Below are 141,258 nucleotides of genomic sequence, written 5' to 3'. Positions count from 1 at the left end.
TTCGGCACTGGTGAGGCCACATCTGGAGTACTGCATCCAGTTTTGGTACCCCCACTACAGAAGGGATGTGGACAAATTGGAGAGAATCCTATGGAGGGCAATAAAAATGATTAGGGGGCTGGGGCACCTGACTTACGAGGAGAGGCTGAGGGAACTAGGCTTGTTTAGTCTGCAGAAGAGAAGAGTGAGGGGGGATTTGATAGCAGCCTTCAACTACCTGAAGGAGGGTTCCAAAGAGGATGGAGCTCAGCTGTTCTCAGTGGTGGCAGATGACAGAACAAGGAGTAATGGTCTCAAGTTGCAGTGGGGGTGGTTTAGGTTGGATATTAGGAAAAACTTTTTCACTAGGAGCGTGGTGAAGCACTGGAATGGGTTACCTAGGGAGGCGGTGGAATCTCCTTCCTTAGAGGTTTTTAGGGTCAGGCTTGACAAAGCCCTGGCTGGGGTGATTTAGTTGGGAATTGGTCCTGCTTTTAGCAGGGGTTGGACTAGATGACCTCCTGAAGTCCCTTCCAACCCTGATATTCTATGATTCTATGATTCCTCTCTCTTCCACTTCCATCTAGAGACATCACCACCAAGCGACTGAAGCACTGATCAAAGGGGAGAGCCTGGCTGAAGGGCAACCAGCCAGCCTCTGGTGAGAAGCATCTAAGTATGTAAGGGCATTGAAAGTGTTAAGATCAGCTTAGAATGTGTTTTGCTTTTATTTCATTTGACCAAATCCAACTTGTTTTGCTTTAACTTATAATCACTTAAAATCTATCTTTGTAGTTAATAAATCTGTTTGTTTATTCTATCTGAAGCAACGTGTTTGGTTTGAAGCGTGTCAGAGACTCCCCTGGGAATAACAAGCCTGGTACATATCAATTTCTTTGTTACATTGACGAACTTATATAAGCTTGCAGTGTCCAGTGGGCATAACTGGACACTGCAAGATGGAGGTTCCTAGGTTTGTGTCTGGGACCGGAGATAGTGGCTAGTGTCATTTGGTTGCACAATCCAAAGAGCAGCTTACATGCCAGAAGCTGTGCATGAACAGCCTGGAGTGGGGGTTCTCACAGCAGAGCAGGGTAAGGCTGGCTCCTAGAGTCAAGGATTGGAGTGACCTAGCAGATAACACCAGAGGGGAACATCGCAGGCAGTTCCCATTCATTAACCCTCCTAAGACTGAGTAGGGTTTCCTGAGTTGCCTACTGATTAGACAATATCTTTCAGACAGAACCAAGTGCCATAAAGGGGAGCCCACATGGTGCCAAAAGGAGGATGCTAGAGCCCTAGTGCTGTAGGGCATTATGAGACCCTCTGTCTGCGCCCCACATGATGAAGTTGTCCCAGATGTCCAGGAGCAAGGAACAAAATGTCAAGTTCATAGCAGTTCAGGACTGAGATGTGTCACTGAAGCAGGATACCCCTCATGGCTACTCCTGTTGCTATGCAGCCAACACATTATCTCTTGATGATGACTATGCCTAGATGTGCAATTTTGACAGAGGATTTCAGGTTCAATTTCTCAAGACAGAGGGGGCTGTGAGGTCCAGTAAGAAAGGAACAAGTTGGTGTCAAGATAAGCCAGAAGACGCAGGGTATTCTTAGAAGAAAACCTTTTCATGTTTTCAGTTTCAGCTGATAGGATCTTATGACACAACAGGGCCCATTGTCTGCTTGGTTTCCTTTTTAATTTTTCACTTACAAGGTTTTTGCAAGGCTCAGAATTCCAAAACTTGTCCTCTTCTCATAGGCCCTGAGCCTCCATGGGAAGCTGGAGCCTTGTATTCTCTTCAGGTACATGGGACAAACTCAGTGGAGTATGGAGCCATGACTCTACCCTAAAAACTAACCTAGGGACAGATTCTGTGGCAGGGGTTCTCAATCTTTTTCTTTCAGAACCCCTCCCTCAACATGCTACAAAAATTCCACAACCCACCCATGCCACAACAACTGTGTTTCTGCATATGAAAGCCAGGGCCAGCATTAGGGGATAGCAAGCAGGGCAATTGCACGGCGCACCAGACTACAGGAGGCTCTGTGAAGCTAAGTTGCTCAGGTTTTCACTTCAGCCCCGGGTGGCAGGACTTAGAGCCCCAGGCTTCCGACCCAAGTGGTGGGGCTTCGGCTTTCTACCCTGGCCCCCTCTAATACCAGCCCTGATTGGCAGACCCCCTGAAACCTGCTCGCTTCAAGCCAGTGGGCCCTGGACCCCTGGTTGAGAACCACTGCCCTATGGGCCTACTCATGCAGATAAGGTGCTACTTAACAAGACCAAGAGTCATAGAATCAGGCCCTAAGTTAATTTTGCCTGTTTGCAAATTTCCCCCAAATGGACTGCAATTCCCTTGAATGTATTCATTGTTCAACATTATCCATGGAATAATTTTGCTGAATGACTTATTCGATGTTCAGTTCTCAAGCTGTTTTAACTGATTGCTTAAGTCACCCAGTCTTATTTTGAACTCTTAAATTCTGGTGCCTAAGTCGCCTACAGTTATTATTTTGATACTCACTTCCCACTAAAGCTGTGCGGGGGTGGGAAATGCAACAACAAAATTGCTGGAAATTTTTCTGTATATGAAATTTTGAAATATCAAAAATTTCAGCCAGCTACATAGTTGCTCCAAAACTATGAAAACTTTGACATTTTTCCTCCCTACATTCTCCCCCCTTCCCCACATTTGTTGAAATTCAAAATGTTCTTGAATTTCCCCACTCCTTTTTTTGGTTAAAGTTTGTGGTTTCAATGCATTTTTTGTCAAAACTTTGAAAAAAGTCAACCAGCTGTATTGTCTGCTGGTATTCTCCAATCTTCACCTTAAACTTGCTCTTTCTGTACTGCACTGTAAATATTAGAGCTCCCCAATGCAGCGATGAGACTGCTATTGTTACTCAAGCTAGTTTTTATCTCCTGAATGCATGTAGACATTCCCTGAATATCACAGGACCCATATTCAGCAGCAGCAGGACCTGTAGGTGTGTTTCTAGCTATGTTAACTTCAAGATTTAGCTAGATCAAAGCTACAAGATCTAGCTCAGGAGTGGGCAAACTTTTTGGCCCGAGGGGGTCATCTGGGTATGGAAATTGTATGGTGAACCATGAATGCTCATGAAATTGGGGTGCAGGAGGAGGTGAGGGCTCTGGCTGGGGCCAGAAATGAGGAGTTCAGGGGGGGCTCTGGGCTGGGACAGGAGGTTGGGTGTTGGTGGCAGGGGAAGGGGGAGTGCTCTGGCTGGAGGTGTGGGTTCTGGGTTGGGGCTGAGGGATTTGGGGTGTAGGAGGGTGCTCCAGGCTGGGACCAAGGGGTTTGGAGGGCAGGAGGGGGATCCGGGCTGGGGAGCAGGTGAGCAGGCTCCAGGTGGTGCTTACCTCAACCAGCTCCTGGAAGCAGCAGCATGTTCTCCCTCCGGCTTTTATGTGGAGATGCAGCCAGGTGGCTCTGCGCACTGCCCTGTCCGCAGGCACCGCCCCTGCAGCTCCCATTAGCCGCAGTTCATAGAATATCAGGGCTGGAAGGGACCTCAGGAGATCATCTAGTCCAACCTCCTGCTCAAAGCAGGACCAATCCCCAGACAGATTTTTGCCCCAGATCCCTAAATGGCCCCCTGAAGGATTGAATTCACAACCCTGGGTTTAGCAGGCCAAAGCTCAAACCACTGAGCTATCCCTCCCCCAATGGAAGCAGCAAGGATGGCACTTGGGGCTGGGGCAGCGCATAGAGCCCCCTGGCTTCCCCCAAATGTAGGAGCTAGAGGGGGGATATGCTGCTGCTGCTGCTTCCGGGAGCCTTGGCACGTGGTGCAGCCTCTGACCCCACTCCCCAGCTGGAGCACCGAAGTGGGGCAATCTCCAGACCCCACTCCCCAGCGGGAGCTCGAGGGATGGATTAAACTGGCTGGAGGGCCAGATGTGGCCCACAGGCCGTAGTTTGCCCACCCCTGATCTAGCTAGATCAGCAGTTCTCAAACTGTGGGTCAGAACCCCAAAATGGATTGTGACCCCGTTTTAATGGAGTCATTAGGGCTGGCATTAGAGTTGCTGCCACCCGGGATCCACAGGCAAAGCCTGAGCCCCGCTGCCTGGGGACCACAGGCAAAGCCATGGGCAGCAGAGCTCAAGTTACAGGCCCCCCCGCCTGGGGATGAAGCCCTTGGGCTTTGGCCCCCACACACGGATGGTGGTGCTCGGATTGGCTCAGGCTTTGGTCCTTGTTCCTGGGATCATGTAGTATTTTGTGTTGTCAGAAGGGGGTTGCAGATGGTGCAATGAAGTATGAGAACTGCTGAGCTGAATCAAAACTAGCTTGGCTATTCCTGCCGCCTGACTGCAGTGTAGATATTCCCTGAGTGTCACAGGACCCATATGCAGCAGTAGCAGGACCTGGGTGTGTTCCTCACAAAGACACACAGATGTTCCTCACAAAGACACACAGTATGGGTAGCGCAGAAGACCAGAAGTTGCAAACTTGGGAGTGGGCAAGCAGTCATCTCTTGAAAATACAAGGAGAGAAGAGTTTTAATGTCTTCTATAGAGAAAGAAGATCACTAGAGGTAAGATGTCTTCCAGATCCCTAATAGAAATCTTTGTGCTCCACCACTGAGCAATGAGAAGTGGAGGGGAGAGTCCTGTACAACCAGAGCCCAAACCAACAAGGGCACACAGGGAAAGACCTGTCTCATCCTCAAAACATGCAGTGCTAGAATGAAAAACCACTCAGACCCAGGCCCTTAAGCAATATCAGAGGATGATCCTGAATGTAAAAAAAAAAAAAAAAAAAAATCGAGTGTCTGGGCTTTAGTCTCCTGTCATTTACATAGGCTCTCACTGGAAATACTCCTGATCTTATTTACACTGGTATAAATCTGAATTACCTCAGTGACACTGGAGCAACCCCATTGTCTTCAAAAATTTCGCCCAAATCTAACCAATTGGAACTAAGGCCTTGTCTACACTAGGAAGGGTTTGCTGGTATAACTATTTTAAAGAACCTGTGAGGCTCCTTAGAATGGTACACATAGTATGTAGTTAGGGTTGCCAACTTTCTAATAGCACAAAAGCAAACACCCTATCCCCGCCCCTTTCCCCAAGGCCCTGCCCCATCCCACCCCTTCTCCAAGGCCCCGCCTCTCGTTCACTCCATCCCCCCTCTGTCACTCACTCTCCCCCACCCTCACTTGCTCATTTTCACCAGGACAGGGAGTTGGGGTGCAGAAGGGGATGAGGGCTCCAGCTGGAGATGCAGGCTCTGGGGTGGGGCCAGGGATGAGGGGTTTGGGGTGCAGGAGGGGGTTCCGAGCTGGGGCAGGGGCTGGGGTGTGGAAGGAGGTGCAGCATGCGGGCTCCAGGAGGAAGTTTGGGTGCAGAGGGTTCTCATGGCGGGGGCAGGGAGCCTGCCTTAGTCCCACGTCATTAACCAGACTTTTAAGGACTGGGTCAGCGGTGCTGACCGGAGCCGCCGGGGTCCCTTTTCGACCGGGTGTTCCGGTTGAAAACCAGATGTCTGGCAACCCTATATGTAGTCCTTCTCTCAGATTATTTCCTCTTCAGCCATAATGGTCACAATGGGACAAGAGGCTTAATAAAAAACAAAAAACTGTTATTATTTGTATTCCAGCAATGTAGAAAGGCCCAGAGATCTGGACCCTGTTGTGCTGGGTGCTGTATACAGGTAGTAAGAAACAGTCCCTGCCCAAAAGAGCTTACAATGTAAAGAGATAAGACACACAAAGTATGGGTTGTTATCTCCATTTTACAGATGGGGAACTGAGACACAGAGAAGTGAAGTGACTTGTCCACACAGGGAGTCAACGGCAGAGCTGGGAATTGAGTCCTGGTCTAGTGTGTTAACCACAAGATCATGCCTCCCCTCACTACATACATTTTTAATACTCTCAAATTCTATACATGCACTGGTGTTTCCTCGTAAGTTTCCCTCCTTCTTTATCTTTAAATAACCCTGAAACAAGGCAAGGTTCAGAATAAGACAGTCTCTCATCCCAGACCTGAGAAACAGGACAGGTCGGATTTACCATCTGCCGTTGAAAATCAGAATTCAATCCCTGCTTTTCAGGAGTTAATGGAAGTTTTCTAGGCTGAGCAGCTTCATGATTTATTTAAAACACTGAACTAATTATGTCTGGATAATCACTAGGATGAGTCACAAGAGCCTGTGTTCTAACATCTCACAGTGATAACATCCAGGACTTGCTAAGTCATCTGAGTCAGAGAGGCTGAGATCAAAGCTTTGAATTCCATCAGTGAAACTACCTTCTCTTTTCTTTGTTTGCTCGTTCGTCAAGGGATTGAAATAAACTTCTTGACTTTGCAAGAACTTTTCAGCTACACACAAGCAATTTAAAATGGTCTTGGGTCTTAACCATAGTATGGGGGTTTGTAAATAGGAATTGTCACACCAGAAATTTATCTAGTATGAGTCACTCACACGTCTTGTGGCACGGCACCCTCTAGGACAACTTGGTGGAAGAGCAGCACACGGTGCCCTAACACTGGAGAGAATATGGCCCAGTACTCCAAGAACTGTTCCTGGTTTTATATTTTTTCTAATAATTAAAAAGCAATTTATAATTGTAACCACGCATGCTGGGACTAATATGATTGTGTAGCAACCATGCATGGAGGAGGTCTGAGGCACAAGGCCAAACAAAGCACATACAGTATGCTAGTTGGTTGCTCATTGCAGTAACACAATAACACACCCTGGAGTGTCCTAATGCTTCGGTAATAGTACGTCTTTCCATCCAACTTATACCACCCGTGGGACAGGGAAGAAGTTGTAAACAAACTTTTATCTATCATAGAATCATAGAAGATTTGGGTTGGAAGAGACCTCAGAAGGTCATCTAGTCCAATCCCCTGCTCAAAGCAGGACCAACCCCAACTAAATCATCCCAGCCAGGGCTTTGTCAAGCCAGGCCTTAAAATACTCTAAGGATGGAGATTCCATCACCTCCCTAGGTAACGCATTCGATGCTTCACCACCATCCTAGTGAAATAGTTTTTCCTAATATCCAACCTACACCTCCCCAACTGCAACATGAGACCATTGCTTTTTGTTCTGTCATCTGCCACCACTGAGAACAGACTAGCTTCATCGTCTTTGGAATCCCCCTTCAGGTAGCTGAAGGCTGCTATCAAATCCCCCCTCACCCTTCTCTTCTGCAGACTAAATAACCCCAGATGCCGCAGCCTCTCCTCATAAGTCATGTGCCCCAGCCCCCTAATCATTTTTGTTGCCCTCTGACAGACTCTCTCCAATTTGTCCACATACCTTCTATAGTGGGGGGCCCAACACTGGACACAATACTTCAGGTGTGGCCTCACCAGTGCCGAATAGAGGGGAATAATCACTTCCCTCGGTCTGCTGGCATTGCTCCTACTAATGCAGTGCAATATGCCGTTAACCTTCTTGACAGCAAGGGCACACTGCTGACTCATATCCAGCTTCTTGTCCACTGTAATCCCCAGGTCCTTTTCTGCAGAACCTCTGCTTAGCAGTCGGTCCCCAGCCTGTAGCAGTGCATGGGATTCTTCCTTCCTAAGTGCAGGACTCTGCACTTGTCCTTGTCCAATTTCTCTAGGTCACTCTGGACCCCATCCCTAGCCTCCAACATATCTACCTCTCCCCCCAGCTTACTGCTTTCCACGAAGTTGCTGAGGGTGTAATCCATCCCATCATCCAGATCATTAATGAAGATGTTGAACAAAACCGGCCCCAAGACCGACCCCTGGGGCACTCCGCTTGATACCAAATGCCAACTAGACATTGAGCCATTGATCTCTAGTTACGACATGTTGATCTCTAGTTAACACATGCTCACTCACTCCCACACACTAATGACTAGACACCACATCTGATTCTGATCTGCTCTACACCTATGTGACTCCATTTTTCAGTTGAGTTACTTCTGATTTGTGTTGGTGTGAGATAATCAGACTGCCACCAGAATACTTATTAGTAAGACCAAAGATTCTTCAGCAAATGGAGTTGCTCTAAATTTATCCTGGTATAAGTCACTGACAGATTTGGAACAGCCTGGAAGTTCCTTAAAGACAGTGGGCTAAATCTTCAGCTGGTATAAATTGTTATAACTCCATTTACTTCAATGCATCTATGCCTATTTACACCAGCTGAGGATCTGGCCAGCTGGGTCACATTCTGTTCTTAGTTACAAAGTGTAAAACTGGAGTACTTTCATTGGATCAGATTGTGTTCTCAGTTACACCTGTATAAATCTGCAGTTACTACATTAGACTGGATTCTTCTCTCATTTACCCTCTTGTAAATCTGAAATAACTTCACTTGGCCAGATTGAGTTACCATTTACACCACTGATTTCAGGGAAATTATTCTAGATTTAATTCGGCATAATTGAAGGTAGCACCTGACCCTATAGGTCAGTGGAGGGCAACCTGCGGTACATGGGTCGCATGCAGCCCATCAGGGTAATCCATCGGCAGGCCACAAGACAGTTTGTTTACATTGGGAGCTGCGGGCGGCCGTGCCTGCCGACAGTCAATGGCCACGGTTCACCATTCCCGGCTAATGGGTGCTGCGGGAAGTGGCAAGGGCCACAGGGATGTGCTGGCCGCCGCTTCCCACAGTCCCATTGGCTGGGAACTGCAGCCACTGGGAGCTGTAGGCGGCTGTACCTGCGGACGGTTAATGTAAACAAACTGTCTCGCGGCCTGCCAGTGGATTACCCTGATGGGCCGCAGGTTGCCCACCACTGCTATAGGTTCTGCAGGGCAATAGATTAAATTACATCTCTTAAAAACACTGATTCCGTTGGCCTAATTCTGGTCTCACATCAGTGAGAATAAAGAGTAATTACATGTCAGCTAATGGAGTTTTACTGGAGTAAGCAAAATCAGAATTGAGCCTTATGATTTTGCTAGTCTGCAGCTTTTTTTTTTATTTGTATACAAGGAGAGTTTCTCCCTTCCTGTTGTTGTAAACACGATTTGGGAAGTACTTGGAAAAGATGCCTTTAAATATTGATGAAACGATGCTAGTCATTTCCAGGAAATGGTTTCAAACTTGCAACATAAAGTCCAGAAAGGGCACTGCACCATCTACTGTTTAATGCCGGTTAGTTCCTTAAGAGGAAACTATTCCAGCAAGTCAGGGGACAATAGTTCATCTGTTTAAATGTTTCTATTCACATTGTTTTCCTGGGGCAATGGCCACTGCATTCTAACAAATCAAGATATATATGGAGACAGCCTTTATATAAATCATTTAGGACAAATTCATTTCTCATGTAATTCCATTGACTCCACTGGTTTGAATTTGGCCCTTTGGAGTTATAGAAAGATTGGTTTTCTGAGAAACTAAGTCATTAGAACAGACACTGATTTCAGTCATATTGGTGTAAATCTGGAGTAATTCCATCAACACCAGTTATCACAGGTGTAAATGAGATCAGGATCTCATCCAGAACTATAGGAGTACAGTGACTGTCCTTGATTATTTTATTTCTTTTCTTCTTTATTAATTAATAATCCTATGCGTGAATTTAATGCTGGTGAAAGTATAGGACTGGCAAACTGGGGCTTGATCATGTGTATTGCTGAGATGCTCCGAGGCCAATAGGAACTGAGGACTCAACACATCACAGGTCTTTGCTCCTCTATTTTTCCACAGAGAAGCACTGGCAACAGCTGTACACATTTTCCATACACCACATTCATCCACTGTGCCTCAAGCCTGACCTGGAGGATCCAATTTCGAGGTATATGACAGTAATTCAGTTTCTGTGGCCTATTCAGTTCTTGGTCTGTCTGCTAAGGTTGCCAGCAGTGGGGCCCATTAGTGTCAGGTGTGAGGATGGGTTCTGTAAGGTGGATACCTGTCCTAGAGGGAACTGGATATGAACAACTTCATTGCAACCAGCGGCAGCTCTAGCTATTTCGCCGCCCCAAGCACGGCAGGAAGGCTGCCTTCGGCAGCTTGGCTGCGGGAGGTCCCCGGTCCCGCGGATTCGGCAGCATGCCTGCAGGAGGGCCTCCGGTCCCACGGCTTCGGCGTACCTGCCGCCGAATTGCCACCGAATCTGCGGGACCGGCAGACCTCCCGCAGGCAAGCCGCCGAAGGCAGCCTGACTGCCGCCCTTGCAGGGACCAGCAGGGCGCCCCCCGCGGCTTGCCGCCGAAGGCATGCGCTTGGAGCGCTGGTGCCTGGAGCCGCCGCTGGTTACAACAACTTGGCTGAACTCAGACCACAAAACTAGACGTTACTAAGGCATTTGTATATCATTCCGATGAGTATGGTATAGAAGTCTATGTAAATCAGATAGAACTGAAAGTTTCAATATTCTATTAACAATCCCTGACAGCATCCAGAAGTTTATCTAATCTATCATTATATGTATGCATCTATATAGATTATAATGTACCATCTACCAAAGTATCTGAGTACTCTGATGTCATGCTGGTTTTAAGAAGGAGCTTCCCAATGCACATCATATATGCTTCTCTGCTAAAGAGAAGATTGAGCATTGCTTTTGTTTAAAGGTGGACTGTTCTAAGTGCTCTAACTTGGATTGTCTTGAAATTTGCTGTGCATCATAAGGGTGCTGGGTAGTATTAGTGGGGTCATTTGAGGATGGGGTTCTCAAGAGACAGACCCCCCAAAACTAGCATTTTACAAAATTAACTCATTTTTCTAACTTTTATTGCTCAACGTGATTCTAATTGTTCCCCAACTGATCTCAGTCACTTGGTATTTATCTGAGCTAGGACATGGCATCCACTGACTCTCGGGGGAAGCAATATTGAAAAAGTTATTTATTTAAGAGTTTAGAATTCGGGTTTAGGCCTGATGTAGCAAATAGGAGCGATCTCCACCTGGCCGATACTCAAACACCAAGGGTACGTCTACACTATCCACAGTACCACAGCGGCACAGGTGCAGCTACACCACTGCAGTGCTATAGTGTAGACACTTGCTACAGTGATGGAAGGATTTTTTCTGTTGCTGTAGTAAATCCACTGCCTCAAGAGGCAGCAGCTAGATTGACGGAAGAACAGTGGTATCTATACTGGGGCTTAGGTTGGCTTAACTACAGCTCTCAGGGGATGTGAAAAATTCATACCCCTGCATGATGCAGCTAGGTCACCCTAAATTTGAAGTGTAGGCCAGGCTTGAGGCTACTCCACACAAACCATTCCAAACTTACTAACTTTTACTTCCCTGTCACAGGGGCCTCTATTCACCACTGGACGGTACAACTGCCTGGCAGTTCTGGGGCTTACCTCTGTCAGGTCAACATCTCTTCTTCACTTCCTTGGCCTGTGGCCCCTCTCACTCCAGGAACTGCAGTGTTCTCATGACTCAGCCATCTGACCAGGTCACTGCATGGTTTCCCCTTCTGAGGGGATGTGTGTCAAAGTCCCTGCTCACCAGCAGTCTCAGGCAGTCCTCCATTCACTGCTCAGGTGTCATTCCCTCAGTGGCTGGTAGGGGAAGCCATGCCTGCCCTGTACGCCAGGTTCCAGCTCAGGGACTCTCTAAACAGCAGCCAAGGTGTGGTTCCCTCCTGCACCTTGCTGCCTTTCCCTGAGCCTCTTCCTTACCTCCTGCCTTTCCCACGCCTCTGGGTTTGCCAGTCTCTCAACTCTTTTCCCAGGGAGTGATTGCAGCCTCCTCTTCTTCCAATTTCCTGTCTTTATATAAATCTCACCTGTTCACACACAGGTGAGTTTCCCCTAATTATAGGGTTACCATATGTCCGGGATTTCCTGGCCTTTTTTTTGGTCCTTTGATCTCCATCGAGGTGGATTTTTGAAATGTGAAGAAATGTCCTGGATTTTTCCTTGCTCGTTGCAAATCAGAAAAAGTTGTCTCCGCAGAGTCATAACTAGGCTCTTCAGCATCCAGGGCGAGCAAGCACACTTGTACCCCCTGCTTTTGGGTCCCCGTCATTTCTCAGCCTCCATGGCTTTGTACCCACGGTGGCTGCCCTGCTCACCCTGCCCTGGTTACAGCCCTGAATCTTGGCACCCAGATTGGTCCCTCCCCTGCACCCGCAGCTGATGGATCCTGCCTCGCCGGCCTGAATCACCAGGTAAGCAGAGCCACCAAGTGCCTCTCAGCCAGGCCACCTGCCCTGCCACAGGGCCTCAGAGTCCGGCTGGGAGTGATGACAGGGCCAGGCCACAGCTCCCACCCGGGGGATGGGGAGAGGCCCACAGGGAGGTGCTGACTGATAGGCTGGCACTGCATCCTGGGCCTACTCCACCTGCCCTGCCACCATGACAGGGAACACAATCCTGCCCCCCACCGAGTGTGAGGCCGCACTCCCCCAAATACCCCCTCCCATCCCAGTACACACACACACCCCTCCAGCACCCCCCAGATACCCACTCCAACTCTCCATCCCCCCATCAGTTTGGGAACTTGAAATATATAAACCTTACATAATTAGGGCTTTCCTCCCAGGCGTAATTCTCCCACATTGCAGCTTAATTGGCTGATTGGGCCCACTTGACCCAATACAGCTCTTGCAAGGCCAGTGCAGGGCATACACCTCATCACCCTTACCCTGAGGATTCCTTCTGAAATATAGCCTTCACTGACCCCTCCGTGAGGCCTGGAGAGCACAGTCATGTATGTCACCAGACTGCTGACAAACGCCCTGGCAAGAAGACACCTTTGTGCACCTCTATGGACATGGCCTGACGAACTCAGTGTTGAAATGAGGTATACCTGATCCTTTGAAGTACATATGCACCTTTCATCATATCACAGTATCATAAGTAACAGTTCTGACGAGATACTTCAACTAATCCCTCCACTATTCACCACAGGTACACCTAACACAATGAAAGCAATTGGAATGCATGCAGATAAATGCAGTAATTCAAATCTGTGGACCGCAATACAAATGACACATTTTCATAGATCTTCATAGATTTATTATGGCACCCCCTGCCCCTTCCTGAATCATTCCCAGTGTGGCTACTGCCAGTTTCAGGGGGCAAAGTTAAGGTTGCATTGGGGGGATGGCATGTAACTTAACTTTGTACTTACTGGTTTTCAGAGGTTTAAGTTCCACATACTGGAAGGGCATCAGACACCATTGAGCAATCTTAACTCTGTATTAATTAAGTTTTGGGGCGTTTAATTTAGAAATAAGTGGGCAAGGTGCAATATAGAAAGTGGCCCAGTTGGATGAACAAGGATAGAATGAACGAAAGTCCAATCCAGTCCAGTCCAAATCCAAATCCAGTTTCATGATTTTATTGGGAGGGTCACAATATTTGGTGTTTTGTTAAAGCTTCAGCACCTGGAGTCCTATAATTATTGGAGAATTTCAGGTTTCATATTTTTAAAGTAAATTTCTAGGTTTTGTGATTCCTGGGAAAATCTGGAAAACATGAACCGTAAAGACTTAAAAACCAGAAGACAAATCAAAAGACCCTGTTTTTAATCTCATGATTTTTATACCTGATATGATTTTAAAATGCTTTGGGTTGCCAATATTGCTAGCCTGCCTTGGTACATTCTCCACTATCCAAAGGGAATAGGTAAACATCCTCATATTCCCATAAAAGATGCCAACTTTGATCACAGTCTGTAACTTTGTATAGCACTCTTCATCGGTAAGGATCTTAATTAATGCTCAACATAGTAATATGGCACTCAGGGTATGTCTACACTGCAATGTAAGCCCGGGCTAGAGCCTGGGCTCAAGGCAAACCCCCTTGCATCCACATTGTAATGACCTTGCAGGGCTGGAGGGTCCAAGCTCAGGTCAAGCTGGAACCTAAGGTCTGAGGCCTATTGCTTTGCAGTGTAGACGTTGCCTCGGTTTGATTCAGGAGTCATCCAGATGTATCCCCCAGTTCCTTATGGCAACTGCCTTAGACCTCTCTATGCCAACAATCTGCTACACACTCTATTGCAAACAGAAGCCACCCTCCCTTTGTGAATAGCAGCAGCTCAGGTCAGCGTTAACCCCTTGTCTTCTGATTACCAATGTACTAGCACACTATCAGAGAGTCTCTAGAATCTGCAATGGAGACTGATCCGATCAAGCCTTTTGCAAAGCGAGCTGCTTTCTGGTCACGCGAGCACAGCCAGATTTGGTGAATCTATGGTGTGAGGATAGTAAAACTGTGGACTTCAGCAAAAGCATCAGGAATGGGTATGCATACCAGCAAAGAGCTAAAAAGCTGGCAGCTCTGCAGATTTTCCGGACAGATGATCAGTGCAGGGAGCAAATTAAGAGGCTAAAGAGCAAATACAGGAAGACTCAGGATAAGAATTGCACTTTGGGAAAGTCACCAATAACATGCCCATTTTATGATGATTTTGGCTGGAGCACCCACAGAAAAAAAAATGAGTGGGTGCTTAGCACCCACGGGCAGCCAACTCCCCCCTCCTCCCCAGCGCTTCCCGTCCGCCAGTGGCCCCGCCGATCAACTTCACCCCCTCCCTCCCAGTGCCTCTCGCCTGCTGTGATCAGCTGTTCCGCGACGTGCAGGAGGTGCTGGAGGGAAGGGGAAGAGCGGGGACAGGACACACTCAGGAAAGGGGGCAGAACTGTGTGCAAAGAGGCAGAGACAGGGTGGAGAGGAGCGGGAAGAGTCAGGGCAGGGCTGAGGGCTTGGGAGAAGGGGGGGGTGGCCTGGGGCCGGGCGGGGGTCAGAAGAAACAGGGTAGGATGGGGGCTTGGAGGAAGGGGTCGGGTGGGAGCAGGGCCTGGGGCAGAGCTGGGGGTTGAGTACCCCTGGGGCTCAGAGGAAGCCAGCGCCTGTATGTGATGGTACCATGCTGGCACCTGAAGCCAGCATGGGGACTGACTGCAGCCAACAGCAGGCTCCCAGCCAGAATCATGAAGTTACGAAACCAGTCCCAGAGCAAGGTGTGGATCAGGTTCAACAGGTCCTTACTCAGAAGAGCTGTTTGAGCCTCCTGCCCCCGAGGAACAGCCTGCTGCTGAGCCTGCTGAAGCTGGTGGAAACAGAAGTGCATGATTCAAATTAAAAGTTCATTATTGCAGTAGAGGGAGGGATTTCTGCTTTAAGAAGCAATGCAAAAATGGTAAGCCCCGGCTACCAGTGTTTGGACACTAATGGTGGATTGTATCACAGTGTCTAGGCATGCCACCATAAGCTATGGGGATGGGTGCCTTAGAAATATGTATAACAAAGTATTCAGGAACCACTTCCCACATGCCTTGGGTAGCACACGAAAGCTATTAATCCTGCACAACTGTTTTGGAAAGAAAGAATCCTATATCCAATTTAAACTGTACAGAGAATATAGAAACTAGCCAGGACATACTGAGGTTAGCAACAATAACTCGTAAGGCAACAGCCATAGGATAATTAATGACCACAAGTGGAAAATATATTGTTTTCACTTTTTATCTCAAAGACATCTCCAAAGTACAATAGTTCCTAGCACCACATTTGGTCACAGAAGCTGTTTAGGCTACAGACACCCTCTAATATTTCATTTTCAGGTATCTTTCTTTTCATTCCAAAGTGTTGGTTGTGACACACAATTCCTGCTTCTCACAGATTCATAGATACCAAGGCCACAAGGGACCATTCTGATCATATTCTAGTCTGACCTCCTATGTAATAGAGGCCATACAACAAATAATTTCAGGAGCATATCTTTTAGAAAAAAGTCCAAACTTGATTTACAAATAGTCAGTGTTGGAGAATCCACCACAACACTTCGTAAATTGTCCCAATGGTTAATTGCCCTCATTGTTAAACATTTATACTTTATTTCTCATTTGAATTTGCCTAATTTCAACTTCCAGCCATTGAATTGTGTTATTCATTTCTCTGAGAGATTGAAGATCCCATTATTAAATATTTGATCCCCATATAGTTACTTAGACTATAATCAAGTCACCCCTTAATCTTCTCTTCTTCAAACCCCCTCTAATTTATTATCATCCTTCTTGAATTGTGGGCACCAGAACTGAACACAGGATTCCAGCAGTAGTCACACCAGAACCTAATATAGAGGTAAAATAACCTCTCTAATCCTACTTTAGATTCCCTTGTTTAAGCATCCCAGGATCTCATTAGCTGTTTTGGCTACCGTGTCAAATTGGGAGCTCAGGTTCAGCTGATTATCAACCATGACCCTCAAATCTTTTCCAGAGTTACTACTTCTCAGGATAGAATCCCCCATCCTGTAAGTATGGCCTACAGTCTTTGTTCCTAGATGTATACATTTACATTTAGCCATATTCAAATACATATTATTTGCTTGCACCCAGTTTACCAAGAGATCCAGATTATGCTGAATCCGTGACCTGTCCTCTTCATTATTTACCACTCCCACAATTTTTGGGTCATCAGCAAACTTTATCAGTGATGATCTTATGTTTTCTTTCAGGTCATCGATAAAAATGTTAAAAAGCACGGCGGGGTCAAAGAAACTGTTAAACAAGACATTAATCATCATATCCTGAGCACTTCTTTTCTTTATCAAGGTCATTATTAGGAGAGTAGCAGATTAGTTGTGGAATCTCCATCTCTGGAGATATTTAAGAGTAGGTTAGATAAATGTCTATCAGGGATGGTCTAGACAGTATTTGGTCCTGCCATGAGGGCATGGGACTGGACTCGATGACCTCTTGAGGTCCCTTCCAGTCTTAGAATCTATGAATCTATTCATCTAGTTGTATGTTCATTTGCAGAAGTATAACACTTCCTACTTATACATGCAAGGATTTAACAAGGTCTGGCTCTCCTCCCACTTAAATCAGAAGTAACTCCATTGAAGTCAATGGGCCAGTCAATCACACTCAGCTGATGTAAATCAGTATATCTCCATTAACTTCAACAGAGCTATGCCAATTTACAGCAGATGAGGATCTAGCCCAATGCAGTTGCTCTGATGTAAAACCTGAGTAACAGGAGAACAAGACCCTCTCAGCATGCTGCAGCAATACTAGCTATATAGTCTTACAATGCCCTGCAAGGTAGGCAAATACTTATTCTTAGTTACTTCATTTTAAATCCACTAACAGCAGTGGAGTTCCTCATAATTTACACCTCTGTAATTGTTATTACAATCTAATCCTTAAGTGACTTGCCTCTGGTTATAGAGAGAGGCTGCGGAACTCATTCTCCCTGCATACTGGCAAGAATCAGAAGTAACTAATGAAACCAGTGGAGTTATACTGGTGTGAAAGGAGAATACAAGTCTTTTAGGCCTGTATCTTAACTTCAAGACAATTCTTCCTTCCCTAGAAACAGCCATTGATAGCCTGATTCTGAACTCACACCAGGTATACACTTATGTAATTCTGTTAGACCAGATCCTCCTCTGATTTATACTAATATAAATCTGGAGTAACTTTACTGCATTCAGCAGAGTTACTCTGGATTTCCACTGGTATAACTGAGTAGTATTTTGCACATTGCACCTGATTCCCCTTTCACTTCAGTAACTCTATTGAAGTCAGTGGAGTTATACTGGTGTAAAACAAGTATAAGAGAATTGGGGTCTGTGAGTTTAATCCTAGATGAAACTCGGGCATCTAACCATAAATGTTTTGAATGTACAAGTCACGTTACCCCATTTCTATGCAACTTTGCATGCAGAAGAGACAAAATTATAATAATCCTCCTTGTGTGGAGCCCATAGTAGAATACAATACATCACGATTTTTACAGCTGACCTCTCTACAACTGCAGCCTTGTGAAGGGAAGAAAAGAGTCATTCTGAAGGGGATAAAATGCCAGTCCGTCTATGTTATATGCACAATGCCGCACACAGGGAACAGAAAGTTAATTTAAACTATTTCTAAATACTCCTTTGCTTCCCTCTGGTGCTGGCTGAATCTAGGGCAGGGATATAATATAGGCTGACTCTTTGTGTTTGTATCATCCAGCCTACTCTTGTGATGCATTTCTATTAGGTCACTGTCACAATATGGCAAGGTGTCAGTGAACTGATGATCCACAGATCATTCTGCTTTACTCACACCACACAAATTAAGTATGAACCACAGTACAGGTGAGCCAAAATCCAAGACCAGAACGTTCCTGAATTTGAAGGTTGTAACCTGGATAGTAATGTTTGAAGTATATTGCCATCATCATCAGGGCAGAATTAAGGTTTTGTGGTTGCCCTGTGCATTTCTTTGTTTTCTGAAATTTTGTTTGGTTCCAGAGGTCAGAATACTGACTCCACAGAAGGGGCACAACTGCTTCCAGAGCACCTCTTTTTGCTGAATGTGGCTCTGCTGTGGCCTGCATCAGGTCCTCCCCTTAATGAGGTAACACTGAGATCACTTAAACAGTCCCATCAAGGAGAAGCCAAAAGCTCTTCTTTACAGCATTATATCTCCCTTTAATAAAACCTTCTGAAAGGAGCACTTGTAGACAGGTTTATAGGCTCCATTTTAGCCCAGGTTTACCCCAGAGCCCACATAAAACTTAAAAGTCCATAACAAAAGTCTCCAAAAGCAGCTCCTCCTGCTATAAGCCTCAGGCTTCTCCACTGCCTGGAGAGCTCTGCAGTCTATCCCCTACTTGTTCAGGTTCTCTTCCTGCCCAAAATACATTTGCCTAGAGTGACAGAATACACCCTTGTATTCACACCCTACATACCACTGTAATAATCTTTCTACAAAATATGCTTTTTGAGGTATCATTTGAAAACTAACAACTCATTGGTCAATAATATCATGATGAAATGTGTGTAGTAACATTATATGTATACTTATAAACAGAAACTGAAATAGGTCTGAAATGTCTTTACCAGACAAGTCTGGGTAAACCAGTTTCTCAAAAATAAAGAACAAGGTGATGACTCTACCCAGGTGTCATCAAAGGTGATGGGCAATCCCCTATCAAGTGGCCATTATTTGACCAGGAAGTAGGGGCAGTAACAAACAGATCTGCATCTTAGCAAACAACAGCATGAAACCTTTTCCACCACCAGACTCCTTGCCTCCATCCTCACAGCAGGAGTTAACTTTATCTAGGGGTAATCCTCAGGACAATGCATTTCAAAGAGAAACTGAACTATAAAAGTGAGGGGCAAAAATACCCTGCGTTATTTCTCCCTATACATCTCTCGCTCTTTTACCTAAGAAGACAAAAGAAACTAGCCCATTTGCCTCTGGGAGAGGTCTTGACCTGAAATTTAGACAGCCCTGTTGCTGGGAGTGTGTGGTAAGAATTTTATCTTAAATCAAGTCTTGTTTGTTAAGATTTAGCACTAGGAAACTTTTTAGCTTTATTTCTCTTGTAACCATTTCTGACTTTAATGCTTTGTACATGTACTCTCTTAAAACCTATCTCTTTGTAGTTAAATAAACTTGTTTTATTCCAACGTTGTGAACTGTGTGAGTAACTCCATTTAGGATGGCAAACTATTGTATACTGATCACCTTAGAGTGGCAACGGACCTAATATATCTGGACTGTCCAAGAGAGGGCAGGACAGTGCAGAGCACAGGCTTTGGGGGAAAATCCAGGGCTGGGAATGTGTTGGGGTCACCCTGCAAGTGGTAACCAAGGCTGGTGGAAGTCAGAGTGTGACTGGAGTGTGGTTGACAGGCTGCAGGTATACACACACACTCAGGGGGTGACCTGCATGCTGGAAGGTTGTTTGTGAGCAGCCCAGATGGGAGCTACAGCAGCAAAGCATTGCGAGGCACCCATGTTTGCAGGGCTGGGGTGACACAGCCCCACAGTGGTCTGGTTTGCACCCCAGAATGTAATACCAAGTTCAAGCTCCTTAGGAGCTCCCCTCCTCTAGAGCTTCCTTTCTCCTCAGGAGCTTTTTTCAGCTGCCCTTTCCTAAGCCTTTTATTAGGCCCAGGAGCTCCTTACTTAATTAACTGCCTTCCAGATATTTGGGCAATTACTTGTCCCCAGATGGACTTGGGTTGGTTTATTCCCTTCAGTGGAGTCTGTCACAGGTAGGCTGGGCAGCTGTCTCCTTTAAAGGGCCAGCAGTATGACACAACCACCAGAGCATTATATATCACGGATAATCTCAGCTTGGTGGTTTCCCACTAAGATGCTAGAGCCCACAGCATACTCAAAATGGCTGCCCAGAAGAACTTTGGTTTTATCCCAATTAATTCTCAGGCCGACTTTTTCCACTGAGCTTTCCAGGTTTTAAGTGCTGCAATTTGCTCATCCATTGATTCAACAACTAGTGCTATGTCATTGGCAAAATCGACTTTGGTGAAGTTCTGATCATCAAGGTGTATGCCTAAATTGCATTTACTTAGCGTCTGGTCAAGTACATAATCTAAGACAACAGGGGATGATCACTCGATAAATTGCCCTGTTCACTTCCTCTGAAGCACTTGGCACGGCCACTGTCAGAAAACAGGATACTGGGCTAGATTGACCATTGGTCTGACTGAGTACAGCCATTCTTATGTTCTTATGAAGAGTTCTGGGGTGGGAACACAGCTTTGACATATACCCAGCCTAATCCAGAAGGTCAAGACTGAAAAGCAGCATCTTCAAATGATTGAAAATAACAAATTGTACATATTCATGTTGAATGCCCCCCTGCCAAGTTTTCTAACTAAATAGGTCCCTGTCAGGAACCCTGTCTTGAACCCTGGTCCATGGTGCTAGTAAGTGCCAAACTGCCTCCCAGGAAGGGCAGGATTAATTTTTTGTGGTCCCTGGTGCCTGGAACATGATCCACCTACCACTCCACCTGTGCTCTGTCTTGAGGCTCCGACCCACTCAGCCTCTTCCCCCAAGGCCCCGCCCCCACATGGCATCTTCTCCCCAAGACCCCCACCCACTACTCACATGGAGAAGGAGGGGGAATAGAAGAGCTGTGACCACTAGGTATGGCTGCTGTTGACCTGGCCATGACAGTATGCACGGCCCATTTAGGCCACAGGATTGGGCCCAGTCCAGCAGAATGGACCTGGCTAACCCTTTGGAAGCACAAAACACAGTTGAGTGGGCTGCCTGCCTTCAGGCAGACAACCAAGCCCTCAGGCCTGGGTCATCCAGCTGATATCAGAGAACCAGCTATTGCAGGACCAAGTCATGCAGTTGCATGCTGGAAACACCGCACTCCAGACATGGTTTGTGCTGCCCTGTTCTACAATATCACTGTTGTAACAGTTTGAACGAAATTGCCAGCAATTCTGGGGTTTTATAAACCAGTGCTGCCTCCTATTCATAATGCATCCTCAGACCTATACCACTGATTGTACAAAGGTGAGCGTGGTCATCAGCCTGCTGTCCAGAGAAACATTAGACTGGGTCTTTCCCTTGTTGGAGTATGACAGCCCAGTACTTTCAAGCTGGGAGGTCTTCCTCCAAGCCATGTTGGTACTATTCAATGACCTGCACCAAATTCAGACAATGGAGGGTAACCTAAGTTCCAACAGGGGCAGGACACCGTAGCTTCCTATTCCGCAGCCTCATGACTGATACATATGTGCTGCCTCATTCCAGTTTATCAGTTCTGGTGGGGCCTGGAAGAAGAGGTTAAAGATGAATTAGCCATATAAAGATGTCTGCAAGTCTAGATACCCTGCTGGATCTTGCCATCAATAAAGACAATTGGTTACAGGAATGAAAAAAAGGAAAAAACAGGGAACTTGCAGCATAGAAAAGGACATAGAAAGGAATGACAATGCCAACACTATCTCTGCTTCTACCTTGATGAGTCAGGTCACTCCATCTCTGCCTGCCCCATATGAATTCCAAAGAGTCAGGGAAGAGAGCTCCCCCACACTTCAGTCCAGACCTAATCTTGGCCTACCAGCCTTCATCAACTCAAATGAGGATGACTGCTTATAGACGGAACAGAAGCCCAAACCCTGCAAATTCCCCTGCAACGGAAGGCCACTTCTGACCTTGTAGAGACTATTGGCAGTTCCTTTATCTTCTGGTCCAGTAATGGGGGTTGTGATTCAGGGTCACCAAGAAGTGTTACCATTTAGTGTGATCCATTCTCCACACTTTGCCCTGATCCTCGGTATCTCCTGGGTGGTCCTCCACAACCCGCTCATTTGGTGGCAAGCACAGGAAATCTGTTTTCCATCAGAGTTTTGTTGGCAGCACTGCTGGAGATCAGTAGATCCTGTCCCAGCTTCCAAACTGCAAGAGATTCAGGTGGAGGTGACCAACCAGGCAGAATCTTCCATTGCAGCTATGTCTGAGCTCCTCTTGAAATACCAAAACTATGCCAATCTTTTTAAAAAGTAGAATGCAGAAACCCTACCTCTGCACTGGGACTATGACCACCCAATAGAGTTGCAGCCAGAAGCCAAAATGCAATTGGATGAATTTATGCCATGTCGGAACCTGAGCTGACAGAGTTCTAAGAATACCTCCAGGAGAATCTGGCCTGAAAGTTTATCTGCTAGTTGACGTTCACGACTGGTGCACTCATCCTGTGTCAAAAAGAAAGACAGCAGTCTCTGACTCTGCATGGACTACTGCTCATTAATCAGATAACTATCAGGAATTGTTACCTGCTACCTCTGATTCTGAAGCTGTTAGACCGTGTGGGGACTGCCCATCTATTGGACCTATGGCTGGTGTACAAACTCATACAAATCAGAGAAGGGGATGACTACAAGTCTGCATTCCAGACCTGGTATGGCCACTGTGAATATCTGGTAATGCCTTTCAGGTTGACCAATGCTCCAGCCACCTTCCAACATTTTATAAATGATGTGTTCTGAGACATATTGGACCAGTATGTAGTAGTCTACCTAGATGACATACTGATCTTGTCTGACTACCCTGAACAGCATATTGATCACATCTGAACTCTCCTGGAACACTTGTGGCAGCATGGCCTTTATGCCAAGCTCGAGAATTGTGTCTTCAATCAGGCCTATATGGAGTTCTTGGGCTTCATCTTATCCCCAAAAGGAATTCAGATGGACCCACGTATAGTCCAAGCTGTCCAAAACTGGCCGACTCTCCATATAATATTTAACCTTCAATGCTTCCTGGGGTTTGCCAATTTCTATCAACAGTTTATCCTGATTTTTTTTTTAAAACAAATAGAGCCCCTCATGGCTCTTCTCCAGAAAAATGCCTTTTTCCATTGGTCTCCTGGAGCTCACTATGCATTCAATCAACTTAAACTTGCCTTTAGTAGAGCACCTATCCGGGCTCCAACTAACCTTCATCATAGAACCTGATGCCTCCAACACAACAATCGGGGCTGTTCTTTCCCAGCAACTTGGTTCCAAACCAGTGTTTACACCCATGTGCTTATTATTCTAAGAAGCTCAACCCTGCAGAGCTAAACTATGAAATACTTGACAAGGAACTCCTAGTGATAAAAACTGCTTTTGCAGAATAACGGCACTACATGAAAGTAGCTCGTCGCTCAGTCCAGGTGTTCACTGACCACCAAAACCTGAACTATCAACGTAGAGCAAAAGCACTAAACCAACGGCAGCTTCAGTGGGCCTTATTTTTTTCCCCATGATTTGATTTCATTATCACCTATCACCCCGGATCCAAAAATGGCAAGGCAGATGCCCTGTCCCAAAGATATGATACCATTCCACAAGACCCCAACCAGGAACAAATCCCATAACTTTCTCAGTGCAGTTTATCACCAGGATATACTCAGATTGATATGCTCTGCCTCAGGAATTCCACCTGATGAAGAAGCTATTATTGACAAGCAGCCACATGACTCCTGGGAAGGGATAATATACATAAGGGACTGTGTCTGTGTGCCCTCAGGACTTGCAAAGGTCTCAGTCCTGCAACTATGCCACAATTTTCCCCTAGCAGGACACTTGGGGTACTTCAAGACCCAATATCCTGCTCCTTTTGGTAGCTCTGAATGCACCAAACCATACAGTCATTCATTGCCTCCTGTGATGTTGTGCCCATGTTGTAAACCCGTGCGACAAGCCTTGTGGTCTCCTCCAGGCATTGCTATAGATTTTATCATAGAACTACCAATGTCCAACAAAGTTATGACAATTTTAACAGTAGTGGACCACTTTACCAAAATGGCCCAGGCCGCCCAGTTCATCTCTTGCACAGGTCTCCCCCTGCTGAAGAGACAGTCTACCTCCATGACCTTCCAAAGCCCATAATCTCCTATCCGGTTCACAGTTCATGGTCTGGTTCTGGCACAAGGCCATGCACCTGCTGGGAATCTGCATGTCTTTCCTCTGCTTACCATTCACAGTCCAACAGCCAGATTGAAAGGGACAACCAGGTTTTCAAGCAGTATCTACAATGCTACATCAGTCATCACTAGGACGATTGGTCCTCACTTCTGCCTTACACTGAGTTTGCCTACAATAATTCAGATGCTGCATCTATGGTCAGAGCTCCCTTTTTACCTACTGTGGATATTTCCACAATTTCACCCACAATTACCTGCACCCTTGTCCAATCCAGCCGCCTCAGACCTGGTGCAGCAGATTTGTCAGGCCTGGGAAGAAGTGAAGAAGCACCCGGAAAAGACAAAAGTGAACTATAAGTGGCTTGCGGACCAGCATTGGTAGCATGGCCTCACCTATGCAGTAGGACAAGTATGGCTCTCCACAGAGCACCTCCGCACCGACAGGCCTGCCCGCAAGCTGGACTTTTGGTTCCTTGGCCCTTTTAAAAACCTGCAACAGGTTAATACAGTCACTGTTGAATTCCTACTACCCCTCCTCCAAAGATTCACCCCATGTTTCCCTTTTGAAACCCTATACAGAAAACCCTTTTACCTCACAGGACCCAGCCACCTTCTTCACTGGTGCAAGTACAGGGCCACGAAGAATATGTGATTCATGAGATCTTGGACTCCAAAGACAAATGTGGCAGGCTCTGGTATCCTGATGACTGGAAAGGATATGGTCCTGAGGAATGCACTTATGAGCCTGCGGAAAATGTACATGCTCCTTGTCCAGGTGTTCCATAAGAATTGCCCTGAAAAACCTGATCCCTTATCACTCTGAGGGTGCCCCTTGTAGAGAGGGTGATGTCAGGAACCATGGGTCTTGAACTGAGGTCCACTGGACTCTTAGGTGCTTGTAAGTGCCACCCAGGGACCTGCTAACAGTTGTGAGGGCAGAAGCTGAACTGTGACAGAGGACTCCAGTCCTAGAACCTGACTGGCAGACTGCTGGGGGGTCCTGATTGGTCCACAACTGCTATATAAACCCAGCACAGGACCAGGAAGCTGTCCATGCAATTGAGATTCATCCTGCACTGTGTGCCTCCTGCTCCTGTGCCCTGGGCTTGACTTTCTGGCATCCAGCTTGCAGTTCCAACCTCTGGTTTGTCTCCTGTCTCTGACCCCCTGATATTCCAACCCAGGCTGCTTATTGATTCAAGTTTTTTTTGCTGTTTCTGATCTCCTGGTATCCTGACCAGGCTGAGTCTTGACTCCCATCCTGTGACTGTGGACCCTGGCTCTGACCATTTGGTCTGGCTGCCCGTGACCTGGCTGTGATAGTCCCTCTCTTTCAAACTATCATTCAACACTCTAAGGTGGCATGGTCATCTGCTCTGAATGCCTACCAGTTGCCCTGTGAGAATCATCTTCACCTTTGACCCTGTAGCACAGTCCCAGTTGGTCTGCTGAGCTACTGGGGAACTATTGCCTCGTCAAAAGGCCCTGGTCACACCTCTCTGTCGATGTGGAATTAGTGGAGGGAGGTGTGACATCACAGTTAGTGCAACACGGGAGTACCGGCAAGAGTCTGTGGCATGTCCCTCTGGCAGGGGAGCATCGGCAAGAGTCATGTGCGAGTTTCAGGCCAGTCCATCAATGAGCGCGTTTGGTCCAGACTTCTTGGGTCTTGGTAAATGCAATAGAGCCAATAGTGATTCAGTTCGAACCTAGACAACTGGGTCGCGTGCTGGGCCTCAATGACCTCACTGTCCACCCGGGCCAGCTGCTCATAGGCAAACGGCAGTGTAGGGTCTTCCTTTTGGTCTCGACTAAAGTCTGCAAAGGCCAGGAGGGGGGCCAGCAGTGTGTGGGCGGTCCCGATCAGGTGTGGGAGATGGGACGACTCCGGGGTCAGACATCGTGTCCAGGGCTACCTCTGTCTCGGGTGGAGTTCCCTCAAATGCCTCTTCTGTTGGTAGGGATCGGACTACCTCAATGAAGTTCAGCCAGTCGCAACCCAGAATAACAGGGTAAGCCAAAGGGGACGCCAGTGCCACGGTCATTAACAGTCGTTTACCATGAGAGGGACCTGAGTCGAGATCTACGAGAAGATCTCCAAAGCCATGACGGAGAGAGGATACAGCCGGGATGCAACGCAGTGCCGCGTGAAAATCAAGGACCAGAGACAAGGCTACCAGAAGACCTTAGTGGCAAACGGACGCTCAGGATCCCAGCCCCAGACATGCCGTTTCTACGAGGCACTGCATTCCATTCTAGGTGCAGCCGCCACCACTACCTCGCCAGTGACCGTGGACTCTGACGATGGGGTATTGTCGACGGCCGCTTCTTCGGAGATGTTCGCGGACAGGGAAGATGAGGAAGGAGATGAGGAGGACGAGGCAGTCGACAGCGCATACAACACTGATTTCCCCGACAGCCAGGATCTCTTCATCACCCTCACGGAGATCCCTTACCAACCCTCCCAAGGCATTAACCCTGACCCTGAATCAGGGGAAACATCAGTCGGTAAGTGTTTTAAACATGTAAACATTTATTTTGATCAGAACAGGAATGGAATATTAACAATGGGTTTTGCATGATTACTTTGCCCTAGGCGCTCTACTTTTTAGTCCTTGCCAGTGCAGCTACTGGAAAATTCTGTCAATATGTCTGGGGACAGAGCAGAAATCCTCCTGGGACATCTCCACGAAGCTCTCCTGTAGGTCATTTGAAAGCCTTTGCATTAGGTTCCTGGGGAGAGCAGCCTTATTGCGTCCTCCATGGTAGGAAACTTTTCCGTGCCCAGCTAGCAGCAAGTACTCCGGGATCAGTGCCTCGCACAGCATGGCCGCATACGGCCCTGGTTTTTGCTGGCATTCACGCAGCATGCAGTCTTTCTCTGTGTCCGAAATCCTCATCAGAGTGATATCACTCATGGTGACCTGCTTTAAATTAGGGGAATGTTAGTATTGGGACTGATTGCCTGTTCCTTTACATAACTGTAACTGGCGGTTTACAGCCACGCGGTGGAGGCGGGACAGGGGCAGCATACATGGATCTTTCCTGGGGACAGCCGCGAGGGGGGTGGGACAGGAGCAAAGTTCATGCTGGCCGGATTGCCGGCAGCAGGAACTGGCCAACGCTAGGGGCATTGTTTTGAACGTGAAAGGAGGGCACTGCTATAAATTAAGCTATCAGCAGCCAAAAGTCTACGGCTTACTATGTCCACCTGCTACCCGAATTCCGCTGTCCTGCTCCGCTTGTGTGATCTGTATTCCAAGACCTCAGGCACTGAATGGTGTTGGGGTCACTAGGCCTGCCTGAGCCAAAGTTCTTCCATGTTTAAACTCTGTCCTTCCATGTTTAACTCTAATCAACCTCAAAAGCCAAGGGCAGAAATTGGAATGTGTAAACAGCCAGTTATCAGTTACAAACCCCCCTCCCCTCATACCAGGTACCAAGCGATAATGATGAGGTTTGCATGTTTCTAGCTGGAGAAGGGATAATAAACTAAGGGTAAACAGGACCAAATAACTGTTTAGAGGAGTGTTACTAACAAGCTAGATTTATAGCCCTAGAATGATTTAATTGCTTAAATGTATAAACAAGCCTTCGGTGGGGAGGGGGAGTAGAGGGAGAGATAGAGGAGGGGTGGTAGAGAGGGGTGGGTGGTAGAGAGGGGGAGGGGGGGGGCTTAGTTGTAAAATGTATAAGAAGAGAGAAACTGTTTTTGCTGGTGTGCTTGATTTGAGACTTGCCTATCTCCTTGCACCACTTTGAGATCTCAAATAAACTTTGATTGTTTCTCCACCCCGGTATGTTTATTGACGCGAAGCACACCGGGCAACGAACCCCGCTGTTGCTGTCCTCGGGCCTCTGTGCTGGCAACAATGGGAAAGCTGAAAATTCAACCTTGTCCTGAGTGCGCATGTGATAGGTGCTGTGCATGGTCTTGTTCACAGAGAAAGACTATGTTCATTGTTCACAAAAATGTATCTTTGTGAGGAATTCACTCCCTTTTTCTCATCCCACAGCTGCGAGTGTCTCCCGACCTACCCCGGCATCCCCCTCCCAGAGGCTGGCGCAGATTAGGTGCCGAAAGAGAAGGACACAGGACGAGATGTTCTCCGAACTTATGGGCTGCTCCTGAGCCGAGGCCCAGTGGAGTGAGAACATGTCGCAATACCAGCGATCACACAGCGAACGGGAGGACAGGTGGCAGCAGGAAGACCAGCAGGCAACTCAAACGCTGCTTGGACTAATGAGGGAGCAAACGGACACGCTCCGGCGCCTTGTAGATGTTCTGCAGGGCAGGAGGACAGAGCCCCGCTGCAGTCTATCTCTAACCGCCCTCCCCCGCCACAAAGTCCCATCCCCCCCTCACCCAAAGTCCCAAGAAGGCGGGGCGGCAGGGGCCGTGAAAACAGTCACGCCACCCCTGCAGACTGCTCAAGTAGCAGATGGCTCTCATTCCCAAAGTTTTGATAAGTCCTTTCCTTCACTCCAAAAGCACCTCACCCAAGCCCCCGTCCCAGTGTCATCCCCTAACTGTGTAGTTGTTAATAAAAAATATGTTTCTGTTAATTACTGTTTACATCAGGTTCTTTTAGAGGAGAGTGTGTTTGAGGGGGGGAAAGAGGGTTGGTAATTGGAGAGGACAGTCACCTTTACCAGGGTACAGACACGGGGGCAGGTTCAGCAGCAGGTCACACACACATTGCAGTCACTAGGCACGCTGGTCAGTCTGGGAGGTGGTTTTCATGTTCTGGGGTGGGGGGGCTATGTGAGTTTGTGGCAGGGGAGGGCGGTTACAGATCTTATTTAGTGGTCCTTAGCCTGGATGACAGAGCCACGCAGCAGGGGATCTGTAACCGTCCTCCCCCGCCACAAAGTCACATAGCCCCCACACACAGAGTCCCGAAAAGGAGGGATGACAGGCTCCGTTGAAACAACCAGTCCACCACTGTGGACCGCTGTAGGAGCAGGAGCCTGTCATTCCTCAAGTTTAGAAGCGTCCTTTCCATCACTACACCCGCTCCCCACCACAGTCTGCGTCCCAGTTTCAACCCTTTACCACGAAACCCTTAATAAAGAAAACGGTGTTAATGAACAAAGTTCCATTTATTTTATTTTTAAAGGTATGTTGGAAGGGGGGCAATGGGGTGAGGGGGGTATGTAACTGGAGAGGATAGTCAACATTAAGTGGGTAAAGAAACGGGGGCAGGTTCAGCTTCTCTTTAAACAAACTTAATAGTCACGGTTTACCCTGCTCACTGTGGAACCTAGCTTTCAAAGCCTCCCGGATGCACAGCGCGTCCTAATCGCCCGGCTGTCTGGCTGGGCGTAATCAGCAGCCAGGCGATGTGCCTCAACCTCCCATCCCGCCATAAACGTCTCCCCCTTGCTCTCACAGAGATTGTGGAGCACACAGCAAGCTGCAATAACAATGGGGATATTGGTTTCGCTGAGATCAGAGCAAGTCAGTAAGCTTCTCCATCTCCCCTTGAGACGTCCAAAAGCACACTCCACCACCATTCTGCACTTTCTCAGCCGGTAGTTGAAGAGTTCTTTTTCACTGTCCAGGGCGCCTGTATAGGGCTTCATGAGCCAGGGCATTGGTGGGTAGGCTGGGTCCCCAAGGATCACTATAGGCATCTCCACATCCCCAACAGTTATTTTGTGGTCCGGGAAGTAAATCCCTTCCTGCAGCCGTCTAAACAGACCAGAGTTCCTGACAACACGAGCGTCATGAACCTTGCCCAGCCATCCGACGTTGATGTTGATAAAACGTCCTATGGTCCACCAGTGCTTGCAGCACCATTGAAAAGTAGCCCTTTCTGTTAATGTACTGGCTGGCCTGGTGCTCCGGTCCCAGGATAGGGATGTGAGTTCCATCTATAGCCCCACCGCAGTTTGGGAACCCCATCGCGGCAAAGCCATCTATGATGACCTGCACGTTTCCCAAGGTCACTACCTTTGTGAGCAGTAGCTTGAGAGATTGCGTTGGCTACTTGCATCACAGCAACCCCCACGGTAGATTTGCACACGCCAAAGTGATTCGCGACTGACCGGTAGCTGTCTGGCGTTGCAAGCTTCCAGAGGGCTATGGCCACTCGCTTCTGGACAGTCAGGGCTGCTCGCATCCGGGTGTCCTTGCGCTTCAGGGCAGGGGACAGCAACTCACAAAGTTCCAGGAAAGTTCCCTTGTGCATGCGAAAGTTTCGCAGCCACTGTGATTCATCCCAGACCTGCAGTGCTATGCGGTCCCACCAGTCTGTGCTTGTTTCCCGGGCCCAGAATCGCCATTCCACAGCATCAACATGACCCATTGCCACCATGTCTACGGCGCAGGGTCCCATGCTTTGCGAGAGGTCTGTGCCCCTCTCAGACTTAATGTCCTCACCGCGCTGCCGTAGCCTCCTCACCTGATTTCTCAGCATCTGCCTCTGAAAAAGGTGGATGATAAGGTGCGAAGTGTTGACAACGGCCATAACTGCAGCGATGGTCGCAGCGGGCTCCATGCTCGTAGTGCTGTGGCATCCGCGCTGTCACTCACCAGAAAAGTGCACGAACTGATTGCCCGCCGGCGCTTTCAGGGAGGGAGAGCGCCGGGCGGGAGTGACAGTTGAATGACGACAGTTACCCAAAACCACCCTCGACACATTTTTTTCCCCAGCAGGCACTGGGGGCTCGACCCAGAATTCCAATGGGCAGCAGGGACTGCGGGAACTGTGGGATAGATGCCCACAGTGCACCACTTCCAATGTCGACGCTTGCCCCGTTAGTGTGGACTCACAAAGTCGAATTACTGTTCTTAGTGTGGATACACACGTTCGACTTCGTAATATCGGTTCCACTAATTCGATTTAAGTAAAATCGAACTACTCTCGTAGTGTAGACATACCCTTAGTGTGCTCTACATTGCACCATTCCTTGGGGGACATGTTCTGTTGATGGGCTGAGACATAATGAGCCAAAAGGGGGCCAGGGATTGGGCTAAGGGACTGTGAAGTTTCAGGGCAATGGAAAGGGGTGCAATTTAAGCTCATACACAGCATGCTTCACAACTGACCAACTGTTGCTAGTTAAAGGGCAGAATCAAGGTTGTGTCAGGAGAGAAAGGGCTGAGGAAATGCGTGGGGCCCTGACACTCCTGATCCAATCCCCTATGGGCTTCTCTGGGACCCCTCAGGGCTCCCTCCCACAGTGCTCCCTGGGAACCCCCTGCCAACCCCTTGAGGACCCCTCCCCCAATGCTCCCTAACACCCTGCCAACCCCTGAGGGCCCCCCTCTCTCAGTGCTCCCTGGAAACACCCTGGCAACTCCTCAAGGCACCTTCTCCCAGTGCTCCCTGGAAACCCCCTGCCAGTGCCAACTCCCCAGGGGCCCCCTCCCAATGCTCCCTAACCCCCTGCCACCCCTCAGGGCTCCCTCTCCCAAGCTCCCTGGGAACTCCCTACCAGCCCCCCACGGATCCCTCTCTCAACGTTTCTCCTCTAGCCTCTCCCCCCCCCCCTTCCCACCCTTGGCTCTGTCTGGAGAAAGGTAACTAGGGTGACCAGACAGCAAATGTGAAACATTAGGACAGGGGGTTATAGGTAATAAGAAAAAGATCAAAAAATCGGGACTGTCCCTATAAAATCGGGACATCTAGTCACCCTAAAGGTAACTGAGGCAAGGCAAAATTCCCTTCAGCAACGGGACTTAAGCTACTCGACGCCCCATAGGTTGATACCCTTGTCCATCTCGCGCTCCCTACCAATTAGAGCTCTTTCCCAGATCATAGGGCGATGACAGACCTGGACAGCTCGCTCTTCAAAATCCATTGGTTTGCCGAGCTGCCACTCCGAAACCTCCCTGTAACTGATCAGTTTAGTTACCTGTCAATCAAAGCTAGACTGCTAACCTATTGGCCCTGGGAGCAAGAGGTGGGGATTATTGTCTTCCATCACAGAGCATGGCACGCCAAAGCTTTTCTGCACTTGATAGGTGAAGAAACCTGTCTATCAATTCCTCTTGCGATTCCTATTGGTCTTTAGAATAAAGGGAGTCCCGCCCCCTGTATCCTGCCACTCAACATCTTTTTCAACGTAGTAGGTGGGAAGTCTTGTCCATTAACTATCCTCGGTGTCTATTGGTTAATAGTTTAATAGGCGGGGCTTATATCCCCGCCCCCACTCCCTCCGTCCCCTCTCGGATCCGCAGTTCATTCCGTCTCCGGCTGCTGGTGGGTGCGGATACGGTCCGGTTGCCAGCCCTGAGCTCCGATTGGAGGATGTGGCTCGGTAGGCGGGCTCTGAATGTACCGTCTTGGGGCGGGATTGGTCAGCGCTGCGAGGGGGCGGGGAGGAGGGCGGAGCCGCCTGTCAGTCGGTCTGTCCGTCTGGTCCGGGCAGCCGGCGGGGGAGGTGGTGGTTTCATGGCAGCTGCGGTGCCCGGCGCCCCCGCCCCTCTTCATGTGGTGACTGGGGGAGAGAAGGCCGGGCCCGCGGGGTTCGGTCCCCCGCCCCCCTGAGGAGGAGGCTGGGGAGCCGCTATGGCAGCGCCGCACAGGTAGGAGGAGTAGCCGGGGGCTTCCCCCTAGCCCGGGGGCGGCTGGTTCCCAGTGCCCTTCCCCCACCCAAACACGCTGATCCCTGTGTGTGCGGGGCCCCACCCACACCGGCGGGGTGCCTCCTCCCCCTCCCCCCCCGCTCTAGCCTGGTTGGGTCCGGCCACCCTCCGCCCTGAATCCCCGTCTGAAAGATGGAGCGGGGTGTCTGATCCCAGACTCCACCTGCCACCCCCACCAAGGCAGTCCCCCCTCCCAACCAGCGGGCCTGGTCCTTCGCTCAGCCCCCCACTGGGATAGGAGTGATTCACCCTGACCCCCAAACCAAGCCCCTCCTGCCTTGGGTTCTCCCTTCTCTCCCAGCTAGGTGAGAGGCATCTGTAACCCCCTCCCATAACATGCCCTCCTCTCTAGGGAGTGCCTGGTCACTTGCCCAGAGACATGGGTACTCCCTGTTCCCTAGTGCCCTCCTTTTCCCCCACCCACCAGGAGGATTTCACACATGCCCTATTCCCCCAGGCACAGTGTTACCCCCATCCCGAGAGGTGGTGGTGGTGGTGAATCTGCCCACAGCCCCTCATATCCCTGTGAGATGGGCATAAGGAAGGGAGAGTGCCGAATCCCCTCTGTTTCCAGGGAAAAGATGGTAGGAGCTGGCACATCTGCCTTCAGCACACACTGGCACATCACCAGCTCCTGGCCACTGAAGCTGTGTCTCTGTGATATGAGCTTTTCATTTGTGTCTATGTCCCAATCCCTGAAGCTACCATCTTCTTCTGGGTTAAAAAAATGTAAAATCTAGGCCAGGGTGACTTGGTCTGTTCTAGAAGGAGCCCTCCCCTTGCCTCCTTTTCTGTAATGGTATCTGCTGCTGAAACAGATATTCACTCCGCAGTTCTAGCTCTTGGGTGGGCCTTGCTCCTTTTTTGGGCTGTTAGGCCAGTATCCAAAATCCTTTAGTTGATGGCTTTGCCGAACCCAGCACAGGCATGAGGAGTTGTCTCAAGGTCTAACTCAGTAGTTCTCAACCAAAGGCCTAGGGTCCCCTAGGGTGCCTCAAGCAGATTTCAGGGGGGCCTCCAAGCAGGGCCAGCATTAGACTCGCTGGGACCGAGGACAGAACACCGAAGCCCCGTCGCATGGGGCTGAAGCCTGAGCAACGTGGCTTCGTGGGAACCCCTGAGGCATGGGGCCCCAGGCACTGCCCTGCTTGCTGCCCCCTAATGCCAGCCCTGGCTTTTATATGCAGGAAAACAGTTATTGTGGCACAAGTGGGCCATGGAGTTTTTATATTCTGTTGGGAGGTGGGGGCTCAGAAAGAAAAAGGTTGAGAACCCCTGGTCTAACTGGATACCACTTGGCAGGTGTAATGGCAGCATCCACTGAATTGTGCTAGAGCTGAAGGCTTGTTATTATGCCCATTGTGTTCATTTTTAGTGGTGTTTAGTAACTGGGATAGAAACCTTGGACACAGCTTGTCCCTTTTGATATAACTTTGAAAAAATACACTGCCAACTGACTGCCTTTGAATGAAAGATTGCCAAAATGCTGTTAAATGCTCCAATCTTTGGGTTTAAAATTTGTCTATTCAGTATGCCCAAAATGGCTAAATTATGAAGAGGAAGATCTCTGCTGTGACTGATTTGCTTGTAGAGTATTTCTGAAAGAAAAAATGTTTGTTAGCTGCTTAGTAGGTTGCTTGCAGGGAATGAAAATTAGGTTGATTTTGGTGTCCATGGGACTTGCTGTAGTCAGTCCTGGATCAGTGCAAAGAAAGCACTGCTAGTTTGAGATCTTGCATATCACCAGAGTAAGCATCAATGGAAAATTTCTCAAGGATATAAAACATCTGTTGTTAGCCCTAGTTGCAACTTATTGGCACCTTTTAAAAAAAAATCAAATTATTTTGTTCACCGTCCTGTATTGTCATTCTCCACTTGACTTTAGATAGGATTTTAGCAGCCACTGTCTCAGGAGCAACTAGGAAAGCTGGTACCCATTTTTTAGCAATGACACAAGCATTCGGTAGATGGGGCTTTAAGCAGTTTTACTACTCTTTCATAAATGCTCACTCTGAACTTTGACTCTGGCATTGGACTTTCATCTCCCTCAGTGCTAACAATGTTGAGAGCCCTAGTGTAGACAACCCTCCACTGCCAGCATGACTTTGAAGACTATTGCTCAGACTTGCTGTGGGCAGGTCCCATGAACAGAATGCATAAAATGGTGTTGGCAGCTGGCAGGCTATTTACACTAAGAGCTCGTCTACAGAAACAACTTGTGGTAAAACGGGGTATGAATCTGTCCCATGCTAGCCTGCCACAGTCTGTCAGAGTGGTTAGAGTGCTTTAGGCCACTAGCTTGCCATTTCAACTTGCTGCAAACTAATTGTTCTTGTAGACAAGGCCTAAGGCGTCTTTTCCATAGTGTAGACACCTCCAGCAAGGTTAGCTGATGTAGTAAAACTGCCAGAGGCTAGTCTACACTAATTCATACACAGTTGCAAAAAAATAAGTACTAACTTCTGTAAAATAGATGTGGCCTTAACAGTTAGAAACTGGTGCCATTTACCATTTGAAAGTAGCTTGGTGTCTCCGCCTTCAAGTAGTATAACAGTGAACCGCTGACACTGGAGATTATGAGAAGTCAGCTGCTGAAATCATGTCAAAATTGAAGTGGAAAGAAAAGATAATTTGAACGATGTGACTTTTTTTGGTCAACTGGTATCAAGGTTTCCAGGATCAGTTAATGCTTCCAGATATCCTTCCTGGACTAGTGAGCAGAAGAGGGAAATTTTTGATCTATGGTTGTGGAGTTTCTCTTAACCATGCTTTATTTCTTTCACATTAATATACTTCTTGATACTTAGAGTATAACAGCCAAGATATGAAGTCACATCAATCTAATACATGACATACATACTGTTGACAAAGTCCTTGCCAATTGTAAATTATGAATGGACCTGGTTTTGCAGTTGGGATCTCCAATGGAAAAACAACTTTATATTTGAAACAAAATTATTTTTCTGCTTAGTAGTTGAATCTTGTATGTCCATTTGTGAATTCCTCCGATGACAACATTTTTGTTTTAGAAAACTTTAGAAAAGTGTGCTGAAAATTTCACGTATCAAAAAAAGTCCCCAACCCTCCAGAAAAACCCAATAACATTTAAGTTTCGGATTTGCAAAGGAGGCTAAAGAAGTTTGGTGTCCAATTCCCACTGATCAGGATTTGGTTGCCTAAAATCCTGAAGTGCCTCTGAACGTTTGTCTACAAAAACTTAATTTGGGAGTGGGTGGGGAAATAGCCAGGGCTTTCCAATACTTTTATTACCATCCAAAAGAAGAGCCACAAGTTGGGATGAAACCCAGTTTCTCTGTTGGGTAGCCAACTTCAAACACTCCTAGAGCATTGAACTTGCTCTGGCTTGTAGGCATGGATTTTACCATCTGCACTTCTCTGCTGTCCACATTAGAGTGCAAGATTCTTTGAAATTATAGGGCCCTAGTGGCTTGCTATGGCTCTTAGAAGAGAAGATGTGACATGTACATGTATGTGTTCATCATGCAAGATCCAGAACAATTAGGCAATCTAATTTCAGACCTAACAATCTTGTCACTGGCCCTTTAAAGCAATATTTACTTTCACATTTAGTAATAAAGTAATAAAGTCCTGGGTTGCCTGTGACATTGATCTCAATGGGACTTTTATAGGTGTGCTTGGGAGTAATAGATTCTTTGGTAAATACTGGCAGCCAAAGGCTGAGAACTAAGGGTTCCTTATAACCTTGAGGTTTTTCTGAAGCATACTAGCAACATTACATCATTCTAATGTTATAAAATGTATATTTAAACGTGTTCTTTCTAAACTGACCTATATGTGGAGTCCTGATATATTGACTCTGGCAACACTTATGATTTGTCATGCCAGGAAAGTTATTGAAAGTGGATTGCCTATACTTGTGAGATGCTTAGCACAATGAAATCTTTGCATACATACAAAGACTGACGATCTGTGTTGAAATTGAATCGTGCAGAATGAAATTGGGAGGAAAAGATTTCGGAATCAGAGAGTGTTAGGTGGTAGACTGTTCATTGGCTACTTAGGTGGTTGTCTTAAAGGACAGTTTTTACAGCACCAATTCAATTTAGCTTCACCACCTGCTGTTTGCACCAATGCATCTTGCTGCTGCCCTGAAGAGAGAACCTTTGGGCTTTAGAGTTCAAGACCTGTTGTTCACTCAGTCCTCTAAGACCTCCTACAAGTTTGGGGGTATTGATGGCAACTTGATTAATAGGGATTATGCCATCAGAGTAGCTGTCCTAGCTATATAATTCTACTGTGCCTGTACTGTGGTATTTTAGCACCTTGCAAGGCTAGTGTGGTAAGGCTTTGAATGATAACACTGATGGTGCGTTCTGATTTTTTTTTTTTTCCCCATACTTTTTGGCATGTTGTTACTCAGAACTCCCACTGAAGTGAAGATGATTCTTGCACCGTAGAGTTCACTGAGTTTTTGCCTGGAAAGTCTAACATAGTCATAATGCTAACATTTAGTCATATTACTAGAGCTGCTTCTGTGTCTGACATCAGCATTGTTGCATGAGCAGTTCAACACTGGATACAGTCGCTTTTATTAATTTAACTGAAAGAAAACTCAGACCTAGGGCTGCCATCGTATTCCCTCTGCAGAAATATAGATTTTAATATAGCATTTAAGATTGCCCATTGTTTAGATATTGTTTTGAGGCTCATTACAAAGTGAAATGACTCTAGTGAATGACAAACATGAGTTGTCTTTCCCCTGGGTCAGAAACCAGATTCACTCCCCCAAATAAGAATGTCACGAGTCCTCAAACCACCTGTCTGAATCCCATGGCACTTCTAGGACTCCCACCACCCTCAATCATCCCACATTGTAACCCCTGGCTGGAGTAGCATGTAGCTTCCTTATTGAGCCTGCCAACAAATGAACATTAGAATCATAGAATATTAAGGTTGGAAGAGACCTCAGGAGGTCATCTAGTCAAATCCCCTATTCAAAGCAGGACCAACACCAACTAAATCATCCCAGCCAGGGCTTTGTCAAGCTGGGCCTTAAAAACCTCTATGGGTGGAATTCCACCACCTCCCTAGGTAACCCATTCCAGTGCTTCACCACCCTCCTAGTGAAATAGTGTTTCCTAATATCCAACCTACACCTCTCCCACTGCAACTTGAGACCATTGCTGCTTGTTCTGTCATCTGCCACCACTGAGAACAGCCTAGCTTCATCGTCTTTGGAATCCCCCTTCAGGTAGTTGAAGGCTACTATCAAATCCCCCCTCACTCTTCTGCGGACTAAATAACCCCAGTTCCCTCAGCCTCTCCTTGTAGGTCACGTGCTCCTGCTCCCTAATCATTTTCGTTGCCCTCTGCTGGACTCTCTCCAATTTGTCCACATCCCTTCTGTAGTGGGGGGACCAAAACTGGACACAGTACTCCAGGTATGGCCTTACCAGTGCTGAATAGAGGGGAATAATCACTTCCCTTGGTCTGCTGGCAATGCTCCTATTAATACAGCCCAATATGCCATTGGCCTTCTTGGCAACAAGGGCACACTGCTGACTCGTATCCACCTTCTCATCCACTGTAATCCCCCAGGTCCTTTTCTGCAGAACTGCTGCTTAGCCAGTCGGTCCCCATCCTGTAGCAGTGCATGGGATTCTTCCTTCCTAAGTGCAGGACTCTGCACTTGTCCTTGTTGAACCTTGTCAGATTTCTTTTGGCCCAATCCTCCAGTTTGTCTATTTCTCTCTGGACCTATCCCTACCCTCCAGCATATCTACCTCTCCCCCCAGTTTAGTGTCATCTGTGAACTTGCTGAGGGTGCAATTCATCCCATCATCCAGATGGTTAATAAAGATGTTGAACAAAACCGGCCCCAGGACCGACCACTGGGGCACTGTGCTTGATACCAGCTGCCAACTAGACATCGAGCTGTTGATCACTACCTGTTGAGCCCGACAATCTAAGTAGCTTTCTGTCCACCTTATAGTCCATTCATCCAATCCATACTACTTTAACTTGCTGGCATGAATACTGTGGGAGACTGTATCAAAAGCTTTGCTAAAGTCAAGATATATCACATCCACCACTTTCCCCATATCCACAGAGCCAGTTATCTCCTCATAGAAGGCAATCAGAAACATTAGTTTCTCTGTAACTGATTTGTTTTTTGCAAAACTGCTGGTAGGATAGTGCGGGCAAGCTTATTCACTCCTGCCTCTGTAAACATAACAGGCCCTGCTCTCCCCCGGGGCTGTGGGGGGGAACCAATAATGGGGGCTCATTAGTGTCCCACTGGTGGCTGGAGTGACCTGTCTCTACAGGTTAGCCCCCTGAATTTTTTTTAAGTGAATTTACTACCATGGAAGAAGCCGGATTGAAAATGTCTTTGAGACTAAAGTCCTCTGTCTATCCCCAGGACAATAAAAGGGCAATCTTTCCCACATGCTGCCTGTACCAATGTACCTCACCTCTGCCTCTGAGGTAGCGCTGGGTGTTTAATTTGTATGTCCGTTCAGCCCTAGCCTCTCTGAGACTGTCTACAAACCTGTTACGTAGCATCAAATGTGATAGTGACTTGATACAACACCGGGATGCTGAGAACTATACAGACCCCCAGCTCATTTCATATATTCCCCTAAACAGCCTTCAGATGGCTGTTACTTTTGGTTACTATGGTCAGAAATGGATTTGAACCAGCGACCTAGAGGAGCCTACATCTTGGATGGTGTAGAGTGGCTAAATTAAGACACTGTAAACTTCAGAGCTAGGAAGAACAAAGTGTTTTTGAGCACTTGTGGCAATGTTAGATATGTGGATTGGACAGTCATACTAAAATGAAGGGTTTATTATATTAAATATATTCTTCTCCTTGCCTGAACATGTGATAACTGAACCAGGTAATAAATTAACTTCTGGAATTGTGGGTGATAGCTGCTAATGGTTAACTGTACTGGTATGAATAAACCAATAGCCGTTTAATCTTTACATACCCCAAGCTATAGAGTTCTGATGTCCTTGCCTGTCCCATGGTGGAAAATTTGAGGGACATTTTTTTTGTGTACAAAAGGTCATGTCATTACTCTAGAACTCTAGGCATTGCAATGAATTTTAAGCATGTTATCAGAAGGCTATCGGTCTGTCTGTGTGTCTGTGTTTCTGCTGGTGGTGTTAATAAGAGAAAGGAGAATGTGTGTTTAAAATTACGGTCCCAGTATAGGCAATACTTGCTTCTGAAAACGTGTGTTTTGTTCCCCAGAGTTATAAAAATAAAATCTGTTCAAGACAATTTAAGGAAGATCTTATAGGCTGGCTGAATCTATGAAAATTTACTTCAAGACAATTATTTCTTAGGCATCACAGAATAGTTCAACAGAACCACAGATGGTAGTGAAGTGATCTTTTCACTGTAAATGATATTGAAGACTTCACAGAGAGCTCCGTGAAGTCTTCAGTATGGCTGTTCTGCTTTAATTATTTTTAAGCCCAGAATTTAATAATTCACAGAAAATCTTAACTGTGCAATGGAGCAAGAGTAGTAGTGTCAGTTGTACGGGACCAGTCTGAAGCAGATCATGGAGTTGGAAGCAGAATTGCTCAACCTTAATCTAGGTCTTGAGGTTTTTCCTTTTAAAAAAAAAAAAAAAAAAAGGCCACTCTTACTAAGCGTTCCCTTATAATGCAGTCACTTCTGTTAACAATTTAATTCCCATCTTTCCTCTAAGGCCAAGTAGCTATGCCCTTTAGACTTTAAATGTTTTGGTTAAACTTTGCTGAACTTCAGAACTATTAACCTAACGGCATGGTAACACTATATTCCAAACTGAAATAACTTAAGTTATTATCAGGTGTTGTCTGTCTCATCCACTCTTTCTGTCTGGCTGTTCCAGGTTTTTACTGTGTTTAGTATGCCTTTCCTTCTGATGAAGGGTTGGAAGCTGTATGAAATGCTGCTCCCTGACTAGGATAGTCAGTTTTCTGACAATTTAAAATTATAGCACACCTTAATCCTTCGTGAAGTAGACCAAAGTAAGCATCTTTCACAATAGGCAGTTACTTATTCCTATTCTGATGGCATCTGGTTTGCATTAAGATTAAATTAAACCTGATGCAGATAAATAAGGAATATTAATTATTAAAAATATCTTGTCTTCCAAAACCTTGTTTCTCAGGTTAGTTTGGTTGTTTCTCCTCTCATCTCAGAGCTGTTTATAAGATTTCTGTTACTGTTTTGTCCACTGGTAGTTACTGCAGGTTGCCCTTCCTAGCAATAGGCACCATCTTGTGCCATGAATCAAATTAGGGCCCTGTGAGCTCAGTGCCATTTCCAATGTAGCACTGTAGCATTTGAAATGTCATGATTGATTTGGTTTTCAGGTTGCCTTTGTCATGTGTTCCTGTTTGTTTATGACCTTATACTATTCTGTAAGGCTGAAGGTGAAGCCTTTTCAACCACACCTCTTGAGCAGTGCAAGTATCTGCTTATACCTGTCCTTCTCAAAGGGTTGTTACCTGTAACAAAACATACTTTATTAATGTTATAAACCATTAGCTAATGAGTCCTGACCTCTGATTTATAACCAGCTACATACTGTGCTAGAATCTGTCAGCTAATCATACTCCTTGCATAATGCCCATTTTTGTAACAGTGAATTGTCTAGTGATCATGATTATTCAGAGTTCATATGAAAACATGAAAGAGGTGTTTGTGTTCAATTGATTACAAACATGAGTGGGTATAATTATGAAGAGTTTTTGGTGTCATGTATAATTTCCATTATTATTAGGAGCTGTTAAACCAGATTTGCTCCTTGAGCTCCTCCCCGGAAGAAGACTGAGAAATGTACCATGGCACAGGCATTTTTGCATAGTGACAGGGAAGAGATGATTAAATGCTTCACACCCAGCAAGCATGTTTGCAGTGAAACCTTTTTAGATCTAAGAATGAGAAGCAGGATTGTGGCACTGATTGCTACAGTGTAACTTGTCAGTGCCTCTTCCTTGCATCCAAACCTGCACATAGCTGCCGGTTGCCTGTTGTAACAGGGATGCTCAGAAGAGCTGGGAGTGAAACAATGCTCAATTAATCCAAGAAGCATAAGGGATCACTTATTAATAGGCCCTAGAAAATGTTCCCTTTTAAAAGTGTCTGGGTCTGTTAAAACAGGCAGCACTGCTGCATTGTTCACGGTGGTAAAATTAACTTTGCTGCATTTTTCAGACACTGTGCTTCCAGTCTGTGGATAATAGTTGTCATTTTACAGTAATGCCCTGCTGGTGTCAGCAAATCAATGAGGCTGAGATTTATAAGAACATGTCATACTCTTCCTGTATTAAGGGAAAGGAGGAGAAATTGAAGCACATGTTACGTGTTTGCAGCTGACAAATAGCTATAAAATTAGTAGGAGCCAACATAATGGTTTATCACACTGATTAATCAGCCCTATTATCATAACTAGGACAAGGCATGATGAATTTCTAGAGGACTACACATCTAGAGGACAGAGGTTGATACAAAAGATGGAGACACCAGTTAGGTCCAGAACCAGTGCCTTATGAGAAGCTCCACTCCACCACTTCCAGCTACTGGAGGGGATGAGGGAAGGTCCTTCCAAGGTGCTCTCCCCCCCCCCCAGACTCTTTTTTTTTTAAACATACATTATTTTTCATTGCCCTTGGCTGATAGATGTACCACATTTTGAAGCCTCTTGCTTTCTCCTCTCTCCACAGATCCCAAGTTACTGGAAGAGATGAACTCTTTCCCCTTCCACCCACATTCCAAAGCCTCCTAAATACTGGGAGGGGTCTCCTGTTCTATCCTTCCTCTAGCCTCTGTGGTGGTGATGGTGGGTTTTTTTTCTTGGGTGGGGGGTGACAACAAGGGGGATGGTTGTCCCTCACAAATAGTATCACTGCTTGCAGCTGCAGCAGCCTATGTTTTAACTTGATATTATTGTCAGTTTCCTGGCTGTCTAGAACAACCATGGTGAAACTAGGATGAGTCTTGTTAATTTCACTTTGCTGCTTGTTTGGAAAGCAATGGGCAGGGAGAGAGGTACCAAATCTCTGCCTATAGTCTTGGGGAAACAGCCCTGTATGGGTTCACTTTTGGAAGGTTCTCGGCAATAAATGTAAGCTAAAAGCCTTGTGACCTGATTTTCAAAAGCACTGAACACCTGCAGCTTTCACTGAACTCAGTGGGAGCTGTGGCTGCACAGCACCTGTGCAAATCAGACTGATGTGTGTGGGGTGTGGTGGTGGTGTGTATTTTTTTTTTTTTAAATGAGTGTTTGTGCTCAACAGAAATTGATGCTTAGGTTCCTTTGCCCACCAGGGTCTGCCACTGATTTAGATGCATCTCAGTGCTACAGACCTGATGCTTCAGTGTAGTATACCAGCCTCCTTAGCCTTATTTCAGTGCTTTATCCCCAGTATGAGAACAATATACTGAGCACCTTGGTCGCCTTCTGTACTCTAAGCTGTATTATGAACTCGCTGTACTTACTGAAGCTTTTCAATTTCGTGATGTCTTTCTTTCCTGAGGTATCAGTATACTCTATTGGTCTTCTCAAGTTGAGCTCAGTATGCCAGACTCTCTTCATCCTAATTGGTAGGGTGACCATATTTTCCCAAAGGGAAAACAGGACACCCCGCAGGCCAGCCTGAGGCCCCTTCTCCCCCTGTGCCTGAAGCTGGCCCGAGACTCCCTGACGGCTGCCCGTGCGGGACCGGCCCAGCCTAAGCTGCTCTCTTGAGCCCTCCCTCCTGCAAGGGGCTGATGTTGTCACTCCCTTCCAACCTTCCCAACCCCACTCTCTAGCTGGTTTTAAAAACATTTCACTTATGCCATGAGGAAAGGCCAATTAGTTAGTTGACTACATGTGGAGTGTACTCTTCTAGATTTCATATGAGGGAGACTTGTTGGAGCAACATTGGAAACCTCTATCAATCACTCGGCGGTCAAAGTACATTATTTGGTTCCTTTGTGGAATGCCTTCAATGGTTAACTCAGGAGACATTGATAGAAGCTTGTTAGAATAAGAGCAGCAGCACAGAGGGTTTAAAAATATACCTGAGCAGTGGGTCCTAGACAAATTAGAGGATTGGGCCAAAAGAAACCTGATGAGGTTCAACAAGGACAAGTGCAGAGTCCTGCACTTAGGATGGAAGAATCCCATTCACTGTTACAGACTAGGGACCGAATGGCTAGGAAGCAGTTCTGCAGAAAAGGACCTAGGGGTTACAGTGGACGAGAAGCTGGATATGAGTCAACAGTGTGCCCTTGTTGCCAAGAAGGCTAACAGCATTTTGGGCTGTATAAGTAGGGGCATTGCCAGCAGATTGAGGGATGTGATCATTCCCCTCTATTCAACATTGGTGAGGCCTCATCTGGAGTACTGTGTCCAGTTTTGCGCCCCACGCTACAAGAAGGATGTGGAAAAATTGGAAAGTGTCCAGCGGAGGGCAACAAAAATGATTAGGGGGCTGGAGCACATGACTTATGAGGAGAGGCTGAGGGAACTGGGATTGTTTAGTCTGCAGAAAAGAAGAATGAGAGGAGATTTGATAGCTGCTTTCAACTACCTGAAAGGGGGTTCCAAAGAGGATGGAGCTAGACTGTTCAGTGGTACCAGATGACAGAACAAGAAGTAATGGTCTCAAGTTGCAGTGGGGGAGGTTTAGGTTGGATATTAGGAAAAACTTTTTCACTGGGAGGGTGGTGAAGCATTGGAATGGGTTACCTAGGGAGGTGGTGGAATCTCCTTCCTTAGAGGTTTTTAAGATCAGGCTTGACAGAGTCTTGGCTGGGATGATTTAGTTAGGGATTGGTCCTGCTTTGAGCAGGGGGTTGGACTAGATGACCTCCTGAGGCCCCTTCCAACCCTGATATTTTATGATTCTATGAAGGGATAGCTGTTTGTGTCCCTGGAAAGTGCAGTACTCTACCAGCTTGAGATCAATCTTAAGAAAGGGTATGCGTGCATGAGGAAGTTACCTTCTGCATGCTACTAATGTTGGTGACGCACAAAGTAGACTCTGTGGACTGCTCTCAATCACTCTAGTCTTGCCCTCCCCTGGGAGGAATTCTTCTGTAAAATATTGTATTAATACATAAAATGTGGTTTAGTTTAGTAACCTGAAGGCTGACACCAACCAATTAAATTAATTCATAGCTAAGGCTGCTATTATGTCTGTCACCATCCAACAAATCATCTCTGGGAAAGTTGACCAAGGTTTTTAAAATTTATAAAATCCATAGATGGAAGGAATGCTGTGGGTGGGTATAAACTAGCTGCACGTGACTTCCCTCTGTCTTGAAAAACTTAATTCAAATTGGCTTGCAAACACTATCCTATGTCACAGAAGTGTTGTGAGGATAAATATGCTAACTATTGGGGGGTACTCAGATATCATGGTAATGGGAGCCATCTAAGTACCTAAAATAGATAGTATGGTCTGCAGCCATACATGAATTTGGGCTGTGATCTTGTCAGATCTTGTAAGTAATGGGAGTCAGGCCTGGTTAGTATTTGGGTGTAAGCCATCTATGGAAAACCCATGGTGCTTTAGGTCCCCTCTGAGTCCATGTCCTACCAGGATGCTAAAACATTGTCCATATTCAAAGTTGCACCAGTTTAACTATAGGTATGATTTTTTTTTTTTTTTAAAACTGATTAAGTTAAACCAGTGCCATTGAGAGTTAAAACTCTTAAATCTCAGGATTTATCTATTTGTGAAAGATAATGTAGAATAAAATAGGGTGAGAATTTAAAGCAGATTAACTATTCTGTGGGTAGATACTGTTATTCTGGATTAAGACTGCCTGATTCCAAATTAGGCACTCCTATTCCAGAATAAGGGTGTCCACACATGGAGTTAATCAGGAATAGATATTCAGAATAACTCCTTGTGTGGACAATTTCTAAATCTGGTTTATTGACTTGGCTTAATTTGATTAATTATTAAATTAATCTTAATAGACTTTAAACTGACTTAAATTTAATCGTGGCTTTTACATCAATTTACTTAAATTGGTTTTTAAACATAAAATTAAACCTGTACAAAGGGCAGTTTGTTGCTGGAGATGTGGTCCTTTCAGCTCACCTGAAAAGCTCCCTTATAGTGAAAGACTGCAAACAGTGGGTGCAAAGTCTGGAGTCTTGGGCCTGGGAGAGACCATGACAGAAGGCATTGGATGAGGCCAACGTGGACATGAATCTCTGCAATGGGTAGTTGAGTGGTTCCTAATGGAAACGAAGGGACACGAGACTAGACTTGGAGTGCTGAGTTGAAGATAATCTACTTTTCAGTCAGTACAATGTTGGTTTAGCATTAGGGCTGTCAAGCGAGTAAAAAAACATAATCACGATTAATCGCACTGTTAAACAATAATAGAATACTGTTTAAATATTTTTGGATGTTTTCTACATTTGCAAATATATTGATTTCAATTACAACACAGAATACAATGTGTACAGTGCTCACTTTATATTTATTTTTGATTACAAGTACTTGCACCGTAAAAAACAAAGAAATAGTATCTTTTAGTTCACCTAATACAAGTACTGTAGTGTATCTCTTTATCGTGAAAGTTGAATTAATAATGTACACAAAAACCCTGCATTCAAAAATAAAATGTAAAATTTTAAAGCCTGAAAGTCCACTCAGTCCTACTTCTTGCCCAGCCAATCGCTCAGACAAACAAGTTTGTTTACATTTGCATGAGATAATGCTGCTGGCTTCTTGTTTACAGTGTCATCTGAAAGTGAGAACAGATGTTCTCATTGCAGTGTTGTAGCCGGTGTCACTAGATATGTGCCAGATACACTAAAGATTCATATGTCCCTTCGTGCTTCAGCCACCATTGGGGGACATGCATCCATGCTGATGATGGGTTCTGCTCGATAACAATCCAAAGCAGTACATACTGACGCATGTTCATTTTCATCATCTGAGTCAGATGCCACCAGCAGAAGATTGATTTCATTTTTTGGTGATTTGGGTTATGTAGTTTCTGCATTGGAGTGTTGCTCTTTTAAGACTTCTGAAAGCATGCTCCACACCTCGTCCCTCTCAGATTATGGAAGGCACTTCAGATTCTTAAATCTTGGGTCCAGTGCTATAGCTATCTTTAGAAATCTCACATTGATACCTTTGCATTTTGTGAAATTTGTAATGAAAGTGTTCTTAAAATGAACAACATGTGCTGGGTCATCATCCGAGACTGCTATAACATGAAATATATGGCAGAATGCGAGTAAAACAGAGCAGGGGACATATAATTCTCTCCCAAGGAGTTTAGTCACAAATTTAATTAACACTTTTTTTTTTTTTTTTTTTTAAACAAGTGTCTTCAGCATGGAAGCATGTCCTCTGGAATGGTGGCTGAAGCATGAAGGAGCATGCGAATGTTTAGCATATCTGGCATGTAAATACCTTGCAATGCCGGCTACAACAGTGCCATGCAAATGCCTATACTTACTTTCTGGTGACATTGTAAATAAGAAGAGGGAAGCATTCTATCCTGTAAATGTAAGCAACTTGTTTGTCTTAGCAATTGACTGAACAAGAAGTAGGACTGAGTGGACTTGTAGGCGCTGAAGTTTCACATTGTTATGTAACAAAAAAAATCTGTATTTGTAATTTGCACTTTCACAAGGGGATTGCACTGCAGTACTTGTATGAGGTGAATTGAAAATTATTATTTCTTTTATCATTTTTACAGAGCAAATATTTGTAATCAAAAATAATATACACTTTGATTTTACTTATAATACAGAATACAATATATATGAAAATGTAGAAAACACATCCAAAATATTTAATAAATTTTAATTGGTATTCTATTGTTTTCACAGTGCAATTAAAACTGTGATTAATTTTTTTGAGTTAATCGCGTGAGTTAATTTCGATTAATTAACAGCCCTATTTAGCATAATTCAGTATTCCATAGGGGAACCAGTGGCTGCTGAAACTGACAGTCTGGGTAAGAAAATGTCTGAAACAAAGGAACTACAGGAACTCACTTAAAGTTGTCCAGGTTAATGTTGTTTCAATGTTAAGTTGCTGATCAATTAGGGAACATGCTAGTTTAAAGTTGTGAAATGCTCCCATCTAACGTTGTTTGGCAGCCGCCTGTTTTGTCCACTGCTTACAGGAAGAGCAACCCATTGCAGCTAGCTGGTGGGTGGTTAGAACCAGGGTGGACCATCAGCTCCCCTATCAGCTCCCCTCTCCCCTAAGTTCCCTGTGCAGCAGCTGTCCCACTGCCATGTGCTGCTCCTGCCCTCTGCCTTGGAGTTGCTCCCAGAACTCCTGCTTGCTGTACGTGGGGAGGGCGGAAGAGGGGGGCTAATGTCAGGGTGTCCCCCCTGCTCCTGCACCCCACTTTCCCCATCTTCCATAGAGCGGGGAGGGGATGCAGGAGGGAGGGAGCTTCTAGGCAGTAGCTGCTGTTTCAGGTCTCAGCAAGCTGATTTAATTAACAAGGCAGTGTACTTAAGCCTGGGGTCAGCTACTTAAAGGGGAAATGCACATTTTTTTCTCTCATACACAGGATGTGTGTCTGTCTGCCCTCCCTCCTTTCCTGCTGCCTTGCAGAGTGTTGTGAGAGTTAACCCTTGAGGGCTCAGTCAATTGCTAGTTCATTTAGCAGTAAGGCGTTCCCTGGGAAATATCCCACCCTCTGACTCCTCCACCTCAACCAAGCTTCACAATCATCATCACTGTGTACCAGTATTAAATTGTTTGTTTAAAACTTATACTGCATGTGTGTGTATGTATAGTATATAAAATATAGTCTTTTGTCTGGTGAAAAAAATTTCCCTGGAACCTAACCCCCTCATTTACATTAATTCTTATGGGGAAATGGGATTCGCTTAACGTCGTTTCACTTAAAGTCGCATTTTTTCAGGAACATAACTACAATATTAAGTGAGCAGTTCCTGTATAGACTGTGGTGCTGTCCATGTGTATTGATGCTGCTTGTTCACTTCCAGATGAAACTTTGACTTTCCTGAAGGGTGTTCCTGTGGATTTTGCGAATGAACATCCCTGATACCCTCAGCCTTCCTGAGATGGCAAGTCCGGCAGTCAGCCCAGACTCTTCCTCCCACGAGGCTCTTTCTTCTGTCAACTCTGCGCCCGCATGCTCCCCCACCTCAGATTCAGAGAACCTAAGCCCAGATGAGCTGGAGCTGTTGGCAAAGTTGGAGGAACAGAACAGGTGAGGGAAGCTTAAAGTTCTAGTGTATCCTTGTTGCTGAGGAGGCCAAGGCCAATAGGTGGTAATTTATAATTCAAGGAGTCTGTATGTGCTGTAGTGTGCAATGTGTCATCACCTGTATCTGAACCGTAGTGTGAAACAACCAAAGAATAATACTGCTAAACTGCTCCAGCAATGTGTCTCAGCCCTGACCTGGAGGGATTGCCTCTTCAGGTGAAAGGGCAGCTTGGCCTGTAAGGCCCATACCATCCTTAGCCTCACTCCTGACTATCAGCAAGACATCAATTGTGACTGACAGTCTTGTGCTAGTGGCAAGCGTATGCAAGCTTCCTTCCCCCCACCAACAGATCACTTCAGAGATCCCCCTGCAGTCAGAAGATAAATTGTAGTGACCAAGAGTTTTTACTAAACTGGGTCACTTTTGCTTCAGTGATCTAGAAATGAAAGGCGCCATATATTTCGGCCAATCACTTGAGTTACTCTGTCCAACTGATCTCATTCTTTCTGATGTTTCATCTATCTTGAGGTGCCTACCACTTGCTCCATGGTAGGTGTAGTTCCATTTGGGTAGCTGTTTACAGAAAACCTCCACCTCACACAGTGCATAGTGTCCACAGTAACAGACCAATTATCTGGTCTGCAAAACTGGGGGCTGAACATCTTTTCCCACTGTGCCTCTTAATCTGTAGCGTGAGGCAAGTCATTTCACCATTCTGTGCCTTGTTTTACCCATCTTGAAAATGGGGGATGATAATACTTACCTTCCCCAAAGAGGGATTGTGAGGCTTAATTAGTTTGAGCCAAATTCTGCTCTTGGAGACATGCACCTGAGTCCCCTTAAAGTTGACAGATGTTACCTCTGCACATCCAAGGAATAAAATTGGTCTGTAGCATTTTTCCTGGGACAAAAGCTCTCTGGAAGGATAAAGGCAATGGCATCCCATTTCCTGATTAATATCTGCCTCATCTTCAGTTTCTGATGGGAATGATTCCGTTGTTGGTTCTATGTTTTTATAATACAAGTGAATGTGTTGTCTTTAACATCTGACCCAAACACGAGAGGTCTGGACGCTGGAAGTGTAAAGAGCCTTGCGCAGCTCAAGTTTGCAAAACCAAGGGGTAAGGGAAGGCATCAACTTCCCTGTGAGATGTGGGTGTTTCCACAGCTTGTTCTTTTTTAGAATGGGGAGACTTTAGTGTTTACACTCATGGTAATTTAACTCATGGCAGCTGGAACTTCTTTTGTCAACTGTCCGTACAAACAGTTGTTGATGATGATTCTCTGGGAAACAAAGCAAATAGCTGCATTTTAACAAAGCACAAGAATGTTGCTGAAACGTTGTAATCTGCAGCCTGTTGGAGATAGGGATGTAAATATTGTTTTTAAAAGTTAACCGTGTACATGTAAACGATTAAAATTGTATCTAGGACTGTCAAGCGATTAAAAAAATTAATCGTGATTAATCATGCGATTAACCAGTAGACTACCATTTATTTTAAATATTTTTGGATGTTTACTACATTTTCAAATATATTAATTTTAATTACAACACAGAATACAAAGTATACAGTGCTCACTTTATATTTATTTTTGATTACAAATATTTGCACTGTAAAAAAATTAAATTGTATATTTCAATTCACCTCATGTAGGTACTGTAGTGCAATCTTTTATCATGAAAGTTGAACTTACAAATGTAGAATTCAGTACACAAAAACCCTGCATTCAAAAATAAAACGTAAAATTTTAGAGCCTGAAAGTCAACTCAAACAAAAACAATGAGGAGTCTGGTGGCACCTTAAAGACTAACAGATTTATTTGGACATAAGTTTTCGTGGGTAAAAACCTCACTTCTTCAGATACATAGAGTGAAAGTTACAAATGCAGGCGTGTGTGTGTGTGTGTGTGTGTGTGTGTGTGTGTACGTACACACACATATAATGCCTGCATCTGTAACTTTCACTCTATGTATCTGAAGAAGTGAGGTTTTTACCCACAAAAGCTTATGTCCAAATAAATCTGTTAGTCTTTAAGGTGCCACCAGACTCCTTGTTGTTTTTGTAGATACAGACTAACATGGCTACCCCCTGATTCTTGACACAAAGTCAACTCAGTCCTTCTTCTTGTTCAGCCAGTCGCTCAGACAAACAAATTTGTTTACATTTGCAGGAGATAATGCTGCCGGCTTCTTGTTTACAATTCACCTGAAAGTGAGAACAGGTGTTCTCATTGCACTGTTGTAGCCGGTGTCGCTAGATATATATGCCAGATACACTAAAGATACACTATGTCCCTTCATGCTTCAACCACTATTCCAGGGGACATGCGTCCATGCTAATGATGGGTTCTGCTCCATAACAAGCAGTACAGACTGACACATGTTCATTTTCATCATCTGAGTATAATGCCACCAGCAGAAGATTGATTTTCTTTTTTGGTGGTTTTGGGTTCTGTAGTTTCTGCATCAGAGTGGTGTTCTTGTAAGTCTTCTGAAAGCATGCTCCACACCTTGTCCCTCTCAGATTTTGGACAGCACTTCAGATTCTTAAACCTTGGTTCGAGTGCTGTAGCTATTTTTAGAAATCTCACATCGGTACCTTCTTTGTGTTTGTCAAATCTGCTATGAAAGTGTTCTTAAAACGAACATGTGCTGGGTCATCATCCGAGACTGCTATAACATGAAATATATGCAGAATGTGGATAAAACAGAGCAGGAGACATACAATTCTTGCCCAAGGAGTACAGTCACAAATTTTAAATGATACATAATTTTTTTTTAATGAGCATCATCAGCATTGAAGCATGTCCTCTGGAATGGTGGCCAAAGATAGAAGGGGCATACGAATGTTTAGCATGTCTAGATTGTAAATGCCTTGCAACGCCGGCTATAGAAGTGCCATGCGAACGTCTATTCTCGCTTTCAGGTGACATTGTAAATAAGAAGCAGGCAGTATCTCCTGTCAATGTAAACAAACTTGTTTGTCTAGGAGATTGGCAGAATAAGAAGCACTACTGAGTGGACTTGTAGGTTCTAAAGTTTTACACTGGTTTGGTTTTGAGTGCAGTTATGTAACCAACAAAAATCTGCATTTGTAAGTTACGCTTTCAGGATAAAGAGATTGCACTTCAGTACTTGTATGAGGTGAATTGAAAAATACGGTTTGTTTTTGTTTATCATTTTTACAGTGCATATATTTGTAATAAAAAGTAATATAAAGTGAGCACTCTGTACTTTTGTATTCTGTGTTGTAATTGAAATCAATATTGAAAATGTAGAAAAACATCCAAACATATTTAATACATTTCAATTAGTATTCTATTGTTATAAGTGTGATTAATCATGATTATTTTTTGAGTTAATCGTGTGAGTTAACTGCGATTGACACCCCTAATTATATCGTTTAACTGGTTAACCACTGGGGCTGGTGCAGTTGGGGTTGGGCCAGCTGGAGCAGCCCCAGGGCTGAGGTTGCTCCGGCCGGCACAGTTGGGGTTAATGGTTAGAGCAGTTAACCTGTAAGACTAATTCTTACCGGTTAACCGTTTACTATTTTACTTCCTAGTAGAAGATGGATGGAGTTAGGATCAGGAGTTCCCAAACTTTTTACTAAGATGACCCGCTAAGTGCATCTTGCCTTTTTTTCTGTGACCCACACAGGATCCAAATTCATGTGGGGCCCAAAATCATATGCCAGCATTCTTCTACTCTTCTGCCAGCTTCTCCTCCTCCTTGCCCCACTGAGGAGGCACTTCAGCAACACACTCCATCCTGGCACTGCAACCCTAATCCCAGTCAGGTGCAGAGGGGAGGCCCCAAAGGCAGGGTTGGTTTGGAGTGGAAGGCCACCCACACTCACCCCGCAGCCAGGCCAAACCTGAGTGCCACTGCAACCCCATGCAACAGCTCACAACTCCCGGAGCAGGGAGCCAGGTTCACCCCCATGGGACAGGAGCTGCTCTGGTGTGAGCACAGGGTGGGCTCATTCTCTTATTCTCCTTCCCACCCACCTGGGGCCTTCTCGTGACCCATTAATGGGTTGTGACCCACCATATGGGTTAGAGGATCTGTTGAAGAGGACTTTATTAAAGTTATTTCCTTAAAGTATCTGCCAAGGACCATTTGAAATAACATCATGTGCTGCATCTTACCCTAGTAAAAGATGGTCCAGATAATCCTTGCTTCAAAAAAAAAAAAAAAAAAAAAAAAAAAAATCCCATCTCCTGTGCTTAAATGCAATTTTCAAAGTTTAAAAATAATTAGTTTAAAACTTTGATCTCCACTGTTAAACTTGTAGTGGAGATGAGTTAAGCAAGTAATTGATTATCTTCTACTCTGCATTGGCAAGAAGCATATCCTGCTAACAGGAGATTTTGACCAAGTGCCCAGCACTACACCCCACGAGAGCAAATGTGAATCCCTGTATGTGCACTCAGTATCAACACAGCACAATGGCCATGTTGCCAACCTGAGTTCCATCCCCAGGCCTCTTCTCATTCTCCAGGTGAGATTTTTTTTCTGAGTGTAAAATGAATGGTTTTGTTAGTGAGGTCTGTTCTGGTAAAACCATTCTGAGGGCACCAAAGTTGCTTTGAGGAAGTTCTATGACCAGTGTTATACAGGAGGTCAGACTAGATGATCACAAAGGTGCCTTTTGGCCTTGGAATCTGTGTCTGTTGGCTTTGCATAGTTCCAGCCCTGACCCTATAAATGCCATTTTCCTTCCTTTCATCATTAGTCGGAGGCTAATCTTCCCCCTGTAGCAGGAGGGGACTTCAGCAAACAATTCAGTCTATGATTCTCTGTCTCAAAGAATCCAGGCCACAAAAGCAAATGCTTCTCCTAGATCTCTGATTGCGCTATGGCAAGGATGCTGCTGGAGGAGGTTCCTATCAACAGGGTGACATCTGGGGGATGCAGTTTGTGGTGGGGAGAGGGAGGAATTACACAGTGTGAGGAAGAGGATGGGGGACACTGACCCTGCCAGGTACTGATCATCCTGTTTCCTCAGACTTTCCTCTCCCTGTTCCTCAGCAGCCAATCTATCAGTCCCTAATTTGATGACACTGAATCAAAAAATGGCAGACAACCTTGCCAACTGAACTTGAAAGCAGAAAGGTGCAGCTGTTGGTAGGATGACCTGATATTTAGAAAGACACCAGATTCAATACCCTTTCCCATCTTTTAGAATGTCCCCTGAAACTATACTGTGTCCCCTGTGCACTGAAACTGCCTCCATTCTGCTTCTCTCTGTGTCCCACTCAGCCCCATAATATGCCACGTTCTTTTCATCAAGAAGGTGACTTCTCTTAAAGTGACAAGAATTTTTAGAAAGGGAGACTCCTTTTCTGTTCAGGTTCATTGCTGAATTTAATAATATATTAAGAGTAACTATTAGTCTCAAATCAGGAAGTCACTCTACACGTGTTGTACTGCACAGGATCTTTTCAGGGGGAATAAGACAAAACGCCACATTTATTAGTAATACATGTATTCATTAACTCTGTATTATATGCATATAATATATTACACTTACACTCACACACACACACACACACAAACACACTCCGTCTTGTTGTTACCAATTAGTTGCTCCCCTTAACTTCACTGGCCAGGTGAGTTAGATGGGGGAGGGGAGGAGCCGGGCTTCTGCCGATCCGGATCGATGCTCCCATGTTGACAAGATGAGACCCGGGGTCCTCTGCAAGACACCTCACTTTTATAGCAGCTTTCCTCTTATGCAAATCTATACCAGATTCAAACTCTGTGTCTGTGTCCATTGGTCCTTTGTGCTGCTTTCTTTTGAGTGTTGTCCCAATGCTGCAAAGAGAGTGTTTCCAAAAGAAGGTGCTTGCTTCTAACCCCGGAGGCCGATATGTCTGCTTGTCTTTAATGAGCCCACTTGACACGTTTTATTGTCCTTGGGTCTGGCTCCCAGCCCCTCTCCAACAGTTGAGGCTGTCTGGAGGTGCTGCCTTCCATGCCTTGCTCATCCACACCTCATTCATTCAACAGGGCAATTGATTAAGAGTGGGGGGGTGGGGAGAGCTCTTGTTCTACTGCTAGCAAAAAGAAATTTTTCTTCTATCTTATTCTATCCTTAGGGGCTATAATATTCTACCAAGGGCAATGCAAAGTTTCTAAATGAGGCTTTGATACAAAGTCCCATGAAAACAGAGGTCACACGTGGGTAGACCCACCACAAGGTTATATGAAGAGGCACAATGTAAAGTCATATGAAAGTTATTAGAGATTGATCTACATTGTTAATGAATACATGTATTACTAATAAATGTGGCGTTTTGTCTTTTTCCCCCTGAAAAGATCCTGTGCAGTACTTTAAGTACAACACACGGCCCTAGCTTGTGCTGCAGATAACAAAAGCCACTTTCATTACCCATTTCTGCCCCAATAGGCATCGGACTCTGTAGCTCAGTTGTAGATTTCCTTCCCTCTCTGATTGCTCTGAGGGGGCGTACCTGGGTGTCCCTGAGCACATCCGATTTCTTAGTTGCTGAATGTTTAAAAGGAAACATGACCAGCTCTAAGCTCTATTGTCTGAGTGACTGGAGGGAAAACGCAGAATCCTGTTAAAAAATGATTCTGTCTTCAGATGCAATGGAAAGCAGAGGTCCTGTCTGCTTGTGGTGGCTGCAGATCAATGGTACTTCTAGCAAGAGTCAGGGGGTGATACCTCTGTTGTCCTGGCCAGATTACAAATTGGGTTACTGTATCTTGCATGCTTAAAACTCCCTGTGCAGTTTAATTTGTAGCTCATCTTCATTTCCTGTCCTAAACGGTAGCACGGTGTTGCTGTGTGCTGTTAAATACCTGCTGTGTCCCATCCCAGGGGTGGTAGCATTTCACTGAAAGGAGAAGAGCTCTCTTCTTGCTTTGCCTTTCAGTTTCCTTGTAAGAAAGACAAGGTGGGTGAGGTAATAAGACCAACTTGTGTTGGGGTGAGAGAAAAGCTTTCGAGCTTACATGGAGTTCTTAAGATCTGGGAAATGTACTCCGTGTCACAGCTAAATACAAGGTGGAACAGATTGTTTCGCATAAGCAGTTAACACGTTTCAAGGGACCATTCAAGGTGAAGTGGCCTGTTAACACCTCTCCAGTCATGGGGGGGGGGGGGATATATAGGAGTTGTAATAAACCATAAATCCAGTGTCCGTTCAATCCATGATTTTTTTGTGTCTTGCAAAGTTACAAATTTGCTTAAATTTCCCAGACCCGAAGAAGAGCTCTCTGTAAGCACAAAAGCTTCTCTCTCATCAATGCAAGTTGGTCTTATTACCTCACCCACCTTGTCTCTCTAATATCCTCGGACCAACGCAACTACAACAACACTGCATATAGTTTCTCTGTAAAACACTTCAGTATCCTGAAATGTAGGGCCAGTATTTCAGCTGATTTAAATTGCCCTGTTTCTATTGACTTCAGTAGAGCTATGCCGATTTACACCACATAGCCTGCAATTATATTAAATGGCCACGTGGTGGCATCATAAGGGAATAACAATTTAATGCTACAGTAGGCCCAGCCAGGGTTGGGGCCCAATTGTGCTAAGTGCCATGAGGGTGACCAGATACTAAGTGGAAAATATCGGGACCGCCGCAGGGGGGGACGCCTTTTTAATTGTTACACTCACCCGTCCAGGTCTTCGGCGGCAATTCAGCAGAGAGTCCTTCAGTCACTGACGGTCTGCAGCGGCATTTCGGCAGCGGGTAATAAACCTTGCCACCAAAGACAGAAGCACCCGCCGCTGAAATGCCGCCGAAGACCCGGCCGGGCGAGTGTGTAAAAAATAAATAAATAAATAATAGCCCGAACCAAAATATTGGGACAAATGGCATCCCGACCGTACTTCAGTCAGGACGCAGGACAAACTCCTCAAAATTGGGACAGTCCTGGTTTTATCGGAACGTCTGGTCACCCTAAGTGCCATGGACACGGAGTGAAAGGACTCTGATTCTTGCTAATATCTCCTATATAAGGTCTCCAGACATCTTGAGTTATCATAACACCCTGTAATCCAGGGTCATCACTTTCTGAATCATTCACCTTTTAGTCTGATACCTTCTAGTTTGATCTCTGCCCAAAGGCAGTTTTTTAAAGTTTGTTGTTTGTTTGTTTGTTTTTTTTGTTTTTTTAAGTTTGATCAGAATTCCTTCAGGCCAGGGCATGAGAGTTCAGCAGTGGAGCAAGAATACATAAAGCCACAGGGGAGTGTGGAAAGTATGTGCACTGATTAACTCCAGACTTCTGTTTTCCTAGGCAATTAAATGCAAAGGCCCCTAGCCTTAGGGTTGTCAGATCAAGGGCCCAGGAATAAGTGAACTTGGCTATGTTGTACATAGGCTGGTGTCAGTTATTCTTTCCCTTATGAAATGTAAACTTTAATGTGTTGTGTTCTAACAACATAACATTAAGGTTTACATTTAATCTATTTTTGAAAGTAGCAATGTGCTGAATAGCCCCTCCCCCCCCCAGCTAGATTAAAAGGGGTATCAAAACAGATTATTAAAGTGACTTGCAAAAGGTGACATGCTGGAGTTCATGTTGCCAGTTAATTCTGACTGTATTTAAAGGTTGGTATCTTCCTTTGAAACAGAAGACAAGAAGGGTTAAAGAGCTTAAATTGGAAATTGACAGATTCTAAGATCCTCCCACAGCAGTACAGAGGGTTTGCCCTGGCCTCTGGTTGCACTCCTTACTCCTGGGGGAATTCTGCGCCGCTGCACAATGCAGAATTTTGCAGAAATGAATGTTGTGCATGCAGAATTTCCTCCCCCTTCCCTCCCCCCCCCCAATGGGCTGCAGTGCTGCTAGCCGCCACTAGGGGCTGCTGGACCCAGCAGAGCTCAGCTCACAAATAGAAGACAAGGTGGGGGTGGGGGGAAGGGAACTGGAGGGTTCCCAGCAAGCCCTGAAGGAAGGAGGCAACGGTGCACAGGAAACTGGGACCCAGCATCAGGCTGTTTACCCCTAGAGCGCAGGGATCCAAAGGGATAGAGGGTGTGAATGACTGGGCTAGGGCAGGGCGCCCACAGTTGGCCTCTAGGGGGGCAGGCAGTGTGTGTGTCTGGGCTGGGGGGCGCAGGTTGCAACTGGGCTCTGAAGGGGAGAGGGTGTAAGTGTCTGGGGTGTGGGGGTTGCCCTACAGCTGGCCTCCTGGGGGTATAGGGTGAGAGAGTCTGGGCGGAGGAGGGGGTTGCGGCTGGTCTCTGAGGGGGTGTGAGTGTCTAGGCTGGGATGGGACATGGCTGGGCTCTGGGGGGAGGAGAGGTGTCTGGCCTCCTGGCTGGGCTCTGTAGGGGAGGGGGCAGAGAAATAGGAACTGCGTTGTTGTAGGAGTTTCTTTAACTCTCTACTCCTGGGGGAAGATTTGGTGTTTGTATTGTTACAGACATACTTGCTGAAATAATTGAATCTGGCTTGATTATGTAGTAGTATTTTGCAAATACATTTTGCAGAATTTTTTTTTTTGGGGCGTAGAATTCCCCCAGGAGTAACTCCTGGTGTAAATTCCCTCTCAAAAAAGCTCTATTGCAAGTCTAGTTAAACTTTGTTCTTAAAAGATCCCCTGACAAAAAAAGTCTGTGTTCTATGATGGAATCTTTGAGTCCGAATCACTTCCTGAAACACACAAACTTGAACTCTTATTTTTTAAAAATAAAATGTAGTAACACATTAAATGCTCCCTCCTGTTTCTGCTTTTGCTGCAGGGGGCTGGTGATTTTAATAGCTCTTCTTCCTGCAGAGGAGCTTTCTTTTTGGATGAGGAGTGTTAGCTCCCTGCATGTGATGTAGAGCACCAAGGGAACAGGCTTGCTCTGGTGGTCTTGCTGTGTGGCTTGGATGGTTGTTTGGTTGTTGCCCTTGTGGCTTTGCTTCGTGGAATCTGGGAAGGGGTGGCAGTAGCTCTGGTCTCACCATGGTAATGGCATCTCTTGCAAGGGGTGGCAGTAGCTCTGGTCTCACCATGGTAATGGCATCTCTTGCAGGCTGCTGGAAGCAGATTCCAAGTCCATGCGCTCCATGAATGGCTCCCGCAGGAACAGTGGCTCCTCCTTGGTCTCCAGCTCCTCAGCCTCCTCAAACCTAAGCCACCTCGAGGAGGACACCTGGATCCTATGGGGGAGGATTGTCAACGAATGGGACGAATGGCGGAAGAAGAAAGAGAAACTGCTGAAGGTGAGAAAAGAGGGCAGGTTAGCGAGAAATTGAGAGGCTGATAGCACAGACATCCCCACCCACACCCTATGTTCCTTCCCAGCAAAACCGGAGATCCTTTTCAGGGTCAAGGGTGGTTTGATTTCCTCTGTGGCAAGTCCTAGGACAGGGTTAGAGCCACAAACATTCTTTCCCTACTCATCCCCATATCTATCGATCGCAATCACTAGTGAGAAGGGATGTATCCTCTTCAGGGCTCTCTGCAGCATCCCAAACCCTTGCCAGCAAGTGCATCAGCACAAGCTCATGCAGAGGATTGAACCCCACTCACCTCTTGTGGCACAAAGAGGGGCCATATAAAATACCAGGATTTTGAAATGTTCTCCCATGCTGCCTCATGATCTGCCATACCTTGCTTTTCGCCAGGAGCTCATACGGAAAGGAATCCCACACCACTTCCGAGCCATCGTATGGCAGCTGCTGTGCAGTGCCACAGATATGCCTGTCAAGAACCAGTATTCAGAGCTGCTGAAGATGTCTTCCCCCTGCGAGAAGCTGATTCGGAGGGATATAGCCCGCACATATCCTGAGCATGAGTTCTTCAAGGGACAGGACAGCCTAGGCCAAGAGGTCCTTTTCAACGTCATGAAGGTAAGAAGGAGCCACCTGAAATGGTCACATTGGAGGGCAGTATCTAGCATATGAGCAGATTGTGTATGTGAGCCATGGCAGCATACGATGCAAGCACTGCACTCTCTCGAAGTGGGCTTGCAGTCAGAAAAGTGACTCAGTGGAAGATACATAAATTCCATTTCACTTTCTTGAATGCCAGGTCTGTGATAGAGTAAACTCTCATATGGGGTGGGGTTGACAACCCCAAGCCCTGTAAGAAGCAAGTCTTATTAGGAAGTAGTTTGAAGAGAGTTTGTGCCTACCTCAGGTTAGGTTATGATCCATCTCATTTCACTCACTGTTAGAACAGGGGAGGGATCCCAGGCTATTAGTAGTCTTTAGCAAAGCATGCTGGGAGTCAGAGGGGTCTGGGCCCTAAAAAATACAGGTACTTCCTAGTCAGGAGGAGGGAGAGACAGTGCCAGAGAAAGGACTGCTTGCTAAGGGAATGCTTAGAGGAATAACACCAGGCAGGGGACGCTATCTGAAGGATCTGGGAAGGTTAAACCTGTGGGTATGTACAGAATAAGGGGTTGGAGAGGTTCTCTTGTGTGAAGCCTGTATTGACTGTGTACCAAAGATGTTGGAGGGCCGATATCAATAAATACTTCAAGGGGACTGGGCTACGGAGCGCTCTCCAGAGAGTATCCTCCTCCATCCGTCTTCCCCATCATTTTCATAGTCCTGACCCATCGGTGAGAAGCTAGTGACAACTTCAGCCAGAGAACTCTCTTCCTCCAACCCCTCATATCCTCCCAATGATGATATCTGACAGGATGAGGAAGACTAGTATCCAGTTGGCTCTGCTGTAACTTTATGGGTCTTGCAGGGCTAACAGGAACCTGGGTAACTTGTCAGTTTCATCTGACCTAGGGAGATGGTGTAAGAAGGGACCATGTATACCAAGTTGTTCTTCTAGCTGTGAAGGCATATGAAATGAAAACACCCTATCGACTGCAAATCACTGCAGCTTGTTTTCCCCTTAAAACACTGAGTCTGGTTTTGCCTGTTAAAGACACTGTATGAAAGAGACATTCAAATAAGGAAAATGGGCTTAGAAAGAGGGGGCTAATAAAGCACCTGAGAAATGAGAGGCAATTTCCCTTTAATGTTTCTCATTGCAATCTCAGGACCTTTGCCACAGCCTCGGTGTCAGTTCTTATCTCTTGTTGCATAAATACATGGAGGACTGTATACAGTGGTTTAAAGCTCTTCAGTTTTCTCTGGTGAAATTATGGTTTTGGTGGCACATCAGCAAAGTGTCTCAATTATTAAATAATGGATGAAAGCACATCCATTCCTCTGGAATGTAAAGGTGTTGGAGTTTGAAGTCTTCTAAAGCACTTTGAGATCTATGATGAAAAGTGCTGTGTAAGAGCTAGATATTATCTCACCAAAAATGAGTATTCCCCATGGGCAGCCACAATACAAACTTCCCCTGCAAATATGCTGCCTTGTTCTAGAAGGACTCTTGAGGGACTTCAGGGTCTTCCAGTCTCCATAGCCCATTCAGTGGTTGTCTCTGAGGCTCCCAATCAGAAGGTCAATTGCAATGATGGTTTCTGGGTGGACGGTAGTCTACGACAAACCAATTGAGCCCACAAACTCACTTCCAGTGGCCTCGACACCAATCTGAGACTTTTGTGGAAACATCAGAGTCCTGAAGGAGCCAATCCAGCTATGGGAGAACAAGCTGGATTCTGCCTCATGCCTCAACAGTATTGTTTGGTAAATTCCAACTGTAAAATCTCTGTTACTGGGGCCAAGGGTGGAGGCAGGGAGAACCCACTTGAACATCACCTCCCAGTGAGAGTTTGCAAGCACTGGTGGTTACAGAAATCTTAGTAAACTTAGTGCTAGGAATTGAGCAGTTGTGATCTGGAAGCCCTTGAGGGACAATAAATACAGCATCTCACATGTATAATGCACCAGTCTTTTCTGTCCTTTAGTAGGCATTTTTTTCAGCCCTACCTCTGAGGCTGCCTTGCATTCGTGGTATCACAAATGACACCTTGATCACAAACATACTGACCATTACCTGGGGGGGGCTTAGATAGGCTAGTAATATAAAGCTTTGTCTCCACATGCATTTCACAGCGATTCTCTTCAGCTTTCAGGTTGAGAGTCTGACTTTGAGCTGCTTTGCTATGCAGGCAGGTTTCTTCCTGTATTGGGACATAACTCCTCATTCTCATCAGTGGCTGTGAGTGGCCTGGCTTAAGGAGAGAACGGAATCCTTTAAATGTTAATGGGACCTAATCGTTGATTATGGCCTTCAGCTTGTTTGTTCTTTTCTATTTAGTTTTTCTCATGTCTTTGAATAACTGTTGTGGGAAAGGCATAGATTGTCCCCACCCTCCATTGAAGTTTTCTGTGGATTTAATTTAAATCTGTAGTGATAACTTCATTACATTCCAAGAAATCAATCCTTCTGCACCTGCAGAGAGAGAGCGAGTGCTATTTGTGCTATGATTCTGTGGCTGGACTCTCATTGGAATACATGTGGCTGCAGTGGGGGCATATTAGACTCTGTTAAATGTCCCATGTGTGTTTTGGCAAGTGCACTCTTTCTACCTAGTTGCTTTTCTGACAGTAACTGGCTGTTGATATAAGTTCTGTTTCTTATCAGACCCTGCTATAGACTGTTAATGCAGCTTTATGGTATTTAAAGCACTATGTTTGCTGGCTGCAGTCCCTGGACACAGGAGAGCACATTGTAGGCAGGCAATTTAATCTGAGATACATTTCTCTGCATGTGTGTGGGCAGGGGGGGGCTGCATAGAAATACTTAAGCTACTTCTAGGTCCTAAAAAGCAGTATCCTTTCCCAAGTTACTTCCTCTGGCCTCCAACCCCCATGACCCTTGGTTTTGTTGCCTTACTCCTTGCCCTTATGCTCTCTTCTAAGTAATTATCACTTGTGTCTCAGTATGTTCCGTCAGAGCTCTCTAGCTCCCCTGCAGAACTCTAGAGACCGTATCCCTGCCTGCTTCACACTTAAGCACTCTCTCTTCCAGGCCTATTCCCTAGTGGACCGTGAGGTTGGATATTGTCAGGGCAGCGCATTCATCGTGGGATTGCTGCTAATGCAGGTTGGTGTGAGTGGAGATCATATACCATGAGATTATGCAGCACCTGTCCCACCAAAGTTGCTAGCCCAAAGCTCTTCCCAATTCAATTAATTGCTGTGGAAATGCCACAGGATCTTTAACTTCCCCCGGAGACTTGGCAGAAGGGACTTGGTTTAATGGCTCACTCAAAGGACCCCTGCCGCTTACTGCACTGTCAATACAAATGCAAACCCTGGGACCAGAGTTAGTGACCTTCTGGACTGTGAATGCAGCCAGTTTGAGCGCTGCTGACTCGTTTCTAGTTCTCTGCCATTTCTGGAAAGTGTCCTCTCTCAGGTGCCAGAGTGTCTTTATTAGGGAACAGGAATTTTCCATTGACATTGAGCATAAAATATGACATCCTTCCTGCATTTGTGTAACAAAGCAAAGCCTGTTTAAAAGCCCAAATCCACCACCTCACTCTGTGAAGCACATGCCGTGGAGGGTTTTAAGGAAGGACTTTTAAAGAAGAAAAGCTAAGTACAGTACTTGTTTTGTCATGAAGCTCTGCTGGAAATGCCTCTGAAACACTTCACAGGTGAATCAACACACTTAATGCATCTGGCCAGGAATTTAGATGCTTCCTCTAATAATCAGCAAACCACTTGGCAAATGTTTTGAATATTCCTTTGTTTCCTCGGTGCCTGTTTTGACCCTTATCTCACACTAGTGATCCCTAAAATTGGAATGGAAGGGGGTGGGTGGAGAAAAGTCATTGGGCCTCCCCTTCACTTTTTTAGAACCTCTCTAGATCAGACTAATCTGTTTATAAAGTCCAGCATAAATGTACAGTATGCTCTGTACAAATGACATGTAAAATCAATGTAGACCTACTGGGGAGAAGAGGGCCCAGCATGGCAAGGTACTAGTCAGTATGCGAGTGGGATTATGTAAGCAGTCGCTGGCTAAGCTATTTTCCTGCTGTTTCCACGTGATCGCTGCCCAGAAGTGTCAGGAATCAAACCCAAATGTAACGCATTGTTCTACGTAAAGCTGCTCCACCTCTCGTAACAAGTGTTTGTCTGATCTATGTTAGAGCATCCTTCTGGGTCGGTTCTGTGCCAGGTTCTTTTGCGAGACTAATGTGGGATTTGTCTCGTTTTGTACCTGTAGATGCCTGAAGAAGAGGCTTTCTGTGTGTTTGTGCGACTGATGCAGGAATATCGATTACGAGAGCTATTCAAACCCAGCATGGCTGAGCTGGGCCTCTGCATCTACCAGTTTGAGTACATGCTGCAGGTAAATACAGCGAGGAGACCAGGGTGGTAGTAGCTTAGACAATGAGACCATGTGATCCAGAGCAGTAGCAGGCTAAGTATGGGGAACTGGCCAGTGGTTTCTTTGTGCACATAATGGTGTGTGAATCCAGGCTGGAGAAGTCTGGCTCCTTTCCAGATTCCCCTGGGAGTGTTGGAGAAGACCGGAGCAGCTAATGGAATTGGTTCCTGCAATGGAGTCCTTAGCTCTGATAGTTGAGAGCCTCCTCTGGCCAAGAGACTCCCATATCCCAGAGGGGATGGTGGGACCCAGTTGGCTGTAATTATCAGCGGTAGTAAAACGTCTGCTGTGTCTTTCTCATATTCAGGAGCAGCTGCCTGATCTGAACATTCACTTCCGCTCCCAGAGTTTCCTCACCTCCATGTACTCGTCGTCCTGGTTTCTCACCCTCTTCCTCACGACCTTCCCTCTGCCTGTGGCCACTCGAGTGTTTGACATCTTCATGTATGAGGTAAAGTGCTTTATACCAGGGTGTGAACATGGGCTCACAGGGATTTCTGATATTGCTTTTCTCAGTGCAGTGTTCAAAGGCAACGATGCCAGCATCTGGGAGGGATTAATTTGAGAACAAGATAAATCATTTAAAAAAGACACAGCTGCATTTTCTGCTTGAATATAAGAACCTCGTTAGATCTTGCTTAGGCTGCCTTGTAAAATAAAAAAGGGGTTTCCCTGCTACACAGTGCTTGACGTGTTTAAAAACCTGGGTCCTGATTTTCTTTTTTCCAATGACACTGAGCATCCCAAACTCCCATTGAATCTTTCATTCCTGAGCGACTAGATGAGATTACACTGAAAATCAGCAATGATTAGCCCTGATGGACCAGCAAGGGGAACAGCTTAGTGGCAGGAGCCCTCTACCGCACTTCACCCCCCCCCCCCCCCACTGAGTCTGGCCCTATTAGCAGAAGTATCCTGGGGGTGGGGGCGTGTAAATTGGAGTAATTTCTATGCTAGCGGTGGCCAAACTGCAACACATGGAGTTGTGGGGAGATGGGTCCTAGTCAGCCGTCTTAATCCAAGGGGTCTGGCTAGGGTGACCAGACAGCAAATGTGAAAAATCAGGATGGGGTAGGGGTAATAGGAGTTTATATAAGAAAAAGACCCCAAAATCAGGACTGTCCCTATAAAATCAGGACATCTGGTCACCCTAGATCTGGCTGACCAGACCTGCACTCAGGATGAGATATTTGCATATGCCCATTTTCTGCAAGTTAGTTGTTTGTCCTCCCTGAGCCTGGCAAGTTGCCTTTAGGGACCATTGAGGTGATCAGAGTTTGGGTTCACCACACAGTATGTGCAAATTTGAGATGTAAGCTTTAACTTGTAGCTGATCCTAAGGAAACTGACACAATTTTCCCCCAGTGTGGCTTTTGTGTGACCCACAAGAAATTCAGGGCCTAATTCTCAGTTATGCTAAAGGCCCCTTTATGTGGCACTGGCAGTGAAGTTCCTGTGTCATTATTGCTCTGGCAGGGTAAAGGGAGCTTAGTGTGGGCATAAATTACACTTACTTTAAGGCTCTTTTTATTGTCAGAGTGATGTCCGGGCCTGTTTGTAAATGAGAATCAGGCCTTGGGTGCCTTTCCCTGTCCTCCTCCTCTCTGCAGCCCAGAGCTTGGGCACCTAATTTTTATTGCACTCTCAAATGCCACATGAGCCTTGTGTCTGGGGCTGAAACTTCTCTGTGCTTTGCCAAAGGGTCTGGAGATCGTCTTCCGTGTGGGGATGGCCCTCCTGCAGTTCAACCAGGCAGAGCTGATGCAGCTGGATATGGAGGGGATGTCGCAGGTCAGAGCAGCTCCACATTGCACTCAAACTGCCCTCTAGGGAGGGGTTTATACTTCAGCCATGCAGTTGTGGTAGAAAGAGCCTCACCAAATTCACGGGCCATTTTGGTCAATTTCATGGTCATAGGATTTTAGAAATCATAAATTTCGTGATTTCAGCTATTTAAATCTGAAATTTCATGGTGTTGTAATTGTAAGGGTCCTGACACAAAAAGGAATTGTGGAGGGGGGTTGCAAGGTTATAGTACAGGGGGGTTTGTGATACTGCTACCCTGATTTCTGCGCTACTGCTGGTGGCAGCACTGCCTTCCGAGCTGGAGAGCGGTGGCTGCTGGCCAGGAAGTAAGGGTGACATGATATGGTATTGCCACCCTTACTTCCATGCTGCTGCTGGCGGGGGGGGGGGGGGGGGGGCTGCCTTCAGAGCTGGGCGCTTGGCCAACAGCCGCTGCTATCCAGCCGCCCAGCTCTGAAAGCAGTGCAGTAATAAGGGTGGCAATACCGGGACACGCCCCCTCCTAAAATAACCTTGCAATGCCCCTGCAACTCCCTTTTGGGTCAGGACCTCCGATTCGAGAAACTGTGGTCTCCTCAGTGAAATCTGTATAGTATTGGTTAAAAGCACACAAGACCAGATTGCATGGGGGGGAGCCAGATTTCAGTCTGTTGTGTTTTTCATGGCTGTGAATTTGGTAGGGCCCTACCCATAATCCTGTTGAGCTCTATAAATAGAAGATGCCCAGTATAACTCCCAAGGTCAGCCCATTTCCTAGTGACTGGCCCATGCATCGGCACAGAGTGGTCTGGAGCTCTTACGGTGTGACATTGTTCTGTGTAACACTGGTGTGCTTCCACCCTTGAAGAGGCTCATCCTGCCATGCATCTGAAACTCAGTGGGCCAGGAGTCTGAGCAGCCTCTCTTACATCCTGCCACCCTCTAGTCCCAGTCTAGCCCAGAACCTGAGTCCAGAACTTTGTGAAAAGTGAGTTTAAGCAACTTCTACAGGCAGTCTCTTTTTTCCTCAGGCACAATTTCAAAGGGGAGATGTGAAAGAATCCCCAATAGATATTCTCACTTTCCAAACAATGAAATAGTTGCCTGCAATGTGTAAGATTTATCCCAGCAGTGCTATGCACAGGGTTAATCTTACAGCCCTGTAACTGTGACTTTTGTTCTGCTTAGACTGCAGATGATGCAGTACCAACCTCTTGGCTGCGTGGGACCCACTGCTGAGTCCAAGCAGTTGGTGGGAAGGGCGAATAAAACAATTGCATCACAAGAGAATGCATTACTGTGTTAAATATAATTGGGCTTTGTGAGCCTGGCCCAACAGCAGTTACAGCTCTAACTCGCTGTGCTGTCCATGTCATGCACCAGACAGAAGGTGAAGAAGTGCTTTCAGGCCCGCTTAGGTTGCAGTGATTTTCCTTTCAGTCCCCCTGCAGCCTGGGCACTATGAGGCATAACTTTGTTATTCTGTTGGATTTGAGATGTCCCGAGACCAAACACATGAACATCCTGTGTGTGTTTGGAACTGACAGTATTAGATAAGCTCCTGTGCCTGCCTTGTGCAGGAGCTCAGAGCCTACAAGTCATGTCATCTGCCTGAGCCTCAGTTTCCCCTAACTCACTCCTCTGGTGTTAAGATAAGAACTATAAAAATGCCAAGAGTGGTGCATTGTCCAGGCTGCCCTGTCAGCAGGAGCCTGTCCATGATCCTGGGCCATAAATGGGGGAAGGGGTGTAATCCCCTCCAGAATTCCTAGAAATACCCTCCTGTTTTTCTCTTCCCTCCCCTCCTCCCCCCTTACTGACTCCAGCCATCCAGCTTCTTCTCATGCAGCTGTGCTTCCCACCCTTTTCCCTGGCTGCTGAAGCTGGAACTTTGGAGACTTTTCAGATACTGAACATACCCAAGTGCTGCTCAGAAAGAGTCCCACATTCCACAGGTGCACTTGAAACACTCAGGTCTGAAACACCAAGGTGTAGTCACTAGTAAGAGACTTCTAGTGATTGCTCAAGAGGGTCAGAAACAACTAGAGTTGAGGTAGCGCAGGGAAGGCAAGTTGCTGGGCTGTCTGCTCTGGCTTGAGAGGGGAAGCAAGTACTGAATGAAGAGGATGGGAGGAGCTTTGGGGAGAGTGGGTAGAATTTATTAGAGTGCTCAAAAGGGGCTCAGAGAAATGCATCCTGCCCTCTGCTCCCTTCCCACAGTATTTCCAGAAGGTGATTCCTCATCAGTTCGACAGTTGCCCGGACAAGTTGATCCTGAAGGCATACCAGGTCAAATACAACCCCAAGAAAATGAAGAGGTAAGTTTGCTCCCTCACCTGTGAAAGATCCTAGACAGGCGACTGGCAGTAAAACCCCTCCCTGGTCTGTGCTGTTTCGAGGATCCTGCACTAGACTTAAGCGGGAGGACAGGGAACAGAAAGGGAGCATGCATTGCGGGCTCTTCTAGGTATTCTTTAGAGCCACACAGCAAGTAGCAGTGAAAATAGAGAAGAGATGAGTGAGTGCTGTGCGGGAGGACTCACTAATAATAAGGGAATTACTGCCTTCTCTGACAGCAGGTCTGATGGGCTTGTGGGAGGCCATGAAAGCTTTCCCGCACTATAGAGACAAGGCAGGCTGATGGCAGCAGAGCTGCTTGGCCTTGGCAGGGACTCTGGGGGGGGCACTTTGTGTATCCAAGGAAGTGGGTATAGCTCCTACCCCGAACTTCCATCTCCTGTTGTGCAAGCAGGGGATGCTATGACCTCCTGCCTTCCTCTCCTGGAAGATAGAAGCCTGCAATTTGAATCTCTTAAGTGGGGACAGTCATCCTGACACTTGGTACAAAGGAGGGTGCAGAAGTTGGAAAGATAAAGATCAGGCAAAATTGGCCTATTCCAATTTTTCTTGTAGTTCAGTTAAGGGACTAGTTACTTCCTACCCCCGTGGTAGCCTACAGTAGCTGGTCTGCCTTATTGTAAATTGACCAAATGACTAGTGCCCTTCAATCAGGCTGGGTCTTCCCAGCTCTGACAGTACTGTGTAGTGAGTAAAACTGTCCCCTTCCCCAAAAGATGGGACAGAAAGGAGAATCCCTTTGGGAGCACACAGTACTGAGAGACAGATTGTTATCCAACAGCAGAACCATGAAACCTAGCCAAAGGGTTCAATCGGGGGCAGGGGAGGATTGCTTGGAGAGGTGAGTTTAAGGAATGGTATTGGGGACACTCATAGGCACACAAGCTCTCTGTTCCTCTTGTGCTGCTGCTCACTCCTCACCACAAATCCTGATCCTCGGCCTGTGGCCGCCCACTGTGCTGCTCATCAGCTGATCTGGATGCCAAGTTCTCTGGGATTGTGGCTCCAACTGAGGAGCAAGCAGTAGGAGCTGAGGATTGGAGTGTGTCAGTGGTAGGTCTTTAAGTTGATTACAAGTGTGTAAGACCTCAGCCAGGCAGCTAGGGGACTTAAGAATAGAATACTTGGGTGAGGCAGTGTGTTTGTAAACATCAGCATATATGTAAAACCCCCAATCCAGGGTCACTAATTTGCCCCATCATGCCCAGAAGCTTCAATATGTATGGCCTGTTGCTGCATGGGCCTCAGCACAAGGCACTGCAGGGGAGTTGTGGTGTCAGCCTAGATTGTTAGCTCCTGTCCTTTGCAGGTATACCCACTGACCCTGAGCGCCCTGCTGGGGGGGGGGAGGGAGCGTGTGGGTCTGAAGCAGGTTTGATCCAACCTGGCTTGCATGTCTGTCTCAGGCTGGAGAAGGAGTATGCTGCAATCAAAAACAAAGAGATGGAGGAGCAGATTGAGATCAAAGTAAGTCCTTTCTTTGCTCCATGCCCTCCTTGCTCTAGTGTTGTCTGTATCCCAGCAGCACACAGAGGGAAAGGTTATGGGAGCCACCTTAGTTTAACTCTGAGAGCTCATCAGATCACTGCCTCTAATGCTTCTTATTGGTATTCCAGCACCATTATCCAAAGCTAGACCTGTAGGGACAGAGATTACAGCTTTACGGACCTTTTCCCCTGAAAAAGATCCCATATGCTTATAAGAAGCACAACACAGATGCTCCCCTCTCCCATCTGGCCTTTCACATTTGTGTAGCTAACTGCACTTGGGCACTGAAATTTCCCCAGTAACTTCAGTCAGATGCCCCCTTCATTTTTTGTGTGGTGATGCTGCATGCTGTTAAACAGCTGCCATGTTCCATCCCAGAGATAGCTGCACTTCAGAGATGAGTGAAGTGATCTCTATATATACTGTCTGGGTTCCTAGGGAATGAAAGGCACTATGTAAATATAAGAGATTACTCCTCCTTCATTCTTATGGCTGAATTTGGAGCCTACCCCAAAGCACTGGCAAAGGGTTTTCTGTACCCCAGAAGTTCTCTTTAGGTCTCTGGTCCATTACTTGCTGTGATTTCAGTCTCTTCCCAGTAGAGGGCAGACCCAACCTATTTAATAAGCCCAGGCTTGCATACAGGAAGCTCCTGTTGATGTCTCGCTTCTTCCTCTGCAGAGGCTCCGGACTGAAAATCGCCTCCTGAAGCAGCGGATCGAGACCCTGGAGAAGGTGAGAGGCGTGCCGGGCCGAGTGCGAATCCACCTCCTCCACTTCCAGACTAGCTTGGCTTCCAAAAACGAGGCCTTGCACAGCCGCTTGTCCCAGCTCACTATCAACGTGCCCAGGAAAGGCAACCATTAGGCCAGGCCATGTAGGCCACATCATAAGCTCACACCACTGCCTGGCATGTCAGTCTAATGCACTGTCGACAATAGTGATGGCTCCTAAAGGAAAGCTTTGGAGCCGGGTCAAAGGGCAGGGACTAGACATACTGTCAGGGTGACTATTAAAGAGATGCTTGTGTGTTCAAATGTCTTGCAAGCTGGATGAGATGCTAAAGCACTTTAAATCTTACTTGCCAGGTCACTGAACAGATGCTTAGATTGTTTGTTTTTTTGTTTTTTTTTAAATCTTCAGCTGCAGAATAAAATGTATCGAGCCCAAGTCGTGAAGATATGCTGAGGTCACTTGTAAAAGGGTATCTCTGGAACTGAGCAGAGTGCCTGATTTCTTTTCCCATGTGGCATTGACCATACTTTGGTGTGGCTTTTAAAACTTATTTACCTGGCCTGCAATTGATTTGATTGCCCTGCCCTTGAGTTTTGTACCTCAGCCTCTAATTCTGTCACTCAACCTCACACTGTAAAATACTTCAAACTACTTAGTTCTTGTGTAAAAAACTTACAAAATGGATTTAAATAAAGCTTAAAAGGAAAATCTACAGAACCAGAGAGAATCCCTGATTACCGTAAGGCTTCCTGGCCCCATGCATGACCGAGGGTCATCTACCAGCCTATCCACACTGCAGTCCTGCACTCTGGCACTATAGTCCTGATCTTCAGAGGTGCTGAGCACCTGCAGCTCCCATCCACCTCAGCAGGTAAACGTGAGCATTCAGCACCTCTGTAAAATCAGGCCCTAGATGCAAGGTCCTCTCTCTGACAGCACTTGCCAAAATCAAGTATTTAGTATCATCTTTCCAGGTGGTAAGGACTCTAGCTCTCATGGATTTTCCATTGCTAATTACTACGATCTTGTAGGACATCACTGAGAACATCTTCAAGGTCTGCAGGCAGCATATGGCCCTAAAGTCTGTCATAGCAGCTCTCTATCCCCCTGGAACTGAAGGGTTCAGACCCAGCTAATCAATGGCAGGTTTATTGCTGGTGAACATAACGAGCAATTAGCCTTCTATCAAGGGAGACACTTGTTGGACAAATTCCTGTACAGATTTGGGGTGGTTTCTGGCAGGCTGCCACTGTTTGCAACAAAAGGTAGTCAGGTGAAAAAGTTTGGACTCCCCTGCCCTAGCTGATCTGGAAGACTTCTCTTCTTGGGTGCACTTATCTCACTGGGCTCTGCTGGGTTCTCTTCCTGCTGCTAAGTCTTGCTGTCCTGTGTGCTTCTAGCTGTGGTTGGAGCGCTTCTGCAATGACCTTGTTATTGTCGTGTCTTTTTTTTTTTTTTTTTTTTTCTTCTTTCTTTCTCCATCTTTCCTTCCCTGTCTGGATCTCCACTAGGAGAGCGCTGCCTTGGCAGATAGACTGATCCAGGTACTGTAAAACCTTTATTTTCATCTCTCCTTTCTTGGTTTTACATTTCAATCCAGAAACAAAACAGCTGCACCTACTCTGTGTGTGATTTGCATTTGCTCTACTTCTTTTTTTACAGAGTCAGAGCAGCACTCCCACACTAGATTCAAAGGGTTACAAGTGCATCCTTCCTTTATCACAAAGTTTAAGTCCCCTCTCCCACCAAAGACCTCTGAAACACATAGTCAAAAGAATTTTTGATGCCAGAGCCTCAGTTGCTATAAATCAGCAAAGCTCTATTAAAATAAAAGGGCCAGATCCCCACTGGGTGTAAATTGGCACAGTGTTACTGACTTCACTAGAGCACTTTCAGTTTATACTAGCTGAGGATCTGGCCCTTGATCTTTAGGCAGACATTCATGGAGTGGGCCCCTACGGAAATTATTACAGCCTGACTAGATAAGGCAGGCAGAGTGTGGGTGAAAAGGACTATCCTTGTTTTGCAGCTGGGAAACTTGGTGAAGTGACTTGCCCAGGGTTCCACAGCAAGCATGGGGCTAGGGTGGGAATTGGCACTCAGACCTCCTGAGTCTTCAGCCGCTAGACCATTCTTGCTGCTTAACTGCCACCACACTGTAAGTTATGCATGTTGCTAGTCTTCAGCCAAGCATTGAATAGGGCAGAGAAGGTAATTCTGACAGCCCCAGAGCTGGCCCCTCCACTTCAGCCAGGGTCAGGTGTGGGAGGGCAGTATATGGGCAGCACTGTCTGCTATACCTGGCTAGAGGATTCTAGAAATGTCCAGCTGCTGTAAAGCACATTAGGGTCCCTTTAACCACTGGAGCACAAGGGTGGGAGTGGGGAGTGCATCCTGTGATCTATTGTAGCAAACCTGAACAAAGTGGGTCCCTGCTATAACTGTGGTTCCTGCAGGACTTACCACTGTAACTATGCCACTAGCGCAGTAAGATCTAAAGTGCCCTGCAGGGGTAGGTGGTTCTGCCTCAAATTGTTTCTATATAAATCCATGGTATGCCCCCATCTTGAATACTGTGTGCAGATGTGGTCATCCCATCTCAAAACAAGATATACTGGAATTGGAAAAGGTACAGAAAAGGGCAACAAAAACAATTAGGGGTATGGAACAGCTTCAGTTAATCACACTGGGACTTTAAGAGATGATTAAGGGAGGATATGCTAGAGGTCTATAAATTCATAACTGGTGTGGAGAAAGTAAATAAGGAAGTGTTATTTATGCTTCATAACACAAGAACTAGGAGTTACCAAATTAAATTAATAACTGGTTTAAAACAAACAAAAGGAAGTATTTCTTCACACAATACACAGCCTTTGGAACTCCATGCCAGAAGATGTTGTGAAGGCCAAGAGGATCACAAGGTTCAAAAAAGAATTAGATAAGTTTATGGAGGATAAGTCCATCAATAAAAATCAACAACGAGTCTTGTGGCACCTTATAGACTAGCAGACGTATTGGAGCATAAGCTTTCGTGGGTGAATGCTATTAGCCAGGATGGGCAGGGATGGTGTCCCTATCTTCTGTTTGCCTGAAGCTGGGAATGGGCGATGGTATGGCTTGATGATTCCCTGTTCTGTTCATTTCCTCTGGGGCACCTGGCATTGGCCACTGTCAGAAGACAGGATACTGGGCTAGATGGACCATTGGTCTGACCCAGTATGGTTGTTCTTTTGCAAGGTGGGTCAACTCTTGCGTATGCAGTATACAGCTCCCAACTCTTTAAGCAGCCCTTGCATAGCATTATTACCCTTCTCCCCTGCCTCCTACATGAAGGAGCAATGAGCCTTGTTTTACTATATGTCCTAGTCAACTCTAGTTAATAGCGGTCATTGGAGCAGTGTGATGAAGAGGAGACCCACAATGCTGTGCGACGAGGGTGGGGGAAGACTCTAACTTTGATACCCATCGCCCCTGCCGCCTAGAACTAGAAGATGGGAAGGACCCTAGCTGTGCCTCACTTCAATCAAAACAAATTCAGGGTTGGAAATGCTCACTTCACCCCATGATCCCCACCTGCAGTCACTAGGGGGGTCTGCATTGCCATCTAAACAGTGGGCCGGGGTCTTCAGTGCAAAACAGATAAAGGTGGGGCAATGGAAGCCACTGGCTAACAGCATGAGACTTCTGAGGCCAACTTCCAGATTGTATTTGCAGCTCCCAGCTTTGCTGCTTCTATGGAGGCCATGAGTGAGAGCCTCTAGAACACTCTAGTATTAAAAGTAGCCATGGGATTAGCACAACTACATGTGTGCATTAAGTATGTTGCCTAAGCCAAAGGCATGAAGCCAAACTACTACAGCTTAGTCTCCACACTAGTTTTACTCAAGGGGTGATGCTAAACCAGTGCAAACCCCTGTGCAGGCACTTAAATATATGTAAACCTGGTTTGTATCAACTTAGCTTAAGTCAGTTTCTTCCTGTTTTAAGCTATATTGACAAATTGGGTTTGAGTTATGTTTTATGAGTGGCTACATAACGGGTTTGCATGGATTTAACTGAAGTGGTTTTAGTTAAACTGGTTGAGGACACTGAAGAAGGTGTTCACAGGGCCAGGAGTGGGGCTGCAGCTCTGGGGGGAGGGGGAAGTAGACAGGGTAAGGGGGCTGGGGCTACAGCTAGGAGTGGGTCTGGGGCCAGAGTTGTGGCCAGGAGTGGGGTTAGGAGCAGAGCCGCAGCTGGGTCCCCAGGTGGGGGTGGAGCCATGTCAGGGGCAGGCATGGGGCTGGGAGCCGGGGCTGCAGCTGGGAGCAGGGCTGGGCGGCGCTCCCTCCTTGCCCCCTGTGTGAGGTTGGCCTGGCCTGCCTTGCTCCCATGAACATTCCTCCTTGCTCCCCTAAGGGGGAACAGCCCGGAGTTGGGGGACTTCAGATCTAAGACAAGGGACAGCAGATGAATACCAGCCAATAAAGCAGTACAAGAAAACAGTGAGACAGTACTGGACAGCCTGATAGGCAGTGGGCTCAGCACACCAGCAGTCTCCCCAGTGTCAAGGGTTTTGTAGAATTGTAGCAAAGGAGTGTTTGAAGGAGGACAGTGGCTTTGTGGGTATTTACAGAGAACTCCTCCCAAGCCTGGGGGCAGTGGGGGAGAAAGGGGTTTGTTGTAGTGATCCCACTCAATTTTGGTTGTGTACAGACAGCCTCAGCTAGGGCCACATTCTCATTTACTCCAGCACCCTTTTACACCACTGATTGTGCTCACTTCATGCTGCCAGCACAGTGTTCAGCAGAGTCAGCCCCATTAGCTCTTCTTAGCTAAGAACTCTCCCTCTTCGGGGGTAGCACAGCAGTGGGGAGTCTGTCGTGAGATCACTGGGCCACCCTTGCGGAGAGGGAAGGGAGGGTCATGGACTCTAAGTCAGATCATGAAAAGTGTGGCTCTTGGCCAGAGGAAGATAAAAATCCCAGGGCAGTTTTCCTGGGCAGTGTGTCTCAGTGAAACTAAACAAACCCAACCAGAATGACTCTTGAATTACAGCCCTCAGCCCCAGTGCATTCCTCAATGCCAAGTGCTCTGCCTCAGCCAGGGCTTGCTTAGGAGTCTCCTCGGTTGGAGGTGACCACTATGGCTTCCCTCACCTGGAAGGCTGTAACGATGCTGGTTCTGGCGGGACCCAACTGAGAATACCAATTCAGGACAAATTGCTTAAAACAGGGCAGTTACAGCCCAAGGCTGGGGTTTTTCCACCTCTAAGGCAAGGCAAACCAAACCAGCCAGCCAAAAAGGACTTGGTCTCACCCCATTGGCTAACCACAAGTCACACAAGCAATTCCCTTAGACACTCCAGTTTCCCAGTATCACCACCAGTGCCACTCATTGTGGGGACAAATGGTTATGAAAACCAATACCCCAGTAAAAGAAAAAAGGTTCAATCCCAAAGGACCAAGCCCCAGACCCAGGTCAATATACAAATCAGATCTTACCCACAAATCACGCTGTTGCCAATCCTTTAGAACCTAAAATCTAAAGGTTTATTCATAAAAGGAAAAAGATCTAGATGAGAGCTAGAATTGGTTAAATGGAATCAATTACATACAGTAATGGCAAAGTTCTTGGTTCAGGCTTGTAGGAGTGATAGAATAAACTGCAGGTTCAAATCAAGTCTCTGGAGTACATCCACAGCTGGGATGGGTCATCAGTCCTTTGTGTAGAGCTTCCATATGTAGCAAAGTCCCTCCAGAGGTAAGAAGCAGGACTGAAGACCAGATGGAGATGAGGCATCAGCCTTTTATAGTCTTTTCCAGGTGTAAGAATACCTCTTTGTTCTTACTGTGAAAAATTTACAGCAAAATGGAGTTTGGAGTCACATGGTCAAGTCCCTGCATACTTTGCTGAGTCACAAGGCATATCTGCCTTCTCTCAGTGGGTCAGTTGTATGGCTGATGGTCCTTAATGGGCCATCAAGCAGGCTAGGCAGAGCTGACACCAACTTGTCTGGGTGTTACCCAGAGGCATAGCAGAAGTTTGAAATACAGACAGTATAGAGCCAATATTCATAACTTCAACTACAAAAATGATACACATATACAGATAGCATAACCAAAACCAGCAAACTGTAACCTTGTCTTAGACACCCTATTTGACCCCCTTTATACAAGATTTGGTGCCATTACAGGACTTTGGTTGCAACTATGATCTATATGGTCCTAGTTCATCTCAATAACTTCACAGAGGCCCAGCTATCAGTGCCATCTCCTATCAGCTTAGCAAGCCACAGCTCCCAGCTCCTTACCCTGGCAGGCTTTCAAGGCCAGCTTCCTCCATTGTGCCCAGAGAAGAGGTTTAACCCCTTCCTGCATGTCCCACACATCCATGTCACATGTGAGGAGAGGTTTGAACCAGGAGAAGGGGCAGTGGGTAGGTGAACCAGGCTGGAGGGTCTGCTGCATACAGAGATGGGAGTGGAAGGAGACGTGAGGCATGAAGGCTGGCATTGTTTGTTGAGCTGGTGTGATAAGGTGTAAGGTAGCTGTCATCTCGTTAGTACTAATACTTTATACTCCAAAGCATTTCTCATGCCAGCTGCATATAGCTCCTCTGCAAACGCAGCCACCTCTGGGGTGGAGAGAGGTAGCTAGGGCAATGAGGGCAAATTTTGGCTAGAGACTGTCACTGAGCCCACTCTTGGTGAAAAGTGCCGTGGTTCTCTTCACCAAGTAGATGGGACCCTGTGTCAGTACCCTGGAGAACACTAGAGAACCCGATTGCCCTCAGAGAGACAGGGCTAAAGCAACCCTGTGGAGCTGAGAACAGAGGCTTCGAGGGAGAAAACTGAGCTCATCCACCGGAGGCGTGGGCACTGCCAGCTCTCAGCACCGTCATGATGATAATTTAACATTTAGATGGTCATAGCACCTGGAGCCCAATCACATCGGTGCCTTGTTACGCTAGGCACTGCACCCACCCACATGCAGAGTAAATGACCCCAATTGGCAGGGTGCTAGGTGCTGTACACACCCAAAAATGACCACGCAGAGTAAATGGCCCCATGCACATGCATATGCAGGCTTTATGATCTGCATTGGGTGAAGCAATGTGCACATGTGCACCCACACATAAAGTAAACGACCTTTTGTGCAAGTTTTGCACCAGTCCCTCTGCCCAATACAGTATTCTAGGGCCTTTCAATTTCTCACCCATCAGGAAGTCACTAATGCCTGATGTGCATTCTTAGGATCTCTGGGATAGAGGATCCTCCAATCTGGTGACAGAGGGTCAGTGGGAGAGCCAGGAGCCCCTGATTTCCAATCCCTCCCCTCTGCTCTAAGCACTACACCATGCTGCCCCCCCCCAAGTACAATAAATACAAGTCAAGTGATCAAGTTCCCTGCTCTAACCAGTAGAGACATTGTCTCCCAGTGCTGGGAATAGAACCCAGGAGTCCTGGCGGCACTCATCCTCTTGCTAGCAGGATGTTCGCAGGCCAGTCTGATCAGTAACTGATTTTTTGGAGGGGGTGTTTTGTCCAAACACATCAGTGAATAAATGAGACATTGTGATCCAATGGACAGGACAGGGTGCTAGGCCTCAGGTCCCCTCTACATTCTAATCCCGGGCTTTCCACTGACTAATGTGAGCTTAGGCAAGTCACCTCCCCCCTGCCTTTCTGTGCCTCAGTTTCCCCAGCTGTAAAATAAGGATAATGCCATTTGCCCACTATTCTAAAGCACTGTGTGGCCTGTGCATGAAAACTGGTCTAAAAGGGATGAGCGTTAATATGTTGTATGCCTCCTTGTAAAGCAGGCAAGCGTTTGTCCCAAGGTCACAGTTGCGGAACCCCAGAGGTCCCCCACTCTCACCACTAGACCGGACTCCCTTCCAAGATCTGACAAAAAGAAGAACAGGAGTACTTGTGGCACCTTAGAGACTAACAAATTTATTAGAGCATAAGCTTTCAAGATCTGAGACTAATCCAGGTGTCCTGAGTCCCATCCCTCTGATCTAACTCGATCACACTCTTTTTCCAGAGCTAGAAATGGAACCCAGGAGTCCTGACTCCCAGCTCTGTATACTTTAGCTGCAAGACACTGGCAAGTGGTAACCTTATACACAGAAGGGGTAACTGGCACTGAAGCATTAGCAGCGGAAGGTTGGGCAACTGCTGACAGAGCTGTCTAAGGCATAGGCGGCCCCTTGGGGAATTCACTTCTTCCCAGTAAATCTGATCCCACTGGGCTGTGATCCCAGCCACTGCATGTGGCCCAGAGAGAAAATTCCCATGCAGATGCACATGGAGCATGTTGAAGGTGTTTCCTTTGACATCCTCTTTCCCTCTCCTCTTTCCCCCCTCCCCCCTCCCCAGGGCCAAGTCACCCGCGCACAGGAGGCCGAAGAGAATTACATCATCAAGCGAGAGTTGGCGGTGGTGAAGCAGCAGTGCAGCTCAGCCACGGAGAACCTGCAGAAGGCCCAGAGCACCATCCGGCAGCTGCAGGACCAACAGGTGAGGAAGCAGGCTAGGGTGGCACTGCTGAGGGGGCCTATGACACAGGGCACCAGGTGGCACTAAAAATGCAGGCTTGGGGATTTGCCCTGCTTACTGGAACCTCTGGACTAGATGGGCAAAGCAGCTATAAGCCCTGATGTGCACCAGTGCAGCTTACCCTTGGGCAAATAGCAGCTGGGCCTGCCCATGCTAGTGCAGCTGCACATCTGGCTGGGTACGATTTAGCCACATGATGCCATCTTGGGATCCTGCATCCCAGATGTTCAGGGAGCTGCCATTTAGCTGCAGCAAGAGAATGTAATATTTTATTTATATTAGGGTAGCACCCAGAGACCCCAACTAAAATTGGGGCCCTGTAGTGCCAGGCACTGCACAGACAGTCCCTGCCCTGGAACTTACATTCTAATGATGCAAAGGAAGGATTAATAGCCCCATTTTATACCTGGGGAAACTGAGGCACAGAGCTGTACCCCAGAAGCCTTTGGTAGAGCTAGGAATTGAACGTACATCTCCGGAGTGCTAATCCAGCACTTTAACCACAAGACCATCTTTGGTCTCTGGACAGGGCTTATGGTGGATTGATTTAAATCAAAGTGATTTAAATAATTAATTTTAATCTTGTTTTGGGTTTGCACTTTTTAGTTATTGTTCTAAAGAGGCATTGATTCTCATGGGTTGGTAACCATTAAAACATGTTGATTTGCACCAAACTATAAGCTTTACACTAAACTTGGAACTTCTTTTTGCTAACCAGCAGGATACACTATATTTATACACATTTATTTACACAGTTATAGAGCTTAACATTCATTTATTTAGAGTCTAGTGTTTACTTTTTTATAATGTTATAAAATGGTAAATGATGCATTTATTTACTACATGATCAATTTTTTTATTTGTGAATTTTGTCAAACTCTATTTGGATGGAAATTGGAGTTTAATTAAAAATGTGCAAAAAAAAATTTTTTTTTAAATTAGTTAAATAAAACTACCTTAAATATGGTGGATACGTAAGAAAAATAAGTTAAAACACATTTTGCATTTAAAACTAACTGATTTATGGAACAAAGAAAGTATTATCTGATAATGAGTTGAACTAACTGCTTCTGGTAAACATGTCCTTCAAGATTTTAATATGCAGTGTATGTAAAGCTTGTCTCTCACCAACAGTAGTTGGTCCAATAAAAGATATTACCTCACTTACCTTGTCTCGTCGAGATTTTAGAACTAGTAGATTTCATCCTCTAACATCTAGTTTTTATTCATAGTTTGAAAAAGGTAAACAAGTTTTCCTCCTTTTTCAACTCCCAATTGGTTTCTTAACTTTCAGTGAGCTAGTCATTGAACTAAACTAGTTGAATAAACTGAAATCAAGAAAATATTCTCTTTGCACCTGTAGAAGAAGCTACTGCAGTCAAAAACTCATTTAGCACTTCAACAAACTCTGGTTGCACGTGCTGAGCCCAGTGTCTTCCACCAGTTCAGTGGTTTGACTTTCTTTAAAACTTTAGCAGCAAACTTGTATTGCTTAATATTAAATGTTATATTTAATTTAAACTATTTTAATAGATTACAGTCAGTTTAGGCCTTAACATATATTGCCATAACTTCACATTTTAATTTTAAATAGGTTCATTTTTTAAAAGGAAAAATATGTACTTTAAATTTTAAAAAATCCAATGTATGTTTTGAAAAATCAGTTGTTTTTTATTTTTATTTTTTTTTAAATCATTGTTGGTGCCTCTGCTGGTTCCACTTTGGTCACTGTTGTCTATAGTCAAACTCCCCTTCTTGCGAGAAGCAGTGGAGGTGAGCTTGTGGATTTCAGCAGTGGCCCTGGAGATGAGTGATGTAGCAAAGGTTGCTTTGGTGTTACGCTGAATCCAGACCAGAGCCGAAATTCAAATCTTGCCCTAACAAACAGCTGGAGTGTGCCCTTCAGCAGGGAGCCCCCTCTCTGGGAATGAGCTTGCTATAACACAGTTAATATCCGTACTGTGAAAATAACTAGAGAGGAATGACACAGGACGGCCTTGTGGTTAAGGTCCTGGGCAGGACTCAAATCTAGGTTCCATTCTCAGCTTTGCCACTGACTCGCTGTGTGAGCTTGGACAAGTCCTGCATGTCTCTGGGTCCCAGTTCCCCACCTGTAAAAGATGGATAACAATACTCCCTTCCTTTGTCTGTTCAGACTATGATCTCTTTGGGGCATGGACTGTCTCTGTGCAGCAATGGGGCCCTGATCTCAATTGAGCTTTCTAATTGCGGCTACAATAATTTGGGACGTGTACTGTTGACAGCTGCGGGCATTAGAGCTGCTGCGAAGTCAGGGCTGAACCACTAAGTGGAGGTTACGGAGATGAAAGCAAAAGCAAAGCAAAAGCTAAGTGTGTGTGGGAGGGGCGCTTGGTGGCTGTGATGGTCTCACTCACACACACACTCCCATGTAAAGGTTACCATGTGCACATTGTTGAGAGCCCAATCTCTTTGCCACCTGTTGCCTGTCTTTGACAGAAGCTTTTTGATCAGGGGGGGCTTCTTCTGAATCTCACAGGTGTCCTTGCAAGTGGGAAAAACGGCCAAGCAGTAGGTTGTTTTTTCGTGGGTGGGGGGAGGTCTTTGAATCCCCCCCCTTCTTTGTGCAACTGAAGTCTCTGATATTTTACCCCATCAAAAAATGCAGAGCTCTCACCAAATGGAGAGAGCAAACAAACAGTGCTTAAAACAATGCTCAGCGGCTCTTCTTCGGAAAGAGCCTCAGGTGAAAGCTCTCCCGGAGAGAACGCAGGGCTGTGTGGTTACAGGGAGAACGATAGTGCCTAGAAAGCAGACCTGGCCTACGGCAGAAAAAAAGAACCTAGAAGTTTGTCTGCTTCATGAGCTCTTCTGGTTCATCCAAAATGGGTTCTTTGTGGGAAGGAAGGGCTGGTCTTCTGGTTAAAGCACGGAACTGGGAATCAGGACTTCTGGGTCTGCGTGGGGAGTGGGAACTAGGGTCTGGGAGGTAGGACTCTTGGGTTCTATTCCTGGTTTTGCCACTGACTATGTGACCTCAGGCAAATCTCAACATCTCTCTCTGTCTCAGTTTCCACAGTTGCAAATGAGGATAACAGTTCTCTACACAACAGGGGCATTGTAATACTAAGTTATTTAACGTCTGTAAAACATATTGGGATGTTCGAATGGGAGACAGGTAGAGTGTTGCTGTTAAATGCGGAGTGTGTTGAAGCACAGTGTTACACTAGAAATGTCTCTTCCATTCCATGTGCAACTGACTCATTCCAGAGGTACAACCCTACAGAGGAGAAGTCTGATGGAAGCCATAGACCCCAGGGTAGGGAACTGATAGCTGGAGAGGGATAACTGTTAGCCTCTGGGCACAAACCAAAGGTGCCAGTTCACGTGGACTGTCCCATATGAGAAGTCTGTTGCAAATGGGCTGAGTGAAATGAGGGAGTCCCCTCCCACCTGACCCTTGTGCGTCAGAGAGCTCTTCTCTCTTGGGCAGCTCCAAGGACATCTCAGGCTGCTAAGTAAAGCACCAGACCATCCAGGGGAAGAACCCTACACTAGCTGAGGGGAGGATGAGAAGCTGTGACCCATCTTTAATTCGACAGTCCTAGGGGAATTCACAGCTAGATTGGTTCTGAGTTCAACTTCTGAGAAGACAGGGCTTTGCTCAGAACATTGGCCCATCTACTGTGGCAGAGGCCACTACACGAGGCATCAGAACAGCCTCTCCTTTGGACCATCAGTAGTGACAGCCCTTCCTGGCAGTTCTTTTGAGATCCAGGTGGTGGCTGATGAGAGGAATTGGAAGTGGGGAGCTGGGTCTCCGGAGACTGAAAAAACTGGAGAACCACAGCTTCATAGAAAGCGGAACCTTCTCACCCCCCATGCCTCCTGCCTCCTTCCTCCTTAATGCACCTGGTCAATTCCACAGTGCTGCAGATGCGTGGTGGTGGGAGATTCCTTCCTGAGCCCATACCGGCAATCAGTGTGTGTCCCCAGCACAAGATCTGATAAACCCCATCATCTCCGTTCACATGGCAACGGCCGCAAAACTCTCCAGCCTGTGTTTAAACCAGCTATGGTATCAGACTCTGTAACCTCCCCTCCCACTGGCTGGCAATATGCAGGGTGATCACAGAGAAGCCCTCCTAGGGCCCATCTAGTCCATCCACCCATAGAGGCCAGGGCAAGGACCGAGGTCCCCATATCATGCTCCCCTTGGCAGGGATGGTTCCCTCCCCCACCCCAGCAGCATATTCCTCTCCTGTAGGGTGCTCTCATTGCAGCTGCATTCACTCAGCATGGGGGGGAACTGGTTGGGGAGGGCTCTTGCTTCATTGATGGGAGATGACGGTTCTGCCACTCAAGCTTGGTGCTGGATAGGGTTGGCTTGGATCTGGGTTAAGGTTTGAGGCCAAACGAGGGCCAGGGCTAGACCTCAGCTGATATAAATTGCCACTGACTCTGATGCAGCATCCCATCAGCCAGGGATCTGACCCCATTGGCTCCAATGGAGCGATGCTGGTTTATACACCAGCCGGGGCTTTGACCCCATTGACTCCAATGCAGCGATGATGATTTGCACCAGCCAGGGATCTGGCCCCTAAAACTCTGATTCAAGGGTGCTGAGATCTCACACCCTGCTGGCGCAAGTCTCCTGTCCCAACCAAAGCAGAACCGGAAATTAGGCCCCTTTTGGTTTTGGATCCAACCTATAACCACAGCTACAGAGGGGTGGTTTTGAATGTGAGGCCTCCAATCCAAAGCGCTCCAAAATTCAAAGGGTGTTGAGTTCGAGGTTGCATCTGGTTGCAAAGAGGGGTCTCCACCCCTCCCCCCATGGGCTGGATTGGATCGTGTTTAATTCTCCCCCAGAAAACAAGCTGGTGTTTATCTGATGAACTGCCAACAGCTGCAATAGCACCGACGGTTACAGTGGGTAGGAGCTGTGCCAGCGCTCCCCCGGCCTTTCCCCCAGCGGAGGTTGCTGTGGTTGAGGCGTGCTCTGGAGAGTAGCACTCTGCTCAGATTGGGTGGGGTGGGGGGTGAGATTGAAGAGCCAGCTGGATCCCGCTACAGGAGAGCCTCCAGCAACGGTATCCCCGCCCAGCTACCCTTTTAGGGGCCCCAGGGTGTCGCATAAGTGACCTCATGGCCTGCCTCCTCCTTGGAGCATGCCTAGTCCCCGCCAGAACTGTGGCCACTGGAGAAAAGGTTTAGAACAAGATCCAGAGCAGCCACCACATTAGGTGCTAGGTGTCCAACCCCATCAGGCAGTGCACAGTACAGTGATGGGAGTTGGGTCCATTTGCCCCACAGGTCAGCAAGGACTGACAAGGCAGCAGCCAGCTGGCTCTTAGGAATCACCTCCGTCCCAGCTGCCCAGGTGTCATGTTAATGGGCCCCCAGAACCTGAGTCCAGGACAGTTCGGTCCAATGTGAAGCCTTAAGGAGAAATCTCGGAGCATGCTGCTAGGGGGCATCGTGCTGGCCTTCACTGTGATTCTTGGATGAGACACAAGACCAAGGCCTTGAAGGCTTACGGACATTAAAGATCCTCTGGCCCTTTCTGCAAAAGTGGGAGCGTTAACTCTGGTGCCCAGCCAAACTAATGCTTCATTCACCTCTTACAACCTTCAGCTGTAGCACTGCTGTACATCTGTTACTCAGTGCCGCATACCACCCCAGAGCTGCTGCATTGCAGTGATGGGCACCGTAGTTGCTTCAGAGGGCACGTCTATAGGAAGAGAGACTTCAGACCTGGGCAGCGAGTCAGGGGTGTCTCCAAGAGTGGCAGGGAAGGTGAGGAGAGATGTCTGATCATGGGTGCAGCTTAACATTGTGCTGGGCCCCCAAAGTGCAGATCTGTGTCTGTAATCCTGCAATCTGCCCTCCTTCCCCCACACCCATCAATGCTCCTCAGCCCTGCTCTGCAGGGCTGCAAGGGGAGTTCCTTCCAGCAGCCTCTCTCATTGTCCTGCACTGAATATGGGGGTGCACTTGTGGGTAAAAATTGACTATGTGCGCTTGAGCATGTCTCCCCTAGAGGCTGGCCCCTTCAACGAAAACAGCCTTGCTCTCGCTAGAGGAGTTCCTCACTTGGTAGAGGCCTGTGGTTTCAGTGCTAAAGATCCCCTCCCTGGTTAACAATGCCTGGTTTGGGTTTTTTTGCTTCCTAACAGGGAAACCCCCGGTTCACGGAGGAGTTTGTGAATCACCTGGAAACAGAGTTGGAGCAGTCGCGTCTGAGGGAGACGGAGACATTGGGCGCACTCAAGGAGATGCAGGACAAAGTGCTGGACATGGAAAAGGTGTGTGTGGGGAGGGAGAAATCCCTGCTCCAGCATCGTTTAAATATGCAATGGGAGTCATGGGGGGAGCAGCCTGTGCCCCTACAACTTGCTGTGGGTCTGTTACTTTTATAGCATGGGTTGTAAAACCAAGGCCTTTGATGGCTTCAGGGTCATTAAAGATCCCGTGATGCTTTCCATAAAAGTGGAGCTGTTAGCCCAGCCCACCTGGTCCAGTACCATAGAAGGGTTCTGCCTACGTAGACCCTCTCCTCCCTGTAGTTTCAGCTGGATGTGGGATTTCCATCCTCATCTGATCTGTAGTTAAACAGCTGCTGTGTCCCTCGAGAAGTGGGTGTATTTCAGTGGGGAGTTAAGTGAACCCTGTGTAGTTTGCAGCGTGCATCGGGGTCTTTCAGGATGAAAGACATAAGGGATCAGATGCTCAGCTGGTGTAAATCAGCGTAGTGCCATTGACTTCAGTGGAGATATGCCAGCGGATGCCATTTGGGAATCTGGCCTAAGATATTCACTGTGGTGCTGCTGATCTGTGCCATGTGGATTTAGGCTGGTGAAGTGCATGCCTGATGTTTAATTGTACTTCACAATCCTAAGCAAAGGAAGTCCTGAGCTAGACTCAGCCTTCCTTTTAGTGGGGCCTGAATCAAATTGACAGCAGCTGCTGTGCATATCATAGTGATTAAAGTGGGGGGGCTTCAAGCACTTGCATGGGGAGTTGAAGATAAGCTGTGTTCCCAGAGTGCAGGGGTTCTCAAGCTTTATTGCACTGCGACCCCCTTCTGACAACAAAAATTACTACACGACTCTAGGAGTGGGGACCGAAGTCTGAGCCCGGCCAAGCCCCACCACCCCGGGGGCGAAGCCAAACGGCTTCAACTCCTGGCGGGAGGCCTGTAACCTGAGCCTCGCCGCCCAGGGCTGAAGCAATACTAACGCCAGCCCTGGTGACCCCATGAAGACCCACTTTGGAATCCTGACCCACAGTTTGAGAACCACTGCCCAAGTGCCTTTCAGCCTGAAGGACCCCACAGCACTTAACTTCGTGTGCAGAGATCACACCTACCCATTGAAATGCAGTCACCTTTTGAGGGTGGAGCATTTGTTCAATGGCACCAAGCAACACTAAGGGAGAATTTAGGACAGGAAGTGAAGAAGAATCCCAGTCATGACCTGTGCAGCCTCTGGCACAATGGGGCTCTGATTAGGGGAGGGATAGCTCAGTGGTTTGAGCATTGGCCTGCTAAACGTAGGGTTGTGAGTTCAATCCTTGAGGGGGCCACTTAGGGATCTGGGGCAAAATCAGTACTTGGTCTTGCTAGTGAAGGCAGGGGGCTGGACTTGATGACCTTTCAAGGTCCCTTCTAGTTCTATGAGATAGGATATCTCCATTAATTTATTTATTTATTTTATTTATCTCACCTGGGCTCTGTGTAGCTCCCAGCCTTCTGAAAGGCAGTGCTTCCATTGGCGCAGTGCCCCTGGATGTTCCTTGGTTGTTTCCCATCCAAGTGCAAAGTTGGGCTGATGCTGCCTGACTTTTGAAGTGTGACCTGATCACAGCACAAGGCTGATTATGCCTGCTTTTTGAGACTTTTACTTTATTTGCCTCACTCAGGCTGCAGTATCTTTAGTACATCTTCTGTTGAATCCATGTCACTAGCAGTGAGAGGCAGTGTGGGCCATGCATAGGAGGAGTCAGGAGACCTTTGAGCTTTTTCTCAGCTCTGCCACTGACTTGCTGTCTGGCCTTGGGCAAGTCATTTCCCCTCTCTGTTTCAGTGGGATCCCTGTACTCAATCAAGGCTTCTGGATGCTGCTATAAATTAGTAACTGGTGGCTGTTTTTGCTCAGCCTGAATCCTCTGCTGAGAACAGGGTTGTATCACACACACACCCTCCTTGACTGTTTGGGGGTCATATTAAGAAGGCTCCCTACCCTACACAGCATCCATCTGGACCCGTTCAGTGTCCCCATGGACACTGAACCCAGATAAGGATCTCATGCAGACAAGATTTTCTGCCCATGTTTCTTTTTCCTTGACCATCCTGCAATAAGTGATTGTACATTTGATTTATTTTTTCCTTTGCGGTCGCAACTGGGATTAGATTTGAAAACCTCTGAAGATGGTTATCAGAGCATGATTAAAAATAAAAGCAGCTAGATAAACCCGCCCCTTCCAGAAAAGGCCTTGCCCTGTAACCATTTCCTTCCTGCATGGTTGTAAGTTGCACGTCAGCGCACTTTTGTGCTTCGCAAAACCAGACCAGGTCTGTCTGCAAAGCCTGACAATGGGAAGGCTACACATTTACTGCCGGGTCAGTTTCAGGCTTGGGCAGCAATCCTATGGGAGCAGGAGAGTGGCAGCAAGACCCATCCATCAAGGCACCTTCAGGACCCCAATCTGAGCACCTCACAGTTACCTATTGAATTCATCCTCCCAGCACGGCAGGGAAGGATCATCATCCCAATTGGCCTGAGGTCACCCAGGGAAAGCTGGGAACTGGAGTTTCTATTATTATTATTATTTATTAGGTATAGTACAGTAGCACCTGTCATGGCCCAGGACCTCCTTGTGCCAGGTGCTGTACAAACACAGGACAAAAAGACAGTCCCTGCCCCAAAGTTTGAAATCTACTAAGTCTCAGTCTAGCGCCTTAATCGTAGGACCAGCCTTCCTCTCTGCCTTGCAGTGATCTAGCCAGAGACTGGGCCCAAATAAACCCCCCCATTATAAGTCCTCCAGACATTAGGGGTGCTTGAAGTCTGATGACAGACCTGGATCTAAATGCTGCAAAGGATCCCTGTCCTTATAGCAGGCTGACCCGAATGCCAGATCCCCAGCCCTCCACTTTTGGGGGTGGTCTGTCCAGATCTGAATTTCTGTACCTTAAATCTAACCTCTAACTTCTCTAGTTCAGGCTGAGCTGATGCTGGAGAACCTCATGTTAGCTGATCAGAGCTGTGAGAATCAAGTCCTCCCACCCTTTTAACACCCCAACAGGCCCCGAACCAGCCCTTCCTGCTGCAGCTTGCACTGCTGCGACCACACTGGAGCAGCATGTGAGAAAGCCCATGGGGGCTTGAGAGCTCAAAGAATGACTCAAGGCCTCACCTCCACCCAACACATCAGTGTGAAAACGCCTGACGCGTGGGGTGAGGAAAGAGCCGGACCAGGCGTAGCCCCATGTGTTTATGTGTGACACTACTGCTGGGTCCCCATTTGTCCTAAGAACAAGAAGCGCCAAGGGTTTATTTGACTAACAGATGTTGCAGTCTTACCAGACAGATGTGTGATTGCTCCATTTTAAGTGGGGTCACCACTTCCCCCCTCTCCCATTACACACACAGATCTGTCCTCTCTCCCAATAGTCCCATGAAGCAGAGGGAGAAAGAGGAGCAGCTGCTTCTGCTCAGGACAGACCGCTTTGCACACAGTTGGTGGCAGGGTGGTGTTTTCTCACTGTTGATTGATATTACGGTTTGACCTACAGGCTGCAATCGGTGACCAGGGCCCCATTGTGTCATGCGCTGTGCACACACAAGACTAAGATGTACAGCACCTAGCACAATGGGGTCCTGCTCTATGACTGCAGCTCCTAGGTGCTACCGTGATACACCAAATAAATAACACCACCTGTCCCTGCTCCTAGGAGTTTGCCGTCTAAATATAAGATGAGGGATGGCAGGTAGATAGAGAGGGACAAGGGGAGAACCTAGTGACACTTGAGGTGGTTATGATTAGTGGCATGAGAAGAGATTAGTATGAGCCATGGAGCTGCTAGGAGTATTGAGCCCAGGCAGATGAAGGGGATGACTGTGATTGTCTTCTAATGTGATATGAACCTCAGGGTTCATGGTGGGTGCAGGACCCCTGGCCCCCCAGCACTAGTTCAGAAGAGATGAACTCGCAATCACCAAACGTTACCCTGACTCCCCCCCTCGCGCTTCCCCTGCAGCTGCCAGCATGTGATTTCTGCTCCAGCAGAGGTGCGATAACACCTCATCTGATTGCTTTCCTGCTGAGCGTGGGGGTGGTGTCTGAAACCCACTGGAAGCCTCCCCCTGCCTGTGCTGTGTGTGTGAATCACTCAGCAGTCACAGAGCTCCTGGCTTTGTCTGCACTGGCAGCCAGAGCCTCCGCTGCTGTAAATAGGTGCAGCTCTGTTGACTCCCAGGGAGCAGTCCTGATTTATACCAGACGGGGATCTGCCCCTGGGATTTCAGCCACGGGTTCAAACCCAGCATAAAGATTGTTTCCACCAGCACAGCTCACCCTTGTGTAAAGCCAAGATGAGCTGCATCAGTTCAAACCAGGTCTGCCCTTGTGATCCGCACTGGTGCAGCTTCTGCAGGGCTGAAACCACAGTGTAGACAAGGCCTCAGCTCACTGCCCCCTAGCGCGTTATAGAAAAGCCACTCGGTTGGCTACCCTTTCCAATAGTGCCCAAGGGCTGATGAGAGTTCAGAGGGGCGCTGCTTGGGCTGTGCCTTTTTTCTTCTGTAGCTGGGGGTTTGCAGAGCACGCTCGGCCCTGCTGCAGTTGTTCTAGTCTAGGGGGGAGGGATAGCCAGGGCCGGCTCCAGGCACCAGCCCACCAAGCTTGTGCTTGGGGCGGCACCTGGAGGGGGGCGGCGCGGCGCTCTGGCCCCCGGGGAGAGCGGGGCCACGGCTGGGCTCGCCGCCCTCCCCCCGGCGCTCTGGCCGCCCTCCCCCCGGCTGCCGGGGGGAGAGCGGCAAGCCCTGGCTGGGGCTCGCTGCCCTCTCGCCGCCCTGCCCCCTGCGCTCTGGCCGCCGGGGGGAGAGCCAAGCCCCGGCCGGGGCTCGCCACCCTCCTCCCAGGGCTCCGGCCGTCCTCCCCCCAGCCGCGGGGGCGGGCGGCCGGCGGCTTTTTTGCCTGGGGCGGCAAAAAAGCCAGAGCCGGCCCTGGGGATAGCTCAGTGGTTTGAGCATTGACCTGCTAAACCCAGGGTTGTGAGTTCAATCCTTGAGGAAGCCATTTAGGGGTCTGGGGAAAAATCAGTACTTGGTCCTGCTAATGAAGGCAGGGGGCTGGACTCGATGACCTTTCAAGGTCCCTTTCAGTTCTAGGAGATAGGATATCTCCATTAATTTCAAGAAGTGGGTGTAAACGTGAGCCCCTTCTTGCTACCCAGGCTGGCTTGTCCCTTTACAGCAGTGGGGCTGTATGGACTCCAGTGGAATTCCACCATTGTGAGCAGAGAGCCAGACCCCAGGTCTCCGCCCCTGCTCTGATCTCCCCACTTTGTGCTGCTCCGGACAAATCCCAGGAGACAACATCTCCAGGGGAGTGAGCCAGAGCCTGTCCCATCTCCTGACCTGTAAGCCAGTGCTCTGGCTTCTCTAGAACAGCCACCGTGTTGGGGACTGCGCTTCCAGCAGGGTCAGGTCCAAACATGGCTGTCTCTAGATAGGACCAGGTTGTGTCCCCACCATGCCAGGGCTAGAGCTACCCATTAGGCCATGCTGCTGTCCCTTTGTGTTGGGAGATCCCACCAGTAGGAAGCTTGGGATTCCTTCTTTGCCCTCTGCTAACAGCCGGGGTGGGAGTGGGGCCTGCTGAACTGCTGAATATCAGGGGGTGAGGGTGGCCTTGGGGTCTCAGGGAGCTGCTTCCAGGAGCTAGCTGGGAGTCACCCAGAGTAGCATGTCACTCTGCATCCCTGCAACACTTCCAAAGGCTCCAACCCTAGCCCCAGATTATCTGAGTGTGGGGTTGTGGAGCTCGTTCCCTGCCCGTGCCCACAGAGCCTGGATGTGGAAAGGTGGGAAGCACAGTGCAGTGGTCAGAGCAGAGAAGCCTGGGCTGCTGAGGTCCCAGTCTGACTCCCTCTGCCCCCACCTCCCTGCAGAAGAACAGCTCGCTGCCCGACGAGAACAACGTGGCCCGTTTGCAGGAGGAGCTCAAGGCATTGAAGGTACGCGAGGTGGCGGCGCTGACCTCATTCAAGGAGCTACAGCTGCAAGTGAAGGATCTCAACGACAGCTGGCAGGTAAAGCCCCCTTCCCCGTCGGCTCCACTCACCACCAGGCCAGCTACCCATCCCCGACCCCAGCACATGGGCAGAGACAACCCCCCTCCAGAGATACATCTAATTAGCGATTATCTTTGAGAACTCATGGAGGACAGGGGAGGTCTCAGAGGACAGGAGAAGGGCTAAGACAGTACCTATCTTTAAAAGGGGAACACAGAGGACCTAGGGAATGATAGAACACTCTAACTTTGGGAACCTGGAAAGATACTGGAATAAACTATTAATTTGTTAACACCTAAAGGATAATAGGGTAATAAGTAATAACCAACCAATGGTGCCAAACCAACCTAATTTCCTTCTTTGACAAGGTTACTGGCCTAGTAGATGCAGGAAAGCTGTAGACATGATATTGTGATGGGTTAGACCCCCCTTTGGGATGTCACCTGATGTACTGGGGTCTCACTGAGCCCCTCCTGCTCCACCAGCCTGGATTTCCTCTCCTTGTTTTGCTGAATGAGGCTATCCGGCCTCTTGCAGCCCGCGTGTGCGCACACACACACACATCGACTGAGGTCAGCTCTGTGTGAGAGGATTCACCCACCACTCACGTGCACGCCCCTTTTGGGGGAATAAACCCAAAATAATACTATCTTGCGCTGAAGATTGCCTACTGTCTGGCAGGCATTCCCCCAAGTACACGCGTAGTTGTAATTGTTACATAGTCAATATTCCTAACTTCAGATACAGAAATGATACGTGCATACAAATTGGATCATCACATTCAGTAGATCATAATCTTTCCAATGATACCTCACATGAGCCATCTTGCATAAAGTATATCTTAGTCATGCCATATTCGTATCATAACCATATTTCTATGAAGAATATGGGGTGTAACGTCACAGATATATCTTGATTTAGTAAGGCTTTTGACAATCTCACAAGGCATTCTTATGAGCAAACTAAGGAAATGTGGTCTAGATGAAATTGCTATAAGGTGGATGCACAAGTGGTTGAAAGATTGTAACTCAAAGAGTAGTTATTAAAAGTTCACTGTCAAACTGGGAAGGAAAAATCAAATAGATAAATACAAAATGGGGAATAACTGGCTAGGTGGTGGTACTGCTGAAACAGTTCTGGGGTTATAGTGGATCACAAACTGAATATGAGCCAACAATGACTTTGAGGACCTCAGTTACTCAGCCAGAGGTTATGGGTCTATTCCGGGAGTGGATGGGTGAGGTTCTGTGGCCTGCAATGCACAGGAGATCATAGGTGCTGACTTTTAGTTTTGCCAGTGGGTGCCCCGTCCTGGCTCTGCCCCCTTCCCCAAGGCTCCGCCCCCACTCCACCTCTTCCTGCTCCCACTCTGCCCCATCCCCCTACACCGCCCTGAATGCCTCCTGCCTGCCAACCCCCTCCCCTAAATGCCTCCCACCTGCCACTCACTCCTTTCTGCCCCCTCCTGCCTTAAGGATGAGTTGTATGTGCTTGAGGGGTGCTCTGCCAGTTTTGAGGGGAGGCTATTTTCAGCATATTTATACACTTTCATTCTAGTTATTGAATGTGTGTCTATCATTGGTATCTCCCCTTCCTGATGTTTCCCACTTCTTGCTCTCCACCTGTGTCCCTTTTCCCAGCTCGCTCGCTCTCTCTCTCTCTGCTCCCCACCTCCTGGTGGCTCTGTTTAGCGCCTACTCCCCCCTAGGCACTCAAAGCAGCTCTGTCTCCCCCCCAACACCACCTCCTGCGGCCAGCCCAGAAACTGCCTGCCCTGAGACCGAGAGAGAAATTTAATTCAACAGCCCAGCATAGACATGGCCCATTAATTCATCCTGCTGTGTGGCTGCTGTGTCGCTCCAGCTCCTCCCAGTCCCCAGGGCTGCAGTTCACTCCTGACTCCCTCACACACTTTGCAACTTTTGTGGGTGGGGAGCCCCTGGTGGGACCATGGCCAAAGGCGGGGGTGGGGTTGCCTCCTCCTTCGGGCTGCAGCAGCCCAGCACGCTGAAGCACAAGGAGCTCAGGTGTCCTAAGCTGAAGCAAGGCAGCGTCTCCCGACTTGAAGCTGATACAGAGGGATGGATGCAACTGAAGAAATTCCCTGGGAGCTGGGGGGGGGAGGTGGCTCCAGGGGAAGGAAATCCATCCTTCCTGATGCGGGGAGACGCTGATCTGGAGGGGAGGGGGATAAACTTCCTCTCTGGGAGGAAAAGCCCCTCAAGCAGGCTTGATCTGGGCTGGGAGGGGAGACAGCTTTGAGCTGGGCAAGTGTTACTTTCCCAGGCATGAGAGCCGGCCATGGAGAAGAGTCCGTGGGGAGGATGGGGCTAGACGTACTGGTGGTGTATTGCCCCTCCTGTCCCTCCACACACCGGGGAAGGGATGCGGAGTCCCGGGACCTGTGTCAGAACCATAGGGTTTGGGAACTCTCAGAGCCCACGTGGGAGGGGTCGGGGCACAGGCAGGGTCCGGGCTGCGGGAGGCTGCTCATTTGCACCTGGGGCTGCAGTGAAGAGCCCCTCTCACCTTTGGCACAGGGAGGGGGCAAACTGCTGGTCCCAGCCCAAATTCGCTCATCAGACACAAGGGCAAACTTTTCTTAAAGGAGCCATGTCCTTTGGTTTGTCCCCCTGCCTAATACTAAGAGGGTCCACAGCTGGTTTCTCCTGGCTGGAGGGGAGCACAGGTCCTGGGGGAGACACCAGGGTGGTATGAGAATGACTGGCTCAGTCCTCAAGAAACCCCCCAGCCTGTACTCCCCCTAGCAGCCCTCTGTGGCCAGCCGAGAAGCTTCCCGCCCATCTCCCCCTAGCTCCCTGCCAAGAAGCTGCCCACCCCTCCGCAGCTTGCCTAGAAGCTGCCGTGCCCTGGCTGCTTGTCCCCCTAGCCCAGCTCCCTCTGCCCTGAAAATTAAAAGGACTCACACCTGCCTGCAGTGGGAGGTGGGAGCCCGCTTGGAGCTTTAGCAGCCGCAGGGGAAACTGCTGATAGGCTGGGACTTTGTGCCAAACAGCCGATTGGCCGCAGCCAGCCAAAGAGCTGGTGGGGGCTGCTGCGCATGCTAAATAGCTGATTGGCAGTTGCCAACAGCTGATCTTCCCGGTGGGTGCTAAGCACCCGCTAATTTTTTTCCGTGGGTGCTCCAGCCCCGGAGCACCCACAAAGTCGGCGCCTATGCAGGAGGTCAGACTAGATGATCATGATGGTCCCTTCTGGCCTTAAAGTCTATGAGTCTACTCTGAGTCTAATGTGATGCAGTTATAAAAACAGCTCTCATCATTCTGGGGTGTACTGACAGCAGAGTTGTATATAAGACTTGGGAGGTAATTGGCCCCTTCTGCTCAGCACCTGTGAGGCCTCAGCTGGAGTCCCGTGTCCCAGTTTGGGGCATCACATTTCAAGAAAGGTGTGAACAAATTGGAGAGATTTCAGGGAGACCAACAGATAATCAAAGGTTTAGAAAACCTCACCTGTGAGGAAAGGTTGAAAAACTGGGCATGTTTAATCTTGAGAAAAGAAGGCTGGGGTGCGGGACGTGATAACCGTTTCCTTTCCCAGGACCCATGCTTAGGCCAGTCTCTTTTGGGTCTCTTCATACCCAGCCCTGCCCACAAACTCATCTGCCAGCCAGCCTGCACACTACAGATCTTCAGGCTTTCTGTCCACTGACCACATTTTAAGCTCAGTGGGACAGATCTCATAAAGTTTTTCCAACCCAACCAGCATGGCGAGCCCATTTTTGGAGATATTCTCCCGTCCGGATGTTGGCTTTCATTTAGGTCACACCCTCGGTCTTTTGCACACCCCAAAACCTTTTCCTATAAGCCTCAGGTCAATTCACACTTAAGCAGCAAAGCCATATTGATTAGGTCCTAGACCCCAGTGTCAACCCCATCCATATGGCTGCACGCCTCTATGGCTTTGGGACTGGCAGTGCAGCGATCAGGACCTGACCTCATGGGAGTGCAGTGGGGCTGAACAAGGTTTGGGAAGCGCTGTGGGACCCTGGTTGGAGAGGTCCATGCAGGCGAGAAGCAGGGAGCTCCACAGGTTGGTGTGTGAATCCTGACATGGGGGGGCACATTCACCCTGTGCACCCCTCCACTCCCCTAGGCTCATCTGTCGCGGACAGGCGGGCGCTGGAAGGAGTCCCCCCGCAAGAACACCATGAACGACCTCCAGGACGAGCTGATGACCATCCGCCTGCGGGAGGCCCAGGCCCAGGCCGACCTCCGTGAGCTGCGGCAGAGACTGGTGGAGCTTGAAACCCAGGTGAGGCAGTTGGCAGGACGATGAGCCAGCTGGGTCTGGAGCATTCCCATGGGAGATGGCCACACAATCCCAATATACCCCCGGGCGAGGACCCCTGACAGCAGGGAACAATGGGGAGAGGGGTGGGGTTGGCAGTGCGTAGGTGGGACGTAGGGATGGGGATGTGGGCAGTGCATAGGGAGGGGGGATGCGGGCACTGCGTAGGCAGGGGGATGTGGGTGGGGCATGGGTGGTGCGTATGGAGGGGGCGTGTGGGCGGTGCGTAGGGAGGCAGTGAGGCATGTACTGTGTATTGGAGGGGAATGTCTATCTTGTGTTGGGGGAGTGTGGGGTGTGTACAGTGTATTGGGGTGGGGGCATGTACAGTATGGTTGTGTGCAGGGCGTGCACAGTGTGTTGGGAAGTGGGTGGGTATGTGCGTATGTACAGTGTGTTTGGCTTGGGAGGTGCATACAGTGTGTTTGGATTGGGAGGTGTGTACAGTGTGTTGGGGGTGTGGATGTGTGCGGGGCGCGTACAGTGTGTTGGGGGTGTTGAATTTTGCAGGGCATGAGCAGCATGTTGGAGTATATGGGCATGTGTAGTGTGTTGGCGAGTGTGTGTGTGTGATGTATATTGAGGGGTGTTGTATGCACATGGATTGCAATCCTGGAGTGTGGCCGTACTGGGGGGTGCATTGGGGGGTGGCTGTTTGGAGTGGCTGCACTGGGTGACTGTCAGAAGCTGGGGCTGGACAATGATGGATCACTTGCTAATTGCCCTGTTCTGTTCCTTCCCCGTGAAGCATCTGGCACCAGTCACTGCTGGCAGACAGGCCACTGGGCTAGAAGGACCATTGGGCTGACTCAGTATGGCCGTACTTATGGGGATGGGAGTGCAGTTGGTCTTGGAGGTGTCTGCAGGGGATGTGGATGTGTATTGTGTGTGCCTGGAGCGTGGGTGTGCATTGTGTAGGGGTGCAGTTGGGGTGGATGTTTGCAGGCTGGGAGTCTGGGTGTGGTGGGTATTTGGGGGGCTAGGGGAGTGGGGGTGGGAATGAGGATGCAGTAGAGGTGTAGTTGTGGAGCGTATTGAGTGGCGGGGCTGCTATACAGTGGGGGGACGCAGTTGTGAGGAGTGGGTGTGTATTGCATGTGCATGGAGATCAGTTATGGAGCATGGGTGTGTATTCTGTGGGGGTGCAGTTAGAGGATGTGGGTGTTTGCAGGATGGGAGTGGGGGGTGCAGTTGAGGATGAGGGGGTGCATTGGGCGTTTACACACACACACACATTGGGGGTGCACGCAGCTAGTTCTGGAAGCCGTAGGGCTGGAACCCCATGTGTGCTGCGAGCAGGCATGGTGGAATGGCCTGTCCCCTGAGCTCTATTCCCTGTCTGTCTCCCCCCGGCACCCCAGGATCAGATTCACAGTAATCTGCTGAACCGGACGGAGCAGGAGTGCCTAGGGCTGCAGGAGAAGCTGCAATACCTCACTGCCCAGAACAAAGGGCTGCAGACGCAGCTGAGTGAGACCAAGCGCAAGCATGCGGAGTCCGAGTGCAAGGTGAGTGCCAGGCTGGGGGGCGCAGGGCCATCCTTACCCATAGGCAAAGTAAGCAGCTGCGTAGGGCACCAGGAAACTTGGGGCACCAAATTTCCAGGTGCCCTGCACAGCTGCGTGCTGCTCCAGCCCCTGCTCCGGCTCTTCCCCAGGCCCCCCGCCTCTGCCCCGCCCCTGCTCCGTCCCTTCCTGCCCCTGAGGACTGCAACAGGGCCGGGCCTGCACTCACCAGCGGCGGGAAGTGCAGGGACCTGGCCCCAATTGTGCCGCCAGTGAGTGCTGAGGGGTGGTTCCCCCCTGCCCTCCAAGCCAGCCCACCCCCATGGAGGCCTGGGCCCCCCCGATTCCCCTCCCTGCCCCACGGGAGGGCTGCATAGGGCCCCAGAATAGCTAGGGATGGACCTGGGGGGCAGCCGCAGCAATGCAGTGGGGATGGCCTGCTCAAGCCCAGGAAACTTTCCCCTGTGGTGCCCTGCCCCGCCTTGCCCCAGCCAACTCTGCTCTGCTTGGCACTGGGTGAAATTCACCTGGCTGCTTTTCAGGGCTAGGTGGCAAGAAGCCAGCACTGTCAGCCTCCAGGTGTGGCCTCCAGACAGGGACTCTAACAGCAGCTGGTGCAGAAATCCTCTCCCCAGACCTGGGATTCACAGCCCCCGATGTGCTGACTCAGGAACCCCTCCTGCTCTGGGGATGAGCTTTGGGGGGCAGAGATCAGGTGGTCCACAACTGGGCTTCCCTACCTGTTTTGAACACACCACCACCTGTGTAGACCTGGACCCAGCAGGACAGACATGGTCACAGTGCAGCCCGTATGCAGGTGGAAGGGGCTGTACCCCAAGCTAACGCAGATGAATTTCCAGGCAGAAGAATCTAGGTGGTTTCTGAAGCTCTCACACACGTTGGGGGTTCGTGGTGTCTTCAGCCGGGGCATGGCATATCCTCGAGCTGGGTCTTGGCAGATTTTAAACTTCCCCTTGCTGAGTGCTGTTGTTCCCCCTGCTGTTGCGCTGGCACTAACACCATGTGTTTGACACCACAGAGCAAAGAGGAGGTGATGGCAGTGCGGCTGCGGGAGGCCGACAGCATGGCAGCCGTGGCAGAGATGCGGCAGCGGGTCGCTGAGCTGGAGATCCAGGTGAGGGGAAATAATCAGCTCAGCCAGGCATTTATATCTGTGTGAGCACAAAAACCACACTCCTGCTCCAGGGCCTATCCTGATCCCAGCTGGGGGTCAGGAAGGGATCTCTGAGTGAGATGGGAAAGGGAAACAGCTGTCGCCTTGGCATCCCTGCTCTCTGTTCCCAGTTGCCTTTGGACCAAGCCTGATTCTCTCCCCACTCCCCACAGAGGGAAGAAGGGATGATCCAGGGCCAGCTGAACAACTCTGACTCTTCCCAGTACATCCGGGAGCTCAAGGACCAGATTGATGAGCTCAAGGCTGAGGTGAGTGCAGTCCCCACCTCGAGTGCTGTGTCCATTATGGGGGCAGGGAGCCACTTATCAGGCTCCCCCTTGGCCAGGGTCCTGCCAAGCCATCTTGGTCCCCTGTGCCCGAGTTTAGACCTTGGGGTGAATAGCAGTGTCCTTGCAGGATCCCTGAAACCACTTTCCGAATGGGGAATGCCAGACCCAGCTTCCTTCCAGTTGATCCCTCCTCAGCACGGAGGGTAAATCCAGATCCAGGCTTTTGGGCTGGCCCACAGGAAGTTGGGCTGTTGGCAAATTTTTGAACTGGATCGAGCTCTGGATTTAGGGCCATTGAGACCTGGGCTCTTGTCTGCAGCCCATCTCTAGTTGCAACCCGTATTATCACGACTCTCCTCTGTCTCTGCCTCATTGTATGCATGTATAAGGCACCAATCCCATAGACCACTCAGCCCTCAGTGCTGCGTAGCACAAAGCTTTGGAAGGGCCAGGGAAAGGCAGTGCCCCCAGCTCAGACCTGTCCTTGCAAGCGCCCTCTCTGCTGGTGACTTCTGGCTGCTGATCCCCATCTATAAGACATGAGCGTAGTTTGGGAAGGGCATCGGGGGCGTGGCCCCCCCAAACTGCAAGCCTCTGGCAGGTGCCGAATTTGGACCCCACACACGGTCCCGTTGGCCTGGCTGGAACTGCCCTCCCAAATATAGAAGTCAAACTATGCCTATGTTGTGAGAGCTAGGACTAGGATGGCACAGTGGTTAGGAGCTCGGGGGACCTGTGTTCAATTCCCTGCTCTGCCACAGACTCCCTGGGTGACTTTGGGTAAGTTGCTTAGTCGCTCTGTGCCTCAGTTTCCTTGTTTGTACAGTGGGGATGATAGCCCTGCCCCGCCTCACAGTGGTGTTGTTAGGATAAATGCATTAAAGTGCATGAGATGCTCAGATACTACAGTGCTGGGGCCATAGAAGAAGCGATATACCTATCCCACATCCCCAGTCCTGTGTAGCAGAGCCAGTAGCTGGCTGCTGTTTGTTCACCTCCACAGCCTCTACAGGTGGCTGGACACTTCTCCTTCCCCATGAAAAGCCTTTGGCTTCATGAGAAAAGGAGGTGAGGGGCCACAGTGAGGCTGTCGCTGCTGCAGTGGATGGGGCAGAGCATTCACTGGCATGCCCTGATAGAGGACGGGGTGCACATGTCATCGCGCAGATGGTGGGGTTTGAAGGTCCTTGGCGCTGGGCTGTGGAGAGCGATCAGAATCCAGAGGGGCGGGGGGGAGGAATCATAGAATCTTAGTATTAGGATTGGAAGAGACCTCAGGAGGTCATCCAGTCCAAGCCCCTGCTCAAAGCCAGACCAACCCCAACTAAATCATCCCAGACAAGGCTTTGTCAAGCCAGGCCTTAAAAACTTCTAAGGATTGAGATTCCACCAGTTCCTAGGTAACCCATTCCAGTGCTTCATCACCCTCCTAGTGAAATAGTGTTTCCTAATATCCAACCTAGACCTCCCTCACTGCAACTTGAGACCATTGCTCCTTGTTCTGTCATCTGCCACAACTGAGAACAGCCTAGCTCCATCCTCTTTGGAACCCCCCTTCAGGTAGTTGAAGGCTGCTATCAAATCCCCCCTCACTCTTCTCTTCTGCAGACTAAATAACCCCAGTTCCCTCAGCCTCTCCTCGTAAGTCATGTGCCCCAGCCCCCTAATCATTTTCATTGTCCTCCGCTGAACTCTCTCCAATTTGTCCACATCCCTTCTGTAGTGGGGGGACCAAAACTGGACGCAGTACTCCAGGTGTGGCCTCATCAGTGCCGAATAGAGGGGAATAATCACTTCTTTCTATCTGCTGGTAATGCTCCTCTAAATACAGCCCAATATGCTGTTGGCCTTCTTGGCAACAAAGGCACACTGCTGACTCGTATCCAGCTTCTCATCCACTGTAATCCCCAGGTCCTTTTCTGCAGAATTCCTGCTTAGCCAGTCGGTCCCCAGCCTCTGGCAGTGCATGGGATTCTTCCTTCCTAAGTGCAGGACTCTGCACTTGTCCTTGTTGAACCTCGTCAGATTTCTTTTGGCCCAATCCTCCAATTTCTCTAGGTCACTCTGTATCCTATCCCTACCCTCCAGCGTATCTACCTCTCCCCCCAGCTTAGTGTCCTCTGCGAACTTGCTGAGGGTGCAATTCATCCATTCATCCAGATCATTAATGAAGATGTTGAACAAAACCAGCCCCAGGACCAATCCCTGGGGCACTCTGCTTGATACCGGCTTCCAACTAGACATTGAGCCGTTGATCACTACCCGTTGAGTCCGACAATCTAGCCAGTTTTCTATCCACCTTATAGTCCATTCATCTAATCAGTACTTCTTTAACTTGCTGGCAAGAATACTGTGGGAGACCGTATCAAAAGCTTTGCTAAAGTCAAGATATATCACATCCACCACTTTCCCCATATCCACAGAGCCAGTTATCTCATCATAGAAGGTAATCAGGTTGGTCAGGCATGACCAACCCTTGGTGAATCCATGTTGACTGTTCCTGATCACCTTCCTCTCCTCCAAGTGCTTCAAAATGGATTCCTTGAGGACCTGCTCCATGATTTTGCCAGGGACTGAAGTGAGGCTGACAGGTCTGTAGTTCCCTGAGTTCTCTTTCTTCCTTTTTTTAAATATGGGCACTATATTTGCCTTTTTCCAATCGTCTGGGACCTCCCCCGATTGCCACGAATATTGAAAGATAATGGCCAGTGGCTCTGCAATCACATCAGCCAACTCCCTCAGCACCCTTGGATGCATTAGATCTGGACCCATGGACTTGTGCATGTCCAGCTTTTCAAAATAGTCCTTAACCTGTTCTTTCACCACTGAGGGCTGCTCACCTCCTCCCCATATTGTGCTGCCCAGTGCAGCAGTCTGGGGACTGACCTTGTCTGTGAAGACCGAGGCAAAAAAAGCATGGAGTACTTCAGCTTTTTCCACATCATCTGTCACTAGGTTGCCTCCCCTGTTCATTAAGGGTTCCATACTTTCCTGGAGCACCTTCTTCTTGCTAACATACCTGTAGAAACCCTTCTTGTTACCCTTCACACCCCTTGCTAGCTGCAACTCCAGTTGTGCCTTGGCTTTCCTGATTACACCCCTGCATGCTCTAGCAGTATTTTTATACTCCTCCCTAGTCATCTGTCCAAATTTCCACTTCTTGTAAGCTTCCTGTTTGAGTTTAAGCTTACCAAAGATTTCACTGTTAAGCCAGGCTGGTTGAAGACAGTGTATATTAGCTCCCGTGACTCTCATACTAGAATCTTTGTGGCAGACCACAGCCCCCTACGCATGGTAATGTCGAGTTGAGGAACAGCCTATGACTAAGGCTTCCAAGTCACTGATTTCCAGGGGAGCTGATAGAGATCAGAGGTATGCTTCTGAGTCAGCCAGCCAGCACCTTCAACAACACCCCGGACAAGCCCAGATGGGGAGCTGGGCTCAGCAGAGACTCTAGCAGCTGCTCTGTCACGCACAGATTTTGGTAGGCTGGAGTCTGACAGTGCCTGGTATGATGGGTCCCCAATCTCAGGCAGGGTTTGGCAGCACCCAACACGACCAGGACCCTGTCTCAGGCAGGGACCCCAGTCTTGCTTGGGGTCTATGCAGTGCCCAGCACAGTGGGACCCTGGCTCTGGTCGAGGCCTCTAGATGCTACCATAATTCAAACAACCCTGATGTCTCCTGTCCCCTAGTCTGATGCCTCACCTGCTGGGCCATGCTCGCTGTCTGTCTGAGTTCTCTGACTATCCGTTAACCTGTGCTGGACTGCTCTGCTGCCATGAGGCCTAAAGGCTTTTGGGATTCACTGCTTGGGGAAGCCTTTCTGTCACAGTGTCACCCGGTGTGATGCTTTGTACACTGAATTCCCAGGTGACAGAGGTCACCAGACTGCATTGGGCCAGATCCTCAGCTGGTGTAAATTTCTGTAGCCCCATTGACTCCAGTATAGCAATGCTGATTTAAACCAGGTGAGGATATGGTCCACTGACTCCCATAGAGCTATGTCCATTTACACCAGCTGGGGATCTGGCTGTACATATTGAATCATAAAGGCAGCACTTGTCACTGCTGGGGATCTGAGTCAAAGCACTTTGGAAAGAGGAATGAATTCAGGCCCACAACCCCACCCTGGGAGGTGGGACACCGTTATTAACCCCTGAACAGACAGGGAAACTGAGGCACAGAGCGGGCATGTGACTTGTCCAAGGTTGTGCAGAGCCAAGAAATTCTCTCAGTCGAATTTCTGAGCCACAAGATCGGCTCTGTGGGTAAGCAGCCATCCTCCATCAGCCATCCTCCTCTGTCCCATACTGGGGAGCTGTGTCTGCCCTATGCTGCATGGGGCTCTCTGCTCCTCCCACTCCCCAGAGCTCCCTTTGCCCCATACCGGGAGGGGCTGTCTCTGCTCCTCCTCCTCACAAGCTCCCTCTACCCCACACTGGGAAGAGGTAGTCTCCATAAATGTAACCCAGTCAGCCCTCTGCTCCCCCCTTGAGGGAGCTTTCTGTACACCCTTTTGTCTCTGGGGGATTAGACTGCCAGATCCCCCAGTGTATTTCTGAGCTCCATCATGCCCTGCCCCTTCCCATCCAGGCCAGACAGGCAGGGCTGGCGAGCGTGCATGCGCCAGCCCTGTCACTTCTGTTCCTCACCTCCGGTTCCCTGTGCCCTCCAGATCCGGCTGATGAAGGGCCAGAAGCCCTTTGAGGACTCCATGGGCTTTGATGGCATCCACATTGTGAGCCACCTGGCGGTGGACGAGGACTCGCTGCACTCCTCAGATGAGGAGCTGCTGACCAACCCCATGGTGGTGGGCGCGCTGCAGGACGTGCTGTACCCGCTCTCACCCTGCAATGCCCGCTTCCTGCGGGGCATGGAGAGCTCCGGCAAGGAGAGTGACGGCTCCACGGACAGTGAGCCTGAGGACCCCACCTCCACCACGGAGGCCGATGGCGAGATGGAGCCGCAGATCATCTTCGGAGAGACCCTCAGCAAGTGAGAGGAGATGCCGATGCCAGGGGGGTCCCCCCCCTCCACCAAACGGGCACTGAGCGCACAGCCTGGAGAGAAGAGACTCCTCTCCTTGGTGCTCTCAGTAGCAGCAGGTGGGGGAGATCATAGACCCAACACGATGGCTGGGCTCAGAGAGCATTGCACGTTCGCTGCCATGCGGGGACAGCTCTCCAGCCAGCCTGTGTTATACAGAACCTCTACTTTGATTGTTGTCTGCACTGCCTTTCTCCTGCTCTGTCATCACCAGTAGTTACACTCCGACTCCATTGAGTAACCCTCGTTCGCCCCACCCCTCCCCTAATGCCTCCTTCTTGTATTGCCCTCCCCCAAAAGTTTGCACACTTGAGAACTCAGCTCAATGTCATTGTGAGCGGGGGTGGAAGCGGCAAGGCCGCTGGATATCCGGGCCCAATGACCATCCACCGAGTCTGAGCACCCGTGGGCAACTGGCCAACAAACCATTTCCCTCCCCTCCACACTCAGAGGGCGGGAAGTTGGGTCCCTCTTCCTTTTATTTAAATGTGTGTCCCCGATGATCCTGAGAGCATCTGCTCGGAGAGGGGAGAGTTGGAGGCCTTCATATCCCTATTCCCAAGAGAGCTCTCCCCAGGATGGGAAGGGCCCGGTGCGGGGGATTCTGGATCGAGGAGCCTGCTTGGTTACATGAGAGATTATATTTTATTTTTGTTCTCCATATGTTATTTATTTAAACTGTTATGATGCCAACTTGGCTCCCCTCGGAGAGCTCCACACTAAGCTTTAAGTTCTAGGAAATTACACTGACATTGTGTCATAAGGGAATCTGCGAGCAGCGTTCTGGCCTTCTGCCTTCCTGTCCTCCATCCGTAAGGGAGCTGTGCTCTCAATCTCCTGCACCGTTACATTCTCCAGAAGATGTTGTAACTGTTGCCTCTCTCTTCTGCTCCATATGGCAAACTGCAGGGTTTCCAACCTCCCTGTCTGGAGAGGGCTATGTGGAAACAAATCCCCTAGGAGAACCTTTCTTACTCTACCCAGAGAGCCACCTGAAACCTCGTGTCCCGATCAAGGTCTGTCTGGTGCACAGCAAAGGTGCCCGGTAATCAGGAGCGGTTTGGGGAGGAGCAGAGAGAGAAGTCCCCAGCTGGGAATCATCTGGAGGACGTTTGTTTCTATGCATGATGGGGCTTCACCTCCCTCAGCCAGCCTGGCCTGTGTTCCTCTGAACTGGCTCTCCCAGCTCTGCAGCTGGCACCATGTTTCCATAGCCCTGTGAGGTGCCCTCCAGTCCACCAGAGCAGTAAGGAGATTTGGAGTGATGGATGGACATCATGCACAGCCCAGCAAGCCCTGGTCAGATGATGGAAATGCCCGCTCCTTGGAGTGGCCCTTAGTAGAGAACTCAGCTCCTAATCAGAGAGAAACCCAAGCTACTTATCTCCAAATGGGCTACCCTGGGCCAGAATTGCTGAACCATTTACCACTTCAAAGCCTGCCCTGGTGATCAGGCAGCAGGTGAAGCAGCTTCCTTGGGATGGAGCCAGTCTACAAACGTGATCCCCGTTGAAGGAATTTTCCAATAAAGCGCTGCCTGCGGTGCTCCCACCTTGGCTAGCGGCATCGTTCTTGGCAGCAGTGCCCATCTGGTATCATTTCTGTGGAAGAGCCGGCCAGGCCGACCACCACAGCCCTTCACCCAAAGAGCTTTGCTTGCAGTCAGCAAGCCAGCTCCTCAGCTGGTGCAAATGCCTAGAGCTCTGCTGCAGTAAATGGCACTACATTGATCTACACCAGCGCAGGAGCTAGTCTGTTTTGTCTACACTCCTAATTTCCAGTGTGTGAGGGGACATGGCTGGCTCTGCTTCCCTCACTACAAAACGGTCCAGATTGCGCTTCCATTTGTTTGCGACAGAGTCCGAGTATTGCATCACTTCCTGCTTCGGGGCTTTACATCATTTCCTAGTGGTGGAGAGATGCCATAGAGCTGCAAGCACCTGAGGCTGTCGTGTCGGTTCATTTCCACCCCCTCTGTGCAGCAGCAACACAGCTCCATTTTAACACCCTTTCGGAGAGCACAGATGGAAAATGAAAGTCGAGATCTCCAGGACTGGCTGCTCCCAGCGGGGATGGAAGATCTCGGGTGGCTGGGATGAAGGCTGAATTTCCCAGGCACCTGGATGGCAAATGAAGGGAGTGGGGCTCAGGACCAGAGTTCACGTGGTGCTGGGACATGGCGGGAGGGCCCTTTTGGGCCCATTGTCATGTCTGTGGGAGAGACTGATGCTGCTAGGCACAGTGACTGCTTTGAAACCTTGAGCGCATGGGATGCTTTGTTGCCCATTGGCTTTTCTATTTATGAAGAGCACCGGCCATTGAGAGCAGCCTGCGCACAGACCTACTCGGGCAGAGAGAAGAATGATGGAAGGGGTGTGGAGCTGGCTGGATCCATCAGTCCCTGCCGAGATTATCTGGCTGGCTCTTTTATGGACTTGAGTTTTATTTCCTCTGGCCCTTTCTTTCTTTCCATCCTGCCCCTGCTTTACTCCCTCCTCGTATTTCCCTTCTGCTCTCTGAATTCAGTAAAGCCGGACATCCAGCAGCTGAGGAAAACCCATTCCCATGGGTGGCTTTGCCTGATTTCCTCTCCGGCCGATTGCAAACGTCACTTTCAATGGACTACACCTCCAACCCTCCCCTGCCAACAGGTATTGCCATAGCTCTTCCCTTCCCCGCTGGTGTATTAAGTTCACTCGGTCTGTTTCCAAAGGAGGGGTGCCTTGGACCTCCCAGCTTGACAGAACCTTCCCCCATATCCTAAACCTTCCCCTTCTGAGATGGAAAACAACAGCCCCAGTGGACCTGAATACTTGGACTGAGCCCCTCACCGTTCCACCACGTCATTGGACTGGAGTATTATGTACACTTATATAAATATGGCTGGGAGAGGCTTTGGTTGGGTATTTATAATCTGTATATTTTAATATATATATTATATATATATATACATGCTGCACTGTATTGCCAAATTCTTGTGATACCCCTTCCCCCTCCCCCCTCAGAGAGCAGCAGCATCCCACACAAACTGAGGGTGATTCACATGCAGGCCTTTCTCTGCCATCGTCTTTAGCTCCAGGTGCCACTTTCCTATGCTGTTTACACCAGAAGATGGCTGGTGAATCCATTTGCTGGTTACGGAGCTGGTCATGCGCCGCCGCCTTGTTTTATTTATTCTGTACAGCGCCAGCCGAGGATTAGCAGCTTCAGAGAGTGGCCTGAAAGCACAAACCCTTCTGGAAATAAGGGATTGATTTGGAGCTCCTTCCCCCATTGATTTCAGTGGAGTTGCTTTAGATGAACGCTGGGATAATAGATCAGAATCTGTCCCATAGGGCCAAGTCCTTCCTGAACTCGGGTTTACCTGGACCTTACCCCGGCAAGGGGCTGAGAGCTTTGCCTAAGGAAAGGCTTTGGCATTTGGCTCCTATTAAAGGACTCTGCAATACTGTTCCTAAGTACTGCAGCTGGGAGCAGTGCTGGGGCCACAGCTGGAGGATACTGGGCTACATCTACTACTGAGAGCAATGTGTTTACACCAGCTAGGGATTTAGCCCGTTGGCTCCAGCAGAGTGACACTAATTTCCACCAGATCTGGCCCTCAGTCCTTAGGCAAAACATGTCTTTAAAATCAGTGGGAGCTTCTAGAGTAGGTCCTGAGTAAATCCTTCCTGGCCTCTGGCTTTGGCTCTTTGACTTTGCTGGGAATTTTGCTTTAGTCAGGATCACACCCTTTCTGAGAGGACGGTCCCCTCGGGCGGGTTTATCACGTTCCAGCAGAGACTACGCATGTCGCACCTTGCGATTGGGTGTGGCCCTGCTGGAGGGAGCAGACACTAGCCCTGCTCTGCTGGGCTGGAATCCTGTCCCCACTTAGACCCACACAGTGGTTTCAGTGGGATCACACTGGAGTCGGTAATGGCAGAATCTAGGGTGCAGAACGAGTGGGCCCCAGATGCTCCCTTTCCTCCTGCATGCCCACGTCCACAGCTGCACACTGAGCAATAAGGTGTTCAGGACCTGCCTCCTGCCCACCGCCACCCCCCATAAGGAATCAGCTCTCAGGGAGACGCAGACCCTCCCTTGGACATCATCCTGACCACAGAGGTGCTGGGCCATGAGGAAGGGGGGGAGGGATAACATCCTTCCCCCTGGAGACCACCCCAGGAGGTGGCATGAGCTGACTGCCAGTTTAGCACCCCTTCTTCTTGCTCAGCTGGTGGGGGAGGGGCTCTTCGATAGGGCGCTGCCTGCAGCCCACAGGAGGTCCCTGGTTCAAGTCAGCATTGCAGCAACCTGCATGAACAGAGGGCCAGATTCTGCTATTGCTGACTCTCGTGCAATGCCACTGAAATGGGTGGGACTGTGTGGGTGTAACCACAGGCTGGATTCCAGCCCAGCAGAGTCTGCTGCCTACAGCAGGCCACTGGGTTACTCCTTGACTGCCCTCCCCCCAGGGCTGGACCTGGAGAAGAACTGCAAGGCATGGCTGGCCACCTGCGTTCCGCCCCCATTGCTGTCGGTCAGATGGCGTGGGAGCATGGGCTTACAAATGACAAAGCTGGGCACTGTGGGGTGACTTGGTGGGAAGGCTCTGGGTGGCTTTCCATCCACCATAGACAGGACCAGTTCAGCTGCAGGTTCCTTCCCAGGCGCTCCGTGCAAGCGGGGCATCGGGGTCTCAGGCAGCTCTTCTGCGTGGATTAGTGGTGCAAGTTCAAGGCATCGGAGAAAGGGTTTTTTGAAGGCTCCCATTGCCTGCATGGCAGTTTGCCCGATTAAGGATGTGTTGCTATCGCCTCCATGACAAGGACAGAGCCTGTAAATCCCACCTGCAGTGCTGGCTACTATGGCACATGGAAGGGTTTGGATCATGACTAAAGCAAACTGAACTGAGTTTAGAAGGGAAAATCCACCGCCTCCCCCACTCCCTGCGGCTCTGGCGAGGTTCATTCTCGAGCTACTCTTGTTGGGGGTTTTGGTTTGGTTTTGTTTTTTCCTGTATGATTTTTGAGTAGCAACTAAAACAAGGTGCCTAAAGTTGACCTGCTCTGTGCTCTGTAGTAGGCTGCAGCCGCATAGCTCCGAGAAGGCAGCATCCAGGACAGCAGGGCGCGCCTGCTTGATGACACTCATACATGCCCCTCCCCTCCCTGGCAATAGCATAAGTACAGCTCATCACGCCATGGGCAAACCTCAACCAGACCTTTCCCCCTTCACTCTAGCTGCCCCTAACCTGGCAGCTTTGGTCCCCTCGCTGCTTCTTCAGCTGTCTGCCCACTGCAAGAATCCATCTTCCTCTGACGTAGCTGGGACTGGCCAGTTGTAGACAGGCCTGGGTAGACCATTAGGTTGATTCACTCTGGCAAGCCCTTTGTTTAGCACAGCCAGGGCTGTGGGGCAGGCTGCAGGCAGCGCCGATGAGAATGCATAGGGCTGAGTAGCTGTTGGGGGCTTCACCTGAATTCTGTCCATTAGGGAGGGAGAGGCATGGCTTAGTGGGTACATTCTGCGACTGGGAGCCCAGGGTCTCCTGTGTTCCAATCCCAGCTCTGACTCCAGATCGTGCAATGCTAGTCATTTCTTTCTCCTTTCTGCCTCTGTTTCCCCATCTAGTGTCAGGATGGTTAACTAGTTATGTTTGTGGAATGTGCTGGATGCAATATTATTAGGTGTATTATCACAGTGCCCAGGGGCCTTAACTGAGATCAGGGCTGCAGGGTGCTGCACAGACACACGTAGTAGGAGAGAGCCCCTGCTCCAAAGAGCTTACAGTCTAGAGGGAAACTGAGACCCAGAGAAGGGAAGGAACTTGCCCAGGGTCACCCCGTAGGGAAGTTCAGAGTGGGCTTTAAATTGCTACTACTTGATTGAGTTCGGGACTCAGAGAGAAACGGAGAAGGGGGAGCAAAATTAGAGCCTGAAAGTTCAGCCTGGACTCCCCCAAATTTGGGGGCACTTGGAGCTAGGGTTTGGGTTCAAACTCACCTCTCGGAAACACATTTTGTGGAAACCCCCGAAGTTGGGGAAGCCTCAACATTTAACAGCAAAAATGTCAGAGTTTCTACAACTCAAGATCTCCTGCCTGACCATCTTGTGCCATCAGCCTGCTCTTTAATAGAGGCTGTAAAGCCACTGTGCTGTTGGGGCATTAACAGCTCCCACACAGCCCCCTTCAGTTCTGTCCCACTTCTTAGGGGACAGTCCCGCAGAGGGCAGACCCAGAGAGAAAAGGCCCACAGAGTGACCAGGACCAGCCAGGATCTGTGTCCTAGGGCTCAGCTGCCACATGGATTGAAACAGGTTCAATCTCCCCACCTGGCTGCCAGAGAAGAGTGAATAGCTAGAACCTCTCCATGCCCATCCCCATGCTGAGCAAGGGGCAGTGCTGATGGGGGCCGAATGGGAGACCCTGGAGACCAGGAAGCAGAGAACGTAGAAGATTGAATGGAGGAGATCAAAAGGAGTTACAGATTCCAAGGACAGAGGGGACCATTGTGATCATCTAGTCTGACACCTGGATAACAGGCCAGAGACCTGCCCCCAATAATTCCTAGAGCAGAGCTTTGAGAAAAACATCCAGCGTTGCTTTAAAAATGATCTGTGATGGAGAATCCACCATGACCCTGGTAAATGGTTCCAATAGCTCCAACTGGGAAGCAGGGGAAACCCCCAGGACAGGTGAGGTTAGACTAGGGGATGTTGGCCTGTACTATGACACAGAGGGATAGCTCACCCACTATGGATCAGCAATCGCGGGACCGATCCCTAGCTGGTGTGAATCAGCATCACTCCATAGGAGTCAGTGGGCCAGATGCCCAGCTGGTGTACATTGGAGACCCACTGGAGTTGCAACGTTCCAGCAGCTGTGGAACTGGTCTCTCCAGAGAAGGTAACAGTGAAATGCGAGTGAAACTGAGGAGGGGACTTGGCAGGGCTTCCCACCAGTGGGCAGAGTCATTACCAACACCCCACCTCACAGGGAATACAACACACCTGGGCACCTCCCTCACTGGCAATCAGCATGCAAAGGCATGTCAGATTGGTGCCACCTCCTTGGCTTGGATGCTGCCTTTCCACGAGGTGCGCATAGCTCAGCCATGGGGAAGCCCGTTTGGCTCCATATCCAAGAAGCGCACTCAGGTTGCAGTGAATTTTGGTTCATTTTGATGGTACTGTAACTGCCCCCCGATGGTCTGACCGCTCCCAAACTCGTGTGTCTGGTGTATCTGTGTAGCGGTGACCCCTCCTCCTCTCTGACTGTAACCTTCGTCCTCTTCAGCCCACGCCCATTTAAAAAAAAAAACTGACTTGTGCAAAAAACATCTGTACTTTCAAAAAAAGAGAGAAAAAAACATCAAAAACAATAAACTATTTACATTGTCTTACTAACTCTGTGCCTCTGGGCTCTGTAGGACGCTTCTGCTCCAGGAACGGCCGGGGAAGGCTGGCAGGTCAGCACCTCTTCCTGAGTGCATCTGGAAAACGTCAGCATGTTAAAAATAGTCACAGATTGGCCAGAAAAGACCATTGTGATCATGTAGTCTGGCTGATAACATAAACCACATAGAACCTCGCCCAGTGTCTCCCGCAACCAGCCCATATCTTGTGGTTGAGCCAGAGCATATGCACACACAGAGAGGAAGATACAGCCACTCCTGAGTTAGTCTTCCAAGTGATGGAGAATCCACTGCACCTCTTGGGAAATTGTCCCAGTAGTTCATTTCCTTCTCCATTAAAATGCACAGCTTATTTCTAGCCCAGGGAACCTGTCAGAAGTGCTGTGCCGAGTCTTTGTTTATTCACTCTAATGTAAGGTTTCACATGCCAGTAATGCATTTTAATGTTTTTAGAAGGTCTCTTTCTATAAATCTATAATATATAACTAAACTATTGTTGTATGTAAAGTAAATAAGGTTTTTAAAATGTTTAAGAAGCTTCATTTAAAATTAAATTAAAATGTAGAGCCGCCCGAACCAGTGGCCAAGACCCGGGCAGTGTGAGTGCCACTGAAAATCAGCTCGCGTGCCGCCTTTGGCACACGTGCCATAGGTTGCCTACCCCTGTTCTAGCCTGAATTTATCTAGCTTCAGCTTCCAGCCAGTGGATTTTTTCTGCCTTTGTACTCGGGGTTGGATTATCACATTGATGGGAGAAGGCTGCTCTTACGACTAGGAGCCAAAGGCATCATGCAGTCCAGTGGCTGGAATTTAAAGCCAGACAAATTTAGACTGAAAATAAGGTGCAAATGTTGAATGGTGAGGGGTGACTGCCCACCAGAAATGACCTGGGGGCAGGGTGGATTCTCCAACACTTGAGCAGAAGTGTTTTTCAATGAGCTGCGGTAGCTCAGGCTGTGCGCTGGGAGCCCTGGGTGCTTTGCTCTGGCCTGGGTTATGCTGGAGGGCAGACATTGAGCATAGTGTCCCCTTCTAGTCTTAAACTCTATGCAAGGGAATGAGGGGAGAACTGATATGGGACGTAGAGGGCCAGATCTTTAGCTGGTGTAAATCAGCATCACTCTGCTGACTTTAATGGGGCAATTCTGATTTACATCAACTCAGGATCCAGCCCAGAGCCTTTGCCATCTTGGTCACTGGTTCGGAGCCAGCCCAGCTCAGGGAGTGAACATTGATGGTGGCTGTTTGGTGGGTCTGAGTCCCCGTTCTTGTAGGGCTGGTGTCCGTCTCCCACAGACCAGTCCTAGTTGGCAGCTGCGGGACCTCAGAGCCATGACTGAATGCACCATAAAGGAAGGATAGTGGGGTAAGTGCCCCGTCATGGCCTATAGTGAGAGGCTTTCTCTCTGGAGGGCTTTCAGTCCAGCCCCTTTCCCAGGCCCTGAATCCATGCTTTACCCGCCCCTAAGAATAACTCACACTGAGGGGAGATTCACGGCCCTCACATTCTGAGTGATTGCCTGCTCCCCCATGCTGAGCGGGCTCTCGCCAAAGGCAGGCTGTCGCCGGGGTGACCCTGGCCAGATGTCCCTTTGCCCCTTGCCAGGACTCCTGAATTTGGTCATAATTCCTTCCGGGACTCCAGCTCCTCGGCCTTTGGCTGCAAGCCACAATCTGACCCTGCTAGCCTTTTGCTTGAGCTCCCCATTAGCAGGGAGCCTGCGAGCTTCCCCTCCATAGAGATGGGCCGAGCAGTGGCCAGTGCAGGCTGCTGCAGTTGGGACCTGAACAGCAGGGCTGGGAAGGTGCCTCAGCGGACATAGGAGTTTCCCTCTGGCTGAGCTGGGGGGATCTCAGCTGCTTTAGGCTGGAATATCTAGTGAAGCTGAGTTGCTCCCCCCGCTGTCAATGGCCGTACATACCTGCCGGGCTCCTACCCATAGGCGACGACTTTTGCTCCCACCGGTGGGTGCTCAACCCCCGCTCTGTCCCCAGCCCTGCCCCAACGCCGCCCCTTCCATGAGGCCCCTCCCCTGCCCCACCCCCATTCCAACCCCTTCCCCCAAGTCCCCGCCCCAATTCTGCCCCCACCCTGCCCCTATTCTGACTCCTTCCCCAAATCCCTACCCGGCCCCGCCTCTTCCCCGGAGCGTGCCATGTTCATGCTCCTCCCCCTCCCTCCTGGAGCTTGCTATGCCGCCAAACAGCTGTTTGGCGGCGGCCTGGCAGGAAGCACTGGGAGGTAGGCAGAGGACATGGCATGCTCAGGGGAGGAGGTGGGGCGGGGAGCTTGGCTGTTGGCTAATTTTTCCCCGTGGGTGCTCCAGGCCCGGAGCACCCACAGAGTTGGCACCTACGCTCCTAGCAGGTCAGCTGCCCCAGTGTTTGAGAGCATGAGCCAACCTTTAGCTAATGGTTAGATAGAAACTTCCCCTGGGAGCAGGTTATTCCATTAATGCCCACTAGGGTGCATCCTCTGTAACTGGCGGTGCTGGACACTGCTGCAGGTGGGATACCAGGCTTGATGGGCCCATCAGTCTGAGCCAGACTGGCAGCCAATAGCAGATGGACTCGCTGCAGGCACCAGATGTTTGTGACTTGCCGCTTATGGGAAGGATTTAGCAGAGCAAAGGCATCACCCCTGCTTCCCGTTCAGTTGTTGCACCAAGCCATCCTGCCCAGCCCAGAGCGAGATCTGTGCAAACAGCCTCCCAGCTGAGACAGGAAGTGGGCAGGGGAATTGGGGCTCCCGTGAGTCAGAGCAGAACCAGACGGCAAGGGAGTGAAACTGGCACATGGCTGACACAATGGGGAGGATGTTCAGAGGTGCATGTTGCAAGAGCTGCTTGAGGGATTGAGAGCTGGACCTGGCAATGCCCCATGCGGTCAACTATCATCCAGGCAGGTAGTTCGGAGCAGCTGACTGCAGGTGGGGCATTCTGTCAAGATCTTAAAGCCCTGGCTGCCTGCGTGTAGGCCTTAAAGATCTCTCTGCAATAGCAGTGTGTGTCCTGGCCAAAACCTCCCCCCATGGATGTGATTCAAGCTGGTAGCTCCACCCCAGAGGTGGCTGCATTCTAACAGTGCTGGGTGTGCATCGGTTGGGATAGAGGGGCTGCTCCTGCCTTCTTCCCTGCCTTCTCTGAATTTCTGGGTCTGGAGGTGTGGAAGAGGCAGCAATTCAGGCCTCTTGCTGTTGTGTTTGCTGGGGCCCATCCAGCACTGCTCCTGTGCCCCCATCCGTTTCAGCTATCCCCATCCACTGCAGGGCTGGGCCCATCCAGGGCTGCTCCCATCCCTCTATCCATATGGGCCATTCCCATCCACTGCGGGACTGGGCCCATCCAGGGCTACTCCCCTCCCTCTGACCAACCATATCGGCTGTTCCCATCCATTGTGGGGCTGGCAAATAGGGTCCACAAAAACCAGCACACTAGGGGAGGAGCTGCCTAAACTAGCCAATGGGGCGATGCTGATAAGAGGGGTGTGTCTGAAGCCCCGCCCCCTTATGGAGTTCGGCACAAATCAGGGCTGCGGTAGGTGCCTCCACCCAGTAGCAATCCACAGCTGGGAAGCCCTCCGCTGGGGGCAGGCGCCCAAGCTGGTTGTGGTGAGAATCAGAGCGGTGCCTGCTTCGCTGCACAGCAGGAGGGGTGATGCTGCCCCCTTACACCTTTAGCCCAGTGGCTTGAGCACTCAGCTGGGCTGTGGGAGACCCCTGTTCAAATCCTCACTCCCCCACAGGCAGAAGGGGGATTGCACCTGCGTCTCCCACATCCCTGCTGAGTGCCCGTCCACTGGCCTAAAACACTGGGCGTGGTACCGCTGCCTTCTCTGGCTGGAGTTTGAATGGGACCTAATCCGGTGGGTGGCCTCCAAGGCTGACTATCGGTCGGGCCCTGCAGTTGAGGCAGGTGCTCCTCTGCTTATCTTCCCGGGTTCACAGACGTCTGGGGCTTAGGCGCCGGTCAAGTAGAGAGAGGCAGCAGTGCACGTGCCCAGAGGCTGAAACTTGGTGCCAAAGGAAACTTTACTCTGAAAACATAGGTGCCAAGTTTAGGCACCTACAGGGTTTGACAGCAGCCAGCAGGGGTTTTGTGGATCACAAGGGTGCATAAAACTGGGACTTATGTAAGCAGGGGAATGGTCCTGCTATTGTGGGGAACTTTCCTGCCTTATACACAACCCCCGTGGAATGGGCTGGTGAAAGGATCTGAGTCCTCGCTCCCACTGCCTTTACCCAGAGGCCTGTCTGACCTCGAGGGCTCCCCTTCCACTTCCTGTGTGGCAGTCCTCATAACCCCAACAAGGCTGGGCCCAGAATTCCTGGGAGGCTTGACCCCCAACCTTGTCATGGTCACTTCGGGCAGGGGCTAAGCTGGGTGTCCCCACTCTGGGGTGGTCTCTCTGCACTGGATGCTTCCCTGATCCACTGATCATCACATATAGTTCAAAGCAAATACAATTTATGTAACACCAATCAATTTTTAATAACTAAGGCAATCACGTGACTCTGTGGTACGGGGACATCACAACCAGCCATCTCTGGAATGTAAGGGCAGTTCACAGCCCGTCCCTCACATGTCCTAGGTCTCCTGCCCAGGCCCTGGCTGTGCTGCAGGGATGCTGCGGGTCGGACACTTGCTCTGCTGGTGGCCACACGCCCTCTGGCTCTAGGTGTCTGGACCCTTGTTCCCAGGGTCAGTCCCCCGTCAGGGTTATGATCCCCCTCCACGTCTGGCCTGCAAGGCCTCTTGGCTGGGGGCATCTCCCTGCGCTGCACCCACTGTCCAGGTTCCCCCCTCGCTCCCCACAGTGCTCACTGCTCCAGCCCCAGCACTGCTGCTGCTCTGCCTCCAGCTCCCTGGGCTGCTTCTCTGGCCCCTCTGGCTCTGGTTGCTGCAGCTCTGCTCCCAGCACAGGTCTGCTCCCTGGGCTGCATCTCTGGTTCTCTCTGGCCAGTGCAGCTCTGCTCCCCAGCTCAGCTTGGGCCCCTGCTCTCTCCTTTGCTCAGCCCTGCTCTGGGCCAGGCAATTCCATCTCACAAGGAGGATGGGACCCCCCTGGACTCCTGACTCCCTCATTAGCCTGCCCTGCCTTGTCAATCAGGCTGACCTGGAATATTGGCATCTTCCCCATTGCCCCTGGGGACTGTCAGTCTCAGGGTCCTGATTTCCCATCGACCCTTCCCCTTTCTTTTGGTACTGGGAGCTAGCAACCAACCCCCTTCCCCCCCTCGCGCACGCGCACACACACACACACACACACACACACACACAGTTTTAGTAAGGGGCCAACAGTCCCCTTACACTTAGACACCTGAGTACCTCTGTGAATCTGGGCCTCAGTTTCTCAGCTGTAAAAGGGGGATTTTACAATTCTCCCATCTATTTAAATTGTAAACTCCTGTGAGCAGGAACTGGCTGTCTGCGCAGCACCCAGCACAACGGGGCCTCCAGTCTCCCTCGCAATCTGCACAGCACCCAACATGACAGTGGGGGCGAGAGTTCCATCGCAATGATGTAGTTGGACTCGAGATCTGCTCCCGCCGGAGGTTTTTGTAGGCTCTACACAAAAGCAATTCCTCGTGCTCCCCCTGCTGGCCCTGCAGTGAACTGCCCGTGTTTTCAGAGCACAGATTTCTGCCCAGGTTCGTAGGTAAAACAGAGATGCGGTGCGTTATGGGCTGGCGGAAAGAGCCTGATCAACAGATGGATGAGATCTCTAAGCTGCAGCATGAGGACAGTCTGGGCCCATCGCCTTGCCTTGGGGCAAGAGAGAGTGCGTCCAATCTAAGGCCCTTCTGCTGATGCCCCAGTTAACTGCAGCAGTCTCAGCTCCCTGCTGAATGCACAGCTGGATCAGGGACCGCTGCCACTAGACACCCCCGCCCCCTTGCCTCCAGCCAGTGGTTTCTGCCTTGCAGCTGGCAGTTGGGCGTCTGTTCGGATCAGAAGGAAGCCAGCTGTGGTTTGCAGCGGGGAGCGTTAGCCCCCGTCCGGCAGCCTGATTGGCTGCGCGTCATGCGGGTGCTCTGCCCTGCCCCGGCTCTTGGGCTGAGATGGCAAAGGTGGTGGAATAGCCACCCGCAGAGGCTCCCCCACAGCACGGAGGCTGCAGGTGAGTGAACCCTTGGGGGTGAGAGGTCCATGCGAGTGCCTTGCCACGGCTCCCTTACTGCCAATGGATTGTGTCTGTCCAGACTGGGTACAGTTGGGGCTTCCACATGGCAGGAAATAGCGTGATTAGACACATTGGGGCCCTTTCAGGCAGTACACCTTGCAGGGATGGGTGCCGGGAACAGAACCCAGGCATCCTGACACCCAGCCCCCAACCTGTAACCACTAGACCCCACTGCCCTCCCAGAGCAGGGGATGGAACCCAGGAATCCTGAGCCCCAGCTCCGCCATGCCTTAACCCACTACAGCCCACTCCCTTCCTACAGCTATAAATACAAGCCAGTTCTTTCTATCCCACCATCCTGACCAGCTGTCGCTCCATGACCCCGACCCCACCCGACCCGCACTGTGCTGGCTCCTGCTCTGCCCCTGGGGGGCTATGTCTGGAGCTGGTGCTGTGCAGGGGGCTTGCTGGTACCACTTACTCTATCATCTCCCACCCCGGGGGACAGTAAGTACGGTACTTGGAGTCTCTAAAAGCAGCCAAGCCCCCAGCTCCTGGGGGCCAGTGTCGCTCGGTGGGCGCTGGGGAGCTGGGATGGCTCCTGCACCAGTTTTGTGTAGGAAAACTTCATGCTGTACCTTGGTCCAGATGCCCAGCTGGTGTAAACTGGTGTCACTCCTTTGGCATCATTGGGGCCGGATCCCCAGGCGGTGGAAATCGGCTGTTTTCATTTGGAGCCTGGTTGATTTACACCAAACAAGCTCTGGCCCATTTGTACGGCAACTTTGTGGCTGCTGTCCAAGGCGCAGCATAGATCTAGTCTACTGTTTCCAGGTGAGTGAGGGGAGTGGGTTTAGTAGCTAGATGGGGGCTGGGAGTCAGGATGCCTGGGTTCTTTTTCCAGCTCTGGGAGGGAAGTGGGGTCTAGTGGTTAGAATAGGGAGGGCTGGGAGTCAGGACTCCTGGGTTCNAGGGAAGTGGGGTCTAGTGGTTAGAATAGGGAGGGCTGGGAGTCAGGACTCCTGGGTTCTTTTCCTAGCTCTGGGAGGGGAGTGGCATCTAGTGGTTAGAATAGGGAGGGCTGGGAGTCAGGACTCCTGGGTTCTTTTCCTAGCTCTGGGAGGAGAGTGGGGTCTAGTGCTTAGAGAAGGAGGGGGAGGGCTGGGAGTCAGGACTCCTAGGTTCCAGTATCAGTTTTGGCACTGTCTTGCTGCATGACCTCAGAACAGGTCTCTTCACCATCCGTTAACTGAGATACACTGACCTGCCTCTCAGTGGGCCAGGCAGGTGTCATTATGACTAACCCTGAGTGGTGTGAGGTAGCATCTGATCGTTCCTGGGGACAGGCTTGTCAGCCCCATGGTTTATCGGGCACCCTTGTGCATGGGGTTGTACAAACAAATGCAAAGCCTGGTCCCTGCCCTCAGTACTGTCAGGTCCAGGGCTGGAAAGGGCATCTGGAGCTGTGAATTGAAGCACTTCACAGATGTTAATGAACTGATGGGGTAATTGAGGCACAGAGAGGGGAAGGGACTGGCTCAAGGTCACACAGCAAGTGAGAGACAGGCAGAACCCAGGAGTCCTGACCCCCAGTCCTTCCCCAACCCCTCTCAAACCATGAGACCACACTCCCCTCCCAGAGCTGGGAACTGAGCCCTGGAGTCCTGACCCCAGTCCCGTCTGCAGAGGAGAATGTCTGAGGGGCAGGAGACGGGAGGGGTCACTTAGCGACTTGCCCCTACTGGGACCCACTACAGACCAGCGACAGGTTAGGCCTGTCCAGGGCGTTCCCAACTGGCTCAGTGCCCCCCGCAGGCCCCATGGGGCAGGGGCTGGGCCGGCCACATAGTGATGCCGCCTCTCCCCATCTCACAGCTGCCAGAATGCCGCGCTCCTTCCTGGTGAGAAGCAAGAGGGGCCCAAACCACCCGGGGCAGCGACTGGAGGGTCTTGGCGGTGAGTGGGGGGGGGGGGAGAGCTGAGCTGGGGCAGCAGGCGAGGGGAAAGAGTACCCTCAAAGGAAGAATGCAGGGGAGGGGAATGGGAGGGGGCAGGCAAGGGGAGAAGGGCGCCCTCTACTGGAGAGCAAGGCAGGGGCAGGGATTGGGAAGGGTGGGGCTGGGTGAACATGGAGAGAACCCACCAAACACCCCCGTGATCTCACCTGGAGGCCGGGGGTTCGCCTGCCCTGCCCAGCCCAGGGTTGGGGGTGGAGGGGAGGCTCAGAGAATCTCACCAGCAAATCCTTCTTCCAGACCCAGCCTGGGGAGCGCCCCGAGCAGGGCCGGCACCGGCCCAGCCCCCCAAGCTGGGGCAGGGGGCAGAGGAAGGGAGCAGAGCCCATCCCAGGGCCTTGGAAAGCTGCGGGGTGCCAGATGGGGAGGGGGCAGCCAGCCAGCCGCAGCGCAGCCCCCCCTCTGAGACGGACTTCAGCCAGAGCTGGGCCTGTCGGCCCCTGCCAGGTAACCCCCCACCAGCCCCAGCCCCCCCACCCCCGGGGGAACCCCTCACAATCCCACACCAGCCCATCACCCACAGCCTCCCAGCTTCCCTCTCCAGGGGCAATTCCCATGCCCCTTCCCACCTTATCTGACCTTGCCAATCATTCCGGGGTACAAAATTTATCGGAAGGACAGAACAGGTCATGCGGGGTTGGGGAGTGGCACTATACGTGAAAGAAAATGTACAAGCAAATGAAGTAAAAATCTTAAGCAAATCCGCATGTTCCATAGAATCTCTATGGATAGAAATTTTATGCTCTAATAAGAATATAACATTAGGGATCTACTATCAACCACCTGACCAGGACGGTGATAGTGATGATGAAATGCTAAGGGAAATTAGAGAGGCTATCAAAATTAAGAACTCAATAATAGTGGGGGGATTTCAATTATCCCCATATTGACTGGGAACATTTCACTTCAGGACGAAATGCAGAGATAAAGTTTCTCGATACTTTAAATGACTGCTTCATGGAGCAGCTGGTACGGGAACCCACAAGGGGAGAGGCAACTCTAGATTTAGTCCTGAGTGGAGCGCAGGAGCTGGTCCAAGAGGTAACTATAGCAAGACCGCTTGGAAATAGTGACCATAATACAATAGCGTTCAACATCCCTGTGGTGGGAAGAACATCTCAACAGCCCAACACCATGGCATTTAATTTCAAAAGGGTGAACTAGGCAAAAATGAGGGGGTTAGTTAAACAGAAGTTAAAAGGTACAGTGACTAAAGTGAAATCCCTGCAAGCTGCATGGGCGCTTTTTATAGACACCATAATAGAGGCCCAACTTCAATGTATACCCCAAATTAAGAAACACAGTAAAAGAGCTAAAAAAGAGCCACCGTGGCTTAACAACCATGTAAAAGAAGCAGTGACAGATAAAAAGACTTCCTTTAAAAAGTGGAAGTCAAATCCTAGTGAGGCAAATAGAAAGGAGCATAAACGCTGCCAAATTAAGTGCAAGAATGTAATAAGAAAAGCCAAAGAGGAGTTTGAAGAACGGCTGGCCAAAAACTCCAAAGGTAATAACAAAATGTTTTTTAAGTACATCAGAAGCAGGAAGTCTGCTAAACAATCAGCGGGGCCCCTTGATGATCGAGATACAAAAGGAGCGCTTAAAGACGATAAGAAACTAAATGGATTCTTTGCTTCAGTCTTCATGGCTGAGGATGTTAGGGAGATTCCCAAACCTGAGCTGGCTTTTTGTAGGTGACAAATCTGAGGAACTGTCATGGATTGAAGTGTCACAAGAGGAGGTTTTGGAATTAATTGATAAACTTAACATTAACAAGTCACCGGAACCAGATGGCATTCACCCAAGAGTTCTGAAAGAACTCAAATGTGAAGTTGTGGAACTGTTAACTAAGGTTTGTAACCTGTCCTTTAAATCGGCTTCTGTACCCAATGACTGGAAGTTAGCTAATGTAACACCAATATTTAAAAAGGGTTCTAGAGGTGATCCTGGCAATTACAGACTGGTAAGTCTAACGTCGGTGCCGGGCAAATTAGTCGAAACAATAGTTAAGAATAAAATTGCCCGACACATAGAAAAACATAAACTGTTGAGCAATAGTCAACATGGTTTCTGTAAAGGGAAATCGTGTCTTACTAATCTATTAGAGTTCTTTGAAGGGGTCAACAAACATGTGGACAAGGGGGATCCAGTGGACATAGTGTACTTAGATTTCCAGAAAGCCTTTGACAAGGTCCCTCACCAAAGGCTCTTATGTAAATTAAGCTGCCATGGGATAAAAGGGAAGGTCCTTTCATGGATTGAGAACTGGTTAAAAGACAGGGAACAAAGGGTAGGAATTAATGGTAAATTCTCAGAATGGAGAGGGGTAACTAGTGGTGTTCCCCAAGGTCAGTCCTCGGACCGATCCTATTCAACTTATTCATAAATGATCTGGAGAAAGGGGTAAACAGTGAGGTGGCAAAGTTTGCAGATGATACTAAACTGCTAAAGATAGTTAAGTCCAAAGCAGACTGTGAAGAACTTCAAAAAGATCTCACAAAACTAAGTGATTGGGCAACAAAATGGCAAATGAAATTTAATGTGGATAAATGTAAAGTAATGCACATTGGAAAAAATAACCCCAACTGTACATACAATATGATGGGGGCTAATTTAGCTACAACAAGTCAGGAAAAAGATCTTGGAGTCATCATGGATAGTTCTCTGAAAATGTCCACGCAGTGTGCAGAGGCGGTCAAAAAAGCAAACAGGATGTTAGGAATCATTAAAAAGGGGATAGAGAATAAGACTGACAATATATTATTGCCCTTATATAAATCGATGGAACGCCCTCATGTCGAATACTGCGTACAGATGTGGTCTCCTCATCTCAAAAAAGATATACTGGCACTAGAAAAGGTTCAGAAAAGGGCAACTAAAATGATTAAGGGTTTGGAACGGGTCCCATATGAGGAGAGATTAAAGAGGCTAGGACTCTTCAGCTTGGAAAAGAGGAGACTAAGGGGGGATATGATAGAGGTATATACAATCATGAGTGATGTGGAGAAAGTGGATAAGGAAAAGTTATTTACTTATTCCCATAATACAAGAACTAGGGGTCATCAAATGAAATTAATAGGCAGCAGGTTTAAAACAAATAAAAGGAAGTTCTTCTTCACTCAGCACAGTCAACTTGTGGAACTCCTTACCTGAGGAGGTTGTGAAAGCTAGGACTATAACAGCGTTTAAAAGAGAACTGGATAAATTCATGGTGGTTAAGTCCATTAATGGCTATTAGCCAGGATGAGTAAGGAATGGGGTCCCTAGCCTCTGTCTGTCAGAGCGTGGAGATGGATGGCAGGAGAGAGATCACTTGATCATTGCCTGTTAGGTTCACTCCCTCTGGGGCACCTGGCATTGGCCACCTTCAGTAGACAGGATACTGGGCTAGATGGACCTTTGGTCTGACCCGGTACGGCCTTTCTTATGTTCTTATGTTCTTATGTTATGCCCCTGGGGGGCAGTGGCAGGCAGGTGGCCAGTTCTGTGATGGGAGCACCTGCCCCACTGGGAACTGGACTGAGACCCACCAACCTCATCTTACACAATGGCAACTACCAAGGTGTGTCCCATTCCCCACCCTCTGAGCCAGCCAGTCCCTCGGGCCAGGCCAGATCAGATCAGAGCTGGCGCCCCATGGAGGGGAAAGGCCCCATGTCCCAATCGCTGGCCCCCTGAGCCAGCCAGAGCCAGCGTCCCCTGAAGGGGAAAGGCCCCATGTCCCAATCACTGGCCCCCTGAGCCAGCCGGAGCCGGCACCCCCTGGAGGGGAAAGGCCCCATATCCCAGTCCCCCACTTGCTGTTTCCCCATAGGCGTGAGCAGCCCCCCAGATGTGTCGTTCAAGCCCTTCTGGAGCAGCTACCGTAGCCCTGAGCTGCAGCAGCTGGTGCAGAGTGTCCTGCCGCCGGCGCTGGGCTCCGGGAGGGAGCTGGGCAGGGATGCTGAGGGGACCTCTGGCCTCCTGGGATCTCTCCTGCTCTTCTCCAAGCCACCACACAGGTGCAGCTGCTGTGACAAGGTAACGCCCCCCACCCCAAAAGGGACTGGGCTGAGCCCCTCGCCCTGCTGACCCTGGGAGCTGAGGCCTCCCTGCGTGATCAAGCTCTGGGAGCTCCATCCCCCTCCAGCGCTTGGCCTCCCCTCAGGGCTGCCAGCAATGGGGCTGTTTGGAGGCTCCTGCCCCTGGGAACTGGCTGGAGAACCCTTCCCACCTCACTTCACGTGGGCACCACTGCCTGCCACTTCCAGCTCGGGCGGAATCAGATCCACCGCCCCCTAGAGGGGAAAGGCCCCATGTTCCATTCCCTGCCCCCTGAGCCAGCTAGTCCCACCCTGGGACAAGATGGGAGCTGGCGCCCCCTAGAGAGGAAAGGCCCCCGTGTCCCGTTCCCAGCCCCCACCTTTAAACAGAGCTGAGTGAAGCCCTCTCCCCATACCCAGCCTGGTGCTTCCCAGTGTGGGGCTGCGCTGCCCCATATGCCAGGCTCTGGCGCTGCCCTGGGGTGCATTTACCTACTTGCCCAGCCGCTCCTGCCCTCTGTGTGCAGTATCGCACAGCCTATGGGGCACTATCACTGTCACTGGGGGCACAGGGTCGACCCACTGGGGGCCCGATACCCAGCACTCTTGGTTCAATGATGCACCTGGGGGGGAGAGGCCCCAGCTGTGGCCCCATCAGAGCAAACGCAGCACAAGCCTTTCACCCCTGCAGGGCCAGCTCCGACCCCACTGAGTCCGACAGCCAAAGCCCTGCTCGCACTCAGGGGGTTGGCTCAGGGCTGTGACTGAGCCCAGCTGCTGGCTCTGTGGTGGCCCCCATGAGTGTCATGAGTTTGGGGCAGGTCTGAGCCCCTTTCTCAGTGCATCTGTATCATCCCAGCGCCATTTTCCGGCCCCCTGGCATTGTAGTGGCCGCACTGACCCACCCCACAGGCTGCTAGGGGTCTGTAGGCAGAGGGGACAGCTGGGATGGGGGTCTCTGGGGCAGGCACAAGTGGCAGCGTGGCCTAGTGGACAAAACACCAGATTGGGACTTGGGGACCAGGGTTCACTGATCTCTTGGGTGAGTTCTTCCCCTCCCGCTCTGTGCCTCGGTTTACCCTTCCACCCTGTGTCTGTTTAGGGTGTGACCAGGGCATGTCGCAATCTGTGCAGGGCTCAGTGTTGGGGGCCCTGTCCCATTAGGGGGTGCTAGGTGCTGCCATGCTGTGTTGTGGAAACTCGCCCTGCTTGGGTGGAGGGGCTGGTAGCTACCTGGTCCCGAGCCCCGTCCCTGCCAGGGGCTGCCCGGCCAGCTCCTTTCCCCAGTGTCGGCTTGTGGGCGTGGGGTGGGTAATTGTGAGGGTTCCGGGTCAGTGTCACGAGAGGGTGGCTGTAGAACAAAGGCAGGTTACACAGGCTGGCCCCAGCAAATGTCCAGGCACCAGAGGGTGGGTTCAGTCACTGCTGTGATGAGTTTGGGGAGGTCTCAGCCCCGCCCTACATGTCCACCACCAATTCCAGCCCATACATTTGGGGCAGGCTCCCCATGTTGAGCCCATTTCTCTCCCCACCCGCAGGGCCTCCCTGCAGCCCAGCACCTAGGCAGCCACCTGAAATGCTCAACGCTCTGCAGCCACATGGCCCCATGGCGGATGTGTGGACATCCAGGCGGCCTGCAGCACCAGCCTGCCCCTCCATGCCCGGGCAAAGGGAAGCCAGAGGTGGGTGAGGCCTGGAGGGGGGAGGGGTGTGGAACGTGATGGGGGTTTAGAGGTGAATCTTTTGCAGCAGTGAGGGGTTTGGGGGGCTGGATGGGCATCCATTTGGGCAGGGGGCAGCCATGGGGCTAACATTGGGGGGGCCTGGCAACGTGCCATGGGGTTGGGGTGAAAAGGCAGGGCTATATTGGGGAGGCCACTGGAGGAGGCCAGGGTTTCTGCAGGTCATTCCCCCCCCCCCCCCCCCCCCCCCCCTAATGGGTCTCCCTGCAGGTGAGGCACTTCCCCTGCCGGATCTGCGGGAAGCAGTTCAAGCGCTCGTCCACGCTCTCCACACACCTGCTCATCCACTCGGACACGCGTCCCTTCCCCTGCCCCTTCTGCGGGAAACGCTTCCACCAGAAATCTGACATGAAGAAACACACCTTCATCCACACAGGTGAGGGGCAACCAGCTCGGACTCCCCCAACCCCCAGGACAGGGGCATTGGCAGAGATTTGGGGGGAGAGGGCACAGCTGGGACAGCAAGAGACTGCAGGTCGGGCTTGAGGGTCACCAGCAGAGCTGTGGGGGGAGCACAGGGCCAGGACAGCAGGGGCTGCGGGTCGGGATTGGGGGCACCGGGCAAGCTGGGGGGAGCCCAGGGCCGGGACAGCAGGGGCTGCGGCTGCGGGCCGGGATCTGCAGCCTGCCTGAACAGCGGGACATTTGGTGCACGTGCCTCCGTGTCCTGCCCTGGACAAACTGGTCCCTCGCGCCTGCTCCAGCCTCCCGGCCCGGCCCCGCGCAACTCCATGGAGCAACATCACCATCTGGTGGCCTGATCAGGGAATGGCAAGTGAAGGGGGTCACAGGGCTGCAAGCATCGACTCCATGACCATACTGCAGCCCAAGCAGGATCCAGGCTGCGCTGGGCCCATGGCCGGCCGGGTAGGTGGGGGGCCTGGGCCCGTGGCTGTCTGGGTAGTTGGGGGCCCTGGGCCGGCCAGATAGGTGGGGGCCCTGCTACTCTAGAGTCCTTCCAGTCCTGCAGGACTCTGGGTGAGTTCTGGGGCTCTCTGATGAGCCCTGAGGGATCCCAGCCCCTCCTGCAGCCCCCACCCCTAACCTCTCCCCCCCTCCCCGCAGGTGAGAAGCCTCACAAATGCCAGGTGTGCGGCAAAGCCTTCAGCCAGAGCTCCAACCTCATCACCCACAGCCGTAAGCACTCAGGGCACAAGCCCTTTGCCTGCTCCCTGTGCCCCAAGGGCTTCCAGCGCAAGGTGGACCTGCGGCGCCACCAGGAGACCCACGGGCTCTTCCACAGCCCCGGGGGCAGCCAGGTGCTGGGTGCCCTCCGCTAGGAGCTGGGCAGGTGGGGCCCGGGCCACCCGGCCTGCAGGGGGAGCTGTGGAGGCCAGAGGAGAAACCCCAGAGTTGAGGGGGGTCCTGGATCATCCCCCAAGCTGCCATCACGCCCCATCCCCCCTCGCCTGTAAGGTGCTGCTGGGACCTGGAACCACCATGTGATGGAGTCGGCAGCCGGCAGGAGGACTCAGCTGCCCGTCCTTCGTGGGCCCCTCTTGCCAGCCAGACCATGGGTCCTCCCATGGCTGAAGGTGGGCACAGTGGGACAGTCGGGGGGCCTGTTTGGGGTGAGGGGGGAGCACCAGCCTGGTCGCCCTGGGGCTTCTCTGCATCTGGCTCCCTGCATGAGCATCTCCCCGGGGGCTGGGCTGGGGCAGAGGGAGGGGTGAGCTGTGGGCTGCACCCCCCGACCCAGATGCAGGGGAGAGATGTGAGCTGAGATCTGTCCTGTGGCCCAGTAAGCAGAGATGGCTCCTCAGCCCATCGCTGTAACCCTCCCCTGGCTGCCGGCGGAGAATTAAAGGACGTGAGGGGAAAGCAGCCTGCGTCCCGGCCCCTGGCAGCAGCGATGCCGCGAGCAATAACACACGGGCAGCGCCGGTGCGTCCTCCGCGGTCACATTTATACCCACAAAGCGCAAACACGCGCCGCAGCCGGCAAAGAACCAGCCAGTGCTGCAGCCCCGATGCCTGGGCGAGGCCTGCCGCCCGCTGGCCGCCGGTCACAGGGAGGGGACCCTTCGGGCCAGGTGGAGAGGCCCTTCCCCGAGTCGCCTCCCTGGCTGTGCTGAGCAGAGATCGATGGGCTGCTGATCCCGGGAGCCGCAGGGCCGGGCGCCTGCAGGTGGTGATGGTGGGGCCGGTGCCAGCGTATCCCTAAGAGCATGGACAGGGAGGCCCCTGTGAGCTGCCAGAGGGAGACAGACAGATGGGTCAGTGGAGGCCCCCACATCCGGGGCCACGGCCGGGCTCTTGGCCCTCCTCCCAGCGCTCCAGCCAGTCGCGGAGAGCGGGGCCCCAGCTGGGCTCACCACCCTCCCCCGGCGCTCCGGCTGGCCGGGGAGAGCGGGGCCGCGGCCGGGCTCGGCGCCCTCCCCTACCGTGCTCCCCGCCAGGGGGCGGGGGGCGGCGGGAGGCTTTTTTGCCTGGGGCGGCAAAAAAGCCAGAGCCGGCCCTGCCGCCATCCACCCCATGCTCCCATCTCCTCCCCCCCATGCTCCACCACACACCACAGCCCAATTCATCCCACACGGCTTAATGTCCCACCCTGCAGCAGTGAATTCCACCCACGCCGGGTGATTTCCATACACCCGGCCCCACGCAGGGCTGGGGCCCCATCTCCACACTTGCGGTACCACCTTCCTCCACTGGGGGGGTTATTTCCCAGGCAGCCCCAGAGGGGCGCTGAGCTTCAGAGTTCACTTTTCAGGCCCTAGTGCCTGCTCTGCCCCAGTGAGTCCCATGCCCTGCCTCCCTGCTCTGTCCCAGTGTGTCCCCTCCCCCCAACCCTGCCGGCTGTGCGTCCCCTGCTCCCAACCCTCTCCCTTGCTCCCATAACCGTGCACAGGGGTATGCCTGGCAGCCACGTTGGTGTCTCTGGATTGTTCTCATTCACAGTAGAATCATCAAATCCCCCCCTGAACCCTGCTAAACTCCGAACTCCACAGAGCCCTTGTGGCCAGGAGTTCCACCGGCTCATAGCAAGGAACAAGGATTATCCCCCCCGTCAAGACTGAATCCGCTGCCTCTCCCATCCTCGACTGTCATCTGCTGCCTGGATTCATCCCACCCTGCCTTTGCCACCCCACTCCTTAGCTATAGACCATCAGTTTTATTTGACGCTAGCTAAATCCTTAGACCTCGTGGCAGGGAGTCCCGTAGGCTCTCTGTGGAACTTATCACAAGACAGACCAAGCGCCTGGGGGTGGGCCAGGACTGGGGCTGTCAGAGCTTAGGAGAAAGGACTGGGGATGGCAGAGTGCCGGGATGGGGGCTAGGAATCAGTAACCCTTCAACATCCTGACTCTCAGCCTGCTCTAACCATTAGCCCCACAGGAGTCCTGGCTCGCAGCCACTCCCTGCTCTAACCTACTAGATGCCACTCCCCACCCAGAGCTGGGACAGAACCCAGGAGTTCTGGCTCCAAGATTCCCTCCCAGTCCCTTCCCAGAGTTAAGGAGGCTTTTCCCTGGGGCTCTGGGGATGCTGGTAGCTTTAGACTCCAGGGTACAGAGAAGAGTTCCCATGGAGTCCCCTGGTTTTCCCCCCCCACACACACACATGCATGTGACACATGACAAGCCCACTCCCAACCCCCAAATGTATTGGCTAGGAAGGAACCACTGGCATGGGGGGGGAGGTATGGGCGGCAACTGGATCAATGGGGGCACCATCCATCTCCTGACTCCCGCCTCGACCGACAGCCCCTCCTACCTGTCCTGGAGTGAATGAGCCAGAGCCCCCCAGTGAGAGAGATGCCGATGACGAAAGCTGAGAAGACGATGCCCACCACGGTGGGCAGCTCCAGGCCCTGGGGCAGGGGGGCTGTGGGGAATGGGGAGAGTGAGCCCCACAGCCACCCCCAGGAGCAGATGCAGAGCCAGTGCTGGGGGGGGGGGGGGGAGAACCCAGGAGTCCAGGCTCCCAGACTCCCCCTCCACCCTGCTCTCACCCAATAGCCCCCCCCAACCGGAATAGAATGTGCTCTCTGCAGCTTGCAAGGCAAGTTGGCCACGAGGGGACTTGGGGGGGGGTGATATCGAGAGGGCATCTCTTACCAGGGAGGGTCTCTCCCTGCTCTGGCCGGGGTGCCTCCTTCAGCACCTTCCCCCTCCTGCCAGCCAGAGGAAAGGGCACCGGAAAGGGATCTGCTGGGAGAGGACAAGGAAGCCAGAAACATTTTGAGAGAACAATGGAGACAGCCCCTAATCTCCTCTAGGGGGCGCTCTCCCCTGGCTGTCAGCGCTGATCCCAATGCCCCAGCCCAGTGCTAGGGGGCGCTGTGCACCAGGGAGCAGGGCAGGGGCTCAGTAGGGGGCGCTCTCCCCTGGCAGTCAGTGCTGACCCCGGTTCACAGCCCAGCGCTAGGGGGTGCTGCACTGCAGGGCGATTGCATCAGGGCCTTGGTGTGTTGCAGTCTCTGTGCCTGCTCCCATAACCAGCCCCCAGCCCATCCCAGGTCTCACCTGTTCCTGGGGTGGGTTTGGTGGCTCTGGTCAGGCTCCCCACCGTTACGATGATGGCTTTGGTAAAGGTGTACTGGAACCGCCCGCTGCTCGGCTCCCCCACACGGCTGCTGGGGCATGCCCCGGCCTGGGGCCCACACTGAAACTGACAAGGCTCAGACAGGCACCTCGTCCCAGTACTGGATGCTCACCCCACACCCCCAACCTTCCCAAGCCCAGCCTCTCCCTCCACCCTACTGGTCCCAGCCCTGAGGTCCCACCCACTTCCTGAGCCCAGCCACGCTGGTTCTAATTGGTATAGATCAGCACGGATTTGTCCTAGAGAAAGTTTGCCCCCCCCACAGCTGCTTGCCAGGGGTCACAACTGTGGCCAAGAGTCCTGACTCCAGCCACTGGACCCCAAATTCCCCCAGCGCTGGGGGTGGAAGCCAGGGGGCCTGGCCCTGTAAACACTAGACTGCATTCTCCTCCCAGAGCAGCCCCTGCAGCTTTGAACCCACGGGCAGAGTTGGCCCCCTGGGGCACCCTCCCTCCGCCCCCAGCAGGGACCATTGTACTGGCCTGGGGGATTCAGCCCCTGCCCTCCAGGTGCTCCCAGCATTGCCTGCAGCCCAGGGTAGAAATCCAGCCTGGGGGACAACCCCTGGAGGCAAGGGTAGAACTGGGGCCGGTCCATGCTGCCGCCTGAGCTAAAGGAGACCCCCCCTTTGCTGCAGCAGTAGCTGGGCTTTTATCTTCCCGGTGTTATCCGGCAGTGTGGTACAGACCTTGGGGAGGGCGCCCCCATAGGCTCCAGCCTGGCCCTGGGGCTCCTGGGTGCAGAGGGCCAGGCGGCAGTGCAGGAATTGGATGGAGTCATTGTAGAGGGGCCGGAGCAGGAAGCTGAGGCGCTGTAGCTCCTGGGAGCTGGGGGACAATGCCCGGCCTGCAGCCCCCGTGTGGGGCGGGTGCAGAGAGACGTCGGGGTGGGCCGGGCAGCCCCCCCGCACCAGGATGTAGGGTGAGTCCAGCGAGGAGGAGGAGCTTGGCGAGAGGAAGCAGAGGCGGATGCTGAAGCTAAGCCCAGGGTCGAAGGCAGCCAGCGCAGCCTGCACAGAGGGTTGGGGAGAGCTCAGGAGGGGATGGGATGCCTCAGGCCAGCTGGGTCCCACTCCACAAACATGATCTCACCCCCACGCCTGGAACCCAGGAGACCTGGCACCCACCCCCGTTCTAATCCCTGATCCTGCTCCCCTCCCAGAACTGGGGATAGAACTCAGCCCCCTGTGCTCTAAATCATTAGACCCCCGCTCCCCACCCAGAGCCGGGGATAGAGCCCAGCCCCTTGCTCTACCACCACCAATCTCACCTCCTGCCACGTTAATGTAACTTTCTCCACAGCTCCTGCCCCAGAGCCTGGAGCAATCCCCCTGTGGGTGTGGAAAGGGCCTGGGGGAGAGGACCCCACAGCTCCAGCAGGTTAACCAGCCTGGTGGGGGGGGACCTAGCTAGCACAGCCCCTCATACATCTGCCCTCCTGAAGGTGATGGGGCCCTGGGCAAAGCCCCAGGCCTGCTGGGGTAGAGGGGAGGAGGATCCCAGTGCCATGGGGCTGGATGGCGCCTCCCCTGCAGTTACTTCCACAAAGACGCGGCTGTTGGCCGACACCGTGCAGGGTCCCTGGGCCTTGGCAAAGGCCTCGGAGCTGTAGACCTCCAGGCTGAGCAGGACACGGCCCAGGTGAAAGGGCAGATCCGGGATGGGCTCAGCAGAGCGGGACGGCTGGCTCAGGGCTGGGGAGGAGCAGAAGAACTGTGGGAGAGGAGCAGAGGGTGTGGGGGGTATAGGGGACATGGGGACCAGCCCCCAGAACTCCAGTCCCAGAGACTCCCCAGTTATCTCAGTCTTCCCAAACCCTAGGACACCTCCCCAACCAAGGCTCTCCATTTCCCCATGGCTGCTGCTTGGTCCCCACTGAGCCAGGAGCCCTTGGGAGCCAGGAACCCCCAACCCAGCCCAGGGGGGTTCGCAGCGGGCCCAGTGCTGCTCCCAATAGTTTGGGAGGGAACCCACCAATCCCAGGTCCTCCCCTATCGAAAGGACCTGAGAGACCCACCCCACAGCAGCGCCAGAACCGCACGGCCAAAGACACCTCCCCTCCCCTCCCCCCTCGCCCACCTCAATGGACTCCGAGCTATCTTCAGCCTGTCCCACCAGGAGTGGGGGACCCCTGGGCACTGCCCCTGGCCTGCTGCCCCGGAGCACCACCTGGGGGGAGGGGAAAGTGGGGGGAGGGGTGGGGAGCAACCGGCACAATCAGAAACATGGGAGCATCAGACGAGACCCCAGCACCCCAGGATGGTGGGGGCAGAGCCCAGAGCCAGGACCAATTCTCCCTGCCCCACAGAATTCCAGTTCCCCCAGTCATCCCATTAACCCCAGCCTTAGAATCATAGAAGATCAGGGTTGGAAAGGACCTCAGGAGGCTCTAGTCCAACCCCCTGCTCAAAGCAGGACCAATCTCCAACTAAATCATCCCAGCCAGGGCTTTGTCAAGCCGGGCCTTAAAAACCTCTAAGGATGGAGATTCCACCACCTCCTTAGGGAACCCATTCCAGTGCTTCACCACCCTCCTAGTGAAAGAGTTTTTCCTAATATCCAACCTAGACCTCCCCCACTGCAACTTGAGACCATTGCTTCTTGTTCTGTCAAGCCTTCCCAATCCTCACTTCTCCCACTCCTCCCCAGTTCCAGTTTCCCAGTGTCACCCTATTCTCCAGCCCTGTCCAGCCCCCATTGGCCCTGTCCTGGTCCCCTCGACTCCCCTAACATTCTAGCCCCTTTGCAGACCCCCAGACTCTTTGACTTCACGTCTCCCCCCACCCACATGCACTCTCAGCCCCACATTGTGCCCCTTATCCCCCGGCTCACCGCATTCTGGTACCGCCAGACGCCCAATGTGGGGTCCAGGGCCGGGATGCGCAGGGCACCGCAGCCAGCCAGGGGAGACTCCAGCAGGAAGTGGGTGCCATTTGACTGGGCTGCACAGCTGGGGTCCCGCAGGGTCACTCGGGCTGGGGAGAGTCTGGCAGCCTGGCCGAGGCGGGTGGGGGGAGACTATGAGACTGATACAGCCAGCACTGACTGGGAGGGGTGAGCGCCCCCTGCTGAGCCCCCACCTGACTCCCCGTAGCACAGCGCCCCCTAGTGCCACCCTGGGGCCAGCACTGACTGCGAGGGGTGAGCACCCCCTACTAAGTCTCCCCCACTCCCTGCAGTACAGCACTCCCTAGTGCCGCCCTGAGGCCAGCGCTGATTGTGAGGGGAAAGTGCCCCCTGCTGAGTCCCCACCACACTCCCTGCAGCACAGCGCCCCCTAGTGCCGCACTGAAGGAACTGTTTATACAAGGGGATTCCTCACCTGGAGCATGTCCTTGTTGACATGAACAGCCACCCTATCGCTCAGACATGCCACAGACAGAGCTCCCGCCAGCCCCACAGCGCTTCTGCCTCCCGAGGCCGCCCGGCTCCTCTCCCAGACCATGGCGGAGATCTTGGCGGGTCTGGGGAGCGGGATGGAGGGGTGGGGGGCCTTGGGGTCCCCTAGCAGGAGAAAACAGAGTGAGGGGGCAGAGGGGAAGAAGGAAACAAGGCGGGATGGTGAACAGGGTGAGGGGACATGAGAGAGAAAGAGAGCAACTCTGCCCCCTGCTGGCTGGATTGAGAACTGCCCAGCTCTGTGTCCTAGTCCCCATAGTCCCCCCCTTCACCATGGCACTGGGGTTTTGGATGTAATGGTGCCCTGGGAGGGGCAAACATGCCAGCTCTGAGGGCATTGTCAGGGGCATGAGCCTCGCCCATCACTGGGGGCCACCAAGGGTCTGGCTGTCCCTGGGGAGAGGGGGCCACAGGGCAGAACTGCAGCTCCCAGCTCCCCCCGCACTGGGGACAGGGCAGGGTCTGAGTCAGGTGGGCCCCCTAATGGCCCCATGGCATTGCACCTTGTGCCCATTCCCTGCCCCCAAGGAGATACCTACCATCCAGCCCCACGATGACCAGGAACCTGTTCACCTGCTCAGCCTCTGTGTAAGATGTGATCCCAGGCAGCCCCTGCTCCATTGCCCAGGCCATGGGGTCGCTGGCATAGGCCAGGCCCAGGGACATGCTGCTGCTCACAGCCAGGTCCGGTTCTGGTTCTGTGCTGCTGACCGAGACCTCGTGGGATGCCTGTAAGGAAATGGAGGGAAGGGCAGAGTGACAGAGCCCAAGGCTAACCTGGACCCTGCTCCAGCTCAGGGTGATCAGGCTGAGGCTGGAGCAGGGCATCATGGGTAATGCTATACAAATGAGCAGACCAGGTGAACAAGGTGTCAGCGCAAGGAGTGGCTGGGAAGTTCCAGAGCGGGGCAGCTCCACCTCAGCCACTGAGTCAGGAGCCAGAGGGCTTGGAACCAGCAGAGCTGGGCTGGGCGCCAGGACTCCTGGGTTCACCTTAGCAAAAGGGGACACCAGGCCAGAGTGGGCTGGGGCCAGAAGGAGAAACCATATCAGAGGTTAAAGGTCATGAGGGCTCAGCAGACGCCATGGGGCATCAGGCCAAAAGGTCAGAGTCATGGGGGAGAGACTGGTTGGGGGGGAGGGGTCACAGGGGAGCAGCCTGTGTGCATGGAGGGGTTGTGGATGGGGGGCTGTTCCTGGCCCCTGTAACCCCTCTCCCATTCCCAGGGAGCCCCTCTCTTACCAGGATTCGCAGGCGCCCGGCCATGTGGTGGATTCGGACCAGCCAGCTGGTGGCGCCCTCGCTCTTCAGCACCACGATCAGCTCCCGCCGGGGCGAGCAGCAGCCTCCGGGTGCTTGGAGCTCCACAGTGAGATGGGCTGGGGGCCTGGAGACATGGCAGTGACCCCCCCCCCCCAATCAACTGGGCTGGGAATTTCCTGCCATGGGGCTGAGCAACAAAAGGGGTGGAGGACCCCCCCCAGCTCTGCCAGTGCCCTTCTATCCCGACCCAAAGCCCCCTCTGTCCTTGCTGTGGGCTCCCCCCACCCCCCAGCTTTGCTGGTGCCCCTCAATCCTGATGCGTAGCGCTCCCCACCCCACCCCATTATCCCAGCCCTGGGCTCTCCCCTGCCCCCAGCTCTGCTGGTGCCCCTCAATCCCAACCCACAGCCCCCCGCTATCCCAGCTCTGGAGGATGCTCTGATGTACGGTTCATACCCGGGCGTGGTTCCTTTGGAGAGGATGATGTGAACTTCAGGGTCCCAAGGGGGGTCAGAGGTCAGGCAGCCCCGCAGGGGCCGTGGTTGGAGGTCGGAGGCAAAGTGGGTCGGGGAGACAAAGTTCCTGCGAAGTTTGCAGGCACCTGGCAAGACCCCATCTGGGAGCGAGAATGCAGAGGGGCTGGGGAGGTTGCGGGAGGTTAACCCCAGAGGTCCCTTAAGGAATGGGGGATTCCTGGGGTAGATCCCCCAATATCTCCCTGGGATTCCCTCCCTCAGGCACATGGGGCTGGGTCCAACCACCGAGGTCCCCTCCCCCACTGAAATGGGGTCCAATCCCCACCCCCCCGGGTCTCCTCCCCGCACTGACATGAGGACTTGAACCCCACATCCCATGGAGCCCCTCCCCCATTGACACGGGGGTCCAATCCCCAGCCTCCCTGGGTCCCCTCCCCGCACTGACATGAGGACTTGATCCCCACGTCCATGGAGCCCCTCCCCCCATTGACACGGGGGTCCAATCCCCAGCCCCCCTGGATCCCCTCCCGCCACTGACATGAGGATCTGATCCCCACATCCCATGGAGCCCCTCTCCCCATTGACACGGGGGTCCAATCCCCAGCCCTCCATACCGTCTCCCAGCTGCACATAGACCATGTTGACGCCCCGATACGCAGCCAGGGAGCTGAGCCCGCCGTGCTCCTCATGCACCCAGCGCAGGAGCCCTCGGGGGGTCTGGGGCAGCCGGGTCTCAGTGACAGTGACACCCCCAAGGGCCGAGACTCTGGACCCCAGGGACACCTGTAGGGGGGGCATAAGGATGAGGGGTCACTGGGAGAATGGACATCCCATCCCCCGATGGGGTGCCACATACCCCCCACTCCCACCTCAGCTCCCCATCGCTCCCAGCCCCCACAGGACTCCTGGGTTCCTCTCACCTCCTAGCCCCAGGGGTAACTGTCAGGGAGAGGATCCCCCAACCATCAGTACCTCAGCCTCCCCGCCTGTGCCCCCATCCCCACTGCCCTTCAGCCTGAGAGCCCCTCCCACATCCAGCCCCTCTCCACCCACCCCACTCCTCTCGCTGCCCCTGGGCCCAAACTCATCTTCCTCCAAATGCTCCCAATTCCCCAGCCCCCACCCTGCCCCTCTGCACCCCATCCCCCTGCCCCACATCCAGAGACCCTGCTCCAGCCCCAGTCCAGAAAAGTGACCTCCAGCCCCCCCTTCCCACCCCTCCACCACCCCCACTGCTCACCTGCCCCTGTCACAGCTACCTCCACACCCCCATCCACCACGGCCCTCCCCTCCTCCAATCCCCATTGTTGGCCCCACACTTCCCCCACACACCTGCGCCAGCTCCGCTCCTCACCTGCCCCAACCCTCCCATACCTCCTCCACTCTCACTGCTTGCCCCACCCTCCTCCAGCTGCCCCGATGTCCCTACCTACCCCTCCCAGCCCTCTTATACCCCCTTCCCACCTTCCCCTCCCATAGACCCCCTCACCCGAGCCCCACAGCTGCCCCCCCCCACACCTGGAAGGTCCATTGCTCCCCACGAGCCACCTGGGCCATTTGGAGGCTCCAGACCACGGGCGCCGGGGAGCTGAGCACGAAGATGGGGGCTCTGCCATGGGGGGCTGGGCCCAGTTCTAGGCTCACCTGGGAGGGAGAAGAAGGCCCTGCATTAGGGGCTCCAGGCCCATAGGGGAGGGGCCAAGGGCATGGGGCTGGGGGCACAGGGACGCGTGTGAGGGCGGTGGGGGCAGGGACGTTTGTGGGGCCCAGGGCAGGCATGTAGCTGGCAGAGGGGCTGGGGCACCAGGGAGCGGGAGGTGAGGCTAGAGGAGAGGGGGCACATTGTGGTGGGGACAGGGGGTGAGGCAGGAGGGTTGGGGGAAGGGGCGTGGTGGTGGCACAGGCCAAGGGGTTGGGATGGGAGGTGGTGGGGACAGGAAGCAGGACTATGGAGCTGGGGGCTGGGGACAGGACTGGGCGAGGGGGTATGGGGCACAGACTGGAAGGGAGGCATGTGGGATGCAGGGCAGGGCTCAAGGCTGTGGGGTACAGAGTGGAGGGGCAGGAGGCAGGGTGGGAGTACAAGATGAAGGGCAGGAAGTGAGGGGGGTGGGGCAGGGTGGGGGCAGGGAGTGAGGAGGGGTGAAAGGGCCAAGGTAGAAGGTAGGGAGTGAGGGGATGGGGCAGAGGGAAGGGGCAGGTTGAGGGGCACAGGGTGGAGGACAGAGACCAGGAAGGTCGGGCGGACAGAAGGGGGCAGGGTGGAGGGCGGGGGTGAGACGGTGGAGTTGGGGGAGAGAGCAGGGAGAGGGCACAGGATGGGGCAGGGGGCAATGGAGCTGAGGTGGGGGGCCCAGGGTGAGGCTGGAAGAGGACAGGGCAGAGACACCCCCTCCCACCTACCTGTCTGGCTCCCATCCTCCCCGCTGGCCCCCGTATGACAATCACATGCACCTCCCGGCCCGAGGCCGAGCGCCCCCGGCTGGCGCAGCCCGAGCCTGTGCGGATCCGCTCCCAGAAGCCCAGCACAGGGTGGCGAGTGGACAGCGGGCTGGGCCGGCACAGGGCCCAGCGCCAGGCGGCTGTAGAGGAAAGAGAAAGGGCCCGGTCAGCAGGAGCCAGACATAGGAGTGCGAAGCCCAAACTGGGGGCAGCTGGTCTGTGCCCGGAAGGGGAAGCTCCTGCCCCCCAGAAATGAACAGGACCAGGGGGAGCTGGAGATCATGGACAACAGCAGCCAGGACTCCTGGGTTCTATCCCCAGCTCAGGGAGGGGAGTGGGGGCTAGTGCAGCGGTTCTCAGACTGGGAGTCGTGAGCCCTCAGCAGGTTGCAGGGAGGTTGCGAACTGCCAGTTCCACAGAGCTCACAACCCCAATTAAATTACCCACCTTTCTAATTTATAAGGGAGGGGGGTCACTCTCGGTGGCTTGCTGCGTGAAAAGGGTCACCAATACAAAAGGTATGAAAACCACTTGTCTAGGTTAGAGGGGAAGCAGGACACTGGGACACACATTAACCATTTGATGACACCCCTTCTCCGCCCATCGATCTCCCAGTGTGGCCAGACTGGCCTCCCCATTCCCCTGGCACCCACCTGCCGACTGGCCCCACAGCAGCAGCAGCAGCAGGATTGGGCTCCAAGCTGCCGCCATCCCTCGTGGTCCCGGTGTGCAGGGCTCCCCGATACGACGGGGGGATGGGGGAGCTGGTCCTGGGCAGGGAGAAAGAGAAAACTGTAGTGAGTCCTGGGGGGGCTCTGGAACCCAGGGCAGAGGGAGCTGTGTTGGGGAGGGGTCATGGGGCTTCAGGGCAAGGGGGGGGGCACCCAGGGACCCGGTCATTCACAGTGTGTCTGGGATGCAGCATGTACCTCCCCCATCCCCACACGAGTGGGTCAGTGTTTCTCCCTGGCTGAGACCTGGGATCCTCCCCCACACACAAGAATCCAGATTGGGGGGAAAAGCATGTGAAACAAGGACACCCCCCAGGAGTGTCCCCCAAGTGGCACAGGGCGGGGGGCTGCTACAGGGCAATAATGAAATTTCCCTCTTGGTATTTAGACACCTCCACCTTTATGGGACCCCACTATCCTCCCCACTACCTCTTCCTGCTTAGCAGGGAATCCCCATCCCCTGCTCCCAGACTCCTTCCCCCTCCCCGATTACCCAGTTTGGGGTGGGGTGGGGGAGAAGGTTTACCTACACAATTGATGCATCTCAGAGCATTTTGCAGAGATTAATTTTGCCTCCCAACTCCCCAGGCAAGGAGCTTCTTGCCTTTATTGTAATTTTATAGATAGGAAAACTGAGGCACAGAGCGGGTAAGGGATATGCCCAAGGTCCCACTGATTTCCAGCCCCCTGCTCTAACCACTAGACTCCATCTCCCTTTCCAAAGCAGGGTAAAGAACCAAGGAATCTGGACTCCCAGCCCCCAACCCCCCTGCTCTAACCCTAAACCCCACTCCCCTCACAGAGCTGGGGATAAAACCCAGGAGTCCTGTCTCCCAGCCCCCCCTGCTCTAACCACTAGACCCCACTCCCCTCCCAGAGCTGGGGATAAAACCCAGGAGTCCTGGCTCCCAGTGCCTCTTCAGTCTTGTTCCATGCAGAAACATTCCCCTTCCCTCCACATTCCCACCCCACATTCCAGCTACCCCTATCCTTCCCTGACATGCCGAGGGGCTGGCTTGCCCCTGGGGTACCTCTTCTGGGACTGCCACACAGTCTGATCCGGTGCCAGCTGGATCCAGGACAGACGCAAAGTTGGGAGGGGACCAGACCCCAATCCAGCCCCTGCTCACATTCAGCACCCGTGGAACAGGGTCATTGCAAACTCCACTCACGTGCAGGCTGCCGGGGCAGAACAGCAAAGAGGCTTTGAGGTGGTGGGGGGTTCTGGGAGCCAGGACTCCTGGGTTCCAGGTGGTTGTGGGCACAGGATGCAAAGGGATCTTGGCTCTTTTATGCCAGTCCAGGAAGCAGTGGGTTCCTGGGGCTTAGAGACCCATGGCCATCGGGTCCCTTTGCTCTGGCTGGATTCATTGCTCCCTGCAGCGAAGTTAAAAATAATTGGAAGAATACAAATAATCTGGCTCAATTGGAGGTTTAAAAATAACAACTCCCCAGGGTCAGGTTACCAGAGGGCAGGGGAGGGGAGGGATTAGACTCCCAATGGTTGTTTTTAAGGGAATAGAACCCAAGAGTCCTGGATCCCAACCTTCTCCTCCCAGAAATGGGCATAGAACCCAGGAGATCTGCATCCCAGCCCCTTCTCCGCCCCCCACTCAAAAAGATGCCAGTCCCGGGTAGGGCACAGACAGAGAAATGCTCTTTATCAACAAAGTGAACCCCCCCCACACTCCCGTCCACTGTTGATGTGCCTTACCTCAGAGCTGGACGCAAACTTCCAGGTTTGGTCTCCCAGCGTAACTCCACTTGTCTGCCTGTCTGTAACCAGGCAAGCAGGGGGTGAACCTCTGGCAAGGCTGAGCCCTGTTGCATTCATGTCGCCCTAGCTGTTGAGCGCCAGGAGGTGGGAGGTCCCAATCTCCCCCATTGTCCCTGCCCCGGAAGGAGGCCAGGAGGAAAAAGCTGCCCAAAGGGGGAGTTTGGGTCGCCCCAGAGGTGGGTGGATTTATGAGTAACGCAGGCAGGGTGGAAGAGGTGCTGGGTTCCGGGCCATGCAGCCAAACCCTGGGTCGCTGTGACCCGCTGCCACCCACACGGCAGGGGTGAGGGGAAGGGCTGCAAGGTGGAACACAGGTAATTTGCAGCAGCTTTCATGGATCGCTAGCTAGGACAATGAAACAACTCACACCCTTTCCCAGCAGCCTGGGCCTATCGTGTCTGCTTCACCCGCGCAGGGCATCTCCCAGGGCCTGCTCACTGACACCAGCCCAGCAAGCAGGGATGTGCTACCTTCAGGAGAGGAAAATGAGGCACAGGATTCAAAGGCCTTGGCCGAGGTCCCACTGCCAGTCAGTGGCAGAGCTGGGACTAGGAGCCTTGAGTCCTGGTTCAGTCCCTGGCTCACGGCTGTTGTGTTAATCTAGATGGAATAGAAGGTCCCAAAGAGTGAAAGATGTTAATGTGACCCTGCCCCTGTTTGACATTAAGCTTTGGGGTTTGGTAACCAGACATCAGCCTGCTTAGTCCCACAGCAAACAGCCCATTAAACACCCCTTTGCCCTTTTATTAAAGGCACAGAAAAGAAAGAAAAGCAGGTAATGCATGAAAGAAAAGCACATTAAACACATGCAAGAGTGAAGAGAAGATGCAAGGAATGCAGCTTCTCCTTCTGGCATTGACTCTCACTTGCCACCTCCCTGCTGGAGAAACTGAGTCACGACAGGGACTGATCAGCCACTCTGAGACCTGGCAAACTTGTACCAGCATTGGGCGGTTTAGGACAGTGCTTCAAGCTGCCTCTGGTCACAGACTCACAGCAGTGTTGCAAAATATAGTCTTTTCTGGCTCAGCCAGAAGGCATAAGGAGGGAAGAGAAGATGATGGGGAAGGGAAAAGACACGTGGAGGGGAAGGGGGCAGGTGAAGAAATGGTCTCACGTCCCAGGTGGGGTCGGGATTTAGCCGGAGCCAGTGCAGGTGACGATGTCGTCTGGGTCACTCTCTCTGGCCTGGACACCTCTTAGGAGCAGGACAAGGAAGGCCCAGTCGTGTCACGGTGCATCTCGGGCGGGGGTGGCAGCCATGACGATGAAGTTCGCTCCTTCCCCTCAGCACTTGTTGCACTCTGGCTCCCACTTCCACAACCATATTTCCCACCCAAAACCCCTTTTTTAAGGACCCCCAAAGGGAGACATAGGTGGCCTAGCCCATCCCCTCAGGATTTTGTTCCCCAACAAAGCCTAAATTCTGACACACCAATTTTTACTTCATTGACGTCTGGTCCCACACGCCCATTGTTTACCGGGCATGATCGTAACACAATCCTTGAGTGATATCAGGAGGCTTTTTGTTTGGACTGATTCTGTCTGTCTGTCTCCCTTTTGCAGCTTTTCCCATCAGCCTTAGTTGTTATAGGTTGTTGTGACACGTTATGAACTTTTATCCACTTTCCCAGTTAGGCTCCCAAGAGCGGGAACTTTGTAGG

General features: G+C 50.5%; 4 protein-coding genes across 14 annotated transcripts in view; 2 read left to right on the top strand and 2 right to left on the bottom strand.

Moving 5' to 3' along the window:
* The first annotated feature begins 32,270 nt into the window (after nucleotides 1-32,270).
* On the top strand, nucleotides 32,271-110,952 carry EVI5L (ecotropic viral integration site 5 like). Of its 4 annotated transcripts, none has more exons than XM_034791882.1 (20): nucleotides 32,271-32,368; nucleotides 48,680-48,906; nucleotides 58,913-59,102; nucleotides 59,508-59,732; nucleotides 62,770-62,844; nucleotides 63,976-64,101; nucleotides 64,448-64,591; nucleotides 65,842-65,931; nucleotides 68,146-68,243; nucleotides 69,690-69,750; nucleotides 70,453-70,506; nucleotides 72,018-72,050; nucleotides 78,869-79,009; nucleotides 85,207-85,335; nucleotides 91,206-91,346; nucleotides 95,445-95,603; nucleotides 97,001-97,147; nucleotides 98,184-98,279; nucleotides 98,492-98,587; nucleotides 103,287-103,610. In XM_034791882.1, the coding sequence occupies exons 2-20, from the start codon at nucleotides 48,725-48,727 to the stop codon at nucleotides 103,608-103,610; spliced, it is 2,511 nt and encodes an 836-aa protein (XP_034647773.1). In that variant the 5' UTR covers nucleotides 32,271-32,368; nucleotides 48,680-48,724. The 4 variants fall into 4 exon arrangements, with proteins under 4 accessions (XP_034647773.1, XP_034647772.1, XP_034647775.1 ...); XM_034791881.1 differs by lacking the exon at nucleotides 32,271-32,368 and adding an exon at nucleotides 32,440-32,636 and having other exon boundaries at nucleotides 103,287-110,952; XM_034791884.1 differs by lacking the exons at nucleotides 32,271-32,368; nucleotides 62,770-62,844 and adding an exon at nucleotides 32,440-32,636 and having other exon boundaries at nucleotides 103,287-110,952.
* Nucleotides 110,953-116,718: 5,766 nt separating this feature from the next.
* LOC117888471 (zinc finger protein Gfi-1b-like) lies at nucleotides 116,719-126,772 on the top strand. The gene is made up of 7 exons (XM_034791908.1): nucleotides 116,719-117,177; nucleotides 119,056-119,136; nucleotides 119,436-119,642; nucleotides 123,010-123,215; nucleotides 124,756-124,899; nucleotides 125,170-125,335; nucleotides 126,025-126,772. The coding sequence occupies exons 1-7, from the start codon at nucleotides 117,081-117,083 to the stop codon at nucleotides 126,237-126,239; spliced, it is 1,116 nt and encodes a 371-aa protein (XP_034647799.1). The 5' UTR covers nucleotides 116,719-117,080; the 3' UTR covers nucleotides 126,240-126,772.
* Nucleotides 126,773-126,848: 76 nt separating this feature from the next.
* On the bottom strand, nucleotides 126,849-139,090 carry LOC117888463 (transforming growth factor beta receptor type 3-like). 8 transcript variants are annotated; one of them, XM_034791885.1, is made up of 17 exons: nucleotides 138,849-139,087; nucleotides 137,740-137,856; nucleotides 137,048-137,226; nucleotides 136,163-136,288; nucleotides 135,259-135,427; nucleotides 134,625-134,784; nucleotides 134,148-134,292; nucleotides 133,444-133,633; nucleotides 132,828-133,009; nucleotides 132,338-132,499; nucleotides 131,585-131,674; nucleotides 131,045-131,218; nucleotides 130,195-130,515; nucleotides 129,428-129,566; nucleotides 129,020-129,112; nucleotides 128,676-128,786; nucleotides 126,849-127,149 (listed from the first exon to the last, which is right to left on the bottom strand). In XM_034791885.1, exons 2-17 carry the CDS (start codon nucleotides 137,795-137,797, stop codon nucleotides 126,965-126,967), a joined length of 2,484 nt encoding a protein of 827 aa, XP_034647776.1. In that variant the 5' UTR covers nucleotides 137,798-137,856; nucleotides 138,849-139,087; the 3' UTR covers nucleotides 126,849-126,964. The 8 variants fall into 8 exon arrangements, with proteins under 8 accessions (XP_034647776.1, XP_034647778.1, XP_034647777.1 ...); XM_034791887.1 differs by having other exon boundaries at nucleotides 129,020-129,109; XM_034791886.1 differs by having other exon boundaries at nucleotides 138,990-139,069.
* Nucleotides 139,091-139,101: 11 nt separating this feature from the next.
* The window catches only part of MAP2K7 (mitogen-activated protein kinase kinase 7), a 62,784-nt gene continuing 60,627 nt past the window's right edge, over nucleotides 139,102-141,258 (bottom strand). The window contains exon 13 of the mRNA XM_034791904.1: nucleotides 139,102-139,194. Coding sequence (XP_034647795.1) covers nucleotides 139,185-139,194 — 10 coding nt within the window. The 3' untranslated portion in view covers nucleotides 139,102-139,184. The remainder of the gene's footprint in view (nucleotides 139,195-141,258) is intronic.

The sequence above is a fragment of the Trachemys scripta genome, chromosome 16 (genome assembly GCF_013100865.1).
Source record: "Trachemys scripta elegans isolate TJP31775 chromosome 16, CAS_Tse_1.0, whole genome shotgun sequence".
NCBI lineage: Eukaryota > Metazoa > Chordata > Testudines > Emydidae > Trachemys > Trachemys scripta.
Note: the sequence above shows the minus strand (reverse complement) of the source record. Positions and strands in the feature narration are given on the sequence as shown.

Excerpts from the sequence above, each read along its gene's own strand:
- LOC117888463 (XM_034791885.1), bottom strand. The coding sequence starts at position 137,797 with ATGGCGGCAGCTTGGAGCCCAATCCTGCTGCTGCTGCTGCTGTGGGGC. Across the intron at positions 134,785-135,258 it reads CTATGTGCAGCTGGGAGACG|ATGGGGTCTTGCCAGGTGCC; the intron begins GTATGGAGGGCT and ends TCTCGCTCCCAG. Across the intron at positions 133,634-134,147 it reads CCGGGCGCCTGCGAATCCTG|GCATCCCACGAGGTCTCGGT; the intron begins GTAAGAGAGGGG and ends ATTTCCTTACAG.
- EVI5L (XM_034791881.1), top strand. The coding sequence starts at position 48,725 with ATGAACATCCCTGATACCCTCAGCCTTCCTGAGATGGCAAGTCCGGCA. Across the intron at positions 70,507-72,017 it reads GGATCGAGACCCTGGAGAAG|GAGAGCGCTGCCTTGGCAGA; the intron begins GTGAGAGGCGTG and ends GATCTCCACTAG. Across the intron at positions 97,148-98,183 it reads ATGCGGAGTCCGAGTGCAAG|AGCAAAGAGGAGGTGATGGC; the intron begins GTGAGTGCCAGG and ends TTGACACCACAG.
- LOC117888471 (XM_034791908.1), top strand. The coding sequence starts at position 117,081 with ATGCGGGTGCTCTGCCCTGCCCCGGCTCTTGGGCTGAGATGGCAAAGG. Across the intron at positions 119,643-123,009 it reads GGCCTGTCGGCCCCTGCCAG|GCGTGAGCAGCCCCCCAGAT; the intron begins GTAACCCCCCAC and ends GTTTCCCCATAG. Across the intron at positions 124,900-125,169 it reads CGGGCAAAGGGAAGCCAGAG|GTGAGGCACTTCCCCTGCCG; the intron begins GTGGGTGAGGCC and ends GTCTCCCTGCAG.